Source organism: Anabas testudineus, chromosome 23, assembly GCF_900324465.2.
Source record: "Anabas testudineus chromosome 23, fAnaTes1.2, whole genome shotgun sequence".
NCBI lineage: Eukaryota > Metazoa > Chordata > Actinopteri > Anabantiformes > Anabantidae > Anabas > Anabas testudineus.
The window spans coordinates 14,093,600-14,197,458 of NC_046631.1; the positions used below are offsets into that span (position 1 = coordinate 14,093,600).

Here is a 103,859-nt window from a genome sequence, read left to right on the forward strand (position 1 = left end):
CCTGTCGCAGGTTTGAAACCCGGGGTTTTCCATCCTTGTCGATACCTCCTGAAACCGTCAGTCCGAGCGTCGTACCCTCCTTCTTCATCAGCTCCACCACGGAGCATCCCCGAAACTCATCTACATCACAGTAAGAAGGACACGTCGAACGTCTTTTCTCACAGAGAAATAATTTACAGCACAATTCAGCTTCATATCTGCCCGTTCGGTTTGTTCCACCTGAACCTCTTTCCTATCTCTGACTCCACAGTTCCTTCTCTAACTGTCTCTCATCAAAGAAATAAAATAATAATCTGGACAAAGAGAGAAGTGAAGTCATCTTCTATTCTGTCGCCCATCCATATTTCATCAAACACCTGAAATATTTAACAGTGGGAAAGACGAATAGGGTGAGAGAGGCATATATTTCAGTCCAGACCTGGAACAGTGTGATGTGACTGAACCTCAGAGCAGGACTTCATTAAAATGTTTTATTTTAATAACAACCGCAGAGGGCTTCACCCTCGTTCATTCAGACAGGATTAAGACAGCTGATCTTTGGTAGTGACCATCACTGTCTCCTCCTCTCTCATCTTCACTCTCCAAAGAGGCTTCGTCCCCTTCAACTTTTCTAACAACCAGCACTGACTCACAGTCTGTGCTGGTTGAAAACCCCAAACTTTGATTCTGAGTTTTACTGCGGCAGAGATGGAAACTTTAGAGGAACTTACTACTGAAAGATCTCAGAGTTTGGTTAAAGCTTCAGATTTTACCAGAAATGCTCCAAAACCTTCAACCATCAAGTGGTAGAGGTTGATGGTCCTGGCACTGGCCAAATATTGAAACTAACTGGTCAAACCTCAGAACCAGTTAGAGAAACTGGAACTGTCCAAATGCTGTCATCAGCATTTTTACTATCATGACAATAACACTGCTGTAAACACAAATAGAAGACATCAACTAACTCTGTGTTTCAGCATGTGTTCCATCTTCAGAGCTGAGAAGAATGAGATGATGACTGAGCTGTGATAGATGAGTATGAGTGTGAGTTACCTGGTATACTCTGTCGCCTGATGGCCAACGCTCCATCTGAAGGTCTCGACCCGGCAGAGTGTTTGGTGTACGGCCCTTCATCTGAAACACAAAGGAGCACATACAGTATTGGTTCCATATCTCTACCGTCCTTTCTAGTGGTTCCACCGCTCCACCAGTAGCACTGAGAAGCTGCAGCTCGTCCTAGAACAGGTTCAACTCCTTTTGCAGACTGGTTGCAGACATTTACCAGTTATTCTAACAGTTACGATACCTGTCACTGGTTATTCACTACTTCTGCTAACCAGTTCAGAACCTTTGCCAGTTCCTAGAACCACTCTGCTGACCATTATTTGGATGGTTCAGTTCTACCAGCTGATCTGACTTGTTAATCCAGTGTCTTTAATGCTCCAAAGGCTCCAAACCTCAACCAGTTTCTGCTCAAATAAAAACCACGTTTTTGTCATAAACGTCACGTTCACTGACAGATATCCTACAGATTACAGCATCTACCTGAAATGAAGGCTCCCAAGAGGCATCTGTACTCACCACCATCATCAGACGTCGCATCTCTTCTGCTACAAAAATACATCTCAGGTAAGGTGTCTTTAAAATAAAGGTAAGCTACTGTAATTCTACAAATATATACTGCCTGGCCCCACTAGCCAGTAATTTAACATGTTAGCATCCTCAGCTTCAGGTCATGCTACGTGTTAGCATCTACCAATGCTCTGAAAACAGACGAAATGACTTCTCCTGACCAATCATCTGTCCGGTTTGCAGTCTAAAGCTGCTACTGAGAGTCAGCCAGTCCTCATGAATAAAAAAACTCCAGGCAGATAGAGGTGACCTCATCAGTACAGAGACCAATCCCTGTGGGGAACACTGTGGTCTATCTCAGTCTGGGCCAATCACAGCAGTCCATAGGGAGACTCCCTGGTGATGTCATCGCACAGATGAGAAGTCTGACAACTCAACTGAGTTGTGCTGAGAGAGCAAATCATGAGTCCTGAAGTCGAGTAGACCGGTTTAGATGCAGTGATTTTACTGGATGATTGATTGATTGACTGGAAAATGTATCTGACTGGTATAAAGAAAAATATGTGGATGCCTGACAGAAAAAAACCCACAATCACCTCTGTTAACAGCTAATATAAAATCAAACTGTTAGAAAGTACAGCACATAAGATTAGAATAAATGAATTATTCACTGGAAATTAATTGCAGCTACAAAACCAGTGTGCACTGCCCTCAAGTGACTTCTACAGATACTCAAATTAATCATGATGCAAAAAGTCACAATGTGATTTTAGAGCAACCCTAAAGGAAGCCAGGAGATTGGAATTTGAAAATGATTCCAGGATTTTAAGGATTCATTATCTCCTCAGTTACTGAATAGATCGTTCAGGAAAACAGTTCTTGCCAACTATTACATTTCTATTTAATCATTTGGCAGACACGTTTATCCGAAGCGACGTACAAGGCACAGGCGTAAGGAGGTCCTGCCCAGGATTCAAACCCATTCTCCTGCATGGAGGGCGGCGATCTTACCACTACGCTATCCAGCCGCTATTAAACATTTAGATTATTTAAAGGAAAATATTCAAGTAGTTTTAAGAAGCAACTTAGATGAAAATACCTAAAGTACAAGTAAGTTAAGTTTGCACTTCAAGGGCTCCTATATTCTGCCTAATTTAGGGTTTAGGTTTTATTCCAGGCTCCGCTGATACAAGATCATATGATTTTCAGGTTTAAAAAGTACAAATACGTGTCTTGTGTCTTTAAGGCCCCTTCTCCCCATCCCATCTGATTGTGACTGGCCAGCTTGTGGAAGTCTTCCTGTGGGCCGAACTCTGTTCTCTTGAAAACAACACAAACTGACTGAAATCTGGACTTTTCACTACGAGTCAACAAGCAAAAACACATTCACCTCGTCGAACTTTGTGTAACATGGACACAAAACCACTAAAATATATATGTAACGTCAGACCAAAGTAAAAAGTACAGGACCTGCATGAGACACAGACACCAACACTGTGCACTCTGCTCAAATCAGCGAGTTTAATTAACACGATTTCAAATCACAGCAGGTTCACTATAACTTCACTCATCCTACTGAATCAGTGTTTTGTTTTATTCCACTCGAATCCATTTTGATCTTCAGCTTGGTTCTATTTAATGTTCTATTTATTCTAATCTGCTCTAGATCTGCTCTGTCCTGTTATGTCTCTCTTCAGTTTGGTTCCAGCAGCTGAGCTCAGAAACACAATGAGACCCTGAAAACACACACACACCATAACTAAGCGAAGATGAAAGCTGAGCCTCCTCCTCCTCCTCCTGATGTAGGACAGAAGCATCTCTCTTTCTCCACAGTACAGGCTGTACATAAAGAAAGACGTCACAGTTTCACCAGCGAGTTCTTAGACTGGAAGACCTGCCACCCCCACACAAAGTGCTGATGAGAACTAGAATTAGTTCTGCACAGTTTTGCAGATCTTTGTTCTAAATACTCACAAACACCTGAAATTCAAAACGCCACCAAATGTAATGTATTATATGGTAAATTAAAATCAGTGATCATCTCGGAACATATTTTTGTAGAACAAAGGACAAATGTAAAACATTAAAGTCCAGTCCGTACAAATATAATTTAAAAGTAGTTGTTTTTTTATTAAGTTTCTTTCAAACACTCTTATGATACAAAGCTAAACACTGTCCCAGACCTCCTGATAAAAAGGTATAAAAACTTGCAAATACATCGTAATAATGTTCCAGATATTACTACAGCACAGCTCGGGTTTGTAAGAAATAATGTTTCACTGCTTATACACAAACAACAACTCATAAAACAGTCGGACTTCATATAAAAAATGTAATGACAAAAGACCTGCTTCAGGACTTTCATCTGATGTTATCACCTTGTTTACAAGCGAAGCTAATTCATTTGTTTGCTGCTCACTGAAGACGTTTGGGTTTAAAATCCAAAGATGAATGGAAAAGTTTTTGATTTCCATGTAGATACAGTTTATTAAACTATGTAGAAAATATCAGAGAGCCCACATTTTAAAGGAGGGAAACTCAGTAAATTAATTGTTAATCAGTTGTTTGTGCTGATGAAGTCTTATTTGAATGCTGGACTTTATACCTTCACTCTGATCTGTGGAGGTTGTTGCTAATGTCACTAACTGTTGTTTTGGGTTTTTCTTCACAGATCTTTCAAAGCTTCTGTCATCAGCTGTTGACTTCTTGGGCCGACCTGTTCTGTGCACCAGTGGTTTCTTTCTTTTTCAGGACACTACAGGTTGTTGTTTTTCTCTTGTTCCCTCTTCTCTAATAGGGAATGGCTTGATTTTCTCCGATCAACATCTCTCTGACGTCCATGTTCACCTATTATTTTTTAAACAAATACAAATACAGTCTGAAAACACAGGTGAAGCCAAGATCAAGAACCACCTGTCAGTGAGATGTTCCAAAACTTTTGCTGACTTAAAACTTGGGTCATCTGATACCATAGGTGCTACAGTATGTTAATATTTTAAACTCAAATATGTATAAGCAACCTGGTGATCCTCTGATCATCTCAGACATCAAGAAAGGCAGCGTCGCACACAGGTATATATATACAGAGATTCGTTGGCTGCTTTATTAGGTATATTTATTATTATTTATTAGGTTTTCAGGTGATTCAACTACGGTATGTTTATTATTTGGAGCTCATTGTAGTGAAAAGTTCCTAAAATTCTGCCCTCACCCTCGTCTATGTAAACTGAGAAACACTTATCAGTGTAAATCAGTGCAGTTGGTTTACAGACAACTGCTTTTTGATCAGTTGACAAAGATTAGTAGTTATAAACAGGGTAAAATATAAAGTATATGCACATTTATTAATATGTTTATTTAACGTTAATGTATAAATGAAAGTTTACTCACATACGGATTTAGATATTCATTTAAATCATATTTTGTAATCAATGCAATATATTTAGATTTTCTAATCTAATTTTAAGAAGACTTTTGCATAAAGAACACAAACATTATACGCCTAAATTATGAGTAAAAAAAACTTACAACCTACACAACACTGCCATCTAATGGTCTGGGGTTTAAACACAACACAAAATAACCGATGTCTTTTATTATTATTTATTTCTTATTTTACTTTTCTTACACCTCTAGTAAAGATAATTGCAGTGAGAACTCCTTAGATTAGGCATATTAAGCTCTACTCCTGCCATTATGTATATTAAATATTTGTTATTGCTTTTTTTATTCTGAACTATTATTATTCATTTTAAATTATGATACTACAAAATCAATTCATAAAATAAGTTTTAAGTTTGTGTTTCAATATGAGAAAAAGGTGCTAACAAATATCCTCACAGTGAAGTTCCAGCTGTGTTGAAGCTCTGTCATCTGTCTGTGTGCTTAATTGGTTTTAACAGAACAGGATCTGTGTAAGGTGTGTTTTCTTTTTACCTTTAGGACGGGAACGCTGGAGCTCGGGGACAAGCTGCTGGCCATAGATAACATCCGTGTGGAGAACTGCTCGATGGAGGAAGCTGTTCAGATCCTTCAGCAGTGTGAGGAGCTCGTCAAACTGAAGATCCGCAAAGACGAAGACAACTCTGGTATCAGGAGTTTATATTACAGCCTCTGTTCAGGTGGAAGACGCCTCCCTCTGCAGAGGTTGATGCATCTGTCTCTAATTTATCACGCTGCCCTGTCACCACCTCACACATCCACAAGGAAACATAATCCCCAGAATTAGGTTTAGCATTTGGAGAATATTTCTCTGTCTTTCTGGCATTTTTAGGAAAGAAGTAAACATGAGGCTCTAACTTCTTACAAATAAATGATTGGGTGGCATCTATGGTAGCACCCAGGCATTTGTACGAAGAACCCTATGAAAATGAGGGAGACTCTGTCTGTGCTTTGATCTCTGTGTCAGCATGTGAATGAACCTTTATGAAATGTTTCAGATGAGCAGGAGGTGTCCGGCAGCATCATCTACACCGTGGAGCTGCAGCGGTACGGAGGCCCACTGGGAATCACCATCTCAGGCACAGAGGAGCCCTTCGACCCCATCATCATTTCCTCACTGAGCAAGGGGGGGCTAGCAGAGAGGTACATGTACAGATACAGTATATTAACATGAAATTCATGCTGTTTGCTGAAATGTATAAATTCAATTATATGTACTGTGTTATATTATATAATATATATTACATATTATATTAGTGTGTTCCTAATATTCTGAACGCCTCATGTCATGTAAATGAGCAGGACAAAACAACAGAGATGACACTGAATATTATTCAGTGTTATTGAACATTATTAGTGCAGGACAACACCATTTGTTGTTGGTCTTTGAACCGGACAGTATAATCCCACATTGCTCCTCGTGTGTGTTCCTCCTACTGACTAATGACTAATAACTGGTAATATCATTAGTGTTCATTCAGTTTCTGCAGGGTGCACTAACATCGGCCCGATGCACTCTTCTGTGTGTGTTGCAGGACCGGTGCGATTCACGTGGGGGATCGTATCCTGGCGATCAACAGCAGCAGCCTGAAGGGAAAACCACTGAGTGAAGCAATCAGTCTGCTGCAGCAAGCAGGAGAGACGGTCACACTGAAGATTAAGAAGCAGGGAGAACGTACGTACTGTCTGTACACAAACATCTACAACCAGTATTTTACAACCATTACGGGGTACAGTTCATATAAAGATCACAATCCACTGAACAATTACAGTGCTGTGAAATACTGTCTACAAAATAATAAAAGCTGCAGTCGCTGTATTCAAGCTGAATGTTGTGTATAGTGAGGGTGATGCGGCGGCTTAGAGACAGAGCGAGAGGGGATATTAGGAATCCAGGAACCTTTAACTGTTCTTACATACAATAATATTCAGATTTATAAAACTGTAATAAAATGTTAACTGAAAGAAGTCAAAGCTGCAGAGTGTGAGAAAGTTTCTAATGTGTGTTAAACTTGGTGTAGTCACTATAACGAGGCTCCAGTGAGGTGAGCGTGTGTCTGGCAGCAGAGGAGAGACTGAGGACATCTACTGACCGAAGATGAGACGACAGATAAAAAAATAATTATATGAATAGTTTTTATTTAAAACTGAAATTCATACACAGTCTAGTGAAACAGAGAAACCTATCTGAAGCTATCTGCTATGACCATCCTACGTTTTTAGAACAGCGCAGACGGTTGTGACTCTTTGGTGGTTGATGTCTGAAACCTTTGCACTCCAGCGTTTTCTGCTTTGTCAGGTTAAACTTAATAAATGAAATAATATTTTACAACAAGCAGAAACAAACTTCTGGTTCTGTTTAGTGTCAAGCCCCAAGTCCTGTGTGATCGGTCCCGGTCTGGGCCTGGGGACGGGACTCTGTGAGGACAACCAGGACGGAGAGGAGGAGCCGGTCGTCATGGTCGCGCCTCGGTCCAGTCAGAGAGCGTTCAACACACTGCCGTCGGTTGACAGCGCTGTCGAGTCCTGGGATGGATCAAACATGGACAGCAGCTTCACCACTCCGGGTGGGACCCTGACCTTTGACCTCTTCCTGACTCTCCTCTGTTTAAGCCATCTTGTATCTGAGCTGTGAGACCTACAGGCCTGTTTACTAATCTGTACAATGTCTGTTTGTTTGTAGCTCCACCATTTCAGTCGTCTCCGTACAGTTTCCACGAGTGGCGCAGCAACAAGACCTCCAACAGCCAATCGTCATCCTCCACTCGCCAGAGAACCAATCCGCTGTCAGATCTGGGTCTAAGTGATGACGACTGGGACCGCCCACCACTCGGAGGGTGAGTTAAAAAATCTAAGATTTAAATACTTAAACGAGTTTAAATAGCCTAAAAATGCAGTTATAACCTGAGGTAAAGGATCGGGGATCAGAGAAACCTGATTTTCTCAGGAAGAGAACTCGGATTTCTGCTACGTGGCTGCTTTTTATGAGACGCATGTGCAGAAGAAACGCTGCAGACACTCATCACTCTGCTACTTTCAGAAGAGACGAGATGCTGGAGCAAAGGGAAAACCATCCCACTATACTGCCTCATGTTTAAACCGTGTCTTTCCGCACACAGTCCCAACACAAAGTGTCCAGCAGACATATAAATAAGTCACTTTTCACAGTGTACGTGTTTGTCTGAGGTACGGGAGAAATCAGGTTACTCACCTGCTACTAGCATTGAGCTAACAGCAGTAACAGCAGTGTGTCTCTGTCTGCAGAGCCTGTAATCTGCCCAGCGGTCTAATCACTGACAGCAGGTACCACACTGACCTTTGACCTTTAACCCCCACACAGTTCTCCACCTGTCTGACCAACAGAAAACCTCACCTGGTGACCTTTGACCCCCACCACTCTACCACATACACCTTGTGGATGTGTATGCTGTTGCTGCACGTCTCCTCACACTGTCACCAGCATGACCCGTCCGTCACCAGCCTCCTCTGTGTGTGTGTGTGTGTGTGTGTGTGTGTGTGTGTGTGTTCTTCTCTGATTGACTGACCTTTGACCTCTCCTTCAGGTTCACTGTGGGCCATGACGGCACCGAACCAGACCAGGAGGAGAACTTCTGGTCTCAGGCTCTGGAGGATCTGGAGACCTGTGGCCAGAGCGGCATCCTGAGGGAACTGGAGGTGAGTAGTACTGCTAAAGTTACTACTGTTAGTAGTAGTAGTAGGTGCAGTAGCTGTATTATTATTTGTAGTAATATTTGTAGTACCAGGGGCTGGGTATAATTTATACTCAGTTTTAACAACAGTACCTTTTAAAATGCTGCCTAAACACACGTGGCCACCTATCTGTAGTACTTAACAAATGTAGTGTAATTATTGCCCAGCTCTATAAAGTAGCAGTACTTTAGGGCTGTACTGCTGTAGGATGGTGCCAGGACAGTGGTTTAATATTTTGCCTCTAAAAAAAAAATTTGGGATCAAAAAACAAAAACGGAATCGACAAAGGAAACACAGGCTGCTGCATGTGGAGCGCAAAGAGGAGTTCGTCCTAATCAGAAGTAATTTGTATTCCACACACAGCGACTAATTCTGAATCTTACACCAAAGAGGGTTTACTTTTTGGCCTACAACATGTGGTAGTAGAGCCACAATTCCTCCAGCAGCTGGAAGACCCTGATTTCTGAACAGGTGTGATGAAAAGATTCTTACAATCAAACGTTCTCCAAGAGGTCGAGCTTGATATCTTTCACTGAAATTCACAATAGTTTTTCCAAGTTTCCTAAAATGCAGCTGTTAGTTTCTCTTACCCATTTCTTGTTTTTGTAAGTGGTTCTTACTAGATTATACAAGTCCCTTATAAAGTCTTACTCTTAGACCAAAGTCTGTTTTAGTTACTAATATGTTTCCTTTTATTCAAATTTTATTTTCAATGCCAAAATTTAAAGTCACTTTCCTGACCCCATAAACGAGTTACGTGTTTTAACCTTCTTTGGAAATCCAGCAGTAAATGTTAGTGACTGAGCTGAAAAGAGAAATGACTCCTTCTCTTCCAGGACTCTGGAAACGAGACGCACCTCCTCACTCTGGTATCCTCCTTCCTCCCCCACTACTAACGCTCCCCCATCTTCTCCTCTCTCCTTTCTGTAAATGGACTTTTTAGCGTTGTCAAACATGTTAGCTGTTTTTGAATGTGACTCTAACCGCACCCCAGCAGCCAGCTGCAGACCATGGTGACGTCATTGTGACATATTAGTGACATCGCCCAGCTTCTGACCAATCACGTGGCAGAGTCGTGTTGCACTGGGCATGGCAATTTTGAGCAAGGCATGCTGGGAGAGCTTGTGCAAGGCCTGATGGGTAGTTTGTTTTGCCCGTCATAAAGCAAATCTGTCAGTCATGCATGCGTCTGACGAGTCTTTGAATTTGATTGGCTGAGAAGTGAGAGTCCGTTGAGTGACGTGAGCTAGATTGTGATTTCAAGGTTATTCAGTAGAAACAAAAGTAGATTCAAGAGTAGATTAATGAAAACAAAAATATATTCCGTTTGTAGATATCTTCAGTAGAAACATCTTTACATCAATAGATGTAGATCCTAACAGTTGAAATAACAGTAGAATCTCTCAGTCAAACTAAGAGCAGCTCCTTTCAACGGAATTTTGATTTGTCAATAGAAACATTCGAAACTTGTCAGTAGACGCTGATTATATTATATTATACAGTAGATTTTGTAAATAAAACAAGGTCTACTAGACATCATTATAGACAACAATAGAACCACTCACTAGAACAGCAGCAATAGAATTTATCATTAGAAACAGGTTTTGTCCTGGTGTGATCATGCCACCTGGGGTCAAAGGTTGTACCCACAGGTTACCTTATCTAATCTCCATGGTTTCGATGGATCAGTTAGGGTCTTAACGAGCCATCTCCTGATTGAATGACTTGGATTAACTGTTTCACTCTCATTGGTTGTCTCCAGGCAACCATCATGTCAGGGTCCACCCTCAGTCTAAACCATGACCCCACACCCCAACGCAGCAGTCTGGGACGCCAGGCGAGCTTCCAGGAACGCAGCAGCTCCAGACCACAGGTAAATGAGCCTGACCTCTGACCTCTGACACTTATTGTCTACTTACCTATGTATGTGATATGTATTATGTCATATTCCTCCCACCCTGAATCCTCCCAGGTGACTCCTCGGTCCAACACCTTACCATCTGACCCTCAACGCAGAGCTTTTGCCATGAGGAAGATGAGGCAGGAAGTGAATGAGATCCTAAACCAGAACCCTGTGGAACTCCACAAGGTGATCTACTCGGGAACATCTCTCTTGGCAGGTTCTGGACTTAAATCTAGTTATGATCCTAACTGTATGTGTCTGTGCCTGCAGTTGACTCTAGAGAAGGCCTCCGACCTGGAGGACTTTGGTTTCAGTGTTTCAGACGGTTTGCTTGATCGTGGTGTCTATGTTAACAACATCCGACCCGGAGGCCCAGCAGAGCAGGGTGGACTCCGAGCTTACGACCGAATACTACAGGTCTGAATATCAGAATACTGCACAGTGTCAGTTTCATACCCGTAAAAATTGGTCAGTGGCTCATAGTAAAATAAAATCCTAGTTTACATTAAAAGTGTCCTAGATGTTTCCTATGCTTCCACATAGGCCTGAGGGATACAATTAAGTAATACTAATATGCTGTTCAAATTCTGATAAAGAGGTTTGTACTTTCAGCTTTTTGAAAATTCTGCTCTTTAATTTTATTATATTTTTCTTAAGTTCTTAGTATTTTGTATTAGATTTATCCCAAAATACTTAAATACAAAATAAATAATAAATAAGTGATACATCACATGATATTGTCAATGGGAAATATTTAATACAGAAATCGGGGAAAATTCTGTACTTCACAGTTCCATTGGACAAATAACCATGTACTTATTCTGTCATACAGATCAACCACGTGCGGACCAGGGACTTTGACTGCTGCCTCGTAGTTCCTCTGATCGCAGAGTCTCCAAATCGCCTGGAGCTCGTCGTCAGCCGAAGCCCCACCTCCTCCTCTCTGCTGGCAAATCACACTGATGGCACCAACAACAGCAGCCACTCCCATCAGCCAACTGGAAGCGATCTGGGACCCTCTGAGCATCCAGGAGAGGATAGTGGTCCAATCAAGTGGAGCCAACCAGGAGATGGGCTAGGGGCAGGGCTTGGGGTGGGTCAGGTGAATAATAGTTCCTTATAGCAGATATAAACTGGATTTAACTGAAACTAACTGGTTCTCACCAGGCTGAACCAGAGGTCAACAAGGAGAATGATTAAACAAAGTTGCATCAAACTGGTTTAGAACCATCCAAACTGGTTCAGAGTGGACCCCCATGGTGCTACCCACACCCTCTGGATGACATTTGACTTCACTATAGTTTGAGCCCTGAACTGCTGAAGCAGCCTGAAAGCACACTGAAACATAATAAATCCTGATATTTTCACCTGAACCAGTTCTGCATACTGGTACTACAGTATCACTGGAACCAGAACTATGACTACTGCAGTCACTACTGAACCTGCTGGAGGCACAGACAGAGCTACTGTTCCAACTGGTCCAAGATAAATGGGTACTGGTTGTACCAGCCAAGAGTGAGGTCTACTGGTCTACTGAAGCCAGAGCCACAGCCAATGGTTACTGGTTCTACAAACCTAGAACTACAGCTACGGATTCTACTGGAACTAAAGCCACAGCTAATGGTCTTACTGGTCCAAGACACATGGGTTCTGGTCTTAGCCAGTGGAGAATCTTGGCCAGAGCAAGTGGTCTTACCTTAAGACCTGTAAGACATGGTCCTTGTTCATGTCATAGTGATCACAGAACCACGAATACTAAGCAAGAGCCATGACCGCTGCTTCTAGGAGCCCAGAAACGTAACTCCTGGCCCATCCAATCTTACTAGAACCATAACAATGGTTTTTGGTTGTACTTGCCAAGAACCACAATAGCACACAGATTGATAGGACTTAAGTCCAGAATCCAGAACCAGCTGATGCTTAGACAGGTTGCCATGCAGACTGGGGATGTTCCGATCAGGCTGTTTGGGGCTGATGTTACTGGGATTGTCCAAACCAATGCTGATTACTGAATAGTTACTGTTGTTAAACATGGTACAAAAAGCTTTTGGACATGAAAACTGTTTACAACCCACCACTTTTTGGTTGAAGTCCTGTTGTTCAAGTTAGAATCACTAACTCAGAATATTTTAAAAGGGAAAACGGGCAACTCTTGAATCCGTGTACATAGGTCTTAACAATTATGAAGCAGCTTGAGTGTTTGTCCAGTCCATCGAGTCCATCAGACGAAGTTTTGTAGCAATGATCACACTCAGTGTTGTTGGGAGTCTAAAAAGCTGTTCGACAATCTGAAAGCACTTTGAATTGTACAGCAGCCTTGACAGTGCCCAACACTTGTTCTGGCCTGCAAAGAGTGACAAATTAAAAGGAAATCCCACTGGGGTTATGGACAGAAGCATTAGTTTGTGGTCAGATGGTTTGGTGTAGGAGTAAAGACGGTTGAGATCTAGTCTTGAGATTGTGAAGTGTAAGATAAAACTGAAAATAGTAAAGTTTTAAGTCAGAGATGGTTGGTGTTAGGAAGGGTCGGTGTAGTTCAGGATGTAGTATAATTTTATCTTTGAGACAAGATGCATCTGCCCAAATTCAAATCTGACGTGCTGGTAATCAGTCAGTACTCAACAAGTCCATTAGTAAAGGCACTGGAAACCTGTAGACTGCATTTGGAGTCCTGTATTGAACAATGAACATTTTCATTGTTTCCATTAAAGGTTTTACTCTAACAAGGGTTTAATTAAACTGGAAATTCTTTAATACAACATCACATTTTTTTGTAGAAACATAATATTTTTGATCTTTCTAAAATGAAAAACAACAACAAATCTTAGAGTTGGAGACCAGGCAGTCACGATGGACTGGAAGTTTTGAGTTGCTGAATTAGTATTTTCTGATAATTATCTGATGTTGACTGATGTTGATCGGAGCATCCCTAATGAAATGGACAAAGACTGATGGTTTACTGTTTAGACTTTAGTTTTGTGCCATGAACAAGCTGCGGCCTGGAAGAGTAATAATAATCGTGTGACAATAATGATGACACTGAGCAGTTCAATAAGAATCTTTTTCTACTGTTTACACCTGTTGGACTGGCCACACTGTGTGTATGTATGTGCGCGTGTCTGTGTGTGTTTTAAACTCAAGGCCAGTTAAGCCCCACCCACCTCTTGGCTTTACTCCGCCCCCTCTTCTTCCCTAGGCAGGTAATTCTGAGAGATTCCGCTGATTGGCTGGAACCAATCAGAAAACAAAATGCTTCACTGCCTGTCTGTGATTGGTTCTCCTCACAAACCAACCAATCAGCTACCAGGAAGAAGCCAAGCATGCCCCCACCCAAGTCCCTCCTCCCCCAAGTTACAGTGATCTATTATGCTAATCGATTGGTGTGTTCTTTGATTGACTGTTGTCAGTTTTCTCTGTTTGTTTCCATGGTGACTGAACCTGAAAAGATGTAAAATAGATTAAAAAACGTTCAGTCCCGTCGCTGTTCACATCCAAATCATCAAACCCTGAAAATATTCACCTCATAATCACAAAAACATTACACAAGAAAAAACTCCTGTTAAAGCAGGAAATTACTGTGTGTGAGTGTGTGTGTGTGTTTAATTCTGAGAGATGTCAACATTTTCCTGCTTCACCTCAGTCTTTAAACTGGTCAATTAAAACCCTCCCTGAGCCGAACGGACTAAAAGCTGCTCTGCAACAGCTTCTGATCTTTGTAAACTGGCTGGACTCCATCACTCAGTGCTAGCATACTGTTAACATGTGGCTAACACACTGAACACAAGATAGCATAAACCTCATAACACATGATACCATAGAATTATCACAAAGGTAGCACAAGGCGAAAACTGTGTTTATCTGCACCATCTGGTAAGTGTTAGTTTAGCACATGTTAACACAGCCACAGCCAGTGTGTGGTTAGTACATACATAGTACAGAGCTAACACCTGCTAACACAGGGTTAACATGTGGCTAACACTGATATATATTTGTAGTGTCAGCACACACAGAGCAAACCTATCACAGGCCTACACCTAGATAGCAAGCAGCTAGCACACAACTAGCAGTTGGCTAACAGTGCTAGAACATGGCTAATGCACGGCTATCAGCTAGTTAACACACCTGACCAGCTCAGCCAGGTGTTAGCACACAGCTAGTCTCGGTCTAGTGTAGACTAGCGTAGCTAACAGGGCTATCACAGACTTATAAAAGAGCCGGTGTGGTTAACATACAATAGTTAGTAGTTGGTTAGCACACTGCTAGCACAGGAATAACACCTGCCAAGTACAGATAGGTGTTGGAACCATGTACTAACTCAGCCAGTTGGTGTGTGATTAACAAAGGGCTGACACTCGATAATAAACTGAACTAACACCAGGTGTTAGCATGTTTGCTATCTTCAGAGTAACTACAGAGCAAACGGGTTACCACAGCAACAGCTGGGAGAAAACGTTTGACCAATGGGAATGTGCCACAGAGTTGAGGGGCGTGGCTTCAGGAGGGTAAAGCCATACACACTGTGTTTGTTCGTTTGCATCTGTGTGTGTGTCAGAGTGTGTGCACGTGTGTGTGTGTGTGTGTGTGTGTGTGTGTGTGTGCGCGTGTCAGAGTGTGTGCACGTGTGTGTGCGTACATGTGCATGTGTGTAACATTGCAGGGATTTGCACTCCAGTGATTCACCTCAGCATCCACACACACACACACACACACACACATTGCACTGCCATTTGAAATAGTGGGTCAGATTAGTTTCCATGTAGCTTCACCAACCAACCAAACTGTATTTTTCTTTAAAGGAACAGGGATGTTGTAAAGTATTTTTGTACAAATTTAATACTTTGGTAGCATGATGTTCCTGGTGTTTGTCCTGTTGGGCTCCACTGCTCCTCCACCCCCGTTTGTATGGACGACTACTGAGCAACAATAAAAATAAAGACCTGCTGGGACGACTGGTCTCTATGTGTCATCTTAAAGTATTTTAAAAATATATATAACATATATATATAGTATAATAAACAATGAAACCATATAAATCCACAATGATTGGTGAATTAAACCTTCATCTTTCTCTACAATATTTAGTTGTAAGAATTTTCAGAAGGTGAATTTTATCATAATTATTTATTATTATTTTAAAAATCTCAGTTTATTGTGAAAAACTAATGTTTTTGCTTTAGAATATTTGAGAAATTGGTTTAAATGTTACTAAATATTAAATTTGCTGTTTTGTCCGCGGACCGTGAACCGGATGTGACGTCCCGTTCGGCGCTCTCCGCTCCTGAATGCTCGGTGGATCGGCGGTGGATTAGTCGGGTCTGTTTTCCGGTGTGTTGTTGCTATTAGCATCTCTCGGCGCTTCTCCGTCAAGTTTCTGCAAATATTTCTCGCTACAGAACCGGTGGAAACATTTACCGACATCTCTGCTGGAGAGATAAACACCGAGCCCGGCAGGAAGCATGTCCACCGCCCTGGAGAGCTACATTAACCGTATCCTGCTGCCTCTGCTAACTGGAAAACATGCTAACTGCCCATCTGAATGAATGAAGAAATGCTAGTTAGCGTAGCATCCATGCTAGCAGCCACATTTGCGTAGTTCTTTATCAACATGCGGCGGTGTAGGTTCGCTGTTGTAATGCGGAAATGTAGTTAAAGGGTAATTGTATTTTACGGTAGCACAGTTGGTCATTTATATGTAATTTATTCACGTTGTTTGAATATTTTTGTCCAGAAAATGTTGTTTCTTTAACTGTGTCTGGTTCAGGTACTGTGGCCATCGTCACCTCAGACGGAAGAATGATTGTGGTGAGTTTGTGTTTGTTACTACAAAAGTAGACAAACTGAAGGAAAAATGCAGCTATTTGAGTAAAAATGTCGTCAACTATGAGTGGAAATACCACTTCAAACTCTTTACTCAAGTCTGAATCCTTTGGATATAGTCTAAATGTTAGTTACATTACAATAGTACAACTACTGGAGGACGTGATTAATCTGAGCATCAGTTGAATAAAAAATAAATGAAGCTGATTTTAAAGCTGCTTCATCAGCAACTATGCTAGAACATCCAGATAGTTCAGGATTGGACGTGTCACACTTTATGCATCTGTTATTTTAATGGTTGATGCAGTTTTCTCACTGTTTTACTTACTGTTTTACTCTGTTTCTCTATTTCTAACTGATCGGGGGGTTTTCAGGGAACTCTGAAGGGCTTCGATCAGACCATCAACCTGATCCTGGATGAGAGTCACGAGCGAGTATTCAGCTCCAGTCAGGGGGTGGAGCAGGTGGTGCTGGGTCTTTACATCGTCAGAGGAGACAACGTGTGAGTTTTCACTGAAATCTTTATTCACAGTGTTTGATGACGGCTGTAGTGGAGTATTTGCTAATTCATTCTTAGTCTCTGTTTTGTTATAATGTTAATTTCTGACTCGCTGACTGAACCGTTAGTATTTTAGCTGCTTGTTGCTGAATGTGTGTGTCTGTGTTTCAGGGCTGTGATCGGGGAGATCGACGAGGAGACGGACTCCACGCTGGATTTAGGAAACATCAGAGCCGAGCCGCTCAACTCTGTGGTCCACTGACCTCTGAGTCCCCAGTGTCCTGATCGCTAATAATATGAATAAGACGTGTGCACGAGTGTTATTGAGGTTTCTTTGAAGAAACAAGTTTAACGAGTTCCTCTGGACCATCTGAGACCTCTTTGAGTGTTTAATGTGGTTTCTAAAAACTCTGCAAACCTTTTTCCGGGAACCTGTAGTGACGATTTTGAGTTTGTATTTTTTTATAAATAACGACGTGAGTAGAGTTATTAGACCAACTTTTTTATGCTTCAAGTGTTTTTGTCAGATTGAGATTGTTTAATAAAGTTTCTCTTGACCAAAACTTTATTAAAACAGGATTTTCTTTTACTTTTGCGTCTCAGTTGTTTGTTTTAGCAACGGTACTGAGACGCTGTGGGATGAGAACATGTTAGTACTTTTACTAAAGAACTGTAGGTACAGTTTTACAATTAAAAATCATGTTTAAAACTGAACCTTAAGTTAGTAGTAGTGTTAAAGTTAAACGTCAAACGTTTTTAAAGGAGAAAATATTTATTGTTGACTTATAAATACAACAAAGTCATTTTTGTTACAAGTAAAATGGTAAAAATATTGGTATAAGTATATATAAGTATTAGCTCATGAACTACTACCTGTGATTATAGAGTACTTAAGTAAATGTACTAAGTAACTTTCCACTGAACAGTACATTGTAGTATATTTTAAGTACCAAAGGCATCTGGGCGCAAGGTACAGTATATATGATTAAAGCAGGTTGATTAATCTTTAAAGCAGAGTCGGTGAATGTGTTTTCACCTGAAATATGAATGTTATTCAGTGACGTCAGTAGGAAGTTTAAATTCAAATTCAGCCTCTGAACTCGTCAAATATTAGCGGGAGTGTATTTAAGAAGATAAGTAAGTAGGAGGGATCAGAAATGATTGAACTAAAAAGACAGAATCACTGTCGTGAGTTAATCAGGCAGCAGAAGTTCCTTCACTAAAGTTCGTTTTTGTTGAGTTTGTGCGTTTTCGTCTGATCCCAGAATCAGAGCGTTCTGCAGTCGATTTATCTGGTCTGGAGTCGGACTCGGATCCTCGTAATGAATCCTCAACCAGGGGTCACCTGTAGGTACAGACAGACAGGTGAGGAAGAGTTGAACAGGTCTTCATCACCACCATCTTCATCATCCTCATCCTCACCTTTCTTCACCACCTGCCCCAGAGACACCAGCAGCTCCGCCCCCACGCTGTGATTGACAGGTTCTCCGGCCTTCGATCGACCCGCCCCCAGCTTATGAAGAACTTCAGCTAAAACCAAACCGTCCAGATCCAGAACCGGACCTGCAGGAGTCCGAGAACCCATTAATCACTAATCAAGAACTCATCAAACCAACAGCTTTTAATTGATTTAATGAGTTTCCATTGGTTTAGTGACACCTGCTGGTGAAGCTGCAAGTTCCCTGTAAACACGTGTTTTTATTTTAATGATAATTCATTATTTTAATAATACTAATAATAATAATAATGATAAAAATAATAATAATAATGATAATAATAATAATGATAATGATAACAATGATAACAATAATAATAATAATTATTATTATTATTGATAATAATAATAATAATGATAATAATAATAATAATGATAATGATAATGATAATGATAATAATAATAATGATGATAATAATAATAATAATGATAATAATAATGATAACAACAACAATAATAATAATAATTATTATTATTATTATTATATAATAATAATAATAATTATTATATAATAATAATAATTATTATTATATAATAATATATAATATATCACTTTATTGATCCTCTAGGGAAGTTGTTGGACAGGACATGTTAGAACTACTACGAGGTTTCAGTGTCCGGGAATCGAACCACTCACCTGGGGTTCAGTGGACCACCTGAGCTACTGCCCCAAAACACATGTTCCCTGACCGGGAATCGAACCCGGGCCGCGGCGGTGAGAGCGCCGAATCCTGACCACTAGACCACCAGGGACCGTACTCACCGTGTCCAGGAGCCTCCAGCTCCGTCTGATGCTCGGCCCTCCTCAGGACTGAGTAGTAGTCCGTGTGGGGGGAGCACAGGGACCGAGCCGCCTGCGCCGACACCCCCTGAGCCTCCATCATGTCCTGGAACTTGGCCAGAGCCGCTCCACCGGTCACAGCGTCGCTGATCCGCTTCCTGCCTTCGGATAAATCAAACACCGAACCGGTGATTGTGAGCAGCGCACCGCCTGTGGAGACCAGAGCAGAGGAGAACCGATCACATCGATGACAAGAATGATGAAACCTGGTGGGTTTAGATTTATTATTATATACAATTATTATTATTTTATCATATATTTATTTTGGATTATTATTTATATTATTTATATTTATTTATGTTTTATTTCAGTCTGATGTGAGTTTTTTTAAACGATTCCAGCTGAACCATTAAAAAGTGGATGTCCCACTTTCTCCAGGTTCCTTGAACTACCCATTGACTGACTCCAGGTTCAACCTCAGGTGTGAACTCAGTTTCACAGTTTGGAGCTTTTCTTTAGTTTTAATGTGATTTTATGACTCAGGAATGAGAAACTTGAAAAGCAGATAAATGTCAGTTTGTATTCAATTAACACTAAATGTTGATTAGTGAAGAGAAAGTTTATTAAAATGTGAGAATTTGCTGCATTTGTTTTGTTTGTTTGCTTCTATGGAGACAAAACAAACAAACACATTAAAATGAGTTGTTCTTCGTGTTCAGAGCTGATTTTTATTATTATTTTAATTTTGGTGTCAGAATTTTAAATTTAATCAACTAGAATTATATTTATGAACATTTAAATTCTCGCCCATCATCTGAATCATCAGTCAACCGAACGTTACTGTGTAATAATTTTCATTTTGGATTCAGACAGATGCAGCTGGAGACGTGATGTCGAACGAGGCTGTGAGTCAATTTTCACTTTGTCTTTTTCCCTGATTGTAATTTTTTAGATCGACTGATGAAATGAAATCAACAAAAAACAAAAACAACCAGAAAAAAACAAAGATTTAAGTGGTTTAAATCTCATCGAGCTGCTGGTTCTGAAACGTTGGAGCGACTCTAACATCAGGGATGAAATATTTGTTTGTGATTTGAGCTGATCTGTCTTCATCAGTCTGTTGTTTGGTCATTTTGAACTTTCTCTGCTTCTGTTTTTGTTTCTGATCTTTGACAAACGCTGAAGTTCACGATTTACTCAGTAATGAAAGAGTTCAGGGTGTCGCAGTTACCCAGAGTAGTGACCAGCTCCATCAGGTCTTCAGGTCCGTTCCCCTTCAGCGTCTCCAGAGACTCAACCACCTCCAGACTGTTGCCCACACATCGACCAATGGTGGCGTCCATGCAGCTCAGTACTGCACCTGTCGGGATCCCCAGTCCGTTTCCTGCCCTCAACTGAAACGACGATCACACACAGAGGTCAACAAAATACAGTGAGTATTTCACAATAAAGGTCCATAAGAAAGGAGAGATTTGGGAAGGATTTTATTGTGAAAAGGTCACTTTACCAGTGACTGTGCTAATTCTTTGGCACTGCTCAGATCTTTACACAAAGCAGCTCGTCCAAACTTCACGTCCAGCATCAGAGCAGACAGAGACTCGGCTCCTTTCTTCGAGATGATCGAAGCTGAAAACGCGACAGAACAAACGTGTTAAAGTCGTTTTCAGCAGAGCCGACGTTCAGCAGGACGCAGGTTGTTAGCAGGTACCTGTGATCAGAGGCAGGCTGTCCACGGTGCTGGTGGTGTCCCGCACGGCGTACAGGACTCGGTCTGCAGGAACCAGCATCTCCGTCTGACCCACGATGCAACAGCCCACAGAGTCCAGGATCTGCAGAATCTGGAGCCAGTTCACTTCTATTAGTCTGAGGTTTCTATTCCATTTAGGTAAATCAGTAAAAGTAGAACTTCCCATTACCATGGCAACAAACAGTAATTAGTGTATTTAACGAGTTTATCAAATATTTGTGGCAGATGCTCAGTATCATTACACAAAACTACTGTGGACCTGAACTCAGCAGAAGACTTGACCTTGGTTTTATTTACACGTTAACATTCTGCTGACTTGACAGATCAGACTCTGAACTACTGGTTGGTTTTGATTGGTTAACAGAGATTCTGATGGTTTTACTGGAGAGGGTTTGGAACCAGACTAGGTCATGGGACAGAGTGATACCTCTTACCTCACATAGACAATCTTTGGTAGTGATTCAGAAGCTGATTTCTTCTTTTCGTCAAAATAATTGTTTTAATTTACGTGTCTTAGTTTTTTAGTCTTGTTTTATTCTCAGCAGATTCATTTACTCCATGAAACCGACTGACAGAGACCTTCTTAACTGTGAAGCAGCTAAATCCTGCAGAATTTATGAGGATCAGTTTAATTAGTTATTAGTAATTAGTGTCTGAGGGGTGAGTTAATTATTGCACCTGCTCCGTTGATTGGTGGATGTTGAATCCTGGAATCGACTCCAGTTTATCCAGAGTTCCTCCTGTATGAGCCAAACCCCGACCACTGATCATAGGCACCTGACAGAAACACACCTGAGGTTATGACATCATTGATATTTATCACGTGTGAGTCTCACATGTTGCAGCTGACGTGAAGCAGTTGTTGTGTTGGAGGTGTTCAGTGAAGACTCGTCTACCTTACAGCCGCAGGCAGCCAAAGCAGGAGCCAGCACCAGACTGACTTTATCCCCGACTCCGCCTGTCGAGTGCTTGTCGACCACTAGCCCCGCCCACTCCTCTGGCCATGACATCACTTCCCCTGATGACATCATCTCTCTGGTCAGGGCCTCCGTCTCGGTGGCAGCCATGTCCTTCAGCCAGATGGCCATCAGCATCGCCCCTAAATCAGACAGAGACAGAGGAGCTGGAGAAAGCTGCTGATGGACGGTGCTCAAACATGAGTCGGACGCTTCGTACCGATCTGGGCGTCCTGGATGGTTTTGTTAGTAACAGCCTGGATGAAGGCTGCAATCTCCTCATCACTCAGGGCTCCTCCGTCCCTCTTCTTCTTGATCAGATCTGGTATCCGCAGCATGACGACCTGAAGGAGAAAAAGCAGTTGAAGAAATTAGAATTTGAATGTTTGGTTCTGAAAATCAACAAATATAAAATAATATTATAAATACAGGTGCTGGTCCGATAATTAGAATATCACCAAAAAGTTGATTTATTTCACTAATTCTGTTCAAAAGTGAAACTTGTATATTATATTCATACATTACACACAGATAAAGGTTCTGGACTCACAGGTAAACTGCTTACTAATCAAATCTTAGTACTTTTCCATATAAGCCACAAATTAAATCTGAATTCTGCTTTCAGTTGTGTGTCGTCCAAAACTCATTAATTAATGATTAATGTAAGATTAAAGGACAAACAAGAAATGAAGAAGTTTCCAAACCTGGTTCTTCAAAGTCCGACTCAGAGCTGGAGGACGAGATCTTTCTCCAAGAGGTAAATCGCTCTCTTCTGTCGTCGTCGGTGCTTTAAAAGGTTTTTCTCTGGAAAGTCACAGCATTTATAAAAACAGAAGTGAATCCAGCAAAGGGAGAAAGTGAAAGAAGGAATCACATTAAACCAGAATTACACAAGATCCTCGTGTTCTGTAAGTCGGGTCAGTTCTGTGTCAAAGGGTGGTTCATTTTTTATTTGTTGCCTCCTGAGATCAGAACCGTCCCGTCTCTGCTGTCAGACAATTTCTACAGTTTCCAGTTCATTTTTTGATAATGGATGGATACTTGGTGCTCAGAGGGCTGTAGCAGAGCGTAGCAGAGTGTAGCAGAGTGTAGCAGGGGGACTGACTAGCAGCTGGACTCTTTTACTACTGAGCTGTTGTTAGAAACTGGTTCAGGGTTTTTTCCTGTTGATATTGAAGAACAGTTTATAGTTTCTCATCATGGACTGTTGATGGTGAAATGATGGAAAATCTCTCTTTAATATTAAATGTAATACGTGTGGAAATATGAAGCAACTTTAAGGCAGCGGTCCCATTTTCCCATTTTGTAAAAACTGAGTCATGAAGGATGATTTAATGGAGCAGTTACCTAATCAAACACAGACAATCCTGAAAAGGGATTTCCTGCTAAAGAAAAAGGGAGTTGGTCGAAGTTATGCTCAGAAAGTTTTTGTATCTTTGTGTATTTTGTTTTTTTTTTTACTTCGTATCCTTGGAGTCTTCATGTTTACTGGTGTAAACACATCAGTTACAACACAAAGAAAAGATTTAAGGACTGAACTGAACCTTTTGTTGTCGTCTCTAAAACTCAGACTGTCGCTGACAGATGAAGATTAAACCTGCTGAACCACACACTGAGATTTAAACACACACCAGTACCCACAGGTACACAGGGTACACAGTACCTGTGGGTACTTTTAAAGTACCTGTGGGTACTTTAAAAGTACCAACACATACTTTAAAAGTACAGATACATAAAGTACTGACACATACTTTAAAAGTAAAGAAACATAAAGTACTGACACATACTTTAAAAGTACCAACATATATGTGAAAACATATCTTTCACTAGTTCAGAGTAGAGGACAGTACCTGGTCTGGTGGTGTGGTCCGTAAAGTGCCGTCGACCCTGCAGCTCATCATAAACCAGCTCCAGGTCACGAGTCCACCGGCCAATGAGAGAGCAGGGAGGAGGAGATGAGTGACTAATAGAACCAATCAGGTTTCAGATGTGGTTTTACTCACATAGAAAAAAACAAAAACAAACCAAACTCCTGAGTCAGGTTGAAGTTTCACAAACCAAACAAAGACTAGAATTCTAGAAGTAATTAATGAACTTAATATTAATCAATCAACTTTAACATCAGTTTAAAAGCTGTAAAGGTGTGAAGCTCACCTGGTTGTTCTGCAGCTCCTGTTCCTTCGTCACCTCAGCCTCCTGAAGGTGAAAGTTCAGCGTGTTGTAAAAAAAGCTTCTAGTGTCGCCTCTCGTCCAATATAAGATCTGTTCATGTGGTGCAGTGGGTTTTATTAATAATAAGAAATCTAAATTTAAAATTTAAAGGGCAGGTTCACGTTTTTTACTAGTTGTGTCTCTATGAACTTGAACTCTCAGCTAAGATGTTTAAATATGTCGTAATGTTTGTGTCTTCATCCACAGATAGAAATAAATGCAGCGTTTGTGAAATGGATCAGGACCAGTTTACAGGATAGTTCTGAAGAAAGAAGTTAAAACATTCATCTGTTACGAACATGAAGAATCCTTAAACTGAGTCAGTGTGAAGTTCAACTGTCAGAGGAGGAAAAATGAAACTTCTTCTAAATCAAATACATTTCTGGCCCCTAACAACCCAACAGCTTGAAAATAGAGTGATGAAGTTATTAATTGTAGATAAAGTCCCGGCTCCCTACACAAACTGTACCTGCAAAATGAATTTATAATAAAACGTTTATCTGTCGACAATAGAAGCTTCAACCTTCACATCAGTCGCAGCTTTTCAGTACAAATCTCTCTCTTTGTTCCTTCAGTCGAGTTCAGCAGAGAAACGCAGTCCAGGAAACTTTGTTTGACTAAATTTGGAAGAAAAATTGAGCCTGAAAAGAGCGTTTGACAAAGATCGACGTGATTTCAAATATTTATATTTATAATAATAAAAATTCCTTCAAGAGAGAAAAATGATGTGGAGTAAACCTGTGGTTGGAAGTGTGGAGCCTCCACCAAGGTGTTGTTATCCTTCTCTAATCCCAGTGGAACATGTCAGTCATTAACCCACCAAACGAGGTCAAAGGTTAAAACCCAGAGGACCAGCAGCTCTCACCGTGAAACAACCACAGACAGACTCGGTGTTAACTTTGTAATAAATGACCGTTTATTATAAAGTTTACAATCTGTTGCGTTTGCAGAGCTCATCAGTTGTCATCGTGTGCTCTTCAGTGTTTAGAAAAGGGAAGAAAGAAAAAACTACAAGTACACACACGCCACTCAGTCCAGAATAAACTACACACATACTGTAAAAAGAGGAAGCTAGAAAGGAGGAAGGAGGGAAACCAGAAAACCATTAAAACCAGGTGAATATCAGGAGCAGGAAGGTTCCACACACAGGTAAGAAAGCCAGGATTCTCAGCCAATCAGCAGGAAGCTGAGACGTTACCATGGTGACGTTTGTTTATAGTTCCGTTCGGTGGCGGCCATTTTGGCTCTTTACTCCTTTTGCCTTCTGCAGTTCTCTGTTTTAATTAATAAATAAAACGTTTGTGTCATATTGAACTTAAATTTAGTTTTTTAAAACTATTAATACTTCAGTCTAACTTTAGTCTTCTCAAAACAAATACTTCAAATTAAAGTCGTTTTTAAAATTGATTTGAGTTTGTTTTAAAAAAGTAGTGGTGGAAGTAGGAGTCTGTAGGAGTTAGTGGTGCTCGAATCCTCTACTCGAGTGTAGAAATAGGTTTAAAAGAAATCTTTTAAAATAATTAAGTGAAAATAGAAGTACTGATGTGTACTTCAGATACCCAGATAGTACTCGTAGCACGTTACTCCCATTTCAGAACCGCTGGTAAAGTAGGAACACGTCATCATTCATCAAATCAATACACAGATTTTTACAAAGAATCAGCAAAATAACTGAAGCTGACGGATAAATGTTGAAGTAAAAAGTTAAATACTCCACAGTTGTACTGATGGTAGTAATCGTAGTAGTCAGTAATGGAAGAGGTACTTAGATCCTCTTCTTAAGTAAAAGTATAATCACAGTGGGTAAATGTAGTAGTCGTCGTACTACTACTACAACTAGTTTGTTCAGTACTACTAATACTAATAATTTACTTTCTTTAAGAGTTCTTAAAGCCTAAATTCAGATTACTGGATGTAGACATTTGAAACAATAGTTAAAATATTAAATTTACAACTGATAAAAAACTATATTCAAACTTTTTAAACCAGATTAAAGAGAATTAAAACTTGATGATTAGATACAGATTTTTAAAAATGTCTTGGACGTGTCGAACCAGGGAGTGACAGAAAACTGTAGGCACTGGTGTTTAACTGTAACTAAACTGACTGGGTCCAATCTGAAAACTGGACGACTCACAGATCTGGAACCAGGATGAAACTGGACTAAAGCAAAGGACAGAAAAGAAAAACAGGTAAACGTGAGTCATCGTTTCTGTAAACGGTGACAGGCGGCAGAAGGCAAAACACAGAGGGACTATTTCTTCCCAGTGGAGGAACACAACTGATTTTACTTCATCACCATGTTGCTGATCATATGTTAGCGTCAGGTTTGCTGGTTGTTTCTGATTGGCTGAGAAATCCTTCGATAGGTGACCGACCTCACGTCAGGTGCGTTAGCGTACAGAGGGACCTGAGGTCACATGACCTGGTCATCACTGATCTACATCCACCCTGATTTCACTGTTACACTGCAGAGAAAGCGACGGCCCACGTCTGGTCCAGTGGATGACTCTGTACAGTAGACTACAGTCCGTTATAACATATACTATACGGATACGTGTGTGAAATGTGATGTTCACTCTGTAAACAGCTACACAGCAGGCACTTCAGAGATGTTTGTGGTATCAACATATTTCCTGCTGGTTTGTTCAGTCGAAGTCTAGAAAGCGACTGAAGTTCACGTCACTCGTCTCTTCATTATAATGTGGAATAAGTCTGGTCCCCTTCTAGTTTCCATTATAACTAACATCCACTAACACTGTTAAATATGATGCTGCCACTGACCCACATGTAGAAAACATGGTCTAAAATCCTTTTACACAGTTTTTGTATCTACACTGATTCTTAAAAACGACTTTGACCATCTAATGCTGTCGTACAGTTTAAACTAGGGGGTGGCCCAGTCAGGTTTATTTGGTGCTGATCCGAGTCCTTTAACCTGATTTACATTTTCCTGCAGTAAATGGTGATTAAATATGTATCTGACACATTAAAATAAACAGTGTCCAACTTAATCTGACTGTAACTTCTGATAGTTGTTAACGTCTCACTCTGTTGAACCTGGAACTAAAAAAGCAGCAGTCTGTGATTGTTAATGGGAGTAATGGTCAGTGAGAGTATTAACAGTCAGCTGTTGTCCAGAAGTCATTTGATCCAAATACTGAAGTTTCTGCTCTAAAAACCAGTGTTCCAGGTTTTCTTTTTTATTTTAAGACCAACTTGAAGACTGTAAACTGCAGTTGGAACAATCTGTGGAAGTCATTGGGAATCTCAGCTCTGTTTGATCCAGAGTGGAGCTTACTCAGAATTTCCTCTCACTTGTGGTTTTGAAACTTTAACATTGACGTCAGTGTTGGTGTTGATTTGTAGCTGTTTACAAAGGCTGAATATCACACAGGGATAAACTTTAAAGACTAGAATCTACTAAAATATTACAATATAAATTTTATTGTCTACTATACTTTATATATTACACTATAGCTACATTATTCTAAAATAATATATATTATAGAGACTGTATAGTCTACTGTAATGTGCTGTACATACACTATACATTCGATACCTCTGTGGTCTGTCATGGGCAGATAGAACGGGGCCTTATTGTGGACTTTGGAAATCATGTGTTCATATATGTAAGTCAGAAAAATATAGATGCAGTATTTGTTGTGGAAACAGGCACTGGGAACTTGATTGTGCTTTAGAGGAGAGACTGTATCATGTCAGGTAGCTGTGTCAAATCAGTGATATTTACCGCGTGAAAAAATAAATGACAGCATCGTAACGTAACACGTTGCAGCCACTGCAGAAACCAGTTGTATTTAGTTTGATGGGGTTAAGATGAATGATGAAGATCTCATGTTGAGCCAACTCTAATTAACAGTCTACAAAACCTACGGGGGATGGACGGTGACCAGTTCATCAGACACTTGTTGGAAGATGACGCTGTTAATGCTATGCCAGCAGTTTCCAGTCTTTGTGCTAAGCTGTGCTAAGCTAAGCTAAGCTAAGCTAAGCTAAGCTAAACACACTGTGGGTGAGGGGACTTGTTTTGTTGAGTTTAGCTCATGATTGCATTTTACTAAGAGATATTTGCTGAAAGCTAGACTGACAGTGTTGGCACCTTGGCTACCTGTGGGCCTTTTACAACGCTTTATTATAGGGTGGGGCAATATATCACATTAGATTATATCTTTATGCACGATGTGTAACATATCTGGTAACAGAATCAGTATATAAACATGTAACAAATGGTCTGTAACTCACCAACGCTGCAGCTTCCAGTTTATTTAACTAATCTGCAGATTATTTTCTTCATTTCATATTATAAACTAGTGATTCATGCTTGAACTGGCCTCAGTTTACTGCAGTGTAAAACCTCTAGATGGGGAATTTAGTCATAGATGCCAAATAAAAACGGCTAATAATCCCATTTTCAGCTTTATGACAGATTATACTGTAGTTGTAGGCTGAGTTAAGGACATTTTGTTCATTAAGGTGCTGTGTTTCCTAAAAACTAACGCTGTAAAAACACATTTGAAATTATTATATATTTGCTTTACTTCATTCATATTTCGTTACAAACAGCAGCTGCGACTCTTACTGCTATAAATCATTTATTATGTTTTAGAAACTGCTTATAAATGCTAAAAGATGTTGTAAATGTACTGTTTAGTCTGTCAGGCTGATAAACACAAGCAGCAGTAGATAAATGGAGCATTTTTCTGCTCCGTCTGCAGATTATTAATCTGAATGTTGTCCTCTATTCACAGTCTATTTTGTTGAATACGTATAACGATGACAACCTGTCAGATGCAGGACTGAAGACTAAAAAACTAAAATGTCTCAATCGTGTTTTTCAGCATTTTGAAGTGTAAAAGAAGATTTTGGGAGAATAAACTTCCTCTGATACTTGCTGCATATAAAATATTTCCTAAATTAGCTTCAGGTTTTAGTAAATACGTCTTAAGGCATCCTTACATGTCTAGTATTCAATTATTTCCTTCGTCCCTCATCCACGTCTGTTGAAGCTAGAACATGCATTTTCTGTTCTCTTACAATCACCACGCAGCTCTGCTTGGTTTAGTTCAGCTCGTTAGACTTTGAGTGGGCGAGTGGGGAGTTTTTATTCTAGTGGAAAGAGAAAACGCTGCATCATTGGGAGCCAATGGTTGGTGTAAACCAGAACTAATCTGTTAGTTTTGGCAACAATTTTTGATTATTTCATAGTTTCCAGTTCTAAAATGTGGAAACGTTTGTCTTTGATGAAACATCTTTTGGTTTTGGACTGTTGTAGACATTTAAATGTGTGTTGTCTCGATTAGTACGAGCATCATTTTTCTAATATTTAGTCAACAAAGTGATTGATAGTTGCAGCCCTGAAATGAATGCAGGGTTAATGCTTCATTTGTGTCTAAATATGGCCACTGATTTAGAGAAAACTCCATTTATGGCAGGGAGGAAATCCCAAATATGGCAGGGAGGAAACTCCATTTATGGCCTGTTTCTGGCTCAGCCATACCCGATGTATTAATTTAGAATGAAACCCTTGAGTTAAAGGGGGTTCACCTAACAGTTTCAGGTGTCAGTGTGAGGGAAATATAGGTGGGGGAGGAGGAAGGTATATTCTGTACAGATGGCTTTAAACAGATAGCACCGTGTACAGTAAGCCCTCGATAAGCAGGTTAGAAACCAGAGAGGTTTACAATTGGAGCTCTGCTGCAGCTCTCCCTGAAACACAGCACATCAGCACAAAGTGACACTCATTGACAAATCATTATGAATTCCAAAACATCACCGCAACTTACTTGAAATTCAACTCATTGTCAAATCATAAGAAACTCAAAATCATTTTCCAAACTATTATAAACTCTGCAAGTCATCACCACCACATTATTATTACTCATTATTCATAAATTCTATATGAGATATGAACTCAAAGTTAACACAAATTCTTTATGAGTGATATTTGGAAAAAATGCTAAGTCACAAGAACTTTCTGAAAAAGACAGAAAATTATCCTCATCTAACATCTCCTGTTGTTGTTGTTGATGTTGTTGTCGTTTCGGTCACGTTAGAGACTCCGAGCAGCTCAGAAACCGTCCAGCTCTGTTAGCAGAAGTCCAGTTAAACTTGTTTAGGGAAGAAGATTGGCACGAGGAGAAGAACCTCTCTTATTTGTAGTTAGTTTGTCAAATCGGCTCTTTTATCAATGTCACATCACCTGTTGATGCAGCAGAGCTCTGTGTCCAGCGCTAACTGAAGGAAACTTAGTGTAAAGGTTGATTTTAGTAGGATCGCTAACTGGAAACTGGATATTTAATCACATCAGTATCTAGCATAAAAACAGAAAATCCAATTTTAATTCTAACAGGCGTTGTTGCAGTATTTTGAAAAACGAGACAGCTAGTACAAATTGTTAGTGTTAAACTTTAAGGACCAACCACTAAAATCCATCCGATGGAGAGTGGAGATATGAACACGGGATGAATTTCCAACGAAGATGCTACTTAAGAAAAAATAAAGCCACAACTTTATTTAACAATATAACTAGTTGTTTGAGCCAAATTTAATTGTGGATTGTGGATTTAATGGTCTTCTATACGGAAACTTTAACTGTTAAAATGACAAAAGGAGTATTTAGTCTGGACAAATCTTCTTGAGCTGCGCTTCTTAACCCTGTTTGTTATATTAATAACTGAATGTTTCGTATGTGTTCTTTGCTCACGATCGTCTTTAAGCTCAGTAAATTCCCTGCACTGGTTTTATAAGAATGTTTTTCGCTGTTGTCTTTTTAGGAAGTAGTCTGAACACACTAGGTGGTGGTCATGGTGATGTAATACATAAAAAACAAACATGTCCACACACAGTTTTCCATTTCCAGGAGATTCACTTGGATCAGGTGGATTTCTTTAAGATCAGTAATTCTGGTTGGTTGTTTCCAGATGCGACGGTTTGTTCTTTTACATAGTGAATAGTCAAATAGTCAAAGCCAATCAAAAGGTCAGTTTTTAAGATCAGTCTGAGGTCCTTTGTTGTGACGGATCAGTCGATATAGACTTTGATGTCTGTGTTAGGTTAACATGTTAAGAAATAACTGAGACACTGACTGTATCAGTTTGTCTTTCTATTTTAATATTTAATAAATTACAGTGTTGGTTGGAGGATTTTATTGCGCTCGACTAGAAGAACAGATTAAACTAAATAAATCTGAAACTAAGTTAAAACTGGACACGGAGCTCGGTGCCTGGTCGTTCTGTGTTGAATTGATCAAAGGGCTGAAAAGTCAAAGTCACCGAATCCTGGGTTCCATGTGCTAAAGATTAAGTCACTACTAATATTTCCTAGTCAAAGAGACGGGCTAGTGTCTGACCAAGAGTCAGGGGTTATGAGGTCACGGTTCCAGATGTCTAGAGGTCAGAGGTGAGGGGTCAAGTGGAACTATCCAGCAGTTGTCTGAGTGCCCTCTCAATGTTGATTCGGTGTCCTAATCGGGTGACGCCCAACTCCACGTAGTCCTCCTTGGTAAGGGCGGGAAGATGGGAGCCTTCGATCTCGTGTTCCTGGAAGCGCTGGCGGTGTTCGCCCAAGCCCACGCTTTCCAGCCAGTCTCCCACGTCATATTTATTCCACAGGCTGAGGGGCCTCTGCCTCCATGGCCGAAGGGCTAGTAAGGGCCCACTGAGGACAGGGGAGGGGCAGGGAGAAGCGTGGGGTGAAGGAGAAGGGGAACGAGACCTGGTTCGCGCACTGGCGCTTCGCATGACAAACCGAACCTCCTTGGGTTCTGAAGGTAGACTGAGACTGGATGATTTCAGGATGGTTAGACCGCGACCTGAGCTCAGATCAGGCCTTTCAGAGCAGGGGGCTGAAGATGAGGCAAGCCCTATTGACCTATCAGAGGGGGAAGGAGATGGAGAGGGACTCCGGCGGGTAACAGGGTAGCGGCTTCCTGGTCGGACTGTATAGCTGGTGCCAAATCCTCGCTGGGAGATGGTGTGAAGTTCACCTAGACTCGAGAACAACCTGCAACACAGACGGGAAATGAACGATGTGTGAACCTCCACAGTTATCGTTTGAGGTGCTTGAATAATGATTTGCTAATCTCATTTGGGGCTGGAGCCAAATATTCAGGCACGTTTCTGTTATATAGGTATTTAGTTTCCAGCAGAAGTAGCAGCCTCTTATTTTTTATCATCAATTATAGAAGTATACTGACACCAGAAGCTTTGAGCTTTCCATTAAAAACTCCACTGATTCATCAAAGGACAAAAAATTAAGATTGCAGAAAAAGTTGATTGCAAATTGTTCTTATATTAACTTTTAGTATAAATATCTTTCAACATAAGAGAGAATATGCAGAAATATGCACCTGATAGTTAAATACACAGATCATGCCAAGAAGACGGGAGCTGAAGTCATTATCCTTACGTAAATGCAGCATCCATGCAGAAAACATGGAAAGTAAAATGAGACCGTTACAGTATGAAAATGAAAAATCTCAGATTTTACTGTTAAATTGAGTTAAATTTAGTCTGGATGCTTTGCTCACTAAATACCACACAAGGATCAAAACGTTAATGTGATGCTAACTCTAATTGGATATTTAAATGACAGCATGACAACATTGTTTAATTCAAGATTCAAAAAATGTTATTAATCCTAATGTACTTTGCTTTACACTTTTGTGTTTTTGGTTTTGAGCTAATCCAAAAAAATGTTTGACAGCTTCTTTGAGGCATCACATCAACTTGTTGAAAAATGCTAAGCTCAGCAGGTTCGCCATTATTTTTTTTACTGTTGCTATGCGATGATTGGATGAACCCCTTTGTGAGGGAGCTGTTTAACAGTCAAGTCCAAGGGTTTATTCCAAAGAGGAATGGGAGAGTAATTTTACATTTTTAGTAGTTAGTCATCTGCAAAGAAGATGTACGTTAATGAGCCGTTAGCTAATGAAAATGATCTCTCGACGATAACGAGAAATGTTTACCGAGATAAAAACCTACGATTTACTCACTCCACTGTCCAAACATCTGGAACAACACAAACAACAGATTTTGTTACCACTCGCATACAACACGTGTACACACACAGACACAATTACTATCAGATCAGGAGTACTGTAGTATTCCCAATATGTTTCAATGTACCTGGCGCCTCCTACTGGGGACCTCCGGCCCGGATCGAGGGGGCTCGGCTCCTCCCCCAGAGAGTGACTGTCTTTGTTAAGCAGTTGTAGCCGATTAGCGAGATCCAGCCCAGACCCTGCCCTGCCGCTCAGCTCTAATGCTGATGCAGACCGACTGGTCAGATCCACAGCTGACCCCGAACTCTGACCTCCTAGTGCTGCTGGACGGCCGCCTCCTTCCTCTGGGCTGAGGCCTCGCCGCTCCTCCCCACGGTCGTCCCCTCCGCCCCAAAGCTTGGACCTCCTCTGGAATAGGTAGCGTGGCTGCCGGCCGCCACCACTAGTAGGGGAGGAGCAGAGGGGAGAGGAGGGGGAGGAGGAGGATGCAGCAGAGGGGAGGAGCTCACTGTCTGATGATTGCTTCAGCAGTGGGTCCCGAAGTGCCGAGCGGCCCCGGCCAATAGGAGAACGAAGGCGGGGTTTTAGGCCAGATGGTGAGGTGGAGGACGATGAGGGAGATGGGTGAGTAGCAGGTGGTGAGGAGGGTGAGGTCGGAGCAGGAGGGGAGGCCAAGGTGATGGAAGGAGGCAGTGAGCTGGGGGAGGAGGAGCTGTCAAGGAGCCGCTCATCACTTCCTTCCTCCTCATCTCCTCGTCTGCCCAGAGAGTCAGGGCCACTCTCTCCTCCACCTCCCTCTCCACCACGTCGTGGCAAGAGAGTGAGGGACGATGGCGGAGGTGGAGCCGGAGGACTGGCAAACGCAGGAGGTGGAGTCACCAGTCCAATTCGGCGGAGCTCCTCCCTAGTCTCCTCATCACTGGATGACAACAACGCTGGTGGGAGAGTCACTGTATAAGCACCTCCCTCCTCCTCTGAGCTGCCCACCGTGAGGCTTCTACGCCTGTCAATCAAAGCAGAGTGACTCTCATTGGCTAATGGTGGCAAAGGAGAGGGTCTCCATCGCTCAGGAGAAGGAGCAGCAGGTGATGTTACTCCTCCCTCTGTTTCTGGACGCTCCACCTGTCCGTCAGGGAACAGGGGCGGGGTTATGCGTTTATGCCTCAACTCAGGACTGGTTTGAGGAGTGGTGCGCTTTGTTCGCTGCTCTGGACTCGTCTGTGGGGTAGTGCGCTTCGATCGCGGCTCAGGGCTGCTCTGCGGGGTGGCAATAGGGGTGCGTTTGTGTCGGCCTTCAGGGCTGGCTGCTGGGGTGGGGATAGGCGTGGTGGAAGCTGACGTGTGTTTGATTCGAGGCTCGGGGCTTGGCGTGCGGGCAGTGAGCGCTCGTTCTCGTGCAGCAAGAGCCAGGGCAAGTGGGGAGGAGGGGTCTGAAGAGAGAAAGGAAGATTAAGGGTGTTGACTACATCTCCCACAATTGATATTGCTTACTCCATTTGTGATTCTAGATCCTTCTTCTATTTCATAGACTACTTTGAGGTTGTGTTCTATAGGTTCTCTGACATCATGACCCTGTAATATTCTATTTTGTGGAGTTCATACTGTAGCCTGTCTTAGGTTGTCCTCTATTACGTGGAGTTCCTTGAGACACACAGTTGAAGTTTCATTTCTGTTTGTAGTCGATATTCTAAGGTTGTGCAGGCTCTGTTCTTCACTTGTTATATTTTGTGAAGCTTGTTATATTTTGTGTAGACTTAGGACCCTATCCTAAGTCTACACTTTGTGGATAGTTCAAGGGTTTGTCCTAGGTCCTGGTCCATGTTCTTGCTATGTGAGTATGTCCACATAATTTTCCAGCTACATGCTTCAACTTGTCTGATTAACACATAATCATAACAGTTATTATCACCTTTATGCAGACGATTTGCAGCTTTATGTGTGAAATTAGCAACTGTCTATTTGTCATCAAATGTTGGATGTCTATAAAATATCCAGGTTAAATTTAACACAATGATTCTACAGTAGTTCACCAGTTTTTTTTATTTTTTAACGTAACTTGATTATTGTCAACATATCCAAGATTCTACAACCTGTGAAAATAGTTAACGTCACATAATGTTGTCAGACTGACCTAAAGGTTTTCCTGTAAGTGGGTGGAGGAAGGTGTGAGGGGTTGGTGAAGGCGACAGAACCGGGGCGGGAGGTGGAAGCTCGCCGAGATCATCCATCGAATGGCTCTGAGTGAGGAGGGGCGTCGTCTGATTTTCTGACCCCGCTCCTTCAACAGACAGGAAGAGAGATGACCGACGGCCCTGAACCCGAGCACGCTCTGAAAGGACCTGCTGCTGATACAACTCCGCCCTGCTGGGGCTGCCTCCGTCCGATTTAGATGAATCGTGATCTTTGAGTCCTAGAAAAAGAAATTTTTAAAAAACTTATTATTATTATTGTTATTATTAGAAATCTGTTTATTTAGATACAATTCATTCATATAGAGCAAAGGGACATTTTGGAGAAACGGAGAATTAAAATTTGAACAAACAAATCAATTCCTTGCTCAGTAAATCTCATTAAATCTTTTCTCACTCAGTTTTACTCAAGATTAATAAAGTAGGTTATACTGTTAGATTACGTGCACATCATCCAGCAAAACATGTTGTTTGTTGATCATTTGAAAGTCATCCTAACTAAAATCAGCCTAACTAATGCAGGATTAACATTTAACAGAATGGGAACAGCATAAAAAATTCAGACTTTAACAAGGAGGTCAATCTGTTGTATTTGTGTTTTGATGTTGCTGCATCAATTCTTCATTGACGCGTCTGGATTTCTTTTCCCACACACAATGGAAATAATGACTGACTGACAGGTTATTATTACGCATTTATGTTGATAGTAGCTAATATTCAAGTGATTGTGCTGACCAAAGAATGGATTTGTTTGTTCCAGTGAAATTATTCTTCTTGTGATAATAAATTTCACGTTTCCCTTGTTTCAGATCATTTACTCAGAAAATCATAAAGCTCTGTATCAATAGAAAGATGAACCAGTCTGAATGAGCTAACCCTGCTCCTCAACAGGAAGTTGTTTCAACAAAGGTGACTTCCTCCTCTGGGGTTTAGTGGGAGGAGTTTGTTGTCCCACGTTAGCGTAAGGGTTTTCTATTGGTCGTCCCCGACGGCGAGACAGCGGTGAGTGCCCGAGCGCGGGGCTGGTGCTATGGAGAGACAGTGTGGAGGTGTGTGTGGCAGTGTGAAGCGTGTGCGTGGCAGTGTGTGTGGCAGTGTGAAGCGTGTGCGTGGTGGCGGCGTGCGCGTCTGGCTGTTGCAGTGGCGGCGGCGTGTCCTGCAGGATGATCATCGACCTCGCCTTCCGCTGCCGCTCGGCGTGCGCGTGACTCCTGGACGGTGAATCTGAGAGCTCCTGCAGCCTTGGTTCTGCTCCAGGCTTGAAGCTGGAGCGGGTCAGCCCCTCCCCTCTAGCTGGAGGAGGAGGTGGGAGGAATGAGGGAGGAGGCCCGGAGTCGAGGAGGAAGAGCGAGGAAGTGGAGGAGGCAGAGGGAGGAGGAGGTGGAGCTGTCTGAGGAGGAGGGGGGATGAAGCTGTCAGTCAGTGACGAGCTCCGTGGAAACCGACTCTCATTGATCAAAGCTGTGATCCTGTCGTCTTCAGGTGTACCTGCCATGGTAACCATGAAGACGTTAAACTCTAAATCAGATGCCACAATGACCATATACACTGTAATAATGTGTTTCTCACCAAAGCTCTTGGTTCTGGACATTCCTCTGGGTAAAGGCATGGTGCTCTTCTCTGGAGCTGAGGGGGGGACCAGACCCTGACGCTCAAACAAAGACTAGAAACAGAACAAGCACAGTGAATTTAATGCATGAACGTCCAATAACATGTTTGTTTTTCTCCACATATCAGAAATAGTGAAAAACTAAGCTACAATAGATTTTTTTTTATCACATCTGCCAGTAAACCTGCTGGTTTTACTGCATCAGATAATTCGGTGGAGATTCTGTCAGGTCAGTTAGCAAAGTCTCGTTCTCCCAGTTTTGTTTTTATTTATATCATGTCACTAATTTAAGCTAATAAAGTAAATTTGTTCCCCTGATCTGCGAACCATCACAAATCACTGCTCTGACTGATTAACACCAGCTCTTTGATAACCAACAATCGTCTTACATTAATTTCGGCCTGAGTGATCCGTCGGCTCGTCGGTCTCTGTTTGACTGTCGCTGCTCTGAAGTCGTCTGAGGGACGAGCTCTCAGAACAACTTCCTGTTGACCCCCGGCCAACATCTCGTCCAGTTTCTCTGGAGAAAGAGTCACAGAAAACATCAGACACACAAAAATATGCTCAGACACAGAATACGTCCAGATTAGGCCGAGGAACAGTCCAGAATAAAACGGCTCGGTTTTGTGGTGTGTATGAAGAAACTGGAGCTCTGCAGAAATGCTGTTATATCTGTACACATGGAGGAAACTTAAACAAGAATCTGCCTTTAGAAAACTGTGTGTACATGTGGACTGAAGTACTGAACCTCTGCTCGCTCTGGTTTTGTGCTTTGTTTTAGTTTTGTTTCTATAAAAATTACATTTTAATATTCATTCGGCTTAATGTGGACGTAGACGTGGACTCATGGTTCCACTGCATGACGACGACAACAAGACAACAGTCAAACGACTTCACTAATATCACAACGTCACTGTTACCAGCGCTGGTGCTGGACTCAACTCTTTAGTGACTGATGGAAATGAACTATGTGCTAAAAAGGATTTTATTTCTAAACCAAAACTATTAAACAAAATGCCAAATTTAAAAAAATTCATGGAATTATCATTAACTAACAGGAAGTTAATTGTAAATTATAAATATTAACAAATATTAACTAACACTAAGCATAAATATCTCTGAACATAAAAAATAACCTCGCAGCTCCATCCCTGTAACAAGACATCACCCAAACACCACCAACATCATGCACTACTATAAAACAATACTGCATCGTCACAAGAGTACTGCACACTGTCACAAGCAACAAGCAGTTGGTCCACGTGACTCACCGAAGCGTCTCCTCCTGGCTGCAGACAGAGTAAAGGTCAACAACTCACATTCGTACAGTTTGACTGTAGTGTGTGTGTGTGTGTGTGTGTGTGCGTGTTTGTTTTACCTATCTCCTCCAGGTCAGCGGTCATGGACTTGGATCGGAGTGTCAACGAGGTGCTCGGGGCCCGTTTGGGTGGGGGTGGAGCTGCAAATCACAATCAAAGAGGAGGACAATGGTAAGAAATTATGTTGATTTATCTTCTGGTCAGATTTCATGTGTAGAAGTTTGGACTGAAAATAAAATAATTTATTTGCAACAGAACTTTCCACTGTTCTTATCTGACAGGTAAACGCACCTTTCTTCCTCAGCAGGTTGGATTCAGATTTCCTGGAAACAGACACGACCTTCATCAGCAGTCGACTTCCTCCCTGACGGATCAGAGCGACGACCTGCCGGTGACCCACCTTCACCACGTCAGTACCGTTCACCTGCACAACACACACACACACACAGATGATAATGACAGTGCTGAAAGCATTTGTGGTGGACAATTAATAAACAAACGTGTACACGTGCCTGAGCGTTTTCTCTAGGGGCTCTACACCGTCAGAAAGCTGACCCCAGCTGTTCTAACTCGACATGTCTGTCTATGTCAACCCTTTATTCAGACAGGAAATACAGGAAACTCAAATAGCTGTAGCTGTAACCTGCAGCAGAACACATTCCTTCACAGATGTCACGTTTGTTTACTACTGTAGCCATTGAAACACTTCGAACTTCAGTGGATGGAGCTTGATCACCTTCACAGGAGTAAAACAGCCACGTTAATTATGTTCAGGGATGTATGTTAGTGCAGACTAGGGCACGCGTTGTTATTTGTGTCCATTTATGAGCATGAACCATGTTTAAAGAGTTTTGAGGACCAAGAACTGGGATGTAAATGAGGTGTTACCTCTATGAGGAAGTCTCCAGTGCGAAGCCCCGCCCTCCAGGCCACCCCTCCCTGGTCGACCGACTCCAGGTACTGCAGAGCAGGAAACGCTGGGGTAGGGGCGAACTCCTCAATGGGCGTCTCAGCTTCAAAAGAGGCAGAAAGATAAAAACCACAGCATCATGGCTTTGTCCAACCCAGTTTCAAACTGGGATCAGAATTCAAGTGTAAAATTTATTTAATTGAAACAGTGAATTATTATGTTAGTATTGGATCTACCCTCTATAATGTCTTGTTAACACTATGTGTGGTTACTTTCTTAGACTAAAACCTGATTTAGTCCAAATGATTGGACATTAACCACAAGAAGAGACTGAATATCTGAGTTCCACAATATGATGTCATTTTCAGGCTCCTGGAACATCCTGGAAAGGTTGGATATCTGCAGAAATGACTTCTCAAACCGGTGCAAGACAAATCCCTGAAGCTGGAACGGCTGAACCTGCTGCTGCATCTAGAGGCTGAAGAATCAAGGTGATTTAAATTCATTTAAAATTATTTTGTTAATGGGAGTTTCTCCTCTCCACTGGCGTCTTAACTTATAATGTAAAGCATCACCAAATTCTTTAGAGCAGTAGCTGTGAGATCGGGCATTAAAGCTGCACCAGTGAGGAAAAAGGCAGTGAAATCCTGGAGGGAATGATATTTGCTGATGTAGCTGAATTAAGTTTCAGCAGTTCATCTTTGCTGTTTAACGTTGTACATGTGGCCAGAGAATTTCTTTGTGTCGATTCTCAGGCAGATCAAGAGTTGTAAAAAGCATTTGTGGACATTTTATGTGAGGGGGTAACATTTTTAACAGCTGGTTTATTTCGTTGATGCTGCTCGTTGCGGCTGTAATAATAATGTAAGACGCAGGATGTGGTCACCAGTCATATCCCAGATCGTATGTGGGATAAGGCTCCGTAGATATTATGAAACAACACAGCGAGGAGTTTTAAAGTGCTCTGATGAGTCTTCAGAGAAATAGCAGTTTTTAATATCTTTTTTTTCCCTCTTCCTGACACCTCCAAACACCCACCACTTCTCCATCCATCCATCAGCACATCGCTCGGTTCCTACCTTTAGCTCCTCTGAGGACGAAGCCGAATCCCTCGCTCTCTCTCTTCTGCAGCACGGCCGTCTTCTCCTCGATCACGTAGTCGCTGCAAGCATCAGTGGAAAGTAAGTAGCTGTAGTTTATCCACTACATTATTTTACAAGCTACTTTTTTAAATAAAAAAGATATTTATACTAAGCAGCAGTTCAGAATGTTCCTTTACATTTTTATTTGTTCTTTATGAGCTACTAGCTTTACTGGGTTACAGAGAGTTTGGCAAAAGAAAACTGATAAATCTTTATTTCTCTGTATTTACATTGTGCATAAAATACAGTTTACTATGTTGTTTTCCTTCTTTTAAAGTTGCCAGGATACAGGAAACAATGTCCAGACTTCCCGCTTTGGTTCTGAAATCCCTATTTTCTAGATCAAGTTTGGTGAGTTTGCTCATATATTCATTTTGTGTACTTTTACTACCTCTGTTCTGGCCTGTGAGTGGTGTAGTACTGGCGTTTTACCTGTAGGAGGTATAGTTGTCATAGGATCCTACAGTGTAATGTCTGAACAGTCTCTTGGTGCGGTCCTCCCGCGTCTCTGTAACACACAAGTACACCGCAGTTAACACGTACTACTTAAAATATGTCATGAAGTAAATGTTAAGTCTCAGATGTGTATAACGAACATACTACATAATGTTTGTTATAGTTACCCAGTCTCGGGTCGTATTGTCTCATCTGAACTTCTTCCACACAGTCAGCAGGAAACCAGCCCGTCCTTCCTTTGACGCTTCCTTCCCAGAATCCTCCTTCACCTATAGACAGAACTGTAGATCCACAGCACGTGGTCGTCAGCACCTCCGGACATGCAGTACACAAATCACATCAACTATATACAGTTCTTTGATTCTGACCTTTGACCCTCTCTCCTCGGTGCAGCTGGATCTCTCCGGAGCCCTGGGGGACATGGGACCGGGTGGCGATGAAGGTGCGTCCCGGGACAGCACTGTACAGTCTCCTCTTCCTCATCTGTGGGGTCAGTGGAGGGGAGCTGGGGGGGCTGGTCTCCACATGACCTCCACCACTCGGGCTGCAGATGGTCAGGTCAGAGTCATAACAGACTGTTAACTGTGTTCAATAAACCTGTAGCTTGACCGCTAAACCGCTCCATTTTAAACCAAGTTACCAAGGCAACTACAACCTGTGTATCTTTGGTTCATTTGTTGTTGATTTAAAATGAAAAATCAAAAAAAGGAAGAAAAAACAAAACACTTTCTTATAAAAAACTTTATTTCCAAAACCAAAATAAAAAAAACAGACTAGAATTCATATTTCATTTAAATTTTTTCATTTAGAATTAGTGACATGTTTTAAAAGTGACTGATTTCTGGCCGTGCACAGCCTGTTAAAGATGTATCTCCTGGTTTATCAGTGACTACAGCTGCTTATTTTGATATAAAACATAAAGTGCAAATACTGAACACTAAATGTATCCCTGTGGTAACAGTGATGGTGTGACTTTGTAAAATGTAATAGTTTACAGAAGTTGGTCAGAGGAACTGGATGTCATGTAAATGCTTTAAATCAGTCCTTGATGGTAACTGTGCTGTGTTTAAACCTGTATGTCATGAATCCAGGACTCGGTTCAAACACGACAGGTTATTGTATCTTGGTAAAGTTTATCCTGCAGAGCAACTTAGATGTAGAGAACCTTTACAAACATAAATAATAATGTGTCTTTGAACTGAGTCCTGGATTCATGACATACAGGTTTAAACACAGCACAGTTACCATCAAGGACTGATTTAAAGCATTTTACATGATTGGGTTCCTCTGACTGTTACTATGATTATTTAGGTAAAATTTCCTCAAACCATTGAATTTTATAAAGACAAACCATCACTGTTACCACAGAAATATATATTCAATGTACAGTGTTTGCACTTTATAACAGGTTGATATTGAAACAAGCAGCTTTAGTAGCATATAAACCAGGAGATATGTCTTTAAGAGGCTGTGTTTCTGGCACGGCATGCCACTAAATCCAGATGAAAAAATTTAAATAAAATGTTATGTTTTTTGTTTCTACTTTTAATTTGAGCACAAACTCAGAAAATGAACAGTTATTCGTTTTTATTTTGGTTTTCGAAATGGAAATCGAAAAAAACTTTTTCCTTTTTCTCTTTTTTGGATTTTTGGTTTTAAATAAAAAAATGAATGAATAAATGATAACATTACTATTGTCAGTTAAAAAAAGTACCAAATCCCACTAAATCAGTACTAATTCCCACTAAATCAGTATCAATTCCCACTAAATCAGTATAATTTCCCACTAAAGTCAGTCATACATGTGCACATATACGAACGAATGAATGATGGACAGATTAACTACAACTAGTTGTGTGTGCAGTGTGTGTGGATACCTGAGGCGGCGAGTTTGTCGTCGGAGTGAGTGTGTGTGCGTGTCGTGGTGCGTTTCCAGGCTTTGGAGGGAGGGGCCAGGAGAGGAGGCCGGACTTTCCAGGGCGTTGTCACTTGCTGAGCGAATCAGAGATCGAGGAGACGACAGGCCGTTTCCAGCCGGCATCCTGCTGAGGCCGACTCGGCGGCGCTTCGTGTAGGAGGGAGTTTCTCTGAAGGGAACTGCTTGGGCACATAGACACATTTGTATAGAAACACACACACACAGACAGACACACACAGACAGACACACAGACAGACACACAAAGAGAGTTAGCTAGCTACTGTAATAAGAGTCAATAATCGTATGTGCACATGAATTAAATTAGTTTAAACTCTCAACCAACTCACCAACGTCAGAGGATTTGTGGATCTTAATGATTTCTGCCAGATCAAAGTTCCCAGCAATGATCGCCACCTACACACACGCACAGACTTAGTGCTGCCATCATGTATCTCAGAAATGTCACAAAAGGACTAAAACCAGTGACAGCATCTGTTCTCCAGGATGTGTTTTTCTTTGTTGGCCCATAATAAAAGGATTATTGTTAACGTCATTATCTTTTCTGAGTGTTTTTTATAAGTTGCTCACTAATAAACAGTATATTTAAACACACACTCGCACAGTTGGGGCCAAAAGTCTGAGGTCAATTTAAAAAATCATTGAGATTCTCATGTAAACTTGGAAATAATGGGGAACATTTGACATTTTCATTCAAGTGCTAAGCTCATATAAGTTGCATTGAAAAAATCTTCTATAAATTAGGAGTAGTTCCTCTGCTGGCCTCTGACCTTTGGACGTGAACAATAGTCGATTTGTTAGTTATTTTACCTGAAAGGCAGTCTGGTTGTTGTAGTTTTTGATGTCCTTGTTGGCTCCTCTAAACAGCAGCACTCTGGCACAGCTGTCCTGTAAAACCAGCAGCAATGTAATTATGAACCATTAATAAAACAGAGAGGTAAAGGTGCAGGAACAGAAAATGATTCAAGACTCACAGCGAGTATTTAAATATACAGAGTGGAAAATGTTCTTTATCTAAACAAGGAAACCTACCTGTTTGCTCACAATGCAGATTAAGCTGTTAACTCCAGAGATTTTGATTATGAAGCTGCGGCTGGTTCACACTGAAACTGGAGGAATAAACTCCAGTTTCAGGACTGTTCAGTTACTTCATGAATATTCCTGAGGCTCTGTGTTTATAGCAGGTGACAGCTGGTAGATGAGCAGACTGATGGCTTTGGATGGGAAATGTGCCCTGACTATGAGTTTTTGCATTAATGCAGCACTTCTGGTAAATATTCAGTGACTGGTATGTTTTAAGGAGGAGAGCAGGATTGTCATACATGCTGAGATGATGATGAGCTCTGAATCTGTGCAGCAGCCAACAGCAGGAAATTCATTTTTTTATTCCAACTATAACTGTCATGCGCTGCCAGTTTTTTTCCACGTATTTCTATTTCTGTTTAAAACATCATCAGATTTTTCAGCCCAACAAATTCAGTACTCTAAAGTGCAACTACTTTTTCAAAAAAAACAGCCACTGAAAGCTGAAATAAGAAGTGCATATTTGCTTCAAGTAGATCTGAAAAAGTGGCACATGACTGTCGACACCAGCAGGTGGCAGTAGTCGGAACTCGTTATTTAAAAAGAGAAAACAGAAAAAGAACTGCAGTGACACAATCTGGAAAAAGAATCCAGTGGGGGATCGACGAGTCAAACGCTCAGGTTTTCATTTGAATAAATGAGTAAAAGCAGTGTTACAGTACAATATTGGATTACTGTGTTTCTAACAGGTTGTTAGTAACTGTAACTGTCTCACTGCAGCGTTGGTAGAAGTACACAGTTGTACTGCAGTACAGAGCTGCTGAATTGGATTACATTAGATTTTCCAGGTGTACCTAATAAATTGTTGTTAAGCTGTTGATAAGTTTAGTCCAGGTTTGTTCAATCCAAACCGTAATTTCACCAATTTTTTAACCATATTTATTATGAGACAGTGTTTTCTGCACTGATACAGGTGAATCCTTGATGATTTGTCAAAGGGAAACTTGTCTTTGTCCCGATTGAGCTCTCTTCCCTTTAGAGTGTGTAAATACCACAGTGTAACGTGTATTACCTGGTTATACAGAGCACACAGGTGTAGTGCGGTGTTTCCTGATGCATTCTGGGAACTCATGTCAGCGCCGTAGAACAGCAGGTGCTCCAGATGCTGCACGTTACCAAAGCGACATGCCTGAACTCATACAAACACACACACATCAGAATTGTCCAAGGTGTGAACTTATCATCAGCACTGTAATTTAAGTGTGTGCGTGTCTCTCACCTGGTGGATTTCCTGCCACCCGTTCTCGTCAGTCATCCCTGTAACCATGACAACAAGAAATTGTTCATTGCTGAAGTGTTTTTTCATAAGACACAAATAAAATTAATAATTAATAAAATCTGCGTTTAAAGGGCAGTAGTGATGTCATCACACACACACAGCCGGCTCTATACGGTTGTGAGGACACTCACAGTAATAAAATACACTGCCTCACCTGAAACCCTCTCACTACCTGACCTTAAAACCAGGTCTCTGATTCATCTCCTTTTCTCCTCTGTCCAGTGTTTAATATGTTTAGTTTTAAAAGACGCTGTTGCACATGGCAGCTGGTGTTTGTGAATTCGGCTTCTCGCACCAGTGCACATGAGCCAGTGCTGGGACCACAACCACATCTATCTGAACTCCAGTGTAACCAGCTAAATGTGTACACTTATAACAGTATTTGTCTTTTCAGCTCTTTACTCAAAGGATCATGGGACGTGATGGGTGTGGGGGGTCTTAGCTACTGTGTCCTGCTGCCTCATCTCTGTTGGTTTACTGATGACAAGCAGATTGGACCTCAGATGTGCTGTTCGCACGTTACTCTGTGATAAAAGATGCTGGTTTGACCCTTTCGAGCCTCCGTACCAATGGTGGCGTGGTCCTGCAGCAGTAGCTCACAGCAGTAGGGGGCGCCCCCAACCATGGCAGAGTGATAGAGAGGAGTGAGACCTCTGCTGTCCTTGTAGTCTGGAGATGCTCCAAGGTCCAGCAAAGTCTAAAGGAGGCAGATCCAGAACCAGACAGGACTGAGAGTAGATACATGATCAACCAAACACGGATTTAACTGTTATGAAATATAACGTTTGTGTTTGTCCTCACTGTGAGCGCAGCGCTGTTCCTGCAGAGGACGGCCCGGTGCAGAGCGGTGATACCGTCTCTGGTCCTGAAGTCCAGGTGAGCTCCCCCACTGCGAAGAACTTTAATCAGCTCACAGCTCTCCTCCAGCTGCACCGCCAGAGTCAGAGGACACTCTGAGACACAGCGTAAAGATGTAACACACGGTAACGTTAGATTTATTCCAATATATGAGCTCAGCAGTGGAAAAAAATAAAATCACATTTCTCTTGACTGGAGACAAATCCTTAGTGTTGGTTCTGGAGTTCACTTTGGATACACAGAATTTACAAAAAAGATGCTGCTCATTAGAGAGAGGTCCAGCTGGGATTGGAACTCCAGTCTCCCACATAGAGGGCAGCGATGTTACTACTTCACTGTCCAGCTGCATTTATTAAATTGTACCTAAGTATAGCCTTCGTAAAAAGAATTAGATGGTTCCCTGTGAGATTTTGAGATCCTTAGAGATCCAAATGCTAACAGTTCTGAAAACCCCAAATCTCCATTATAAAATGTATTGTGTATCCACATGTGTTTATAATGAACAAGACATTGGTACATTTGATAGAATAGTTTCTCATTTTCAATTGTGTTTTTATTTTTGATTTAATTTGAATTTCTGAATTGATTGAAAAGATTGAAACAGGAAAGGGTGTGTACAAGTACTGATCATGTCATTCTAAAGATATGTTTTTAGTTGACCTTTCAATATTACTATGTGAAACATACAGTACTAGCATAAGCTGAGTGTATCTGTGCTTACCCCCACTGTCAGAGTCATGGAAGTTGGGGTCCAGGCCTTTTTCCAACCATTTGGAAACCTTCTCCACATTCTTCTGATGAACATGTTCCATAAAACGCTTCAGATTGGCCTGAAAACAAATTATTTTATTCTCAGCATTTTTCTGATGAAGCACTAGTGGATAAGACACACACACAAACAAACACAAGAAACACAGAAACAATAAAACATCAAACATACAACCTGAGGACACTTCAGATACCGACTGCATTTGCCTTCGTTTCTTTCTGGTGTTCTAAATTTTCAGAGCCAGCTAACAATGGGTGAAAGACGTTCCTGTGTGATTTAGAATAAGCTCCTTCATTTTGTCAGAGAATGAAATTTTTGTACAAGATCTGCACAAAATAGACACAGCTGTTGTTCCTCTCAAAACATAATTTAACAATTTAACATTATTAGCATGCAACTGAAAAATAATAATGTTGATAGAACACATCCTGGGCTGGGGGCATGGGGGCATCATCATTGGGCAGATTGTCTGCTCATGAATGCAGCATTTCAGGAAAGTGTGGACTTGAACTCGTACATAAGATTATGAATATATTATGATTATAAAATATGAGTCTAGACAAACATGCATGTAAACTATAATTTGACTGGTTAGTGGACACGGTAAGTCTAGTATATAAATGATTTAAAAAAACAAACTCTGTTCATGTGATATTGTTTTAGGCAGACAGTGATGCAGTCTTAGCGTCAATGATTAACGTTTCTGTTGAAAATATACTTAGTGCCAAAGTGGAGAAGTTCACTGTCTGGCTCTCTGATTAACTTTGTCTTCACTTAGGTAAAACAGAGTCTGTTCTATTTGGTTCATTTTACTAAAGGTAGGTCAGACAATTATAGCAGCTAAGACCTGGCAGCAGACTGCTCAAAACAAGTTGATTAGGGTTTTTGGTATCTTCACACTCCAGTTTCTCACAGTGGAGAGAAGAACTAGAAATTCAATTAAATTGAATTTAATTAAGTCACTTTTAAGAACGCAGCTCCTACCTATTTCTCTGTTTTAGTTTGATCAGAGATCATGAAAGGTAAAACAATAACTTTATACACTGCTGCTGTTCTCTGTAACCATAAAATACAAATATTAATACTCTCTAAAGTCTGAAAATCTATCCAGTATCCTGGAAATCTGTTATTTCTTGTTGTAAGAGGACCTATCATTTGGCTTTTACACTAAAAAAGTAATAACGTGTTCTGTGTAGTGTGAGCTGCCTGTCAGCTTCTGCTGTGGTGTGCAGCATTCAGGGACAGCACAGAGTGTAGGTTATCTGTGTTTCAAAAGTTATGGCAGGTATTCTGTTCTATTGTTCTCTTCCATTTTGCATCATTACACTTTGTCTGAACCCGTTTGCTGACACACAATGATCAATGGTGTGTTTGTACCTTGGTGTGTAACTTGGCCAGCTGTTTGTCATCTACGTAGCTCTGTGTGTACACTCTCCTCTTATAGCGGAACTGTAAAAGAGAAATGTAAAGGGTTAGTTTGTGATGGCACTCTGATTGTTTGAAATGGTACGAAAACTGAATTGAAATAGGTCATGTTACTAAACTGCAAGAAACATTCACTGGAGATATCAACATGGACGTAAACACAAAACAATTAGAGTCACAAATCAACCAGAGACACAACTACAGAGAGAGAGAGAGAGAGAGAGAGAGAGAGAGAGAGACCTAAAAGAAAGAGCAGTTTACATCCGTTTTAAAATCTTGCATTGATTTTAAAACTCTTTCACTTGTTTTTAAACAACTTGATTTTGGAGCAGCGGATCTATGAATCAGGGTGAGCTGACAAGTCTTAGTTCAGGAATCAAACATGAGCCACTGAACAATCTGAAGATTTTAAAATGCAGTAGAACGTAGTTGTAACTTCTGATACTTTAAGCAAAATTAACTATAATAATTATATAAATAATACTATTATAGTTTTATTACATAGGATGTGGAGTGCAGGAATTTTTCACTATCATATTGGTGTCTTTACTCAGGTTTCACACTATTATCAGATAATCATTTATGTCTTCAGCAGACTTGGATCTGAGAACTACAGACAGAGCAGGGAAGGCAGAAGATATTTAGAAACAGACTAACACATCGTTAGTTGGGTTTTTTACGGGATTGGACACAGACTTTACCTCCAGGTATGGGATGGGTGTAATTGGAGGGAGAGGATACTCCTTCAGCAGTCGCTCCTCGTCCAGAAACTTTCCGGCTCGGCCATTAAACGCCGGCTGGAAGAGACCATAGTTCAAAACATCCGACAGAGACTGAGTCAACGTCACCAGAACCCTCTGCTTACTGGTCCAAACTGGTAACTCTGGGTCCAACCGCAAACACTTCTGAGAGAGCCAGTGCCAGAGAAACAGACAGACAGAGAAAGAGACAGAGAGACAGACACAGACAGACAGACAGGTTTGTCCTGCTGATTCATTCATTTAAACCTCAATAGTCGAGGTTTTATATACGGTAAAGTCCAAGTATATTTGGACAGTGACACAGTTTTTATCATTTTCATTCTGTACGCCCGCCGTGGATCATTAAACAATCAACATGTTCTGAAAGTCTAGTTTCATCTTTAATTTAGGGGCCTGCTTGAACTGCGTAGGAATGTCAGCAATCTTTATATGCAGAGCGCCAATTTTAGGTGCTATAAGGTTACTGGAGGACAGGATCACAAATTAAGCAGTCAGTTTTGATACTTTGCAAATCCTCTGCAGTCAGAGACTGACTGAAGTCTTTCCTGCAGCTGTCTTCACTTCCTGTTGATGGGAGTTTTTAGCCTTTTGCAAAAGTCAAGTGAGCTTTAAAAATAAGTAAAACATTCTTGGGTTGCTGTTGCAGTGTGCTTCGTGTCACTGTCCATCTGCACTGTGAAACACAGTCCAGCCAGTTCTGAAGAGTCAGGCTGAATCTGAGCAAATATTATTGCACTTCAAAACAGCTTCTGCAGCCATACATGTCCACACCATCACACAGGTGCTTCACAGGTGAGGTGGTAGCTTCAGAACATGAGTTTCTTTGTTTCTCCAAACTCTGTTTTGATATTCCTGAACTCTCCAGTGTTTTTTTTTTTTTTTTACAACGAACAAATATTTGAATTAGAGCACACTTAATCTTTTTCTCTTCTTTGTTGGAATTTTCTTTAATTTTTTTATTACTTTATTATCTTAGTCTATTTATTAAAAAACAGCCGTAGACAGTTTACACCTGAACCAACTCTCGTTCCATTTCAAATCTACTGTGGAGGTGTACAGAGCCAAAGTGATGAAAACTGTGTCCAAATACTTATGGACCTGACTGTATATACTGTATAATTCTGTACTGCAATACTGTGTGTATCTGTGTATGTGTGTGTGTTACCGTCTGCTGCAGGTCCGGGATGCCAATGCGGACGACAATGCTGTTTCCAGAGGGTGTGTCCTCCAGGTCGTCGTCCCTGGCAACAGCAGAGCCTGTCGGGTTGCCGTTAGTAACCGCCTGTTGCCGCGGGCGATCATGTTTGGTGTCAGCAGCCGGACTCAGAGGCATGTGGCTGAAACAAACAAACATATTATGATTAAAATTGACAAAACAACAACAATTGATCACATCATCATAAACAGTTTTAAAGTTAAAACTAATGATACTTTTACTTAAGGGAAGATCTGAGTACTTTGTCCATCACTGCTTCTCAAATGGATTTGCCGCATTGTTTTCATTTTAAATAACTGCGATCTTTGGTTAAAACAAGAATTATTAAAGTTTCACTCTGGATGTGATGAACTAGAACGTCACTGAGCATCACTTGATCCCTTGTGTTCACTCACTTTTCAGATCCATCTATTACCACTATAAATATGTCTTCTCTAAATGTCCTTGTAGTATGTTTCAAGTGAACTGTGTTTCTAAAAGCCAATTCAAGCAGAACCAAACAACATTTGTGCATTTTAACCTTCCTGTTCAGCAGCCGACGCTCAAATCTCCAACATCAGAGTGTCTTTAAAAGCACCAACAGGGAACGGGTGCCACTCTCGGCTGCATTAACCCAGGTTTTCACTATGAAAGTCAACATCTCAAGCACATTTTAAGCTTCTAGAAGCACACTGAAATAGCAGATACATGCAGTGGAGAAAAGTAAGTAGTAAAAATGATCTTAAAGTACTAAAAGCAGATAAACATTTATTAGAGTGGGTTCATTGCACCATTTAAATTCTCACAGTTCCCTGTCCTTTTTCAAGTGTTATTAAAAATAGTATCAAATATCAGTATTATAAAGGTTTTATATTGAAGTAGCTATACTGTATAAGGAAATGTCATCAAAGAGCCCATTTAACCACCATGAAAACAAGTATCTGTCATCTGGCTTTAAAATCCACTGGTGGAGTGAGAGAGCATGAGCAAGCAGGAAATCTGGATAAGATGTTGGACTTTATGTCAGAGAGACCTCATTGGGGACAGAGATATTAGCATGAATCTGACAGCCTCCCACAGAAATTTCTCACTGCAGACATTTTGCATTTTCAGACACAGGTCTAAGTGATAACAGTAATGATTCCGGCTTTCCATTTGTGCTGCACACCACAATGTAACAGCCATGTTAATGTAATTAAGTCCAAATGTCATGTCTGTTGGATTTCTCTCTGACTGTGGGACATCTTATTTAGACTGTCAGCAGACTCTGATCTGACCTCCGCCTTCTCCACAGCTAATAATGGCCCCGGGATGTTACATCACATCCTGTTTTTCATCCTCAGTAAAATGACCACACGCACAGAAAACTATCAAAATGTTTCAGAGAACAGCTCATTTAACAATTTTAATACAAGGTTAGGGACTGTATGGAAATTAATGGACTGGGGTGGAGGTGTGAAAGGTCAAAGGTCAAGGTTAAGAGAAATTTTAAGAGATTAGGTGAAAATTGGGGGAGTTATTGTAAACGGGATGTAGCAACAATTCTAAATTTACAGCATAATGTAGTTTTTTTTTTTTTTTTTTTACACATAAAATAATTGTTTTCTTTCTTAAAGTTAGATGAGGAAATATTTACCTCCCTTGTGTCTATGCAGTCAATAAGACTCTAATAGCAAGCAAATAGTTAGCTTAGCTTAGTATAAAAATCATGGAAAAAAGCTAACTTTTAAAAAAGGTTTAAAAGGTTTAAAAACTCCACCTATTGGCGGTTGTAATACTGGGAACTTGACACATTGACACATTCAGCCAACATCATAGAACTAAAAGCGAAAGAATTATGTAAAAGAAATGAATGAAAAAGTGAACAAAACGGAAAACAAAATCCAACACATTTTCTGTATCATTAAAGTTACAAAATTAGTAATAGTGTGACTGCTGCACTTTATTATTCTGAGACACAGGGTTTTATATTATTATTATTCTAAAATATAGCACTGGTCCTGTCTCTCGACCCAAGTAATTTTCATACAGTCCCTTACCACTGATACCATCTCCACCACTACTGGAGTTCCTGCTGATGTTTTTCTTTGTTCATTACTATGTATTTAATTATTGCTTGTATTAATCATCATTGGTGCTAATTAGCAGTTGATTACCAGTCATGCCAATAAAGCAGGGCAAAGCTGAAGTCAGAACTTAATGGCTGCTTCCATTACAGCTGAAGATAAAAGAGAAGCAGGGAGAGGAGAGGACGATGAGTTGTGAGTTGTCATAGAAACTGGAATAGCAGGGAATCCTGTGCTAACCTCACTGTGTCACTCAGTGTGTGAGTGTGTTTAAAAAAAGCCCCCTGATCTACATCCTCGCTGTTGCTATGGCAACACGGTTGAACAATTTTCGCAGCTCCACGTTTAAAAACCACCGACCTACCTGCTGTCTCCATCCCTCTCTCTCGCTCTCTGCCTGTCCATCTTTCTGTCACTAAGCTCTCAGGGTAATAAACTGTCCTCCTGTGCGTCCACACTGTGGACAACACAACTCACAAAGCGTGGGACACTTGATGTCTGTAGCATGAGGATAAAAAGCAATGATCAGGTATTGATTTCCAGTACAGAGTCAATGCAAACTGAAGCAGATGAGTTCAGAGACAGTTCACATGTGGACAGCATCTCAAATGTTTGGAGAGGGATTTTATCTGCAGGCTGCTCTGTTTAAAAGGACCGTACCACAGTTTTTCTTTGACTGCAAACTACAAGTCAGACAGCTTTTTGTCACTGTCAACTGTTTTCCAAAACATGTCATACAACTTTCTACTGTGTAGGGCAACTTCTAATCTATGATTAGTTTGTATTTTATCATTTCACCTATTTTTCAAATACAACTGCAGCTTTTCTTATCATTTGGTTAATTACAGGACTTAAAAATCACAACTTTTACTTATTAAAGTCTTAAATTTCTCTTACAAAGATCATACATTTTTTCTACCCTTCCCATGGTAATTATGTTACTTATAAAACATTTTTTATTTTAAAATTGTCTTGAAAATACCCAGTACAACTGTTTCAGACCAAAGTTTTTCATTTTTTTTTAAATTAACTAATCCATTCATCTATCAATTCAATTCTGTTGCTTATCATAATACATCTGGATTTTTGACTCTCCGTTGGAAAAAACCTGCTAACTGATAATGCCACCATCGCCTCTGAGCATTTGTAAACTAATTCTTTCACAGGTTTCAGATAGGTATAATACAAAAGCAAACATGGATTTGCTGCTTATATTGTTTACCTAATATTACTGGAATTATTCTATAGTCTATAAAGTCTATAAAAAGACTTGACTATTAATAAATATGTACTTTGTAAGTAGATTAATATACGTATGCTGATTTATTTATAAGTGCATGACAAGTATAGAAATTGCAATAAAACCAGTTAAGTGCAGCAGTCATAACGTTTCAATTACAAATATATATTTTAATTTTTTTTTATAAAGAATTATTTTGTAAAACATTAATGTATGGTCTGTAATTTATGGACAATTTCTATCTGTGAATGGTTTTGAAGGAAATATGCACACTTGAATACGAGCTTTTGAGCCCATTATATGTTTTTATGTGATTTTTGAAGAGTTCAGTAGTAAATACAGCCCCTGCAGCAGCAATTTAATGGAAATTTGAGTAAGAGTGATTAAACAAAGACTTTAATTTTACATATAAACATGTACATTTTTTACATTGTGGTTTCAAGTAAAATGTGTTTTTGAAAATCAGTGCCATGAAAAAAGGAATAAGGATGAAGACGAGTTTAGATTTTTGTATTGGAATCTTGCTGTTCAGCAGCCGACACTCAAATCTCAAACATCTGAGTGTCCTTGAAAGCACCAACAGGGAGAGTTTTCAAAACAGCCTCTGCGATCACCTCTATTAAGCCAGGATTTCACTATAAAAGTCAACATCTCGAGTCCCGGCAGGTTAATTTTCACAGCACACTGAAATGAAGTGAAACCACTGACTGTAATCATGCAGTGCTGATGCGACTCAGAAGCAGCTCAGTGAAATGAATCACTTCCTTTCATTTACTACAGTACAAAGCTGGTAATTGCAGCGACATTTAATGCCATCATCTCACCATAGGGAGGAATCCTTGTCACACAGAATGAAATCTCCCAAATGTCACAGGACCAAATTAAAAGAAATTACAGATTCATTCATCCATTCCTTTTTCCATCACCCCACAGAGCATCCCAGCATGCACTGTGGAGTGGAGGTTGTGAACAGGTCGCCCACAAACACTCATGTTCACACCTTTGAGACCATCTGAAGTGAAGTAATAATGTGTCTCATTAAGGGCTAAGATCTTTACAGTACTGGTACAATTAGATATTTCAGATCAGTATGCATTTTTATAACCTATAATAAATATAAAGAGTTTTGTGTTTCAGTTTTGTGAATAGTACAAGTATAAGGTTCTGTTCACACATGCAGAGACAAAGAAAAACCCATAAGTATTTGACGTATTCCAACGTAGCTGCCACAGCATTTGTGACAATGTTATTTTTTCTTGTTATTGTTTTTCCTACAGCTACAGTCTATACAGGTCTATACATACCGGTGTTATGTGTGATCTTTTTGTAACGTGGTAAGTGTTAAAGAAACTGTTTTACAATAATTTAAATGTTGGTATATATAAATAAAAAAAGACAGATGCACAACTAACTCAAAGACCCATTAAATTTAGCCCATTTAGATGTGGTCAAGCTAATCAATGGCCTATTCTCTGCTTGTGTTGGCCTAGTAGACTTCAACTCTATCTGCCAGTCAGGTTTAGGTAAAAGACTGTGGTCTGTGTCCAAATTAAGTTAGAACAATCACTGTTGGTTTTTTAATCACCGTTAATCTTAATTCTGTCATATTTACTACGACATAAGTCACCAAATTACCAAATCAGTAGGGGGACACTAGTAGGTAGCAGCTTGCAATGATAACTGTCCAAGACATGAAACCTACTATGACGAGACACAAAATTATCACAAAGAGACACAAAAGCAGCAGTGTGTAGTAGTGAACAATACAGGCATTAAAAAGAATGTGACTCAATTGCTTTTCCAGATTTGTGAACAGGCCTGTTTATGGTCCCTGTCACAGTTACACAGTATTTTACATTTTCTGAAAGACCAAACGTGATGTGGAACTGAAAAGCTCACTATCAAAAGAAGTGGAGCCTCTACATAATTTAAAAATGAGGTCATTTTCAATGAAATGAAAAATCATTTCAAGACTTTGCATTGTAAGGTCAAGAGTTAGCAGATATTTGGTCATAAACCAATATTTGGTCTGCCATCATCAAAGTCCGCAGGATTTGACTGGATAGCATGAATCTATAGACGCTAAAGTATATCATAGCAATATATCCAGTACTTGTTGAGATATTTTAGATATGTTGCCATCCCTGGAGTCATGCTGCTAAGCTGGCTGAAAATAATTAAATGTTTCCAGTGAAGCTCTGGTTCGGTCAGGCTGCACATTTGTGCGGACCTTAATCATCTTTTATCAGATGTTTTCTTTTGTTCATGTTCTGTAATAAACGGGGAGCAACACACTGGTTTATCACTACACAAACTTATTTTGGCAGATTCTCACTGTAAACACAGATGAAACAACAGAAAGGAGGTGATATGATGTACTGGACTATATCTCTACTTATTAAAACAATCTTACTGCAGTCTCAGGTGCAGGCTGTTTAAATGCCTAAATGACTTGTACCCGTCCATTTCTGGTGCAATCAGCTCTGAGCTGTTGGGTTTGATTTCCAGCCTTCAACTGTTTCTCTCCACTTAAGAAAACACTTCAGATTCACCAATCAGAGGCTCTGAATCACCTTCCTGCCCTTTAAAAATCTAAAACAAAACCTTTCCTGTTCAGCGAGGGAAGCTGGTCGACTGGAATTCTGGAAAAACACAGTCCAGAAACACTAACCCTCCACAGGTTAGCATCCTGATAAGGACTTATCTGTGACTAATAATGCTTTCTCTGACCTTACTGAAAAAGGTTCAGACCCCAAAACTCTGTCGGTGTAATAAGCAAACAAACACTGTATGACTGACTGAGCACTAATGAAATACGCTACAGCCCTTAGAGGTTACACCTTCTTTGTAGGGTTTTAACCTTCACTTCTTCTGAGGTTTTCTTCAATCTTGTTTGTAACTACAGAAATGGCAAACATTTTTAAGCTGATTTTAGGGCTTTTCATGCATCATTGCCTGGAATAAAGCTCGTTAAATCAGAGCTTTTCACTGCTGTTTGATGGATTAACCTTCAAATGAAGGAAGAGACAAAAGGCGAGCCAACTCTCTGACAGCTGTTCAAATACAAATCTGTGACAAACACTGTTGTGAAACAGCTCAATTACACAGGAGTTTCTAAACGATGATTCCCATTTGTGCAGAACCAGTCTGTGCCGGGTAGACGCTGTATGATTGTATTAATCATACTGTATATGTTGCTTTAGCTCATACTACACATTTCAATCAACCTACCTGCTCAGCCAAAACATACAATTTACATGCTCTTCACAATTCTAAACATAAATATCGACATTCAGTTTTATAACTATTTTGTTGATTCTCCATTTTTCAAGACTTTCAAGATGTTTTCTTAAAACAATTTCATGAACACACAAACTGGTTTTAGCGTAATTGTTCCTGTCCAATTACTAACCCTAACCTTGTTTATTTAGTACTTAAACCTAACCCAGACTTTGTACCTAAACCCAATGAAATTGCTTTGTTTGGACAGTTGTTGTCCTCTGTTTTTGACTGTTTAGAGTGAAAATAAGTGCCATTTTGGTGTACAAAGTCAAAGGAGTGCAGTTTCAACAGATGCCTGCTTCCCTATGTTGTGCTGAAATTACAACAAACACATGTGAGACATATGAGAGGCTTGCGACAAACACTATATGGGCATTAAGGTTGGAGGACTTGTTGAAAGATATAGTCTTAGTCTCTTTATGATGGAAGCTACTTTTGGCATACTTCTGAAAACCCACCAATTAAGCAGCTTTCTTCTACAGTAGCCTTTCAAGTATGAGGAGGAACATAGGGGTTTCCTCCTCCTAACAGGCACTGTATGTGGAATACAGATAGAAGGGAGGAAGGTATTTTTAACAACTAAACCACAGCCACAAATCTTTGATCCATGTCCTTCTAAAAACGTAGCTGTAGGCCTTTTGTGTAGGCTACTGCACAACAAATTAGGAAACAACTAGAACAGACATTTAACCATGTAGCCTAAGCATTGTGAGGCTATTGTTATCATTCTGGAGACATAATGTTCTGAATAAAAGTTTCAAACTTAACGCACACACCGTTCACAGGCCTGAGCACTTTAGAGGTCAGGAGGCCCCTGGGCCAGTACCTTTGTGTTTCTGGTTTGAAAATCACAGAGCTCATTGAAATGAGGTAAAACGACAAAGAGATTATTAAATTAGACAAAAAGGAAATTATTAAAAACAAAATTGAAATGAAACCGCAAAGACACAAAGACCTCTGTCAAAAAAAAGTCTTATAATCAACCCCACTTAAGTCTCAGCTCATGTTTCATTTACTTACTATATGAGTAACCACGGCTCTGTGTCTATTTTACCTGGTCTAACATGTAAATGCTCTAAAATATTACAAATAGTCTCACTGTTTTGTATTAAAGATCCAACAAAGAGAAATAACTCCAAGACAGAGATAAAGCAAATGGTCCACCCTCAGTTACTCCTACTGACCATACTGTTTTACCTAAAGTATATTTCAGGGTCAAATACTGGACATAACAGACAAAACATGTTGTGTTTGCAGCCATTTGAAATATTCCTCAGCCCACTTCACACCTACCCCGGTCTTGACACTTTGTAATTGCGTGTGGCTGCAACAGTAACCTTTTCACAGCCAGTGTTTTTTGATGGCACACTGCACCATCCAGTATTTCTAAAGGTGTTCCTATAAGTTCCTCTGTGTGCTCTTTGTAATTAGTGAATTTGGTGCGATGTTAGGGTGCAACAACTCTAACAATTCTCTTTCGCGGTGACGAAACAAACAAACAAAAGTTCTGGAAGATGAAACTCTTTTACAGCGATCAACATAATTAATAATGTAACAACACTAATTTCAGAAACTGTGAACATTTAATCACCTTTTACGATGATATATAGCAAACAGGCTTGCATCAACCAAAGTCCAAGCTGAAGAAACAGAAATAAAAGCAGTATAGTTAGTGTGCAGGTGAACTACTTAGTTTATAGTGTTAACTACAAAGTAAAATTTTGCTAATTAAGCAGATCAGTTTTACAAAATCACTACAGGGAAACTTTTACAAATTCAACACAATGTAGAAAAAAGCTGCAAATGTAAAGCCTAATCTGAAGGAGCAGTTCACAGCATCCACACAAGTGGACGTAATCAGCTGTGAACAGGGATTTTTTTTTTTTATCATGTCCCATTCACAGAAAATCTGCTTGTACCCTGACAAAAGCAGCAAAGATGCTCTTCACTTGCCACAAAATTAATTTGTTCCATGTGCAAAAAGTGACTCAGTGAAAACATGTTTCAGAGACAAGAGAGTACAACTCCATAAACTCCACTTCAGCACTTGGGAAATCTAACCTGTTGTGCCCATTAGCATTTAGTATGCTATGACTAGACAGTGACTGGGAAAGGTTAATCCCCCATTCACACGTATGGACAGTTGAATGTATCTGGACTCTCAAAGCCTGGTCTCATTTACAAAGAGCTTTTTTAATCAATTTCTGATATATTTCAATTGTTACAATATACAAAATGTGAACTTCTTCTCAGGACTACGTTGTTGGACATATATTATTTGAGAATTAAACAAGTAAACTATCAACACCGAGACATTTCTGACTATGAGAACATTGTATAAAGTGATTAGGATCTAGAACAGTTCCACATAGGGAGACTGACAGTGCCTCAGAGCCATGTGGGCGAACGTCTTCTGGTTTGGTGAAACCAAAGTACTTTCAGTTTGAGACTTATTTTCAGATAAACGTAGCTGAAGCATTGTTCGGGCTGTGTGGGAGGATAGCGGCTCTGTTCAGGACAAAAACGGGAAATGATCAAAATGGTGACCCCGAGTTATTTCAGGATTAAGCCTCCTGCTGCTCTAATCGAACAAGAATTCCACAAGACAATGATCTCAAGCCAAAATGTGGACCAGCACTGAACATCCTGGATCAGATCAGTCCTGAAGGAAACATGAAGGATCGACCCTGGGAGACATTACATAACAAAGCACTCCGCAGAGAAGAATGGAGGAAAACAACTGCTGTGCACAAAAGAAAAGCTGCTTCTGCTCCCACTGAGTGTTACCTGAAGGACCCATTCACATTTATAAGAGCAAGCACAAAGATAACGAGAGACGGTACAACTTCCAGTTAAAATACAGTATGAATTATTTTGCTTGCTGAGGTGTGAAAGCACGATGGTCAGAGTCTGAACTGTAGGACAACTGTAGTGGTGGAGTGAGTGGACTGAAAGAAAGGAAGTGAGAAAGAAGGCAAGGCAGCAGAAAAGGAAGGAGAGACCAAGAAAGTGGAAGGCCCAATAATGGAAGAGGAAGGGGATGTTCGACTGCTACATATCACTAGTTGTTTCTGATCTTTCTTCTTTGACCAGGGCATGAAAATATCCGAAAAAAATATTAAATAAAAGAGGGAACTATGGAAAGAAAGAGAGTTTATGATTTTCAACAACAGGCAGACTTTATGTTTACGGCAATGCTTTCACAACCTGCCCCAGTATGTAGCAGGATTATCAGCTAGAAAGACAACAGTGCTCCAACTGGGCATAGATTGGTCCACAGGAAGCCTTCTACAAGCTGGCCAATCAGAACTGAGTATGATGGGGGTCTTAAAGACACAGCAGGTCAAATGAGATGTTTTATTCTCAGACAGAGAAGCTGCATGAAGAGGCATTATAACATGTATTTGTACTTTTTTAGCTTGAAAATCATATCATCTTATTTCAATGGAGCCCAGAATGGACACTTTAAGCAGTTTGATGGTTTTATTTCTCAAATGAGATCCATCATGTTTTACTTTAACAGTAATTGTAAAACTTCAGGCTTCGGTCAATTAATTAGTCAACAGTCAAAACATTAACCAGTAAAAAGTTTCAGATTCAGTTAATGGACTTTTCATTTTTGCAAAACAAATCTGTCATTGCAACTCCAACATATGAATGTTTTGCTTCACTTTGTTATATAAAACTGTACATCTTTGGGCTTCAGACTGATAAAAAAGGACATTTAAAGATATCCTCAAGGAAAATCATATAATTCATTTTCAATAGTCCCGTTCTTGTGAATGTGATATCAGAAGAACATATGAAGGAATTTCTTCAAATGTAACCACCGCATCCACTTGTACTCACACATAAACTTATTAGAACATGAGTGTGGACAGAAAAATTGGTGGAGGAATACAAGCACATTGCAGTAAATCTAGGTTTTATTTGACTGACAGGACATAAAAAGACATCTGAATACATCACCCTGGGGTTAAATTAATCATGAAACATGTAAACATTATCATTTTCAGATTTGTCAATAATGAAAAGCAAAAATACTTGATGTTGTGGTCTTGACTTTCCCTTTCTCATGTATTGCATTAATCTGAACTCTTGATTAAATTCTTAAAAGTGGAAGTTTGTTCTTCACACTGGAAACTAATTTCAGGAGAAAAATCATATCTCAAGGTCAAAATAATAGTGTTCTTGCAAGATGGGTCTGTGCAGTTATCAAGATAATATGTTTATGCAGATAAACATCTGCATGTAGAAGGCAGAGAGATACCGTCAATGGATGGTCAAAGCTAGCGAGTCGACTGCGGGAAAAAATCAAATATTGGTTATTAAACATTTATATTCTGATACATGAAAACATTCATGTTTTCTCAATAACTTTTCTTGACTGTGAGAAAAAGATGAAAAGCTGAGATGTCCTTCCACAGTCCTCGTGTATAATTCAGAAAGACTGGATGTTCCTTTATAGTGAGAAGAGCGTCTGTGTTACCAGCTGACAATGATCACAGTCTGCCTGTTGTACGCACGAGGTGATCAGAAGGAGGAAAATATAAATAAGATCAGCTTCATGTCTTGAAATGCTAATCCTGTGTTTCACAGACACAAGTGAGAAATGAGGTAGAAAGAGGACGAACAGTGAGGAACTTGAAGAAGTGTTATGGTGGGAAGAAAGAGTGTGGAGGTTTCACCTTGTTGAGGGGGTGGGGTTGGTGTTTTCCCTTAAACCATTCCCATCTCATGACAAGACAGATGACACAGGCAGAAAGTTACTAAATGTAAGACACTTCTCATTAATGGTGAAAAATGTACAAAAAGCTGAGTCACTTCTTTTTCAAAGCAGCTGAAAGGATTCAAGGTTTGTGTGTTTTGTCGTGTATGTCAGCCAGCAAGGACTCATTTGTACCTTTTAAAGATGAGATATAAAAAGATTTCGCAGACCTTAAATATCCCTGAAACACAAAATGTAGAGGAAGATGTACAATCTTGTCCTAGATGGGTTTTTCCTCTGAACGTCAGTAACAGGTTCTAACAAAACTGAAGGACTGACCTACGGTTTCCAAACTAACTGGTCCTAAACTTAACTAAACCAAGCCACAAACTCGTGTTTGATAACAGCAGAAGTAGTGGCAACAAAGCCAATATTCAAGTGAAAATGCAAGCTGATGCTTTAAAAAAGTACTACACTAAAGGTAAAATTAGCATTACACATTTTCTACTCAAGTTAAATACACGCTCTAAAATTTAGTAAAACAGTACAAGCACACCACTAACTTAATAAGTTAAAGACACTTAAATAGCAATGGCATGGCAGACGCTTTTATCCAAAGTGACTTACAAGTGAGGTACAAGGTACAAAATGTAGTAAAGGTACTAATTATAACTTATTTTAGAATGGCATGTAGCAAATATAAATGGATATGTAAAAATCAGTAATGGTACAGCGGGTAAAGGTGTTGCTGGCAGCCACTCCTTCCATAATAACACATCAGCATTTTCACCTGTGAACCATCAGCCAGGATTTAGCCAGGTATTATAATCAAAAAATGCAAATTAACTCTTTCTTTTGAAAGCTAATAAAAGACAAAGTACCTCGCAGCCTCTCTTCTCATTGCTAAATTCTTTAAATGTGTAAACGTTCATTTTCAAAGTTCAACTGCTAAAAACAAGACACTTATCACGTCAGCATGACGCCCATTCTCACATATGCAAAAGAACGTGTATATGGCACTTACTTATAGTTACTAAAACAAAGTCCATAAATAGTACTCTTAAATGTATGTTTTGACGTTTTAAGACTGGACAAACGTCATCTTCGCCAGACAATAAAGTTAAGTCAAATCGAAGCATAGCCTTGAGTGCGACTTTAGTTGACTTCATGAATTATTATTAGCATTTTATTTCTTTTGTCAAAATTTATTATAAGTTGGGTGAACGGTATAATACTTAAGAGTACAAGTATGCAGGATAAAATGGTAGCTCTAAATTGTACTTGAGGCTACAGTATGTAACTTTTAACACACAAGACATATCTTAATAATTAATATCTTAATGTGAAGAGTTGCTGTGCCTCCTGTGGAGTCAGACCATGTTTTGCAGATTTTTATTTTAGTAATTTAATAATGACTAATACCTGGAGGGCTGTGCACAGTGTAGCAGAGGGTAGAGAAGCATACTGGAGCAGGGAGAGGGTGGAGTGGGCGAAGCAGAGTGGACTGATTTAATGCTAGTGTTAACTTAAGCTGTATATTGTTGCTTTAATGTAAACATGTCAGTGTTATAGGCCTTTTTAACACAGACTGAAACTAAACTGGTTTGAATGTGAGTTTTTCTAGACCTGCTGACCTTAGTCACCAGGTTCCAACATGTCAGATTTCACAGAGATGTGTCATCATGTTGAATCCTACTTAATTTTGTCCTGATTTTAAAATGTCTGGATTTCCTCGGTTTGTAAAAACTTCTATGTTCTATGGCTGACCCAGTTCAGTTCCAAAACATAGTAAAACCACCACACTTACCTATTGTCAGCAGTCCCATCAAACTTTTCCAACAGCCTTTACTGATTTTTACTGGTCTCTTCTGGTCTGGTTCTGGAGTCTGACTGGAGTATTGGTCCTGTATTGGCTTTGGTCTGGTTTTGGCTTCTGGTTTCTGGTTCTGGTCCAGCCTAAGGTGGCAGGTTCTTGTGTCTGATTGAGTTTTTATTAGTTGGTTGGATGCAGGAGTTTCTGATGGACTGTTGTAATCCTATGGAGTGGCTGCAGTAGAAGTAGCAGAATGTGTATTTTCTGCAGTAGATGAAGTAGTGTCTGTAGAAGTTGCAGGTCCACTTTTAGGATGAACAGAGTCCGGAGAAGTTGAAGTACTTTTACAGTAAGCCGTAAATAGAGATTTTAGATTCTTTAGTATTAGTGTGTAGTAATCCTGCAGTGGAGTGAGAGGTCTCAGAGCTTCAGATTGTATTCTGGGATCGGCCCTGCCCATCCTGTAGAGAGGAAGGAAAAGAGGGAGGAAGAGCAAGAGGAAGATAGGGAGGAGGTGGGTGGGAGGTAAAGGAGAGTGAGGCCAGGATATGAAGGAGGGGAGGAGGGGGAGAAGAAGAAGAAAAAAAAACATATCAGAAGATGAGTGGAGGGCATACAGAGACGACGGAGTGTGCAGTTGTGCAAATCAGAATTGGGTCAGACTTGGTGGAATTCTGTGGAGGCCATTTCAGGTTCAGTCAGTTACACAATGTGAGGTTGTTGTATCGGTTATCATGGCAACTGAAGGGAGATAAACCTTTTTCTAACTGCTGCTATGCTGTAGTATTATGTAAAGTTTTCCATTTCTATTCTCAGACAACTATAAAAGATGGTGGGAGCCAATGCAGAACGGATTTATGAGTTTCACCTGCTTTTGTACATTAAAACCCGCTCCTAAACCCGAGAGGTGTGATTCTGAAACTCATTTCTAAACTACAGACACATAAATGAGTCCTACTACCACTAAAGAACAGTTCCTGAAAACGTGCATTGGTGTTTTTTTATTTGGAATATAATAATAAATAAAATTAGTACCTTAAATTAGTACCCAAGATGTAAAGTAAAGTAAAAAGTTATTTATTTCATAAGTGATCTGTGATGTTGTTATGGGAGGATTTTGTAGAAAGTTTACAATTTTATGGTGTGATAGTAGTTTTATCAGCATACGGGATGATGTTCACACAAAAAAAAACAGCAGTCAGCAGCACGATGCTGAAAGAAAACTGGCTGGTAAAAAAACGCTATTGAAAACTGGTATTAAACACAGAATGGAAGACAAAAAGGGGTGAATCACGACCCACTTGGCTTTTGACAGGGCAGCTCCACCTACCCACTGAAAATACTGCATTTGTGTACAACAGTCAAAAGACAAAAGTTCTGTAACGTTCATTATTTAATAACAAAAAACCTATAGATGCACCATTTTTAATAGAGCACTGTATTTACCATATATCATATTTTATTTAATTAGGTTTGGGTTTTTAAATTGGTCTCCACTTTAAGTGATGTCTGACACAACATGGAAAATTGTAGATATAATATTTTCATGTAAATAATTACAAAGTTTGAGGATTTAGAAACACACAAAGCTATGAAATGAAGAAATATTTCACAATTGGAACTGTTTGTAGGTCAGAAAGAAAAATAAATCTAATTAGTGTCATTGACTGTGTTCACTCTTACAAATATCAGATCTTCTTGAGATGATGATGTGAAGCTCACATTCAGAGGACTCTCAGGTGGATTTATTTCACTCATTAGGGGCTTGTTCAGTAAATCAACCTGCAGCTGCTGTTCACCTGTTAGAAATATGACTGTGCCTCATGTTTCCAGCAGAATGTTGCTGACTAACACTGTGACAGCAGGAAACCTCCGAACTACTGTAAAGTGTCAGAAGTCGGATTGTTATTCTAAGCAAAGAAGGGCTTTCTCCGAGTCAAATCGTTTCTAAGTGCACAGCTTTCTAATTCTTGTGGAAACTGGATCAGTTTGCTAACTAAAGAACTCAAGACTCTGATCAGCAAAAGCACTGTCAGAAGATGTGTGAGTTGTCTAGTCATCTCTAAAGCTCTTCTCAGGGAGGGAAACGAGGCCAAACGCTAGGGGTGGCTTTTTAAAGATGGCTACCAGTCCTCTGAGAGATGTATCAACACTTTGGAGCCCTTTCTGACAAATTTAAAAATCAAAACTTTATTTAAAAAAAAAAAAAAAAAAAAAAAAAGATCGTTGAGTATTTTTTGATTTGATTTTAGAGAGCAGGAAGAGGGTGAATGAGGGAGTGATAGACATGGGCATTCTGTTAGTGACCAGCTGTTGACCTGTGGCTGCCTATTGGCAGACTCCCGTTAGCTTGCTGCTTGTCAGCCTGTAGCATACTGGTAGCCAGCTGGTAGCCCGCTAATAGCCAACAGCATGCTAACCAGCTGGTGCGTGTGCGTTGGTCTGAAGATCTAGCATGTTTCCACGGCAACGCAGAAAGCAAGAGGGCATGTTGGAGACAAGAAAACAATTAAAACTTGACAAAAGGATTAGAAGCACTTCCTTTGACTCGCAATTCCTGTTTCCTGTCTGGGTTGCCAAAGAAACGGATGTTTGGCAGGAAGATGGTGAGAAGCTGGACAGTACTGATAACACACACACACACACACACACACACACACACACACACACACACACACACACACACACACACACACACACACACACACACGGTACTGAAGTGTAACTAAGTGCATTTACTCAAGCGCACTACTTATGTACAAATATATGGTACGTATATTTTCTTATGCTACATTATACTGCTTCCTTCCTTCCTTCCTTACTTACTTACTTACTTACTTAACCAACAAATATTTTTGCTGAAAAGTCATGATGGTTTTAAAAAATACGACGCTTTGTTATAAATCAAAATATTCAACAGTAAATACAAGTAGACCTAAAATCATTAATCATTTCTGGATCCATGTTCTGGAATAGAACAATGTGCTGTTCTTCTTATGCTGTGTTTACAAAAAAAGTATAGCAAGAGTGTTTTTGACACGTGCCTTTCAACCAATACACTTGATCATACTTAAACAATCAAGCAGTCAAGTGGACAAATATGACTGAAAACATATCTATGCTTCCATTTTATGAGTCTATGAATGTAAAAGGTTCGACAGAAAACACCAGAAAATTGAGAAACATATCAAGTAAACACAGCAAACCAATGTTATTATTACATCTATATTCATTGAGTTGGGGTTACAATATGTAACCAGATTGGGGAGTTACCACTTCTCTAATGTTCTAATTCTAATGTTTTCTGATCAAACTGATAAAAACAGTTTTTTTCCCCACTTTTGAGGTTTGGACAAAAGAATTGTAGAGATTCACATAGGACTCACCATTTCCTGACACACACACACACACACAAACACACACACATTTCTTACAAACTGAACAATCAAACAAGTCATCAAAAAAATAATGAGTAAATTAACCTTTAATGCAATAGTTTTACTTGTACTTGTTTAGTTCCATAGTGTAGTATTAAGGTAAAGGATTCAAATACCTCCTTCAACACAGCTCTACTTGGCTCTATTCTACTCGTTTTTGGTAATGGGTACTTTGTTTTTCGTTTTTGCGTGTGGAACAAAGGAGGATATCGAAGAAATGCTGTTCTTGTTTTTTGGTATGTGGCCAGTTGTCACAGCAAGGAGACAACAAACAAAAGATATCCACATAAACAAAACATCCACAGTCTTTTCCTGATGGAAACCAAAAAAGATGAGTAGAGTTTAGTGATCAACTGTTAATAGACATTGTTGTAGATCCAGTTCAAACAGCTCAAACCTGTTCAATGTCAAAAACAAAATATTTCAAACAAGGCTAGAATAGTTTCTCATTTGATTATTTTTTTATATTTTTGGATTTAATCTACGCTTCTCTTTATACTAGTTTAGTAGTTAGTCCTATGAGTGTTTTCACAGGTTTCAGGTTGTTTTTTATGTCACGAAGACGTTTCTATTTGAGTTATCGTTACATTTTCATTTTAGTTGAGTATAAACAAGGAATAGTATTGTGTGGAAAATTACCTACTCATTATTCAAGATATCAACAGTCATTTTAAGTCCAGTATCAAAAAATAATAACGTGTTCCCTCTCCAGAGTTTTAAATTTTTGGTCAAGTTCACCATTACATTTTTTGAAAGCCTACTGTATGTGTCACATAATCTGGTTGACACACCAGTGTTTGTGAACAGCCCGAGTGTTTTTTGCCCCATACTGTACTCTTTGAGCTAGTCATCCATTTCTCTGATACTTTCAACAGGGTTGGTGCCAGGGGCAGCACAGGCCCCCCCAGAAAGGTGACTGGACATCCCTACCCCTCCCGTCTCTCTGCCAGAGTCAGAAGGTGGTAGGTACTTTGGAATCTGTAGCAGAAGCGAACTGACCAAAATCTTAGTAATAAATAAATCTTATTATTAAATAAGGCTCAATCAATTATTATTATAAATTAATATAATTAATGTTAATGATATTAATAGTTTTTGTCACACTGGAATTTGCATCTCCTTACAGCAGCAGGTGAATAACTGTCACCTCCACCTAATGTATGAAACAGAAATTTTCACCTTAATATTTTTTTATCAACTAGCAAGTAATCAGATCCAAAACCCTTACCCATACTCAAAAAACCCCACTAAACTCTCTCGCTTCATATTGGATTAATTGTGGTCAATCAGCAACAGTGAATACAATAACAGTGTGCACAGACGTGACTCTGCAACTTCTACCTTGTATTATATCTGAATCTCCAACAAATTGGAATACCTGGAAACAGTACTGGGCTTTGAATGCTTTTCAATCACAGATGATCTACACTCTGTACAGTCTCTGAACCGATGACCGACAGCTCCTCTAGACCTTCTATATAGAGACAGTTTTGCACAGTTGCTTAAATGTAAAACCTACAGACAAAGGAAAGTGGCAGGTCCTGTTATGACAAGAACAGAAACTGTGAACATCAGGGAGCCACAATTAAGATGGAGGAGACTTGCAGAACTTTTGAGAAGACAGGGGTGGGTGGAGGTGTCACAGTTCTGTCTACCAGAACGGAACCCAAAACAACAGTCTTCACCTAAATTGTTATAACTCTAGTCCGTAATTAATTACTCACCATGTGTACCATATATGTTACTATTATATCTGCTGAAACCTAAATTCAGCTGAAAAGTATATTACCTGTCTATCTAACAGGTGTGAACTAAATGTCAACAATGTCTTGCCCAAGGACACTTCAACATGTGAACAGCAGAAGTTGAAGATCCTGAACCTATGATATCTTTTTTGACAACCTGCTCTATCCTCTGAGCCACAGCTGCTAAGTTATCATTCACCAGGTTAGAGTGGAAAGTACCCACACACTATTCTGCATTTATGGTTAGATGTGGGCAGTAATGACAAAAATTATTACTGTAATAATCACATCATTATTTCAGCTTCTATTTGCTGTGCTGTTCTAGCACTGCAATAATCATCTGGTTTGAACAGTTTAAATTAGCTTCAAGGCTTCAGTTTCTGATGATTTGTTGCTTTTCTCTGTTTAATGTCTGTCGTCAAAATTAACTTAATGTCAGACTCACTGTTGGTACAACAGTCCTCAATCGCAGCCTTAAATTTTTGCATCATTCTTATCAAGTGAACATTTCAACATCTAACTTGCACGTTAACACCAATGGAGTCCAGTCGTGGTTTAGCTGTGACACTTTTAGTCAAAACTTGCATTCAGGACTCTTAACTGACAATAATTACTCATGTATTAGTGCTGAATTTGAGAATCTTTTTCTAGCACTTTCTATCATTCGGTGAAGTTGAGAAAGCATTTGACTGCATTTGCATTCATCACATATTTGCATTTATGCTGCAATTCTTCTCACGTGTCGCTCCTGACACAGACCCAGAACAATTCAGCCCAGTTGTGCTCCGATCACCAAAGATGCATTTCATTGTTAGGTGTGAACAAGATCTATGTGTGTGTCCTGGAAATATAGCTCACTTTGCCATTACCATGGTAACCAGTGGCAGGAGTTGATAATACTCACTGCATTCTCTATCCAACACACACACACACACACACACACACACACACACACACACACACACTTTATATCTTGTCAAGTTTCTCACATCAGTTGGAACCAAAAACTGAGGCAAAATCTGTCCAGTTTGCTTCGCTTCGCATTACAAGTACAAAAAATGTCAAGTCCTGTAAGTGTCGCCTAGAGCCTGAAATGTCAATCAACTGCTATTTAATAATAGATGTAAGGATGTTCTGCTCGTTAGGGTTGAAGTCTGACAGTGTTTTAACAAAGTCAAATCCAGTACCGAATCTTATTATAAAACCTGAATCCTCATTCAGTAAAATTAGGTTTTGGTTTCAAGTCTAAGTCATGACCAGATGTTGATGCTACAGCAACTTCTACTGATAGATAACAAGCAAATGGTTACAAATGCTGATCTTATTTCAAAGAATCAGTATCAACCAAAATAATTCAGATCCAATTCTGATGTGTATTTAGTTTTATTGTCCTGTATTTGAGCAGATTAAGATTCCAAGCATCTCCGAAACACGACTGACCTATGCTCTGAATGGTCCCTGAACACCTCCCAGACACGCCAACAGCCTGCTAACTGCTAACGCTACTTTCTTTACATAATGTCCACACACAAAGCTAAAAGAGAGAAGACAAGAAAAGACAAAATCTGTTTTCTGGGACACTGTTTATCATCTGCAGGCATCAGGAAGATGCTACCGATTTGTGAGAGACTCATTGAAGAGAATAGATATCATGGAGCTTTAGATGCAGATCCACAATACAGCATACTAAATGTGTAAAAAAAAAAAAAAAAAAAGGATGACATAGGATATCAAGGGTAAGGTCCTCACACACTTCAGCTGGTTGTTCACAAGCTGATGAACACATTAAAGTAAGATGGGACATTCGCCACAGGCTTATACTCATTAAGACATTAAGACTAACAAGAAGATGCCCAGGTATCGGATTACATTTACATTTACATTTAGTCATTTAGCAGACGCTTTTATCCAAAGCGACTTACAAGTGATCTGTGTCAGTATTGCAAAAACTGAACTGGGACATCCCTACTCATAAGACAATGATCTGGGCAAACTGATCACAGCTACCAGGAGATTTGGTTTGATGTTAACAAATGGGGAGTATAGTGGGGCTAAAGTTTGTCCTGTGACTACTCTGTAATAATATGGTTAACTCGTTTGATCGAGGGCAACAAGTTATTTAGAAGTGATTGTGGAGCAGTTTATACAGTGACAGAGAAGATTGAGTAAAACTGGGTAAAGAAACACAACTAATCCGCTACAACAGCTTCTTCCATGTTGGACTCTCCTTACTTGGCGGTGAGAACTGCCAAGATGGTTTGCTACTGCCAGTGATGAAAAATTACCAAATGTGAGTTCACCCAAAAACTGAACTCATCCGTGTAAAAGATTTCCACAGATTAATTTCACCCACGAGAGAAAACACACTAAAACAACGTGATTCAGATACAGCATGCTGAGGTCATCAGTCAGAGCAGAAGGTTGAAAAGGGAAAAGGCAGTCAGGGTTCGAGTGAAGAGATTATTCAAGGTTCAAGGAGAAAGAAAGTCAGGCTTTGACCAGAAATGTTGACAAAGGTAGTGAAGGAAACAAAAATGTAACAAGTCTAGAGAATTAAAAGAGCAGAAAGACGGTCTGTGTCAAAACGAAACGGTCTATGAATCCTATCAGGGAGGTAACTCTGGTAAAATTCATTCTGATTGCATGATGCTGCTGATGAACTATGCTTAGAGAAGAAGAACGAGGAGTCCTCCAACACACGGTGTTGCCCCCCACAGAGCCCTGGAGCTTGTTTTAAAGATGATCACAGCAAGTACTGATTTAGGTTTTTGCAATCATTGGGGAATCATTAGAGGAGTTATAAAAAAAATCTATAAATTTGTAGAGCGGTGAAGTTCTTATAGATCATAAATCTGCCCTTATATTCAAGTGATCTGTACAAACATTCACAGCTTGAGACATTTGTGTTTTTGACCATCAGCTGCTGGAAATAATCTTTTGAGCCTGGCACGAAGGGAAAGCGGTAGGTGCAGGCGTTCATGCTTGGATTAATCTGCACCGAGTTGGGACCCTAGTGCAGCATTATGGTGAGATCAGGATGACTGTATTTAACACTTGCATCAGGTCTTTAGCCGTTATTATACATCTTGTCTAATTCATCGTTTCACTGGAATAAATACAGATTTTTCTCTTTCCACTGCAGCTCAATAAGAACACTAACATGTATAATGACAGTTTCAAACACAAACTAATGATAATATAAGTAAACCGTGGAAGAGACCAATTTAAAGCTCTACTGTCACGATGTGTTAGTTTCAGTTTTAGTGAGACTCGTCTTTAACCAGCCACTCCACTCCTTTCACTGTCTGCAGACTTTTGTCCTGCACATGTGCACTAGTAAAAAGCAGATTTTAGCCCGCCCACCTTCATGACAGTTAAAACTGGGCTAGAACCAGTTACATAAGTTCATGTAACCCAGTCAAAGTGCTCTGAGACCAGTAAGAACAGGAGCAATGAGTACAGGGACCAAAACCTGTTTTAATGTTCCAATACGAATCAGATTATTGATCAAAAACAGACTTTAAAATAGAAATCCAGTGTTCAAACTGCATTTAGAAAAGAGAGAAGCTGTCTCTAACACTGTTTAACCTCTGACCACGAACGCTGTGGTAAAGTCAGCCAGACAAGGATTAACACGTTGTCATGACAACCACGTGATGTTCAAAAGTCAATACTGCAGAAGAAGACGATGATCCACTTCCTGTTTGAAGCAGATCATCTCTTTAGATAGACGGTCTGAGACTACGGCCTACACACTCTCTGCTGCTCTTACATAACAAACACACAGAGGACGGTAAAGTGATGCTGGAGGAAACAGAAACAGGAAATAAAAAGACGGTAGAGGGAGAAAGGGAGGAAGAGAGAAGGATAGGAAAGAAGATAGGAGGGAAAAAAGATAGGAAAATAGGGGAAAGGAAGGAATATAACAGGGAAGAAAGAGGAAAGGGGTGAATTAAGGAAGAAGATTAAAAATATTTTAGTGTAAAAATGAATTAAAGAGATGATGAAAGGAAAAGGGAGAGGGAAGGGAAGGAAGAGGAAAGGAAATAAGGCATTAGGGAAGAAATTGCTAAGAACATAAAGGAAGAGAGGGAGAAAAAGGAAAACAGGAAAGACTGAAGGATAAGAGGAAAGGATGAGAGAAGGAAAGAAGGGAAATGAAGACAGAAAGGAAAGGATTGAAGAAATCAATGTAAAAACAGGCAAGAGGATGGTAAAGGAAAGAAAGAGAGGACAGAAGTGAAGATAGCAAATGAGGGACCAGGGAAAGAAATGCTGACAAGAGAAAAGAGAAGACTAGGAAGAGATGAAGGGAGGAAGAAAGCAAAAACAAATTAAAGGAAGACAGGAAAAGGAGGAGAGATAAGAGCAGGCAAGAAAAGGAAAGAAGGAATGAAAGGAGAGCCAAGAGAAGTGTGAGAGGAGAAAGGGAAGGGAAAGGAGGAAAGGTGACAAGGAAAGGAAACAAATGAAGCACAGGGAGAGACATGGAAGAGAGGAGGCATAGGAAGCAAAGCAAAGGAGATGAAGGGAAGGAAGGAAAAGAGGAGTGAGGATGATGAGAAAGGGATGAAAAATGAGGAAAGGAGTGAAGGAAAATGAAAACAGAACAAAGAATAACACCTAAAAAGATGAAGTGTAAAGAAAATGAATTCACGACTTTTGAAGTTACAGACCGGCAGCAAGTGACCAACACACACATGCATTCCCTGTAACACACACTAATATAAAGAGGTGCAGAGAGAGACTCACCCAGAAGATCACGGACTCGTTCTCCATGATGATTTAACTGAAAAGAAAAGAAGGGACTGATGGAGAGAAAGAGATGAAAGATGGGAAAAAAAGAAGAGGGAGAAGAAGAAGAGGAAGAAGAGGAGGAGGAGGTATATCTGGAGACAAAAAGGGAGGAAAGGAGAGAGAGGGAGAGAGAGAGAGGGAGAGAGAGAGAGAGAAGAGGCAGGATGAGTGGAAGGCTGGTCGGTTTCAGCCCACACACTGCTAGCATGACACACACTCTCTGTGTACACCAGTGTGTGTGCGCGTGTGCACGTGTGAGTGCGCACGTTGTCTCCCACTTCAATGCGTGGGTTAGAAAACACACCTCTCTCTCTCTCTCTCTGCTCTCCTTTCTCCCTCTCTCGCTCACAGCGAGAAAGAGAGGAGAGGGTAAGCAGCGTGGGTGTGGAGGAGCGGCCCCGTCGTCATGGCAACGATGCAATAGCAAAAAAAAAAAAAAAGAGAGTCAGCATCCAAGAATCCAAGCATCCTCTTCATCAGCACTAAGTGATGATGATGAGAGCCAGCAGGGAAATAAAAAAACTTTTTTAAAATCATATTTCGGAAATGTGTGATTTTGCACACGTGGCAGCAGTCACGTGACTCACATGTGATGTTTTCCACATGTTGAACCTCTCACCTGTGACTCAGGCTATCTCAGTTCCCTTAAATGCACCCACGTTTTCCCGCACTTCAGCCTTCAGCGCTGAAGAGGACGCAAGAAGAAGATGTGATAAACAGGAAACGAGGAAAGGATTTTAGAGAAGTGAAAAGAATATAATCATACAAATAGGAGAAACAAAGTTGGAATATTTAGATTTACAGTTTACAGAATATTCTAAAAATAAAATCTGAATATAAGGTCAGAATATTCTGAGATTTACAAAACAAATAACCCAAACGTTGACTGCTGTGGAGCTTACACCATGGGGCCATGACTGTAGATTATTTCTTGACATACACACATTTACGTTTATAAAATGTGTTTAAGATGGACACTAAATGTCGGTCAATGTCACAAAGAACAATTTCCATTCAAATTAAATGTAACACAGTCAAGTGTACTAAAAGTGAAGGGGTCTGAATACTTGGTAAAGAGCCTCACGTTTAAGGATTCGGTTAAATTCGGTTACAGGACATTTTATTTATCTATGCTGATCTAACAAGCTGTAACGTGATAACAAACAAAATCTTTTTATGCCAAGTTTACCACATTACAAACATCAGATAATTGTTATTTTTCCTCCAGGACTTCAGCTTGTGTTGCAGTCACGATCACAACAAACTGTTTCACAATTATTCATGTGGTTTGAAAGGTTCAGCCGGATGTCAGAGCCGCGTTTGTGTGAGCTGTCACTGCATCTGTATGTAAGAAACAAACAATAGTCGGACCCCCGCTCTTTGTGAGTGATCGCACTTGATGGATGAAGCATTAGCAGCAAATAAAACCTCTAATCTCTGACTTCTCTACAAATCTGCTGCTGATATCAGGGAAAACAAAGTGAAAGTTGAAAAAATTGTCTTTCAACAACTAGCTCGCAGTGATGCAAGTACCTTTACTCAGTTAGTTACTCAGTTAGTACAATTCTGACACTTTTACTTAGTATATGTATGTTATGACACCTACATATATATTGAACTACTTTTCAAACAGGGGCAGTTCTAGGCCCTTTTTAGTCATTTCAGCCCCCCTAAAATGATCAACTATCAAACTATCAACAGTTATATAAGTACATACAGCAGTCATACAGTACAATTTTTACTTTTTAAAATAAAAATGAAAATAACTAATAAATGCAGGACATGCCAATAAGAAAAATTATGATTTGATGTATGTTCTGCATTCTCTGCCCTCCCTGAATGTGGGTGTCCAGTTTGGCAGATAGGTAAACGGTGAAAGAGTTGCTCGTTCAGGCTGTTTATTTGCTTCCCAAATGAAAACACTGTAAAACTAAATCATAAAAAACAATAATAATAATCTAGAAAAAGATTTCTAAATCAACAATTTAAAAATTGAAAAAACAGTTTGACTTGTCAATCCCAGTCAAATGACAATGAAAGCGTGACATGATGTGCAAAAAACTAGCCTATTCGCTAACGCATAATGAAATTCCCCATTAACATGCTATAGAGATTAACATTAGTAGTGATGCTACACAGCGGTGAGGGCTGAGCCCCCCAGAGGATGAAATCCAAGATCCGCTGCCATTTTTAGATATAAGTTTCTTAAAGGCAAAACACCACCCTTCACAAACCTTCTGGATCAACCAATTCAGACCAGAAGAGGTGAAATTCTCCAGCATTTCACTGAAGTAGTAGATATGAGATAGAGAAATATTAGAGAAAAGTAAAAAGAGTCTAAACCGATTTCTGCTGATATTAAAAATAATCATTTCACACACGTCTGACAGCAATCATGCGTTCACTGTGAACGTAGTTCTTACACCAAAGAGTTTTAAAACAGGTTTCTGCAGTTCCTAATAACTACCCATTAACATGACTTAGACCTTGTTTAGCAGCTGTAAATGTAAATATAACTAATTAATGTATACATGTGGATATTCCATTAGGTTCAGAGCTCTGGAACAATACAGAGATTTTCATGATTTTCATGTCTAACATCCCACAAAAGAAGACTTTATACAAAGATAAGGCCAAAAACATACTGTATATATTTAACACTTCTCACTATCCTGACATGAAAATAATAATGTGTCAGTTCTGATGAAGATATAGAAACTGCCTGAAATCAGCTGGAGTGCTGCTCTTTCCTGTTGCAGGGTGACAGCGCCCTCTGCTGACCCAGAGCTGCCTGTACCCTGATCCTTGGTTCTCAGGTTTGGTTTCCAACAGTGATGAAAGAACTCAGATCTTCTACTTAAGTAAAAATATTACCATTGTAAAATTGGAATAACTTGTATTTATTACTGGTTTATAATCATTGATGCATTAATGTGCATGTGTAAACATCACTAATGTTGCAGCAGGTAAAGTTTTTTTGAAACAGCTGCTTTATCTGTAATGACATCATCACCATCACCATGCCAGAGTGGGCAGACTGAAAAAGTATGTGATTAGACAAATAAGTATTTATTACATGTGCTGCTGGTTCTGTACTAGCAGTACTGGAGCTCACAGACAAACAGGTGGCAGTGAATAATTACACAAACATACTTAATAGAAAGAACCTGAGGCTGCAGGATACTCAGCACAGGGGCTGCTGGGTAATTTGGGTGAAGGCAACAGATGAGGTTAAGGTAACTGAACACTGTCTCTGTTCTTGTACTGGAGTCACCTCTGTTAAATTTTCCAATGAGCCCTTTTTAAAATCAGTATAAAGTACAGAGATGCTGGAGTTGGGAAATGAGAGATGAGAAGGGAGATTGGGAGCAAAATGGAGAAAAGAATAAAAACTAGTGATTAAAAATCGGATTATTCTCCAACGTGTGTGAAGGAAAACAGATTTAATATGTGAAAGGTACTGTAAGTTGGACTCAGAAGTACTGCAAAATACACAGTGGAGTAAAAAGAAGATATTTCTTCTTAAAGCCCACTTTAAGTTAGTTAGAGTATAATGTTCATAATGGTCCAACTGGACATAGCATAGCATAACTAAGTGGATAGATTATCATAAAGGTCACACTCAAATGAAGTACAAGTACTTCATATAATGAGTACTTGAGTAACTGAACAACAGAGTAAAACTGGTTGAAACTACAAAGCCACTTTCAAACCTTCACTTTGGGGATTTTTAGCTGTGCAGACCTGCATTTTGGGATTTACATTTTAATTTCAGGCTGAACAGCGACAGATGACCGACTGTCTAGTTCCCATGGCAACCACCAGCGGGAGATTAAAAAAACCTGTTTAACATGTGTATGTGAGGTGTGTCAGCCAAACAGTTTTCATAAAGTTTCCACAGAATTTAAACAAACTGGCAAAAAATCCAGAACCTAGAACTGAAAATCAGCTGCAACTCGTCCATACACACACAGACAATAAGGGATTCAACATGATGGCCAAGTGCAAGACGGAAAATGAACCCGAGTTTGATCTGACCAGAATAAACAATGATCAGTGTCTGTTTTCAAATCAGCACAGAGGAGTTAAATCTGTCACCAGCTCAAACAGAGCAAAGTGTTTTCAAAGAAAACAAACTGCAGCAGATCGATTTACATGAAGCTTTTCTGTGTTCAGTCTATTCAAACACAAACTGTTCTTTGTTTGAGCTTTTTTATTTAGAAAATGTCCTGCTGCTGCTGCTTCGTTCATTTCTAACACAGACAAGTTAGTGAAGTATTTCAAAGACACAGAACACCCTGACTCTACTATGATCAGTACTCTGACTACTCCAGTGTGATACAGCGGTCAGTGCTGTACTGTATTCAGATCTTTCTACTCACTGCTGTATTTTGCTGTCACCTGTGTTTAACACTTCAGCATCTTCAATTCTGGTTTCTATTAACAGGTGTGTTTGTTTTAAGCGTCTTCTTGTCCCTTCAGTAAAAGGTCCATGTAGGCTCCCGTCACCAGACTCTCCTTTGATACACCCAACTGCTCCATCAGGTCCTCAGCCACCTGATGATCAAAAGGAAAAAGGAGAGAGTCACTTTAACATCTCAGATCAACTGAAACTAAATATTAATGAGGTTAAAGTTAAGATTATTTACAGTAGAAACACCAGTCAGATGTTGGTGTGAACTGCATGTGTGGCAGTAGAAGTACACAGACTCAAGTAAAAGTACAAGTAGAAGCAGCACTTGAGATTCAACTCCTACTTCAAGTGAAGTACAGTGATGCAAAACTGTTATCAAATCAAACGTTGGCTACTTGCTAGACTCTAAAACACATTTTGCTTTACACTTTTTAAGTACAAGATAATTTAGGCTCCAAACACTGCGTCCTCTCTCTGACTGGTTCAACTAACAGTTAAGTACTACTACTGCTACTACTACTGCTACTACTACTAACACATCAATTATTCACTACATGCTGTAAAAAAGAAAGTGATTTCTGAACAGTTACTGTGAAAAATCAGCAACATTTATAAACTGAACCTTTCAATAAAATAGCAAATGTTTGAGCTACAAACCAGATAAATTATATATTTTTAAAAAGAGTCTGAGCTGTAAACTGATCTGTGGCAGCGTCACTCATGAGATTTAATGCACTGTCCCCAGAGGAGGAATCCAATAGATTACTAAATGATGGTTTGTTTATTTATTTGTTTGTTTGTGGAGAGACTTCAGTCCGTTTCCCATGGTGCAGCTGACATTTCAAAGTTGTCTGACATTAAAAAAAATCTATTTTATTGTATTTGTTCTGCTGCAGATCACTGGACTTTGGTTTTTCTGCCACCATAGCTATGAACTATGTTTTATTCTACTGCGGCTGCTGCATGTTTTCATGCAGTGATCAAATCATTTATACACTCCTGCTAAATCAAAGTGTAACTATAAGTGGTACACTCCATGTAAATTAATTAATTATATGACTCGCAGTGTAACATTCATCAGCATTAACTGTATGTATATTTTGTCTGCATCTGTCATTATTATTATTTTGTCGTAGACTCGCCTTAAACTCCAAACAAAAAAAACTTCTAATCAGACATATCTGAACACTGATGTGTCCTGAAGGCAGTAGAACGTTGTGTCTGCACCAAACATGTATCTTCTGTGTTTTTTTAAAATCGTGTCACACAACTAATTTAATATTTCTGCACTATCAGGTCTACGCTGACAAAACGCTCCACAGACAGCAACAAACTGTGTGTTTCCACAGAAAAAAGAGAAGTATATCAACTAAACACAGCTCAAACAGCCTCTCAGGAGACTCTACGTGATGTAGACAGAGTTAGATCTGATGAAAACCCACCTGCTGTCCCTCTTCAACCGTCTGCTCTGGTCGCATCACCACCTAAACACAAAGACACACGGGTTATTCAGTTCATCACTTCTTATGTACACAACTCTGGATCAATCTTCACACTGGGAGATCCGCACCTTTGTGTTTCAGGTCGACTCAACTGAGGATTCCTGGTGGTGTAACCTGCTGCTCTCTGCTTCACTGCGACACAGCTTCATGTGCAGTAGCTCAGATACTGCGGCTAGCAGCTAGTTCAAATCTCACAGCTGAATACAGCTGTGGACATGCAGCTGGAGAAGTGATGCCGGTAACGACGCGTCCAACAAGTAGGAAATTAAATCAGGTAAACTTAAAGTGCTTGAAAAGACTTCTGCATCCTTTACAACGCCGCCTGCTGACGAGGAGCGTGTAATTTTATTAAAAGCCTCAGAACAGGATATGAACTCATTTAGTTTGTTATATAGTCTATGCTGAATATTTTAACTGAGTCAGTTTCTGTGTGTTTTCATCTCCTGTGGGGAAACTCTGTTTTTCACATGAATTTAATTTGCCACAACAAATTCCCTGAAATCGCTCGTGTGTGGCAGCTCAGAACAAATCTGAACATGAAATGTGTGTACGTATGTTTCTGAGTGTGTATGTTCAGGTGTGTGTGTGTGTGTGTGTGTGTGTGTGTGTGTGTGTGTGTGTGTGTGTGTGTGTTTGAATGACCTCCAGTTCCATGTAGTTTCCCAGCCCCTCCACTGTGTCCAGGTGAACTCTGGTCTGACCAACCAGAAACAGCCGCCGCTCCTTCCTCACCTCACCTTTAATGCCAAGAGCGTCTGACAGCACAGTCTGCACACGTGCACACACACACACACACAATTAATAACATAAGACGACCACCAGCGTCCCTGCAGAAACACACAGATCGGTGCTTTACCCGGAGACTTTGTGGGTCGTTGGTTGGACTAATGGAGTAACGAGACAGTTTGGGTCCGTCTGTGTCTGGACGCTCGTAGAAGATCAGCTGACCTGAGCCGTTCTAACAAACAAAACACAAGCAAACAAAACAAATCAATAATCTGCTTTAGACATGGATTCATTTGAGCAATTAATCTATTATTTAATATTTTTCTTTTTTTTATTAATGTTTTCTGTTTTGTTTTTTTTTTCTTTTTTTTTGTGGATTTTTTAAATTTGATTAATATTGTTTTATTAATTTATCTACAACACAAACAGGAAACCATCATCATATGAGGGAAACATGGAAGCAGATTAGGGATGTACTCACTCTGTGTACAACACACAGTACAATTACACACAGTACTCTACGTACCATGAAGTCTCGCAGCTTCAGTCTTCCTTGGCTGCAGTTGAAGAACGTGTCACGCTGCCTGATGATCGTGCCCTCTGATTGGCTGAGCTGGGCCGCCATCTCTGAGAAATGTGGCAGGTCGCTCACTTTTGCTTTAATCTCCACGTTGGATGGCATGACTCTACTGAGCATGTGCAGAACACAGGAGGTACAGGTAGTCAACACAGGTTTTTTTTTTTTAAAATAAACTTCAGGTGACAACTTATTTTTAATTATTAGTTTTAATCATTTCAGTTAAAAATGTGTATTAGTATGTCTTGAATACATTTTACAGACATCAGCCCAGGTTACAGCTAATAATATATTTCTAGATATGTGCAGCTGACACCAACCTTTTTTGTTTTAAATCTGTTCAAACCTGACACTGAGGAAACCACGTCTGATGATGATGTCTGTGATGCCAATATTGGATATATTATGGTATTTATGTATAAAGCCAAACTAAAACCCCTATAATCAACTTGACTAAGCAGAAAACACCATGGTTCCCTGCTCAGTTGTGCATGATTTCACTACAGATTTGCTTGTTTGCAGATAATCAGGTTTGTGCAGCAGTGTTAAATAATTAGTTGGTGTGTGCTACAGGTGGAGATACAGGTGTGGATCCAGCAGATATTTAAGAACTAGGAAGAAAACAAAGAGCTCTTTGTGCATTATTTAAGTCTGAAAGATGTTCGACACCAGATGAAACCAGCTGCTGTGATACTGAGCGACCTGTTTCCATGTCACATTATTAAATGGGGTTGGAGTTTGTAAAACGCTTAAGGTCAATTACAAACACAAATCATTACTGTGAAGATTAACCTGTCAGATAACGGTCAGATCTCTTTTAACCGTCTGGGTGATGAAATTGAACATTTAGTCAAGTTAATGATAAATAAGACTTTTAACTAGTGGAGACTCTGTTTCCAAACCTAAACAGCGGCTGGTTAGTGTAGTGGTACCATCACTGCCTCCCATGTGGGAGACTGGGGTCCAAATCCCAGCTGTGGTCCCCCACCAGTAGGGGTCCTTCGGCCAGACCTCCTCACGCTGCCCTGCCTACCGATGTCCTGATGTATGTAAGTCGCTTTGGATAAAAGCGTCTGCTAAATGACTAAATGTAAATGTAAAGCTGCCATGGATAAAAAACACACCAGTCTCAACCTCAGGAAATTAATTAAAATCTTAATTCAAACGAGAAACAGACTGGGTTTTCTTCGACATTGTTATAAAAGCCTGTGGATTCTTTAAGTATCGTACAAGTTTTCCACGACCTTTTATTTCAATCAGCTGCTTTAGAGCATGTTTGCTAACACACTCGGACGTTAGCTAGCTAACAGCCACCGTTAGCCCGCAGCTAGCAGCTGATAAACGGTGTAAAAACCCGATAAACAGATAAATAAAGAAATGTTACAGCTACAACGTGTTCAAATTAAACTTTGTCGTCCTACCTGCTCTCGGTGTTTCCGCTGCAGTCTGTGTGTCAACACTTAAGTTAACCGCGTTACGCTCCCTCCGGGGCGGAGCAACGGTCGCCGGAGACCAGCCGGCAGCTCACGGAGGGAGCCGGGAGGAGGCTGTCCGCTGACCGGGGAGCAGCGCTGAGGCCCCGGGGAGCAGCGCTGAGGCCCCGGGGAGCAGCGCTGAGGCCCCGGGGAGCAGCGCTGAGGCCCCGGGGAGCAGCGCTGAGGCCCCGGGGAGACTCCTGGAGGAGACTGTCCGCCTCCATTCAGCGGAGACGATCAGGATGTATCACTCTGTGCAACTTTCCGAAGACAGTTCACCCACACAGAAGGAGAGGACGTGAAGACATCTCACTCTGCTTCATTTCGGATTTAGTGGTTTGTGGGTCACAGTCTGATCCAGATTTGGAGCTTTTATCTTTATCAGCTTCACTGGTTTTAAATTAACAGGTGCTTCTTGTCAAAAGTGGAATTTCTTAATATTTTTAAAGCCATCAGTTTTGTAGTGTTGTGAATAAAAGAATCAGCAGCATCACGTCAACACTTCCAGAGATTAAGACACACAACATCAACTGTTGTACTGAGACAAACACAAGGAATAAACCAGAGAAAACAGCACTTTGAAATTTTATTTGTGTCTTTCAGAAGGTGAACAGGTATCTGCATGTGACCCCCCCACAGTGAAGCATGTAGGAGGTGTGATGGTGTAGGAGTCTCCATGTTGAGACTGCACAAATAAAGCAGAGAAATGATCCCATCTAGTTTGTATTTAGTGGAACCATGAGTTGTTTTTCCACAGGACAATAGTCCATAACAGACCTGGACCCAGGTGAGACGGTGTGAGACCAGCTGGACCCACATGTGGAATCTCCCCCAGTCCTGTTAAAAACAATCCATGTGACTAAAGAACTGCACGTCCTTATTATTAATATGCAAAGTTTAAGATAATAGAAACAAAGTAAACACTGCAAATAAAACATAAGAAAGAAAAAAATGTTATTAAGAAAAACGTTCCTCACCACAGAGTAGAAATATTCAATTACAAGTAAAAAACAATACAAATATGCTGAGAGTCCCAAAAGGAAGAGTACTTATTAAGCACAATGACATCACCACTTAATTACAGCTGATGCATCCACAACAATACAACAACACTTATTGTTTGCTTATATTTCTTAGGTGTTTATATTTAGTTACAGTAAAACTGAGGAATCCACGTCGTACAGTCAATACAGTGAACAGTAAATAAAATGGATATAACCTAATATTATTACCTCCACATTGTACCTAACTACAGTACTAGAGTAAATAGTTCCTTCCAGCTCTGCTGTTGTGACATCACGGTGTCAGCAACAGTGTTCCTGTTTATAAAGGTTTACCTCTGCAGCTCTCGGTGCCAACACACACAGCTGAAGCACGACTGCATTTAGCTCAGCGGCTCATCGGCGTGACTCTGTGTGTGTGTGTGTGTGTGTGTGTGTGTGTGTGTGTGTGTTAACATTACTGGGCGACTGGACAGCATCATGGTGGAGAGAAAGAGTGAGTGAGAGAGGAGAGAAGAGGAGCGGGGGCAGTGTTCAGCAGTGTTCAGCCGGCATTAACACAAACAAAACAGGAAAGAAAATAGCCTGATGAAAAACCCAGCGAAGGCAGATCCAGGACTCGTGTGAGTTTTTATGTGAGTAAAATAACAACGATGATCATTTAGAACAGTCCTAATGTTGTGTTAATGATCCAGTTTGTGAGACTACTGGGACGGTCAGCTGCCTTCAGGTCCTCCTGTGTCTCTCTGTCTGTCTGTGTCTGACTCTCAGGTTGTCTCAGGATGACCGTCACCTATTCCAGCAAAGTAGCCAACGCCACCTTCTTCAGTTTTCACCGACTGCTGCTGCGCTGGAAGGGAAGCATTTACAAGCTGCTGTATCGAGAGTTCACCCTGTTCGTTGTGCTTTACACTGTCCTCAGCGTCATGTACAGGTCACACACCTTAACACACACCTTAACACCTTTTATATTTGTGGTCTTGAAAACCCTTGAAACAGTTTTACATATATACATATTTGTGCTGGACTTCACTCTCAGTGTTGACAGGATGATCTTTATTTTAAAAGTACTTCAGGAACAAGAGGTTGAAGCCAAGTGAGAGATACATCGTTGAAGATAATAATAATAATAATAACCTGTTGAAAGTACTGCATCACACATAGCTCAGAAAGCTTCTGATTGGCTTTAAGCTGACACGTCTGTGTTCTCCATCCAGGCTGATCCTCTCTAATTATCAGAAGAGGCTGTTTGAGAAACTCTCCATCTACTGTGACAGATACGCTGAGCAGATCCCCGTCACCTTCGTCCTCGGTACGTCTCAACATTTACCAACAAACCTCACTTAGACAGGACCAGTATCAGCCGCACACAAAACCTCAGGCTGGTCAGAGGGGGTTCCTCTGAGAAGGTGCTGATGAGTTGTCAGAGCTCTGGACCTGATGCCCACAGAGACTCGTATCCTAGCAGACTGTGGGGACGTTTAGTGAAGTTCTGCTGTTAAGGTTTGGCTGCGAAGATCACAACTTCTAGTTTTGGAGGGACGGGTGGAAAAGGTGGAGTCACACTCATCGAGCATCAATATGAACATAGAACTTTATTCTGAACTTTAACCTTTAATCTTTTGAAGTGAACAGTAAAAAGATAATTAGTCTTTGATCCTTCTACATATGTGTCTGTATGAAATTACTATAAAAACAAACTCGAATCATTAAAGGTTCATAAAATAGAAACAAAATAAAACTAGAATTTAACGTTAGCTCTGATTTCTGCCCGAGGAGGAGAGAGCTTCAGCAGACAGACGGGGTGTTTGGTTGCCTCATTAGCAGACTGCTAATGGAAACGGATCATTAACGAGAAGAGAAGAGCTAAAAGCAGGATGAGTGTTTTCCATCCTGGATGTTACTGTGCTGTAGTTTGATCACAGTCCGTCTCATGTTCCCTCAGTGTTTCCTTAAAATTAGAAATAAAATAACTTCAAACTTGATGAATAATTACATGATGATGTGAACATGTTAACACCTGTAAACAAGGTCTGAATTCACACAGTCAGAATAAACTTCAGACATGGACGTAGGTTTAAAGGAACAGTTCAGCATTTTCATCCATGAACTTATCTGTTCAGACACCACCAGTGTCAAAGGTCACTTTTGGTTCCTGCAGCGTCTAATCAGGTTTTATTTATTGAGATTTATTTTATCAGTTTAGGGGGAAACTCTTTCTCATGCTGTGTGTTGTGTTTCAGGTTTTTATGTGACTCTGGTGGTGAATCGATGGTGGAATCAGTTTGTGAACCTGCCGTGGCCTGACAGACTCATGTTCCACATCTCCAGGTACATTAACAGTTCAATGAAGCAGAACTGAGAGATAAAAAATACATTTTAAAGAAATGGCAGGAACATCGGTTTCATGTCTTCATCTCTTCATGTCTTCGTTCAGCTGTGTTCAGGGTAAAGATGAATATGGCCGCCTGCTGCGCAGGACGCTGGTTCGTTATGTTAATCTGACATCGCTCCTCATCTTCCGCTCCGTCAGCACCGCTGTCTGCAAACGATTCCCGACCATGGACCACGTGGTTGAGGCAGGTCAGGGTCTTGATTCAGTCCTTTTGTGTCTGTGGGATCATCTGTTTGTTTATTGTTTGTCTTTTGTCTTTTAAAGAACAATTTTCACATGTTTGTGGTTCCTTGGTTTGTGTAGTACTCCTGTCCATATTTTTGCTTTCTATGTCTCTGTGGAGTCTTTCTGTCTTTGTCTTTTGTTGTCTTTGTGCCTCCAAAAAGACAGAAAACCAGAGGGTTTTCTGTCTTTTTGTGTTTCCTCTTTGCTAAAACGTCCAGTCCAGTTTTACAGTTGTGAGTTTTTCTCATGTGTACATGAACCGTCCACACTGTGACTCGGAGTCTGACCTGCAGGAATAACAGTCAGACAGAGTTCAGCTGTGTCTCTTCCTTCCTGTAAGTGGCTGATGTGACCCCCGGGGACCGGCTCATTAGATCCAGAGACCAGAGACGACATGATGTTGTTTGTTTCAAACTTGTTGTGTTGTAAACTGAGAATAGTCCAACAGTCCCAGTGATAACCTGTGTGTCAGCACGGATGTGAGGACAATGTAAAGACGCTGTTTTATGTCCATGTGTAGGTTTTATGACTCCAGAGGAGAGGAAGGTGTACGACAACATCCGTTCTCCTCACCTGAAGTACTGGATTCCTGCAGTCTGGTTCTGCAACCTGGCGTCTAAAGCTCGGCAGGAAGGCCGCATCCAGGACAGCATGGACCTGCAGAACATTCTCAATGTGACACATTGGACTGCACTCAGTATTTTAGATTCTGTGTAAAACATGAATGTGTAGATTTTACAGGAGGCAAAATCAGGTTCGAAGTTACGAGACAGAAAAGAATCTTTAATCTCACCTCTGTTTGACCTTGTTTCCTTTCTTTGGCCTGAGAGTTAACACTTCTCCCAAACGATGAGACACACACAGACTTATGAAACTTGTTGTTCGGCTCAGTCACAGCGGTGTAACTGAGCCGACTCGAGCTGCTTTGGGCTTCAAGTGCTGCTTTAATGTGACATTAGTGCAAAAGCTTTTTTCTGTTAGAGAGGAAAATGGCTTGTAAGCACTCAGCACACACACCGCCTCCATTTCAGAGCCTGATTAGTGTTAGTCTGTGACCACATAAACCAGACATGTAGGTAATGTGACTCCCTGCTTCTTCCCAGGAGGGTGCTGAGATTCATTTTCCAATCAGCCTGTTGAGTTGCAGAAATCTGGGGTTGGCAGCTGGTGCCGACCTGACAATCTTATTGAATTTCAGTCTCTTCTTTCTCTGCAGGAGATGAATCGGTTCAGGACATGGTGTGCAACTCTTTTTGGCTATGACTGGGTTGGAATCCCACTGGTGTACACACAGGTCTGTCTTTTACACAGCGGATGTAGCTCATCTAATCACATCAGTGATCATCTGTGAAAGTGAATCAGAGTTCCGAATCTTCTCTGCACTAAGAGGGGGTGGGGGGGCGACAGAATACTCTCTCCTGAAGGAGTAAAAAACGTGAAACAGAGAAGATCCTGATCCTGTTGGCAGGACAACATGGACTAGTGAAGCTGTTTCTGTCTTTGAATATTAAGATGAGTGTTTCTAACAGACTAGTGATGTGATGTTTGGGGGGGGGGGGCATCTTTAACTGTGTGAACTTGTATAAAGATGCTCTAAGAATAACGTCTGATTGATTGATTGATTTCAGGTCGTCACTCTTGCCGTCTACACCTTTTTCTTCGCTTGTCTGATTGGTCGTCAGTTCCTTGACCCCAGCCGCGGCTACCAAGGTCACGACCTCGACCTTTATGTCCCCATCTTCACCCTTCTGCAGTTCTTCTTCTACGCTGGCTGGCTGAAGGTGCGCATGTCTTTAGTGGTGTAAAGTGACCATTTACTCTACTGTAGTACTGACTTAAGTACAATTTAAGGTACTTTACTTGAGTATTTCTGTTTCAGTATTTGGTTTATTTCTTTTTTCTCTACCATTTACTCCATTTATGTCACAGCGTTCTGTTCCTGTGTTGTCAGGTAGCAGAGCAGCTCATCAATCCGTTTGGAGAGGACGATGACGACTTTGAAGCTAACTGGATCATCGACAGGAACCTTCAGGTCTGCAGATCCATTTGTCTTCTGGAAGTCAGACAGGACTTGAGCTGCACACGAGCCTCTCATGAGTGACCTAATTTCTATGACAGCAATGTTCTAAGAATATACGCAGGAACAGTTCTCATCTTACATCTTATTTTTAAATCATACCAGAAGCAGAGCACGGGGTGTGATGTGACTCTGATTGTTGCTCATAAGTAGTTAATAGGTAGGATGCATAGAAAGTTGCCACCAATCAGAGAGCAGCAATGGATTAAAACTATTTAACTAACTGTCTGTTTATTAGCAGACAGGGCGTCACTTATATTCTTCCTGTACAGTAATTCTACTACTTTACTAGGACAACAACAACATGAGTCTCTCAGTGTTTGGTACTTTAGTACAGCGTCAGCGACATTGATAGCATGTCATTGTCTTTACTTCCTGTTCACCTGTCCGTCCAGGTGTCTCTGCTGGCTGTAGATGAAATGCACATGAATCTGCCTCATATGACCAAAGACATGTACTGGAACGACTGTGACGCACGGCCGCCGTACACACTGGCTGCTGCAGACTACTGCATCCCTTCATTCCTCGGCTCCACCACCGACATGGGGTCAACAGACAGAATTATGTTCAACACATAAAAGGGTGATTAACAAGCTGAGCGTGTTTTACAGTCTGGTCTTGTATCTTCCAGACTATCTGACATCCTCCAGTCTGATGAGATTGACATTTTCGAGAATCATCCGCGACCACATGAGCCTGTCATGGTGCGACGGCAAGAATCGGTAATGATGTGTTTTTACAGTCACAACTATTAAAGATGATATCTCAAAATCTACTGAACAGATTTCACTGACATTTGATGATCTTTCAGAATAAAAGCCATTTAAAGTTTTTGCACATTTTTACAACCAATTTTTCTTTAAAAGACACAAAATAATAGTTGAAATATAAATGTATAATACATATATATATTTAAAATCCTTTTTTTAAATGTTGTAGGTTTTGGGTCGAGTCCGTCGGCTACTGAGCGTTCAGGAACCTCTTGACCTTCGACCTCCACAGCCCATCTTAAAACGACACAGCAGTGATGCCACAGGGAGCTTCTTCCCAGATTTCAGGTCCAACATCAGTTCCTTTCTCTGTCACAACCTTTTGTATCAGTTGCTCAAATCTCTGATAACGAAATGATCTTAAATGTTTAAGTTTATGATCCATTTGTTGCGTTCAGGGTCAATCCAGGTCCTGGAGACATGCCGCCTCCTTCCATGGACACCTTGTTCACCTTAAGGGAAGTGAACAGCAACCCTCCCTCCCCTGATAGTTCACCGTCAGCTGTTTTCCCCCGGCTCGTCGTCAGCCCTCCACTCATCAGTGATGTCAGTGGGGATTCTTCTGACGCTTGTAAAGCAGCAAAACCTCAGAACGGGCTGGATCCTTCTCCCACAGAGGAGGCACCAGGCTTGGAAAGTGGCAGGTGATGTTTTCATGTTTCCACTCAGTGTTTGTTGAGCTGTTAGATTCTGGATCTGTAGCCGCCCTCTTTGTTAATGTACTTGTGTGATTCTCTGTTACTACAGGACCAGCTTCTCTGTGTGTTGTTCTCCGACTCAAATGGGACCGAAGGAGTTTCGCTGGACCACAGTCAATACCCAGAATGGCCCAACCCGGCCACGGAGGCGCCAGTTCTCCCTCCAGTTCTCCAGGCAGACGTCGAAGGCCTCAGTACGCAGCCTCCCAAGCCCCAAGGCTCTGGGGAGACGGAGACGAGGCCTAGTTCGATTCCAATCCCGAAGATCACCGAGTGCAGCTACTGACACTCTGCAGCTCCCCGACTCGGAGTACGACCATGAATTCCAGGGTATAGCAGGGAACGAGGATGAGGAGAAAGAAGCAAACAGCACCACAACACACGAAGAGGCTGAAAACACCAATCCTCAATCACAGAGTTTAGAGAAGAAATGAGAACCAGTCACGTTGTAAATGAAGATTCACACTCAGACCAAACAGCAACATCGAAGAGAACGACTCCAACTCATTTAGTTTAGTTGAATCAGGAAATAATTTGAAAACTGGACACATCAGCACCCGAAGGAGGGTTTTACCTCACATCACCAATAAGAAGAGAAGGAAAGGAAATAAAGATCAAAACATGCACCAACCATCACCATGACTGTAAACATGCCTTAATATTTTCTCAATGCACATTATACATCATGAAACGAACTACTGAAGCTGGAGCTGTGGTGGAAAATGTGCTGACTTTGTGTTTCCCGAAAACAAAATTGGGAGTCGAGCAAAGACTGAGTCAAAGACTGATCAGTGCAGGTTCGACCAACTGCTGCTCAGCATCATGTGACGACTGTATATTTAGTTTGTAAATGTAATTGACATGATGAATATACATCTGTTGCTGCTCCTGACTCAACAAAACAAGTACTTTTATGTGAACTGTTGATGAACTGTTGACTTCTGGATGTGTAACAGTACAAAACAGGTCAGAGAATCGTGGGTAGCTACTCACTAGTTGCTAACAGGTGCTATTTGTGATGGTGCCTTTGCAAGAATTACAAAGTACTCTTATTTTATTTTGGTGTATTTATTGACCACACACAGCTTCTGAAAAGCAGCAGGTCATTGTTCGGTTCTGTGCCTCGCAGGAGCAAAGCCGACACGGTCCTGTCCTCTGTCGAAAACGCTGTAGACCTGTCTCAGAAATACATCTCCAAGAATCCACAGAGGGCCCTCGTGGGAGACAATGTTCACAGCCTGGAAGCCGCTGAAACACATCTCCCTGTCTCCAAACATCTCCTGAGGACAGAGAGACAGTGCTGGACCATCGCTTGCATGTTACTGTATCAGATAAAAACGTTCTTTTGAGCTGTTTGTCCTCCTACACAGAGAAAGAGTGGGTTTACCTTCCTAACGTAGTGTTCAGCAGTCAGTGAGTACTCTGTTCCTCCCAGTACAAAAGTCACATGAGGCAAACTGGACAACCGGACACAGTCGACAAGAAACTGAAACACACACAAAGGTAAAGTCGGAATGCCAACTGTCCACCAACAGCATCTGAACGTATCTCATCTGTTTCTGTCGGTTCTTTTAGTTTGATCTAGTACTCATGGGATTTTCTTTGAACCTCTCCAGTGTTGGTTGGTGTGGCTCCAATATGCTGCTGCAGGATGAGGATGTCATTGGTCGGCCCAGTGATGAGGGAGGTTCCTGTATCGACAATCGCCTGGCAGCCTCGAGGACAGAACAGCCTCTCACCCTGCACCGCCACACTGGATCATAGATCACAACTTCAATGTTTTGGAAGACTCGACCTACTTCTGTTATAGTAATCATGTGGTGCCGCTGCCATCTAGTGGCTGCTGCACGTACTGCACACACCACATAATAAATATTAAGATTTAATGAATTCACCAATGACAACATTTAAAAACCTGTCCATCTCAATCTGCCAGTATCCCTTAGCAGTCACAGGAAGCCAGTTGATGGGTCCGTTGTATAGAGCTTCATCTGTTCCGCCCAGCAGCAGTTCCCCTTCCAGGCTGCCGTTACTTGTTTTTCTGTGGAAACAAAATGAAACATTTTATTTCACGACTGACTGATTGATTTCCCTCCAGCTCCTGTAAAACACTTTAGACCAAGAGTCTCAGCCTCCTGCGGCACGTGGTCCGAGACTGATCTGTCAGACTTTCTTAAAATACTGAAACACCTTCTTGGAAACTACCCTGAAGATTCTGCCACCAGAAACCAAAGAACCTCTCGGACTTGTCTTGAAATACTTGACTTTACTACCGAAGCCAAGTTTGGTAAAAAAAACTTTTGGGTTCCCATGAAACATGTGTACCCCTCCCTTGGGTTTCCAAATGCACTCACTGGTTCACTGGATTCCCCCAAACCTCCCTGGAACCTTCTTAAACCATTAGAGATTCTTTGACTCTCCTGAAACACTAGCAAATACAGTATTTATTACCTGGAACCCACTGGGACCATGAGCCCCTTCCAAGCCTCTCCTGAACCCCCTAAAAATCTCTGTGGATCCTGACTCCTGAAGGACTTTGGACTGACTGACTGAATATGAGTCGCAGCAGTTTACATTGATTTTTTAAAGGAGTCAAGTCGAACCTGCTGAGGTAGAAAGAGAAAACTGGCTCGTCCACTAAATTCTGCGCCATCATGTTGTCAAACACCGGATTTCCAAGGATCTCTGCAAGCGCCGGGTATCCCATTCCCAGAACGCCGTCGAACCTCGCCATCACAAAGGTGGCCCCCGGCTCGTAGACCGACTCCCCGAACTCCTGGTTCAAAGCAGTCAGACCTGCAACCTAGAACAGAAGGCGACTAATTCCTGATGCAGGCAGGAACCTTTGTTACAGCTGAGATGACATTTCTGATTTGGACAGTTTTATGTCTCCAGGATGGTGCTGGTCCACGAATGAACCCTTCAGTGGATTATAATAAAATCCTTTTTCTTCATTCTTTATTACTACACTTTCTTCCTTTGATGACTCTTTTAAAACGAAGCTTTATGACCTTTTGATTTCTACCTTTCTGTGACACAGAGACAAACACACAGGGACAGAGATATGAAGTGTCTGCTGACATGTTGTGTCTTCATGTAATGATAACTCTGTAATGTGTCTTAATGTGGAACAGATCAGACCTTCAGTGTGTCTCTGGCCATGATTCCCAGCAGATTTCCTGATCCGTAGTGAATACCAAACATCCGACCATCATGATGAAATGAAGTTGATTCGAAAGCCCTGAAGTGTCTGTGTGAAGCTGTGGACACAGAGACAAAGAGACCTTGGACTTATCAGGAACACGCTCTTTGAAAGTCGGGTCGTCCTGACCCACAAACTCAAACACGGGGATGAGTTCAGTGTCGTTTGTGTTGTGTTGTGGTACCACAGGCCTGGCTGACGCAGTAGGACGACGGCACCCAGAGGTCGGCGGAGCCGGTGTCAAAAACCACAGAGAAGTTCTGCTCCGGAGTTCCCAAACTGATTTCACCGTAGTACTGAGCCTGAACACGATCAGACACACACACAGAGGAGGAACGGGAACAATGACCGAGGTCTGGTTCAACTTAGTGACACATCAGGAGTTAAAACAAACCCTCAGTCTGTCAACTACAGTCCTACTGCAGTACATAACGTGTACTAGTACAGAAGATACATAGAACATGTCTTTAATCAGTTTTATGCTTATTTAATTTAGTGGAAATGTAAGTTTTAATATTTATTCAGTTTTTTATTTTAAAGTCAAGCTGTGTACGACTGCTGTCGTACTTCAGTACACATCCTATCAGAGGATTGGGATTTGAACCAGCAACCTGTTCGCCTGATGCTCCGAGTTTTTGCTCTTACATCCATAAAGTTGTAGATTTTCTCACTGGAGCGTCCGAGTCTCAGTGAGCTGGTGCCGGGCGGGAAACACTGGGCGTAGCGCCGGTTGAACATGTCGGGGCGGTGGTGCTTCAGGAACTGGTCCAGGAGGCCGTGGGCTCGCAGCTGAGCACGAATCGAACGCACCCTCCTCAGAGGAACTCTGGTGTTAGATTTGAACCATTTGTTCAAAATATTTGCAACAATCAATAATGCAAACAGCTGCTTAGCTTAGCTTAGCTTAGCTTAGCATGAAGAAAATGTAAAATGAACCGGGTTCGGTTCTGTCCAGAGGTGAGAAATGTCAGATAAATTCATTATTACTGTAAAAGATAAATCACAGGTGTTTATACTGTATGTTCCTCAACCAGCCTTCATACACTTCTAATAAAATTAGAACAAAGAAGCCAAACAGGACTGGATTCATTCAAAGAGTTTTAAAAGATGTTTTTTTACCTGACTAAAGCCGAACTCGTCCAGAACAGCAGAACAACCAGCAGCAGCCTCCTCATGGTTTCTGTGAGTGAGTCGGTCAGACAGCGAGGAGTTTATCAGACTGTTTGTGAGCTGATAAGAACACAGAACACAGAACACAGAACACAGCAAGGACAGAAGACGTTCCCACCTCCAGGTCTTTACTCAGATTAATGCTCTAATGTCAGTTTTAATCTTCTATTTTAAACCTCAGTCTAATTTCTCCACATCAACTCTGAAGCAGCAAATACAAAACAGAGGTTCTTTCTACTAATCTTACAGTTTCTGATGGACTCATTCCTAAAAATACACTCTGACCTGGTCAAACAGCATCGAATCAGTGAAACTGACATTTTAAATTAGGTTAGTTTAGTTTACTCAGTTCAGTTTAAAGCAACAGGAACAAAGTTTAATACTACAATAAAAACCTTAAAGCTGAAGTTTGTTCTCAACATTTCTCGACTCCTTTTTTCCACCACACATCCTGTCAGGACGGAGGGACACACGCAGCCTGTGGTCTGTTCTCACTTGTTCAACTTTACGTTTATTTCTTCATCATGATACATTTTCATTTTGCTGGTGGAGTTTCAGATGTGTTTAGATTATTGATTCATGTTTGTCCCGTGAGCGAATCAGTGGCCTGGTTCAATAAAGGCCAATAAATAAATAAATAAAAGTCTCTCTGCCTACGAGAAGCTTTTGACAAACTCAAGTTGAGGTAAATAAAGAAGAATCCATTTAGAGACAGTTGCACACTGTTAAAAATAAAGATCAGTACATGTTTTTAAAGAGTCATCAAGTCAGAGAAGAGACGCGTGAAGCTACTGATCATTGGTTCATTTATTTCAGTAAACAAAACAAACAACGTTCAAACTTGCTTTCTAAGCCACATCGGCACCAACAGCTAACATTAGCATAACGAGCCTGCAGCCAGTGCTAATGATAGCATCACAACAACAGCAGCTACGATTAGCTTCTGTCCTGCTAGCATTAGCAAAGCCACTGCAGTCAGTCAGCTAGCGCTAGTGAGCTAGCCTGTGCAGTGCTTCCACAGTGAGATTAACAGAAAGAAAAACAGCGGAGCGTTCCTTTAATCTGAACTAAACAGAGGTGATAAATAACCAAGCTGATCCCTCCCCAGTTCATCTTCATGCTCCTCTTCCTCTAGCAGGGATGATGGTCGGGAACTCTCTTCCTACAACAACAAACAACAGACGTGTAAACAGGAGTCAACCGGACAAACCCATTCAAACCAGGATGTGATGATTCAGCACGGTCGACTGACCTGGGTGCAGCTTTGATGATGTCGTCGACTCTGAGGATCATCTCTGCAGCCTCGGACGCGCTCAGCAGCACCTGACGCTTCACCTGGAACGACTCTGTGATCCCCAGCTCCGACATGTTGCCCACTGTGCCCTCAGACATGTCTGCAGCAAAGACACACACACACCCCCCTCAGTGTTTGGACGCTATTTAACCAGCTTTCACATGTGAAGTCCGTTTTTGATGTCATCTCCATTAATCTCCATGTGAAAGCAGACATTAGCTACAGGTTGGTAATAACCCTGTAATGCAAACTCACTCAGTCCAAACGTCGTCTTGTTCTCCTGGTGTGCAGCTCTCAGCTGAGCCACCAGGTCTGCGCTGTCGTAGCCGGCGTTGTCAGCAATGATGGTCGGCAGCTGGACGAGGAAACAGCAGGAAAATGTTCATGAAAACCAGCAAACAGTCGACAGGAGTTAACATGAAAATGTACGGTATGGTCCTTTAAAGACAGACAGGCAGGTCCGTACCATCCTCAGAGCCTTAGCGAACGACTCCATGGCGACGGCCTCCTTCCCTGGCGTCCTGTTGGCCAGATCAGTCACCACTTTGGCCATCAGCATCTCGGAGCAGCCTGATGACGTGAGTCACACATACGGGGGATGATTAGTGCCACCAGCTCCTGAACCTTTTTACACTTTTTCAATTCCCAGATTTTACTTTTCAAGCTCGTGGTAAAAATCTACAGTATTTCTACAACAGTAGGTTTTTAAGGCTGACGAATACGAGCCTGCTGCTACTGAACTATCAGCATTGGTCAGTTCAGCTTGAACACGGTCTGACCCTCTATGCCAGCTTGTGTGTACCTCCTCCGTAGACGGTGCGTGGCTCCTTCACAGTCTGAGCTAACACACACAGAGCATCGTGCAGCGAACGCTCGGCCTCATCTAGAATCTGCTGAGTCGCTCCTCGCAGCACGATGGTGCACGCCTCACCTGAGGAGGAAGGTCGGAGGTTAAACAAGTCAAAGCCTGGTTGCAGATGCTCTCACGTGATACGACTGTGAGGTTTGTGTCCGTACCCATGGCGACTCCTGAGAAATGGATCAGCGTGTCCTCGCCGATCATCACCTCCTCGATCAGTTTGCAGTGACCGAGCTTCACCAGCTCAGGGTGGTCGAAGGTGGAGGTGATCTCTCCACCTAATGTCAAATAAATGTTGATATCAGACTTTTGTCCTTTATAAATATTAATACAATAAGAAATATATGCTACAAACTCAAAGATGCTTCACTCTCGTATCATTTTATCTGTGAACATTCAGGTTTTTCCCCTCTTTACATTTCTTTAGTTTGAAGTTACATATTTCAGTAAATAGGACTTTATTAAAATTTGTTTGTGTTCGTACCAGTGACCAGAGCGAGACGCTCAACTCCAGCGAAGTCGGCGTGTTCGATGGCCATGACTCCAGCCTGAGCAAACAGCTGCTCTGGGTAATTATAGATCAACTGTCTGTGGAGAGAGAGAACATTGGTTTTCTGAGTGAACAGCGTCACTCAGCGTCTCCTCATCACACCTGCAGTTCATCAGTTTCATCTGTGGATTTTAAGGACGGGTTCGACGGGCATTTAGATTTAAAACATCTATATCTAACCTCAGCTAATATTTAAACCCTGAAAACGGAGATAATAAACATCAACGAGCGAATCTTTTTAAAAAGCACCTGTTGATGAAGCAGTTGATCCCGTGCTTCAGGATGCGGTCGACTTTCTCCTTCATCTTCTCCTTCTCTGCGAGTTCGATCTCTGCCACCTTCGCCGTCGAGTCGACACGAACCCTGGAGCCGAAGATCTGACACAAACAGACACGGAGTCACTTCACAGTAGAAGACGAACAGAAACAGTGAAAACTGAAAACACCTGTAATATGAAATGAAACTATGACTGTTGACGTAGGAGTCATCGTCTCAATGATACATTCATGTCAAAAATCTTTTTTGCTCAGAACAAGCTGCAGCTGATGATGAATTGAAGCCACAGTTTGAGGACGAGGTTCGTCTTCGTACCTTGATCTTGTCTGTGTCCATGCCGGTGTTGGCGATCAGGATGTTGGCGTTCTCCAGCCGCTTCGGCTGATTCACTCCGATCTTCTTGTCCAACAGGAAACCTGTAGAAACACATCAGCCAATCAGAAACGAGAGCTCAGCCTGTACAGGTGGGGGGGTCAGTGGCTATGACGGCCTCGTGCCATCACCTTCATCCAGGTAGGAGTCTGTGAGGCTTCCTCCAAGCTTCTTGATGACGTGGATGGCCTCCAGGTTCCCGGAGCCCTTCAGCCTCATCACAGCGTTGACGGCCAGCTGGGCAAAATGATCTTTGTGGTGAGTCAGCAGTTTGGAGGACAGAGTGGTCCGGGAGATGTTCAGTAGGTCCTCCTGGAAACGAGCCGGGTCGTTGCTATGGAGACCGAGAGGACGACAGATGAGGCAAACGTACGTACGTCTCGACTGAGACATAAACGGCTCTGGTGTTTTTCAGCTCCAGTCTCACCTGTGGTCTGCAGCAGCCTCTCTCAGAGCCTCTCTGGCAGCCTGAGTCGCCTTCCTCCAGCCGGAGATGATGGTCTGTGGGTGAATCTTCTTGGCGATCAGCAGCTCCGCCTCCTGTAACCACAATAATGACGGTCAAAGAGCAGCCACGCAAAACCACACAACTCTGAACAAGTTATTGTCAAACAGTGAAAGAGGTTAGTTCAGTTTTTACCCTCAGCAGCTCGGCAGCCAGCACGGTGACGGAGGTCGTCCCGTCTCCAACCTCATCGTCCTGAACCTTTGACATGTCTGGAAACACAAACAGAATTAAACAACAGAGTTTCAGACAAAAGGCAAAAAGAAAATATTAAAAATGACTGAACTAATTTAAGATTTAAGATTTTACAGCCTTTAACTGAACGTTTAGCTGAACTGTTGATTTCCTGTTAATTAAATAGGAAACATTAACAAACTACCAGTGCTGCCAGTTTAACAGCAGATATTCACCAGTTTACTCACCAACCAGGACTTTAGCAGCAGGGTTGTCTACTCCGATTGCCTTCAGGATGGTCGCCCCGTCATTGGTCACCGTCACTGTAGCACCCTTTCCTCCACCCAGTAAGATCTTATCCTGTAAAAAATAAATGAAATTCTTTTTCTAAACCTGTTTTTTCTTAATCTTTAAAGTTCACAACACTGAAAACAGACGATAAAACATCTTTAAAGACAGAAAACCACCAAAACTTTTTACATATTTAAACTAAGTGACAGTTTAATGCGGCTTAAATCAGCTAAAGTGAGTTTTTGCTTTTAACGTGTTGGTTTCTTTCTTGCTTTTATCACACACCGTTTATCAGATCTGAACCCAGTTCTGAACCTGAATTGTTTGGTTTAAGAATTTAGTTTCAAATGTAACTTACTTTATTCAGTGTATTCAAAAACAATCTTCATTCTACTTTATTGACTGAATGTCTGTTTGGTAAATCTCTGATGTTTTGCTGCATGTTGCTCTGAACTGGTTGTTGATCTGCTGCAGGTCGCAGAATACGGGCGGGACGCTCAGACTGAGCTCTCGTCCTTCTAAATGAAGAAATATTTGTTGCATCTCCTACAAATGTCACATGTTACAGTCGTTTCTTTGACCTCAGAACGCTTAAACCGGTCGGCCACATTCGTTATTAACAACAACATCTCTGACTTATCACATTTGTTTACATCTGACTTTTTCTTTACTCGTGTTTGTGGACAGAAACGTCAACGAGAGATTCATTAAGGGATTCGTCAGGCTGCAGGTACCTACCACCTCAGAACCTGATATAAGAACCTATCTCTTATTTCAGGTCAAGAATCAATACCTGGCCTCTAATCCTGTTTCCAAAAAAGGTGGGACGCCGTGTAAAATGTGAGAGAAACCAGAATGCAAATAACTCAACGTCTAAATCTGACTGCAAACAAAGACGACACCTCAAATGTTGGAATTGAAAACTCTGTGAAAGCTGAACCTAAAGTTTTTATAGCTGCAAAACTTCAAATGAGGTTGTGTGGGGAAATCAAAAGAAAGTAGGTGGGAAATAGACATACCATCCCCTTCGGTCCCAGAGTGCTCTTCACCAGATCTCCGATAGCGATGGCGCCTACGAATGAGGACTGCAGAGAAAACACAAAGCACTTTATCTGAATCTACAAGAGGATGAGGTAAAAGAAAAACCTGAACCACAAATAAATGAACCCACTAGTCGTGCAGTTTCTGCTCTCTCTTCATCAGCTCCATGTTTAAAGATGTTGACAGGGGCCATCGATAAGGACGCCTGCAGAGAGACAATCAATGAATCCACAATTCCAGTCAGTCCCAGGTTCATCTTTAACATTACACAAGCTGTTGTTTATGTCTTACACTGTTTCTACAAACAAAATTATGAAATGAAAAACTTATTTAAAATGAGTTATTTTATAATACAAAATATCATAAAATGAAAATTAATTTGATCATTATTAGTATAGTACTAGTTTGATTATTGATTAAGCCATTTTTCAAACTGCATGAATTTCAATAACAAAACTGATTATCGTTTTATTCTTTTGGCATTTTGTTACTTTAAGACTGTATCTTCAGTTTATTTCGTTTTGTCCTCGTGTCAGTTTTGTTATCTATTTGAAAACGACTTGATTAATCTTAATGGATTCAAGTTAAATTATTAAAATTACATTATCGTCGCAGCACAGTGAGGAAAGGTTGCGATGATTTTTAGGCGTGGAGAGAACGACTTATTCCGAGCATCACTTGAATGCAGCAATAGCAGCGCCCCGCCCCTGACATCTTAGAAACCGCTAGAAGCTTCTTAGACAAATCAGACAGAAAAACATGAAAACCGTATAAAACTCCCGATATATGAGCCACTATATATGGAGAAGGGGATGCTGAGATGCAGGTTGAACCACGTTTCACTCAGCTTCTATTTAGTTTTATTCAGATTCAGACTGATTTGTTCCGGTGACAGCCACAAAGCCCCGATGACAAGCTAAACTCTCATGCTAACGGGTTAGCTTAAAAGAATGAGCGCAAACCGTGTCGAAGCTGAAACCAAGACCACCTTCAGCGTCTTACAGCTATATTAACAAACGTTAAGTGCAGGAGACACCACCAGACATTCGTGTGATGTTTAGAATAACTGCGTTGAAGAGGTTAGCATAGCCGTTAGCACATTCATAACGCCCATGTGCTTGCTCGCCGGTCAGCATCGCTAGCTGAGAGCTAAACAGACGCTACAAACAACCTAAACCACACATATAACCGTTTATCTGACTCTGTAGTCACATAAAGAACTGAAGCGCCTTAGTGGAAACATTTCTGTTGGTGTAGAAAACTATAAAATAAGAGCAAAAACTCACCATGATGTCTGTGGTTCAGGGCTGAAGCTGCGCACGCACACAGAAGAAGGACGGCCGACGGAGTGACGTAGTTACGTAATAACGTGATGCTGCGTTAAAGATAGATCACGGAAAACAGAGCGCTGACTCCGTGTGTTGTAAACGGCCCAGACTTTGTTTCACTGTCGTGTACTTTATGGATTACAAACCTAAATAAATCATTACTGTACTTAAAATGTGGCTATGAGGATATTTTGAAATTAGAGTTATAATAAATTAGTTTAACAGCGGAGTAGTTATTAGTTTAGATATTAGTAAACAAACATTTGTAGTTATTAATATAAAGAAAAGGACATATATCTACAGAGCAGACAGTCTAGGTTATTCATCTTCAGTTATTTCATAACTTACATGTTATCCTTTAGATTTAGAGTCCAGATAGAAGTCAGTTGTTCTTTTACTGGTACCAGTTTAATGAACTGTGAAGTCTGCATACATAAAAATGACAAATCAAAACAATGACGGATGAAGGAACTACATTTACAGCCTTTTTCAGGAACAAAATAACCTCATTAATCTCCAGAGGTTTCAGAGTGCTGCAACACAATGACCCATCCCCTCATCTCCTCTTCTTCATGCCGCGTCTTCTGCCTTTGGGGCCGACAGCCTGGACGGGCAGACAGTAGATGTGCATAGGGAACATCCTGAAGTAGCTGCTGACCCAGGGTCTGTGGAGGACAACAAACAGCTTTTCAGATTATTATTGTTCCCTGATGAACTCAGTATGGATGTGGAAGATACTGCTGCTTCTGTGTTTTTATATACTTAAAGGGACAAAGACGAGTCAAAGTCAGCTCATCAAACAAACAAAGCAGATGTTAGCAGGACTCAGATTCACCTAAACGACCAGATTTCATTTCTGTTCTTTGTGTGTGTGTTGTCGTACTTGGTCACTCGCTGGCTGAGACTCAGGTAAAGAAGATTTTCCATTTGCAGCTTGTTCTTCTTTTGATGGAGAGATTCAGTTTCCTGCTGCTGCTCGACATCCACACGAAGTTCTGCCTCAATACGTCCCAGCTGGAAAACACACAGGTCGACAACAGCATGAGGAGATTTCCCAGTTTATACAGTGGAATCATAGATGAACACATCAAACCTCTGTACTTGTGTGTGTGTGAAAGCTTTGGATGGTGAGATACTGTTTCAGTTTTTCTTATCTCTTGTCTTTGCTGCTGGATACATTCATCTCATTAGATTAAATCCTATTTTAAAATTAAATCTAGGAAATAAAAACAGAACTAATACATTCAGATATTTTTATAAATGTGAAATATTTAATTTACAATCATCTGTTGTTTGCTTAATTAAATGTATAAATTGTAATATATTTCCATCAAATGACTTCCTAACCAGGGATCAAATCATTAATTAGTCCTGTTAATTGTTTCAGCTCAGCTTCATTCATCACGTAATCTGCTCTGGAAATAATCAGATGTTTCATTCTGACCTCCTCCAGCAGACTCCTGTTGACCTCCAGCTTTCTCTGCTGCTCGTACAGAACCAGAGACGCTGGATCAGATGCACGCCTCACTTCCTGTCTCACTTCCCGTCTCACTTCCTGTCTCACTTCCTGTCTCTTTGCCTCACCTACACCTGGTTGACCTGCTCCACCTGTCTGCTGCTGCTGGACGATCGGAGGCAGGAGACAGCTACTGACAGAGAGAGAGGGAGAGTGATAAGTTCATATTTCACTTCAGCATGTTGTAATCATGTCGAGCAGACACACACAGACACACACACACACACACACACACACACACACACACACACACACACACACACACTAATCTTCCATGTAAACCAGTTTCCATTCAGATTTGTTTACAGTCGGGTCTGATCACGGTAACGTATCCCCCTGTCAAGGTCGCGCTTCGGTGGAGTGTATCACACACACACACACACACACACACACACACACACACACACACACACACACACACACACACACACACACACTGTTATCTGATTGGTCAGGTCCAGACTGAGTTTCCAGTGTCTGCAGACAGCAGCTGTGTTTCCATTCTGTCGTGAACACAAAGTTAAATGAGTCAAAAACTTGGTGAGGTTCTTCATCAAGTTAACACTGACCTCTGACACTAACCGTCATGACTTCACATGTTCAGCTGCACAAAAAAACTCCACATGGAGAAAGTGAAATTGCAAAATACAGTTAGAAAGTCTAGAAAACAGAATCCATACAGGGATCCGCTAAAGGTCCAGTGATCGATCCAAGGGAAACCAACAAGGAGCAGAGTCTAGGAAAACCAGGAAGAGTTAAAAAAAACAAAAAACAGAAGGCAACAAGTCAGTCAGACAACTAAACAGGTAAACAGAAGATCAGGCTGGACAGATGTGAGTGCAGCAGCGAGGTGACTGAGGGAAATGAGCTGATCTGTACTTAGAGATGATGTGAGGTGAGCAGGCGAATCAAGGACAGAGAAGGAGAGTGAGGGCAGAGGTCAAACTAAAGGTCGGCAGGAAACTGCATTAACTGGTAATGATTTTAAAAATAGAGAATTATGATGTTTCTCATGTGTCAACAGCAGACGAGCATTTGTGTGCTCTCGTTAAGCCGCTGAGTCCTGTTTCAGCCAATCAGCTGTGTCGTTACCTGTTACCTGTGCTCTCTGCTGCTCGACTCCTCTTTGATCTGAGAGAGATGTCGAGCTCCGATCCTGCCCTGCAGCACACAGACAGACACAGAGGATAGGGTATCAGTTAATTACAGAGGGCAGCTGGGAAGAGGAGAGAGAGTTTCCCTCGACGACAGTTACCGTGGTGACAGGAGACATCTGTCCTTCATGTTGCCGTGCAGACAGACGACACCGCGACACACACACACACACACACACACACAGCTGAGAGCTGAGTAGAGATTAGTTACCTGTATCTGCTCGGGAACGTTACACCTGGTTTTTGTCTAGTTCAGATTAACAATTTACGTCAAAGGTCTTTAAATTAAAAATGAATGTGAAAACAAGAAATGTCCTCAGACACTCTCAGGCCGACTGAAGAGTAGAGACGTGTTAGAAGCTTTTACTTAGACGGACATGTAAGTGAGGACGGGACAGGTAGAACACACTCCAGGTTTTTATCAGGGTGGAAACAGTAGAACTGTGGACGGACTGTGAGACAACGGACCTGCTGCGTAGCACAGTTTGAAAAGACTCATTTTGAATGAACCTCCCAATAAGAAATGTCACCAGTCCCTTCACCTTCATGTTGAACTCATTAACACAAATGGAAAATATCCCGAGGTCAAGGGTGAAACTCCAGGAGACAAGATGTGGACCTCAAACAGAACGGCCTTTAGAAATTCTAGAAGAACATAAAACATCATGTTTTCTAACACATCAAGGCTGTGAGAGCAGCTCAGCATCAATAAAACTAAGAATGTTCTCACATGTTCACTTTGTCTACAGGCCACCATCAGAGCTGTTGTTTTAGCAAAGCTAATTTATCCATTTATCCCCGTGTTCCTATGTATATATAGAGTTTCTCTGAGCTCCTTAGAGGAACCAGAAGAAGTCCATCGAGGACCTGGTTCAGCATCTGGCAGCTTCATGTGGATGCTGAGTGGATTCATCCACAGTCTGAAGCTTGATCAGGAACCACTTTGTGTTTGTAGTTGTAAAAGCTGAGATATAAATATACTTATATATAATCTATATAATCATCATAACACTGCTGTGTCAGTCTAATGGTGGCCTAAGACTGACCTCTGTTCATGTTCCTATTGAATAGAAGTCCTGCACTGTGACAGTGGATTCCTGTGCAATAAGAAAGT

The 103,859-nt window shown here is 40.8% G+C and overlaps 8 protein-coding genes and 1 non-coding gene across 12 annotated transcripts in view; 3 read left to right on the top strand and 6 right to left on the bottom strand.

Moving 5' to 3' along the window:
• LOC113162861 (glutamate receptor-interacting protein 1-like) overlaps window positions 1-1,150 on the bottom strand; it is an 18,611-nt gene extending 17,461 nt beyond the window's left edge. Inside the window, exons 1-2 of the mRNA XM_026361095.1 lie at window positions 1,033-1,150; window positions 1-120 (exon numbers count right to left, since the gene is read on the bottom strand). The exon at window positions 1-120 is cut by the window's left edge and continues 16 nt beyond it. Of these exons, the coding sequence (XP_026216880.1) occupies window positions 1-120; window positions 1,033-1,150 (238 nt within the window). The remainder of the gene's footprint in view (window positions 121-1,032) is intronic.
• Window positions 1,151-4,558: 3,408 nt separating this feature from the next.
• On the top strand, window positions 4,559-13,645 carry LOC113162862 (glutamate receptor-interacting protein 1-like). The gene is made up of 11 exons (XM_026361098.1): window positions 4,559-4,623; window positions 5,494-5,639; window positions 5,991-6,135; window positions 6,528-6,667; window positions 7,356-7,559; window positions 7,676-7,829; window positions 8,556-8,667; window positions 10,466-10,576; window positions 10,676-10,792; window positions 10,877-11,023; window positions 11,439-13,645. The coding sequence occupies exons 1-11, from the start codon at window positions 4,559-4,561 to the stop codon at window positions 11,727-11,729; spliced, it is 1,632 nt and encodes a 543-aa protein (XP_026216883.1). The 3' UTR covers window positions 11,730-13,645.
• Window positions 13,646-15,897: 2,252 nt separating this feature from the next.
• On the top strand, window positions 15,898-18,080 carry lsm8 (LSM8 homolog, U6 small nuclear RNA associated). The gene is made up of 4 exons (XM_026363811.1): window positions 15,898-16,093; window positions 16,368-16,408; window positions 16,798-16,925; window positions 17,094-18,080. Exons 1-4 carry the CDS (start codon window positions 16,063-16,065, stop codon window positions 17,182-17,184), a joined length of 291 nt encoding a protein of 96 aa, XP_026219596.1. The 5' UTR covers window positions 15,898-16,062; the 3' UTR covers window positions 17,185-18,080.
• Window positions 17,928-23,823, bottom strand: tymp (thymidine phosphorylase). Its single transcript, XM_026363810.1, has 11 exons — window positions 23,752-23,823; window positions 22,606-22,705; window positions 22,122-22,245; window positions 21,842-22,044; window positions 21,624-21,722; window positions 20,907-21,036; window positions 20,706-20,824; window positions 20,430-20,592; window positions 19,181-19,408; window positions 18,345-18,485; window positions 17,928-18,267 (listed from the first exon to the last, which is right to left on the bottom strand). The coding sequence occupies exons 3-11, from the start codon at window positions 22,237-22,239 to the stop codon at window positions 18,116-18,118; spliced, it is 1,353 nt and encodes a 450-aa protein (XP_026219595.1). The 5' UTR covers window positions 22,240-22,245; window positions 22,606-22,705; window positions 23,752-23,823; the 3' UTR covers window positions 17,928-18,115.
• Window positions 19,099-19,170, bottom strand: trnae-cuc. Its single transcript has one exon. It is a non-coding gene; the product is annotated as a tRNA-Glu (tRNA).
• A 7,310-nt stretch (window positions 23,824-31,133) lies between the features above and the next one.
• On the bottom strand, window positions 31,134-79,819 carry shank3b (SH3 and multiple ankyrin repeat domains 3b). Of its 4 annotated transcripts, none has more exons than XM_026361171.1 (28): window positions 79,712-79,819; window positions 63,169-63,635; window positions 52,496-52,629; window positions 50,036-50,207; window positions 48,811-49,014; window positions 48,062-48,133; window positions 46,637-46,745; window positions 45,859-46,010; window positions 45,625-45,754; window positions 44,998-45,035; window positions 44,791-44,907; window positions 43,506-43,583; window positions 43,025-43,091; window positions 42,637-42,856; window positions 41,128-41,303; window positions 40,927-41,040; window positions 40,736-40,811; window positions 40,241-40,323; window positions 39,140-39,264; window positions 38,543-38,675; window positions 38,311-38,391; window positions 37,322-37,452; window positions 36,893-36,986; window positions 36,200-36,811; window positions 35,266-35,544; window positions 33,259-34,564; window positions 33,115-33,141; window positions 31,134-32,134 (listed from the first exon to the last, which is right to left on the bottom strand). In XM_026361171.1, the coding sequence occupies exons 3-28, from the start codon at window positions 52,534-52,536 to the stop codon at window positions 31,540-31,542; spliced, it is 5,232 nt and encodes a 1,743-aa protein (XP_026216956.1). In that variant the 5' UTR covers window positions 52,537-52,629; window positions 63,169-63,635; window positions 79,712-79,819; the 3' UTR covers window positions 31,134-31,539. The 4 variants fall into 4 exon arrangements, with proteins under 4 accessions (XP_026216956.1, XP_026216959.1, XP_026216957.1 ...); XM_026361173.1 differs by having other exon boundaries at window positions 31,969-32,134; window positions 33,126-33,141; window positions 42,637-42,859; XM_026361174.1 differs by lacking the exon at window positions 33,115-33,141.
• A 3,390-nt stretch (window positions 79,820-83,209) lies between these two features.
• LOC113164728 (bestrophin-3) lies at window positions 83,210-89,484 on the top strand. Its single transcript, XM_026364163.1, has 14 exons — window positions 83,210-83,483; window positions 83,620-83,782; window positions 84,066-84,160; window positions 85,092-85,179; window positions 85,286-85,431; window positions 85,989-86,143; window positions 86,685-86,762; window positions 87,097-87,249; window positions 87,420-87,500; window positions 87,941-88,092; window positions 88,177-88,267; window positions 88,485-88,603; window positions 88,714-88,959; window positions 89,063-89,484. Exons 2-14 carry the CDS (start codon window positions 83,631-83,633, stop codon window positions 89,445-89,447), a joined length of 1,941 nt encoding a protein of 646 aa, XP_026219948.1. The 5' UTR covers window positions 83,210-83,483; window positions 83,620-83,630; the 3' UTR covers window positions 89,448-89,484.
• Window positions 89,485-90,089: 605 nt separating this feature from the next.
• nots (nothepsin) lies at window positions 90,090-93,744 on the bottom strand. Its single transcript, XM_026364164.1, has 9 exons — window positions 93,335-93,744; window positions 92,861-93,041; window positions 92,400-92,517; window positions 92,155-92,273; window positions 91,617-91,816; window positions 90,929-91,054; window positions 90,622-90,766; window positions 90,401-90,499; window positions 90,090-90,293 (listed from the first exon to the last, which is right to left on the bottom strand). Exons 1-9 carry the CDS (start codon window positions 93,388-93,390, stop codon window positions 90,117-90,119), a joined length of 1,221 nt encoding a protein of 406 aa, XP_026219949.1. The 5' UTR covers window positions 93,391-93,744; the 3' UTR covers window positions 90,090-90,116.
• Window positions 93,745-94,174: 430 nt separating this feature from the next.
• Window positions 94,175-100,133, bottom strand: cct2 (chaperonin containing TCP1, subunit 2 (beta)). The gene is made up of 16 exons (XM_026364318.1): window positions 100,034-100,133; window positions 98,878-98,952; window positions 98,726-98,791; window positions 97,664-97,775; window positions 97,377-97,453; window positions 97,164-97,276; window positions 96,868-97,070; window positions 96,680-96,780; window positions 96,338-96,465; window positions 96,023-96,126; window positions 95,697-95,816; window positions 95,482-95,610; window positions 95,146-95,249; window positions 94,935-95,034; window positions 94,638-94,779; window positions 94,175-94,547 (listed from the first exon to the last, which is right to left on the bottom strand). Exons 1-16 carry the CDS (start codon window positions 100,034-100,036, stop codon window positions 94,517-94,519), a joined length of 1,608 nt encoding a protein of 535 aa, XP_026220103.1. The 5' UTR covers window positions 100,037-100,133; the 3' UTR covers window positions 94,175-94,516.
• Window positions 100,134-103,859: the final 3,726 nt, after the last annotated feature.

Bases quoted from the DNA above. Each gene is read 5' to 3' on its own strand.
- cct2 (XM_026364318.1), bottom strand. The intron at 96,127-96,337 runs GTGCTTTTTAAA...CTCTCTCCACAG, and splicing joins ATCAACTGCTTCATCAACAG to ACAGTTGATCTATAATTACC. The intron at 94,780-94,934 runs GTGAGTTTGCAT...TCTTTGCTGCAG, and splicing joins CAAGACGACGTTTGGACTGA to ACATGTCTGAGGGCACAGTG.
- tymp (XM_026363810.1), bottom strand. From the start codon at position 22,239: ATGCTGCGGATACCAGATCTGATCAAGAAGAAGAGGGACGGAGGAGCC. The intron at 22,045-22,121 runs GTACGAAGCGTC...TGTCTGATTTAG, and splicing joins CATCCAGGACGCCCAGATCG to GGGCGATGCTGATGGCCATC. The intron at 21,723-21,841 runs GTAGACGAGTCT...TGTTTCTGTCAG, and splicing joins TGGCTGCCTGCGGCTGTAAG to GTGCCTATGATCAGTGGTCG.
- shank3b (XM_026361171.1), bottom strand. From the start codon at position 52,536: ATGGACAGGCAGAGAGCGAGAGAGAGGGATGGAGACAGCAG. The intron at 40,812-40,926 runs GTAACTATAACA...TGTGTGTTACAG, and splicing joins ACAATACGACCCGAGACTGG to AGACGCGGGAGGACCGCACC. The intron at 36,987-37,321 runs GTAAGACGATTG...TTCTGTTTCTAG, and splicing joins TCACTCAGGCCGAAATTAAT to TCTTTGTTTGAGCGTCAGGG.
- LOC113164728 (XM_026364163.1), top strand. From the start codon at position 83,631: ATGACCGTCACCTATTCCAGCAAAGTAGCCAACGCCACCTTCTTCAGT. The intron at 85,432-85,988 runs GTCAGGGTCTTG...GTCCATGTGTAG, and splicing joins GGACCACGTGGTTGAGGCAG to GTTTTATGACTCCAGAGGAG. The intron at 87,501-87,940 runs GTCTGCAGATCC...CTGTCCGTCCAG, and splicing joins TCATCGACAGGAACCTTCAG to GTGTCTCTGCTGGCTGTAGA.
- nots (XM_026364164.1), bottom strand. From the start codon at position 93,390: ATGAGGAGGCTGCTGCTGGTTGTTCTGCTGTTCTGGACGAGTTCGGCT. The intron at 93,042-93,334 runs GTAAAAAAACAT...ATCTAACACCAG, and splicing joins ACGAGTTCGGCTTTAGTCAG to AGTTCCTCTGAGGAGGGTGC. The intron at 90,767-90,928 runs GTTTTTAAATGT...TCTATGATCCAG, and splicing joins TGGCAGATTGAGATGGACAG to TGTGGCGGTGCAGGGTGAGA.
- lsm8 (XM_026363811.1), top strand. From the start codon at position 16,063: ATGTCCACCGCCCTGGAGAGCTACATTAACC. The intron at 16,409-16,797 runs GTGAGTTTGTGT...GGGGGTTTTCAG, and splicing joins CAGACGGAAGAATGATTGTG to GGAACTCTGAAGGGCTTCGA. The intron at 16,926-17,093 runs GTGAGTTTTCAC...TCTGTGTTTCAG, and splicing joins ATCGTCAGAGGAGACAACGT to GGCTGTGATCGGGGAGATCG.
- LOC113162862 (XM_026361098.1), top strand. From the start codon at position 4,559: ATGTATAAGCAACCTGGTGATCCTCTGATCATCTCAGACATCAAGAAA. The intron at 6,668-7,355 runs GTACGTACTGTC...GGTTCTGTTTAG, and splicing joins GATTAAGAAGCAGGGAGAAC to TGTCAAGCCCCAAGTCCTGT. The intron at 7,830-8,555 runs GTGAGTTAAAAA...CCTCTCCTTCAG, and splicing joins GACCGCCCACCACTCGGAGG to GTTCACTGTGGGCCATGACG.